The 143,635-nt window shown below is 42.7% G+C and overlaps 6 protein-coding genes and 2 non-coding genes across 18 annotated transcripts; 2 read left to right on the forward strand and 6 right to left on the reverse strand.

Annotated features, from left to right (window-relative positions):
* The first annotated feature begins 41,018 nt into the window (after positions 1-41,018).
* Positions 41,019-41,090, forward strand: trnac-gca (transfer RNA cysteine (anticodon GCA)). The gene has a single exon. It is a non-coding gene; the product is annotated as a tRNA-Cys (tRNA).
* Positions 41,091-48,610: 7,520 nt separating this feature from the next.
* Positions 48,611-48,682, reverse strand: trnac-gca (transfer RNA cysteine (anticodon GCA)). The gene has a single exon. It is a non-coding gene; the product is annotated as a tRNA-Cys (tRNA).
* An 8,049-nt stretch (positions 48,683-56,731) lies between these two features.
* LOC129829081 (transmembrane protein 98-like) lies at positions 56,732-63,060 on the forward strand. Of its 3 annotated transcripts, none has more exons than XM_055890563.1 (8): positions 56,732-56,958; positions 59,088-59,325; positions 59,645-59,716; positions 59,955-60,086; positions 60,298-60,331; positions 60,422-60,537; positions 60,635-60,694; positions 60,867-63,060. In XM_055890563.1, the coding sequence occupies exons 2-8, from the start codon at positions 59,195-59,197 to the stop codon at positions 61,066-61,068; spliced, it is 747 nt and encodes a 248-aa protein (XP_055746538.1). In that variant the 5' UTR covers positions 56,732-56,958; positions 59,088-59,194; the 3' UTR covers positions 61,069-63,060. The 3 variants fall into 3 exon arrangements, with proteins under 3 accessions (XP_055746538.1, XP_055746553.1, XP_055746544.1); XM_055890569.1 differs by lacking the exon at positions 56,732-56,958 and adding an exon at positions 58,152-58,401; XM_055890578.1 differs by lacking the exon at positions 59,645-59,716 and having other exon boundaries at positions 56,750-56,958.
* Positions 62,861-95,452, reverse strand: LOC129829052 (supervillin-like). 6 transcript variants are annotated; one of them, XM_055890552.1, is made up of 33 exons: positions 95,314-95,452; positions 88,340-89,024; positions 87,532-87,696; positions 87,146-87,319; positions 86,539-86,564; positions 84,912-84,973; positions 83,493-83,641; positions 81,681-81,912; positions 80,649-81,178; positions 80,294-80,402; positions 77,855-77,905; positions 77,582-77,644; positions 77,317-77,391; positions 77,066-77,219; positions 76,878-76,973; positions 76,703-76,783; positions 76,331-76,526; positions 75,989-76,161; positions 75,623-75,742; positions 75,364-75,500; positions 74,954-75,101; positions 74,231-74,376; positions 73,785-73,960; positions 73,548-73,686; positions 72,730-73,182; positions 70,761-70,863; positions 70,436-70,643; positions 70,192-70,325; positions 67,407-67,562; positions 67,046-67,189; positions 64,334-64,446; positions 63,956-64,111; positions 62,861-63,539 (listed from the first exon to the last, which is right to left on the reverse strand). In XM_055890552.1, the coding sequence occupies exons 2-33, from the start codon at positions 88,672-88,674 to the stop codon at positions 63,453-63,455; spliced, it is 5,091 nt and encodes a 1,696-aa protein (XP_055746527.1). In that variant the 5' UTR covers positions 88,675-89,024; positions 95,314-95,452; the 3' UTR covers positions 62,861-63,452. The 6 variants fall into 6 exon arrangements, with proteins under 6 accessions (XP_055746527.1, XP_055746493.1, XP_055746503.1 ...); XM_055890518.1 differs by having other exon boundaries at positions 77,066-77,222; XM_055890528.1 differs by having other exon boundaries at positions 81,681-81,915.
* Positions 95,453-98,302: 2,850 nt separating this feature from the next.
* cdk21 (cyclin-dependent kinase 21) lies at positions 98,303-100,499 on the reverse strand. Of its 3 annotated transcripts, none has more exons than XM_055890645.1 (7): positions 100,397-100,499; positions 99,881-100,141; positions 99,561-99,693; positions 99,194-99,361; positions 98,851-99,011; positions 98,589-98,721; positions 98,303-98,474 (listed from the first exon to the last, which is right to left on the reverse strand). In XM_055890645.1, exons 2-7 carry the CDS (start codon positions 100,111-100,113, stop codon positions 98,397-98,399), a joined length of 906 nt encoding a protein of 301 aa, XP_055746620.1. In that variant the 5' UTR covers positions 100,114-100,141; positions 100,397-100,499; the 3' UTR covers positions 98,303-98,396. The 3 variants fall into 3 exon arrangements, 1 of the variants encoding a protein (XP_055746620.1); XR_008755341.1 differs by having other exon boundaries at positions 98,385-98,474; positions 98,589-98,767; XR_008755342.1 differs by having other exon boundaries at positions 98,416-98,498; positions 98,589-98,767.
* A 4,328-nt stretch (positions 100,500-104,827) lies between these two features.
* LOC129829101 (all-trans-retinol 13,14-reductase-like) lies at positions 104,828-119,960 on the reverse strand. Its single transcript, XM_055890605.1, has 11 exons — positions 119,498-119,960; positions 118,492-118,674; positions 117,510-117,751; positions 114,715-114,916; positions 114,329-114,526; positions 114,127-114,246; positions 108,872-109,010; positions 106,994-107,103; positions 106,148-106,317; positions 105,811-105,970; positions 104,828-105,621 (listed from the first exon to the last, which is right to left on the reverse strand). The coding sequence occupies exons 1-11, from the start codon at positions 119,652-119,654 to the stop codon at positions 105,476-105,478; spliced, it is 1,827 nt and encodes a 608-aa protein (XP_055746580.1). The 5' UTR covers positions 119,655-119,960; the 3' UTR covers positions 104,828-105,475.
* Positions 119,961-120,897: 937 nt separating this feature from the next.
* Positions 120,898-128,101, reverse strand: LOC129829094 (uncharacterized). The gene is made up of 8 exons (XM_055890592.1): positions 125,509-128,101; positions 125,059-125,255; positions 124,735-124,934; positions 124,504-124,603; positions 124,049-124,411; positions 123,358-123,514; positions 122,514-122,641; positions 120,898-122,312 (listed from the first exon to the last, which is right to left on the reverse strand). Exons 1-8 carry the CDS (start codon positions 126,050-126,052, stop codon positions 121,941-121,943), a joined length of 2,061 nt encoding a protein of 686 aa, XP_055746567.1. The 5' UTR covers positions 126,053-128,101; the 3' UTR covers positions 120,898-121,940.
* Positions 128,102-128,191: 90 nt separating this feature from the next.
* Positions 128,192-140,291, reverse strand: LOC129829108 (glycylpeptide N-tetradecanoyltransferase 1-like). Of its 2 annotated transcripts, none has more exons than XM_055890629.1 (12): positions 140,144-140,291; positions 137,884-137,992; positions 137,463-137,607; positions 133,175-133,293; positions 132,910-133,001; positions 132,591-132,707; positions 132,229-132,399; positions 132,010-132,118; positions 131,682-131,852; positions 130,811-130,978; positions 129,988-130,125; positions 128,192-129,611 (listed from the first exon to the last, which is right to left on the reverse strand). In XM_055890629.1, the coding sequence occupies exons 1-12, from the start codon at positions 140,251-140,253 to the stop codon at positions 129,591-129,593; spliced, it is 1,470 nt and encodes a 489-aa protein (XP_055746604.1). In that variant the 5' UTR covers positions 140,254-140,291; the 3' UTR covers positions 128,192-129,590. The 2 variants fall into 2 exon arrangements, with proteins under 2 accessions (XP_055746604.1, XP_055746593.1); XM_055890618.1 differs by having other exon boundaries at positions 137,878-137,992.
* Between the last annotated feature and the right edge of the window lie 3,344 nt (positions 140,292-143,635).

Raw genomic sequence — 143,635 nt, forward strand, 5'->3', positions numbered from 1 at the left:
AAATGAATGGGCTCCAGTAAAGATGGGCATTGTGGAGAAAGCAATAAGTCATATTTACCAGAGCTCTACGACTGTGGCCTTTTCTCGACCAAACCAGTAAGTAGTCTTTACCAGAGAACTCCAACTGTGGTCTTTTCCCTACCAAACCTGTCACAATTAGTACCTGAACACTAGCATTGACTTGTATATATAATGCAGTAAGTGCTACTTGTTGGGGTAGTTTGACGTGACTTTAGCGGCTTAAAATCACCTGATTGTCAGTATTATCCTTTTTTTTGGCAATTGAAAGATTACTTACAACTAAAGCGTTATTTAAATCTATAGCTAATAAGTGCTTCTCTTTGGGGTAGCCAGAACTGTGTTTTGCCACTAGGCTCTGCTCTTGCGTACCAAGAAAGACTACATGAACTGGTTTCTTGTGTTACCTGCTTTATTTCTACCTAATCACACACTACTTTTTCATACAGCATGAATAGATTCTCTATTGAATTACAGCTACTAATTTTTTATGTGTACCTACATGCCACAACAGCAACCCTAACAAAAGCATTGACTGGTTTCTTTTTGCAGTAAGTGCTTTTTGTTGGGGTATCTGTTAATGGCCATTCGACAACAAGCATTTCTGTGGCGCTTTTCTGAACATGGTTTTTCTCCTAGCTTCACATTAAAGTTAACTTAAATGGAAGCATTCATTTTTTGCTGGAAGAATAAGTGCTTCTCTTTGGGGTACCTTAACTGTGTTTTGCAACTTGGCTCTGCTCTTGAATAACAAGAAAGACTACATAAACTGCTTTCATGAGTTAGGTGCTTTATTTCTACCTAATCACACACTGCTTTTTCATACAGCATGAATAGATTCTCTATTGAATTACAGCAAATACTTTTTATGTGTAGCTGCATGTCACAATAGCAACCCTAACAAAATAATTGATCCATTTTGTTTGCAGTAAGTGCTTTTGTTGTGGTAGCTGTTAATGGCCACCCGGCGACAATTATTTTTTTTCTCCCCTTGGAGGACTACCAACTAAATGAATGGGCTCCAGTAAAGATGGGCATTGTGGAGAAAGCAATAAGTCGTATTTACCAGAGTTCTACGACTGTGGCCCGTTCTCGACCAAACCAGTAAGTAGTCTTTACCAGAGAACTCCAACTGTGGTCTTTTCCCTACCAAACCTGTCACAATTAGTACCCGAACACTAGCATTGACTTGTATATATAATGCAGTAAGTGCTACTTGTTGGGGTAGTTTGACGTGACTTTAGCGGCTTAAAATCACCTGATTGTCAGTATTATCCTTTTTTTTGGCAATTGAAAGATTACTTACAACTAAAGCGTTATTTAAATCTATAGCTAATAAGTGCTTTTCTTTGGGGTAGCCAGAACTGTGTTTTGCCACTAGGCTCTGCTCTTGAACATCCTGAATTCTACTTCAACTTGAGCACCTTTATTTTATCAGGTACAGGAAGTGCTGTTAATTTAGGGTCTAAATCTGCATTGATTTACAGCAGCTACTTTTTAGTCAGACTGTACATCTACCTACATGCCACAACTTAAAACTAAAGTGTTATTTAAATCCATAGCTAATAAGTGCTTTTCTTTGGGGTAGCCATAACTGTGTTTTGCCACTAGGCTCTGCTCTTGCGTACCAAGAAAGACTACATGAACTGCTTTCTTGTGTTACCTGCTTTATTTCTACCTAATCACACACTACTTTTTCCTACAGCATGAATAGATTCTCTATTGAATTACAGCTACTAATTTTTTATGTGTACCTGCATGTCACAATAGCTACCCTAACAAAAGCATTGACTGGTTTTGTCTGCAGTAAGTGCTCTTTGTTGAGGTATCTGTTAATGGCCATTTGACAACAAGCATTCTGTGGTGCTTTTCTGAACATGATTTTTCTCCTAGCTCCACATTAAAGTTACCTTAAATGGAAGCATACATTTTTTACTGGAAGAATAAGTGCTTTTCTTTGGGTTAGCCAGAACTGTGTTTTGCCACTGGGCTCTCCTCTTGAACATGCTGAATTCTACTTCAACTTGAGCACCTTTATTTTATCAGGTACAGGAAGTGCTGTTAATTTAGGGTCTAATTCTGCATTGATTTACAGCAGCTACTTTTTAGTCAGACTGTACATCTACCTACATGCCACAACTTAAAACTAAAATGTTATTTAAATCCATAGCTAATAAGTGCTTTTCTTTGGGGTAGCCATAACTGTGTTTTGCCACTAGGCTCTGCTCTTGAAAATGCTGAATTCTACTTCAACTTGAGCACCTTTATTTTATTAGGCACAGGAAGTGCTGTTAATTTAGAGTCTATTTCTGCATTGATTTACAGCAACCACTTTTTAATGAGACTCTACATGTACCTACAAGCCACAACAGCAACCCTAACAAAAGCATTGACTGGTTTCTTTTTGCAGTAAGTGCTTTTTGTTGAGGTATCTGTTAATGGCCATTCGACAACAAGCATTCTGTGGCGCTTTTCTGAACATTGTTTTTCTCCTAGCTCCACATTAAAGTTACCTTAAATGGAAGCATACATTTATTGCTGGAAGAATAAGTGCTTCTCTTTGGGTTAGCCAGAACTGTGTTTTGCAACTGGGCTCTGCTCTTGAACATGCTGGATTCTACTTCAACTTGAGCACCATTCTTTTATCACACTACAGAAAGTGCTATTAAGTTGGAGCATGATTCTGCATTGAATTACAGAACCTACTTTATAATGAATCTACATGTACCTACACGTCACAACAGCAACCCAAACAAAAGCATTGACTGGTTTTGTCTGCAGTAAGTGCTTTTTGTTGGGGTATCTGTTAATGGCCATTCGACAACAAGCATTCTGTGGCGCTTTTCTGAACATGATTTTTCTCCTAGCTTCACATTAAAGTTACCTTAAATGGAAGCATACATTTTTTGCTGGAAGAATAAGTGCTTCTCTTTGGGGTAGCCATAACTGTGTTTTGCCACTAGGCTCTGCTCTTGCGTACCAAGAAAGACTACATGAACTGCTTTCTTGTGTTACCTGCTTTATTTCTACCTAATCACACACTACTTTTTCCTACAGCATGAATAGATTCTCTATTGAATTACAGCTACTAATTTTTTATGTGTACCTACATGTCAAAATAGCTACCCTAACAAAAGCATTGACTGGTTTTGTCTGCAGTAAGTGCTCTTTGTTGAGGTATCTGTTAATGGCCATTCGACAACAAGCATTCTGTGGTGCTTTTCTGAACATGATTTTTCTCCTAGCTTCACATTAAAGTTCCCTTAAATGGAAGCATACATTTTTTACTGGAAGAATAAGTGCTTCTCTTTGGGGTAGCCATAACTGTGTTTTGCCACTAGGCTCTGCTCTTGCGTACCAAGAAAGACTACATGAACTGCTTTCTTGTGTTACCTGCTTTATTTCTACCTAATCACACACTACTTTTTCCTACAGCATGAATAGATTCTCTATTGAATTACAGCTACTAATTTTTTATGTGTACCTGCATGTCACAATAGCTACCCTAACAAAAGCATTGACTGGTTTTGTCTGCAGTAAGTGCTCTTTGTTGAGGTATCTGTTAATGGCCATTTGACAACAAGCATTCTGTGGTGCTTTTCTGAACATGATTTTTCTCCTAGCTTCACATTAAAGTTACCTTAAATGGAAGCATACATTTTTTGCTGGAAGAATAAGTGCTTCTCTTTGGGGTAGCCATAACTGTGTTTTGCAACTTGGCTCTGCTCTTGAATAACAAGAAAGACTACATAAACGTCTTTCACGAGTTAGGTGCTTTATTTCTACCTAATCACACACTGCTTTTTCATACAGCATGAATAGATTCTCTATTGAATTACAGCAAATACTTTTTATGTGTACCTGCATGTCACAATAGCAACCCTAACAAAATAATTGATCAATTTTGTTTGCAGTAAGTGCTTTTGTTGTGGTAGCTGTTAATGGCCACCCGACGACAACTATTTTTTTTCTCCTTGGAGGACTACCAACTAAATGAATGGGCTCCAGTAAAGATGGGCATTGTGGAGAAAGCAATAAGTCATATTTACCAGAGCTCTACGACTGTGGCCTTTTCTCGACCAAACCAGTAAGTAGTCTTTACCAGAGAACTCCAACTGTGGTCTTTTCCCTACCAAACCTGTCACAATTAGTACCTGAACACTAGCATTGACTTGTATATATAATGCAGTAAGTGCTACTTGTTGGGGTAGTTTGACGTGACTTTAGCGGCTTAAAATCACCTGATTGTCAGTATTATCCTTTTTTTTGGCAATTGAAAGATTACTTACAACTAAAGCGTTATTTAAATCTATAGCTAATAAGTGCTTCTCTTTGGGGTAGCCAGAACTGTGTTTTGCCACTAGGCTCTGCTCTTGCGTACCAAGAAAGACTACATGAACTGGTTTCTTGTGTTACCTGCTTTATTTCTACCTAATCACACACTACTTTTTCATACAGCATGAATAGATTCTCTATTGAATTACAGCTACTAATTTTTTATGTGTACCTACATGCCACAACAGCAACCCTAACAAAAGCATTGACTGGTTTCTTTTTGCAGTAAGTGCTTTTTGTTGGGGTATCTGTTAATGGCCATTCGACAACAAGCATTTCTGTGGCGCTTTTCTGAACATGGTTTTTCTCCTAGCTTCACATTAAAGTTAACTTAAATGGAAGCATTCATTTTTTGCTGGAAGAATAAGTGCTTCTCTTTGGGGTACCTTAACTGTGTTTTGCAACTTGGCTCTGCTCTTGAATAACAAGAAAGACTACATAAACTGCTTTCATGAGTTAGGTGCTTTATTTCTACCTAATCACACACTGCTTTTTCATACAGCATGAATAGATTCTCTATTGAATTACAGCAAATACTTTTTATGTGTAGCTGCATGTCACAATAGCAACCCTAACAAAATAATTGATCCATTTTGTTTGCAGTAAGTGCTTTTGTTGTGGTAGCTGTTAATGGCCACCCGGCGACAATTATTTTTTTTCTCCCCTTGGAGGACTACCAACTAAATGAATGGGCTCCAGTAAAGATGGGCATTGTGGAGAAAGCAATAAGTCGTATTTACCAGAGTTCTACGACTGTGGCCCGTTCTCGACCAAACCAGTAAGTAGTCTTTACCAGAGAACTCCAACTGTGGTCTTTTCCCTACCAAACCTGTCACAATTAGTACCCGAACACTAGCATTGACTTGTATATATAATGCAGTAAGTGCTACTTGTTGGGGTAGTTTGACGTGACTTTAGCGGCTTAAAATCACCTGATTGTCAGTATTATCCTTTTTTTTGGCAATTGAAAGATTACTTACAACTAAAGCGTTATTTAAATCTATAGCTAATAAGTGCTTTTCTTTGGGGTAGCCAGAACTGTGTTTTGCCACTAGGCTCTGCTCTTGAACATCCTGAATTCTACTTCAACTTGAGCACCTTTATTTTATCAGGTACAGGAAGTGCTGTTAATTTAGGGTCTAAATCTGCATTGATTTACAGCAGCTACTTTTTAGTCAGACTGTACATCTACCTACATGCCACAACTTAAAACTAAAGTGTTATTTAAATCCATAGCTAATAAGTGCTTTTCTTTGGGGTAGCCATAACTGTGTTTTGCCACTAGGCTCTGCTCTTGCGTACCAAGAAAGACTACATGAACTGCTTTCTTGTGTTACCTGCTTTATTTCTACCTAATCACACACTACTTTTTCCTACAGCATGAATAGATTCTCTATTGAATTACAGCTACTAATTTTTTATGTGTACCTGCATGTCACAATAGCTACCCTAACAAAAGCATTGACTGGTTTTGTCTGCAGTAAGTGCTCTTTGTTGAGGTATCTGTTAATGGCCATTTGACAACAAGCATTCTGTGGTGCTTTTCTGAACATGATTTTTCTCCTAGCTCCACATTAAAGTTACCTTAAATGGAAGCATACATTTTTTACTGGAAGAATAAGTGCTTTTCTTTGGGTTAGCCAGAACTGTGTTTTGCCACTGGGCTCTCCTCTTGAACATGCTGAATTCTACTTCAACTTGAGCACCTTTATTTTATCAGGTACAGGAAGTGCTGTTAATTTAGGGTCTAATTCTGCATTGATTTACAGCAGCTACTTTTTAGTCAGACTGTACATCTACCTACATGCCACAACTTAAAACTAAAATGTTATTTAAATCCATAGCTAATAAGTGCTTTTCTTTGGGGTAGCCATAACTGTGTTTTGCCACTAGGCTCTGCTCTTGAAAATGCTGAATTCTACTTCAACTTGAGCACCTTTATTTTATTAGGCACAGGAAGTGCTGTTAATTTAGAGTCTATTTCTGCATTGATTTACAGCAACCACTTTTTAATGAGACTCTACATGTACCTACAAGCCACAACAGCAACCCTAACAAAAGCATTGACTGGTTTCTTTTTGCAGTAAGTGCTTTTTGTTGAGGTATCTGTTAATGGCCATTCGACAACAAGCATTCTGTGGCGCTTTTCTGAACATTGTTTTTCTCCTAGCTCCACATTAAAGTTACCTTAAATGGAAGCATACATTTATTGCTGGAAGAATAAGTGCTTCTCTTTGGGTTAGCCAGAACTGTGTTTTGCAACTGGGCTCTGCTCTTGAACATGCTGGATTCTACTTCAACTTGAGCACCATTCTTTTATCACACTACAGAAAGTGCTATTAAGTTGGAGCATGATTCTGCATTGAATTACAGAACCTACTTTATAATGAATCTACATGTACCTACACGTCACAACAGCAACCCAAACAAAAGCATTGACTGGTTTTGTCTGCAGTAAGTGCTTTTTGTTGGGGTATCTGTTAATGGCCATTCGACAACAAGCATTCTGTGGCGCTTTTCTGAACATGATTTTTCTCCTAGCTTCACATTAAAGTTACCTTAAATGGAAGCATACATTTTTTGCTGGAAGAATAAGTGCTTCTCTTTGGGGTAGCCATAACTGTGTTTTGCCACTAGGCTCTGCTCTTGCGTACCAAGAAAGACTACATGAACTGCTTTCTTGTGTTACCTGCTTTATTTCTACCTAATCACACACTACTTTTTCCTACAGCATGAATAGATTCTCTATTGAATTACAGCTACTAATTTTTTATGTGTACCTACATGTCAAAATAGCTACCCTAACAAAAGCATTGACTGGTTTTGTCTGCAGTAAGTGCTCTTTGTTGAGGTATCTGTTAATGGCCATTCGACAACAAGCATTCTGTGGTGCTTTTCTGAACATGATTTTTCTCCTAGCTTCACATTAAAGTTCCCTTAAATGGAAGCATACATTTTTTACTGGAAGAATAAGTGCTTCTCTTTGGGGTAGCCATAACTGTGTTTTGCCACTAGGCTCTGCTCTTGCGTACCAAGAAAGACTACATGAACTGCTTTCTTGTGTTACCTGCTTTATTTCTACCTAATCACACACTACTTTTTCCTACAGCATGAATAGATTCTCTATTGAATTACAGCTACTAATTTTTTATGTGTACCTGCATGTCACAATAGCTACCCTAACAAAAGCATTGACTGGTTTTGTCTGCAGTAAGTGCTCTTTGTTGAGGTATCTGTTAATGGCCATTTGACAACAAGCATTCTGTGGTGCTTTTCTGAACATGATTTTTCTCCTAGCTTCACATTAAAGTTACCTTAAATGGAAGCATACATTTTTTGCTGGAAGAATAAGTGCTTCTCTTTGGGGTAGCCATAACTGTGTTTTGCAACTTGGCTCTGCTCTTGAATAACAAGAAAGACTACATAAACGTCTTTCACGAGTTAGGTGCTTTATTTCTACCTAATCACACACTGCTTTTTCATACAGCATGAATAGATTCTCTATTGAATTACAGCAAATACTTTTTATGTGTACCTGCATGTCACAATAGCAACCCTAACAAAATAATTGATCAATTTTGTTTGCAGTAAGTGCTTTTGTTGTGGTAGCTGTTAATGGCCACCCGACGACAACTATTTTTTTTCTCCTTGGAGGACTACCAACTAAATGAATGGGCTCCAGTAAAGATGGGCATTGTGGAGAAAGCAATAAGTCATATTTACCAGAGCTCTACGACTGTGGCCTTTTCTCGACCAAACCAGTAAGTAGTCTTTACCAGAGAACTCCAACTGTGGTCTTTTCCCTACCAAACCTGTCACAATTAGTACCTGAACACTAGCATTGACTTGTATATATAATGCAGTAAGTGCTACTTGTTGGGGTAGTTTGACGTGACTTTAGCGGCTTAAAATCACCTGATTGTCAGTATTATCCTTTTTTTTGGCAATTGAAAGATTACTTACAACTAAAGCGTTATTTAAATCTATAGCTAATAAGTGCTTCTCTTTGGGGTAGCCAGAACTGTGTTTTGCCACTAGGCTCTGCTCTTGCGTACCAAGAAAGACTACATGAACTGGTTTCTTGTGTTACCTGCTTTATTTCTACCTAATCACACACTACTTTTTCATACAGCATGAATAGATTCTCTATTGAATTACAGCTACTAATTTTTTATGTGTACCTACATGCCACAACAGCAACCCTAACAAAAGCATTGACTGGTTTCTTTTTGCAGTAAGTGCTTTTTGTTGGGGTATCTGTTAATGGCCATTCGACAACAAGCATTTCTGTGGCGCTTTTCTGAACATGGTTTTTCTCCTAGCTTCACATTAAAGTTAACTTAAATGGAAGCATTCATTTTTTGCTGGAAGAATAAGTGCTTCTCTTTGGGGTACCTTAACTGTGTTTTGCAACTTGGCTCTGCTCTTGAATAACAAGAAAGACTACATAAACTGCTTTCATGAGTTAGGTGCTTTATTTCTACCTAATCACACACTGCTTTTTCATACAGCATGAATAGATTCTCTATTGAATTACAGCAAATACTTTTTATGTGTAGCTGCATGTCACAATAGCAACCCTAACAAAATAATTGATCCATTTTGTTTGCAGTAAGTGCTTTTGTTGTGGTAGCTGTTAATGGCCACCCGGCGACAATTATTTTTTTTCTCCCCTTGGAGGACTACCAACTAAATGAATGGGCTCCAGTAAAGATGGGCATTGTGGAGAAAGCAATAAGTCGTATTTACCAGAGTTCTACGACTGTGGCCCGTTCTCGACCAAACCAGTAAGTAGTCTTTACCAGAGAACTCCAACTGTGGTCTTTTCCCTACCAAACCTGTCACAATTAGTACCCGAACACTAGCATTGACTTGTATATATAATGCAGTAAGTGCTACTTGTTGGGGTAGTTTGACGTGACTTTAGCGGCTTAAAATCACCTGATTGTCAGTATTATCCTTTTTTTTGGCAATTGAAAGATTACTTACAACTAAAGCGTTATTTAAATCTATAGCTAATAAGTGCTTTTCTTTGGGGTAGCCAGAACTGTGTTTTGCCACTAGGCTCTGCTCTTGAACATCCTGAATTCTACTTCAACTTGAGCACCTTTATTTTATCAGGTACAGGAAGTGCTGTTAATTTAGGGTCTAAATCTGCATTGATTTACAGCAGCTACTTTTTAGTCAGACTGTACATCTACCTACATGCCACAACTTAAAACTAAAGTGTTATTTAAATCCATAGCTAATAAGTGCTTTTCTTTGGGGTAGCCATAACTGTGTTTTGCCACTAGGCTCTGCTCTTGCGTACCAAGAAAGACTACATGAACTGCTTTCTTGTGTTACCTGCTTTATTTCTACCTAATCACACACTACTTTTTCCTACAGCATGAATAGATTCTCTATTGAATTACAGCTACTAATTTTTTATGTGTACCTGCATGTCACAATAGCTACCCTAACAAAAGCATTGACTGGTTTTGTCTGCAGTAAGTGCTCTTTGTTGAGGTATCTGTTAATGGCCATTTGACAACAAGCATTCTGTGGTGCTTTTCTGAACATGATTTTTCTCCTAGCTCCACATTAAAGTTACCTTAAATGGAAGCATACATTTTTTACTGGAAGAATAAGTGCTTTTCTTTGGGTTAGCCAGAACTGTGTTTTGCCACTGGGCTCTCCTCTTGAACATGCTGAATTCTACTTCAACTTGAGCACCTTTATTTTATCAGGTACAGGAAGTGCTGTTAATTTAGGGTCTAATTCTGCATTGATTTACAGCAGCTACTTTTTAGTCAGACTGTACATCTACCTACATGCCACAACTTAAAACTAAAATGTTATTTAAATCCATAGCTAATAAGTGCTTTTCTTTGGGGTAGCCATAACTGTGTTTTGCCACTAGGCTCTGCTCTTGAAAATGCTGAATTCTACTTCAACTTGAGCACCTTTATTTTATTAGGCACAGGAAGTGCTGTTAATTTAGAGTCTATTTCTGCATTGATTTACAGCAACCACTTTTTAATGAGACTCTACATGTACCTACAAGCCACAACAGCAACCCTAACAAAAGCATTGACTGGTTTCTTTTTGCAGTAAGTGCTTTTTGTTGAGGTATCTGTTAATGGCCATTCGACAACAAGCATTCTGTGGCGCTTTTCTGAACATTGTTTTTCTCCTAGCTCCACATTAAAGTTACCTTAAATGGAAGCATACATTTATTGCTGGAAGAATAAGTGCTTCTCTTTGGGTTAGCCAGAACTGTGTTTTGCAACTGGGCTCTGCTCTTGAACATGCTGGATTCTACTTCAACTTGAGCACCATTCTTTTATCACACTACAGAAAGTGCTATTAAGTTGGAGCATGATTCTGCATTGAATTACAGAACCTACTTTATAATGAGTCTACATGTACCTACACGTCACAACAGCAACCCAAACAAAAGCATTGACTGGTTTTGTCTGCAGTAAGTGCTTTTTGTTGGGGTATCTGTTAATGGCCATTCGACAACAAGCATTCTGTGGCGCTTTTCTGAACATGATTTTTCTCCTAGCTTCACATTAAAGTTACCTTAAATGGAAGCATACATTTTTTGCTGGAAGAATAAGTGCTTCTCTTTGGGGTAGCCATAACTGTGTTTTGCCACTAGGCTCTGCTCTTGCGTACCAAGAAAGACTACATGAACTGCTTTCTTGTGTTACCTGCTTTATTTCTACCTAATCACACACTACTTTTTCCTACAGCATGAATAGATTCTCTATTGAATTACAGCTACTAATTTTTTATGTGTACCTACATGTCAAAATAGCTACCCTAACAAAAGCATTGACTGGTTTTGTCTGCAGTAAGTGCTCTTTGTTGAGGTATCTGTTAATGGCCATTCGACAACAAGCATTCTGTGGTGCTTTTCTGAACATGATTTTTCTCCTAGCTTCACATTAAAGTTCCCTTAAATGGAAGCATACATTTTTTACTGGAAGAATAAGTGCTTCTCTTTGGGGTAGCCATAACTGTGTTTTGCCACTAGGCTCTGCTCTTGCGTACCAAGAAAGACTACATGAACTGCTTTCTTGTGTTACCTGCTTTATTTCTACCTAATCACACACTACTTTTTCCTACAGCATGAATAGATTCTCTATTGAATTACAGCTACTAATTTTTTATGTGTACCTGCATGTCACAATAGCTACCCTAACAAAAGCATTGACTGGTTTTGTCTGCAGTAAGTGCTCTTTGTTGAGGTATCTGTTAATGGCCATTTGACAACAAGCATTCTGTGGTGCTTTTCTGAACATGATTTTTCTCCTAGCTCCACATTAAAGTTACCTTAAATGGAAGCATACATTTTTTACTGGAAGAATAAGTGCTTTTCTTTGGGTTAGCCAGAACTGTGTTTTGCCACTGGGCTCTCCTCTTGAACATGCTGAATTCTACTTCAACTTGAGCACCTTTATTTTATTAGGCACAGGAAGTGCTGTTAATTTAGAGTCTAATTCTGCATTGATTTACAGCAACCACTTTTTAATGAGACTCTACATGTACCTACATGCCACAACAGCAACCCTAACAAAAGCATTGACTGGTTTTGTCTGCAGTAAGTGCTTTTTGTTGGGGTATATGTTAATGGCCATTCGACAACAAGCATTCTGTGGTGCTTTTCTGAACATTGTTTTTCTCCTAGCTCCACATTAAAGTTACCTTAAATGGAAGCATACATTTTTTGCTGGAAGAATAAGTGCTTCTCTTTGGGGTAGCCATAACTGTGTTTTGCCACTGGGCTCTGCTCTTGCGTACCAAGAAAGACTACATGAACTGCTTTCTTGTGTTACCTGCTTTATTTCTACCTAATCACACACTACTTTTTCCTACAGCATGAATAGATTCTCTATTGAATTACAGCTACTAATTTTTTATGTGTACCTACATGTCAAAATAGCTACCCTAACAAAAGCATTGACTGGTTTTGTCTGCAGTAAGTGCTCTTTGTTGAGGTATCTGTTAATGGCCATTCGACAACAAGCATTCTGTGGTGCTTTTCTGAACATGATTTTTCTCCTAGCTTCACATTAAAGTTCCCTTAAATGGAAGCATACATTTTTTACTGGAAGAATAAGTGCTTCTCTTTGGGTTAGCCAGAACTGTGTTTTGCCACTGGGCTCTGCTCTTGAACATGCTGAATTCTACTTCAACTTGAGCACCTTTCTTTTATCACACTACAGAAAGTGCTATTAAGTTGGAGTATGATTCTGCATTGAATTACAGAACCTACTTTATAATGAGTCTACATGTACCTACACGTCACAACAGCAACCCGAACAAAAGCATTGACTGGTTTTGTCTGCAGTAAGTGCTTTTTGTTGGGGTATCTGTTAATGGCCATTCGACAACAAGCATTCTGTGGCGCTTTTCTGAACATGATTTTTCTCCTAGCTTCACATTAAAGTTACCTTAAATGGAAGCATACATTTTTTGCTGGAAGAATAAGTGCTTCTCTTTGGGGTAGCCATAACTGTGTTTTGCAACTTGGCTCTGCTCTTGAATAACAAGAAAGACTACATAAACTGCTTTCACGAGTTAGGTGCTTTATTTCTACCTAATCACACACTGCTTTTTCATACAGCATGAATAGATTCTCTATTGAATTACAGCAAATACTTTTTATGTGTACCTGCATGTCACAATAGCAACCCTAACAAAATAATTGATCAATTTTGTTTGCAGTAAGTGCTTTTGTTGTGGTAGCTGTTAATGGCCACCCGACGACAACTATTTTTTTTCTCCTTGGAGGACTACCAACTAAATGAATGGGCTCCAGTAAAGATGGGCATTGTGGAGAAAGCAATAAGTCATATTTACCAGAGCTCTACGACTGTGGCCTTTTCTCGACCAAACCAGTAAGTAGTCTTTACCAGAGAACTCCAACTGTGGTCTTTTCCCTACCAAACCTGTCACAATTAGTACCTGAACACTAGCATTGACTTGTATATATAATGCAGTAAGTGCTACTTGTTGGGGTAGTTTGACGTGACTTTAGCGGCTTAAAATCACCTGATTGTCAGTATTATCATTTTTTTTGGCAATTGAAAGATTACTTACAACTAAAGCGTTATTTAAATCTATAGCTAATAAGTGCTTCTCTTTGGGGTAGCCAGAACTGTGTTTTGCCACTAGGCTCTGCTCTTGCGTACCAAGAAAGACTACATGAACTGGTTTCTTGTGTTACCTGCTTTATTTCTACCTAATCACACACTACTTTTTCATACAGCATGAATAGATTCTCTATTGAATTACAGCTACTAATTTTTTATGTGTACCTACATGCCACAACAGCAACCCTAACAAAAGCATTGACTGGTTTCTTTTTGCAGTAAGGGCTTTTTGTTGGGGTATCTGTTAATGGCCATTCGACAACAAGCATTCTGTGGCGCTTTTCTGAACATGATTTTTCTCCTAGCTTCACATTAAAGTTACCTTAAATGGAAGCATACATTTTTTGCTGGAAGAATAAGTGCTTCTCTTTGGGGTAGCCATAACTGTGTTTTGCAACTTGGCTCTGCTCTTGAATAACAAGAAAGACTACATAAACTGCTTTCACGAGTTAGGTGCTTTATTTCTACCTAATCACACACTGCTTTTTCATACAGCATGAATAGATTCTCTATTGAATTACAGCAAATACTTTTTATGTGTACCTGCATGTCACAATAGCAACCCTAACAAAATAATTGATCCATTTTGTTTGCAGTAAGTGCTTTTGTTGTGGTAGCTGTTAATGGCCACCCGGCGACAACTATTTTTTTTCTCCCCTTGGAGGACTACCAACTAAATGAATGGGCTCCAGTAAAGATGGGCATTGTGGAGAAAGCAATAAGTCGTATTTACCAGAGCTCTACGACTGTGGCCCTTTCTCGACCAAACCAGTAAGTAGTCTTTACCAGAGAACTCCAACTGTGGTCTTTTCCCTACCAAACCTGTCACAATTAGTACCCGAACACTAGCATTGACTTGTGTATATATAATGCAGTAAGTGCTACTTGTTGGGGTAGTTTGACGTGACTTTAGCGGCTTAAAATCACCTGATTGTCAGTATTATCCTTTTTTTGGCAATTGAAAGATTACTTACAACTAAAGCGTTATTTAAATCTATAGGTAATAAGTGCTTTTCTTTGGGGTAGCCAGAACTGTGTTTTGCCACTAGGCTCTGCTCTTGAACATCCTGAATTCTACTTCAACTTGAGCACCTTTTTTTTATCAGGTACAGGAAGTGCTGCTAATTTAGGGTCTAATTCTGCATTGATTTACAGCAGCTACTTTTTAGTCAGACTGTACATCTACCTACATGCCACAACAGCAACCCTAACAAAAGCATTGACTGGTTTTGTCTGCAGTAAGTGCTTTTTGTTGGGGTATCTGTTAATGGCCATTCGACAACAAGCATTCTGTGGCGCTTTTCTGAACATGGTTTTTCTCCTAGCTTCACATTAAAGTTACCTTAAATGGAAGCATTCATTTTTTGCTGGAAGAATAAGTGCTTCTCTTTGGGGTAGCTTAACTGTGTTTTGCAACTTGGCTCTGCTCTTGAATAACAAGAAAGACTACATAAACTGCCTTCATGAGTTAGGTGCTTTATTTCTACCTAATCACACACTGCTTTTTCATACAGCATGAATAGATTCTCTATTGAATTACAGCAAATACTTTTTATGTGTAGCTGCATGTCACAATAGCAACCCTAACAAAATAATTGATCCATTTTGTTTGCAGTAAGTGCTTTTGTTGTGGTAGCTGTTAATGGCCACCCGGCGACAATTATTTTTTTTCTCCCCTTGGAGGACTACCAACTAAATGAATGGGCTCCAGTAAAGATGGGCATTGTGGAGAAAGCAATAAGTCGTATTTACCAGAGTTCTACGACTGTGGCCCGTTCTCGACCAAACCAGTAAGTAGTCTTTACCAGAGAACTCCAACTGTGGTCTTTTCCCTACCAAACCTGTCACAATTAGTACCCGAACACTAGCATTGACTTGTATATATAATGCAGTAAGTGCTACTTGTTGGGGTAGTTTGACGTGACTTTAGCGGCTTAAAATCACCTGATTGTCAGTATTATCCTTTTTTTTGGCAATTGAAAGATTACTTACAACTAAAGCGTTATTTAAATCTATAGCTAATAAGTGCTTTTCTTTGGGGTAGCCAGAACTGTGTTTTGCCACTAGGCTCTGCTCTTGAACATCCTGAATTCTACTTCAACTTGAGCACCTTTATTTTATCAGGTACAGGAAGTGCTGTTAATTTAGGGTCTAAATCTGCATTGATTTACAGCAGCTACTTTTTAGTCAGACTGTACATCTACCTACATGCCACAACTTAAAACTAAAGTGTTATTTAAATCCATAGCTAATAAGTGCTTTTCTTTGGGGTAGCCATAACTGTGTTTTGCCACTAGGCTCTGCTCTTGCGTACCAAGAAAGACTACATGAACTGCTTTCTTGTGTTACCTGCTTTATTTCTACCTAATCACACACTACTTTTTCCTACAGCATGAATAGATTCTCTATTGAATTACAGCTACTAATTTTTTATGTGTACCTGCATGTCACAATAGCTACCCTAACAAAAGCATTGACTGGTTTTGTCTGCAGTAAGTGCTCTTTGTTGAGGTATCTGTTAATGGCCATTTGACAACAAGCATTCTGTGGTGCTTTTCTGAACATGATTTTTCTCCTAGCTCCACATTAAAGTTACCTTAAATGGAAGCATACATTTTTTACTGGAAGAATAAGTGCTTTTCTTTGGGTTAGCCAGAACTGTGTTTTGCCACTGGGCTCTCCTCTTGAACATGCTGAATTCTACTTCAACTTGAGCACCTTTATTTTATCAGGTACAGGAAGTGCTGTTAATTTAGGGTCTAATTCTGCATTGATTTACAGCAGCTACTTTTTAGTCAGACTGTACATCTACCTACATGCCACAACTTAAAACTAAAATGTTATTTAAATCCATAGCTAATAAGTGCTTTTCTTTGGGGTAGCCATAACTGTGTTTTGCCACTAGGCTCTGCTCTTGAAAATGCTGAATTCTACTTCAACTTGAGCACCTTTATTTTATTAGGCACAGGAAGTGCTGTTAATTTAGAGTCTATTTCTGCATTGATTTACAGCAACCACTTTTTAATGAGACTCTACATGTACCTACAAGCCACAACAGCAACCCTAACAAAAGCATTGACTGGTTTCTTTTTGCAGTAAGTGCTTTTTGTTGAGGTATCTGTTAATGGCCATTCGACAACAAGCATTCTGTGGCGCTTTTCTGAACATTGTTTTTCTCCTAGCTCCACATTAAAGTTACCTTAAATGGAAGCATACATTTATTGCTGGAAGAATAAGTGCTTCTCTTTGGGTTAGCCAGAACTGTGTTTTGCAACTGGGCTCTGCTCTTGAACATGCTGGATTCTACTTCAACTTGAGCACCATTCTTTTATCACACTACAGAAAGTGCTATTAAGTTGGAGCATGATTCTGCATTGAATTACAGAACCTACTTTATAATGAGTCTACATGTACCTACACGTCACAACAGCAACCCAAACAAAAGCATTGACTGGTTTTGTCTGCAGTAAGTGCTTTTTGTTGGGGTATCTGTTAATGGCCATTCGACAACAAGCATTCTGTGGCGCTTTTCTGAACATGATTTTTCTCCTAGCTTCACATTAAAGTTACCTTAAATGGAAGCATACATTTTTTGCTGGAAGAATAAGTGCTTCTCTTTGGGGTAGCCATAACTGTGTTTTGCCACTAGGCTCTGCTCTTGCGTACCAAGAAAGACTACATGAACTGCTTTCTTGTGTTACCTGCTTTATTTCTACCTAATCACACACTACTTTTTCCTACAGCATGAATAGATTCTCTATTGAATTACAGCTACTAATTTTTTATGTGTACCTACATGTCAAAATAGCTACCCTAACAAAAGCATTGACTGGTTTTGTCTGCAGTAAGTGCTCTTTGTTGAGGTATCTGTTAATGGCCATTTGACAACAAGCATTCTGTGGTGCTTTTCTGAACATGATTTTTCTCCTAGCTCCACATTAAAGTTACCTTAAATGGAAGCATACATTTTTTACTGGAAGAATAAGTGCTTTTCTTTGGGTTAGCCAGAACTGTGTTTTGCCACTGGGCTCTCCTCTTGAACATGCTGAATTCTACTTCAACTTGAGCACCTTTATTTTATTAGGCACAGGAAGTGCTGTTAATTTAGAGTCTAATTCTGCATTGATTTACAGCAACCACTTTTTAATGAGACTCTACATGTACCTACATGCCACAACAGCAACCCTAACAAAAGCATTGACTGGTTTTGTCTGCAGTAAGTGCTTTTTGTTGGGGTATATGTTAATGGCCATTCGACAACAAGCATTCTGTGGTGCTTTTCTGAACATTGTTTTTCTCCTAGCTCCACATTAAAGTTACCTTAAATGGAAGCATACATTTATTGCTGGAAGAATAAGTGCTTCTCTTTGGGTTAGCCAGAACTGTGTTTTGCAACTGGGCTCTGCTCTTGAACATGCTGAATTCTACTTCAACTTGAGCACCATTCTTTTATCACACTACAGAAAGTGCTATTAAGTTGGAGTATGATTCTGCATTGAGTTACAGAACCTACTTTATAATGAGTCTACATGTACCTACACGTCACAACAGCAACCCAAACAAAAGCATTGACTGGTTTTGTCTGCAGTAAGTGCTTTTTGTTGGGGTATCTGTTAATGGCCATTCGACAACAAGCATTCTGTGGCGCTTTTCTGAACATGATTTTTCTCCTAGCTTCACATTAAAGTTACCTTAAATGGAAGCATACATTTTTTGCTGGAAGAATAAGTGCTTCTCTTTGGGGTAGCCATAACTGTGTTTTGCCACTGGGCTCTGCTCTTGCGTACCAAGAAAGACTACATGAACTGCTTTCTTGTGTTACCTGCTTTATTTCTACCTAATCACACACTACTTTTTCCTACAGCATGAATAGATTCTCTATTGAATTACAGCTACTAATTTTTTATGTGTACCTACATGTCAAAATAGCTACCCTAACAAAAGCATTGACTGGTTTTGTCTGCAGTAAGTGCTCTTTGTTGAGGTATCTGTTAATGGCCATTCGACAACAAGCATTCTGTGGTGCTTTTCTGAACATGATTTTTCTCCTAGCTTCACATTAAAGTTCCCTTAAATGGAAGCATACATTTTTTACTGGAAGAATAAGTGCTTCTCTTTGGGTTAGCCAGAACTGTGTTTTGCCACTGGGCTCTGCTCTTGAACATGCTGAATTCTACTTCAACTTGAGCACCTTTCTTTTATCACACTACAGAAAGTGCTATTAAGTTGGAGTATGATTCTGCATTGAATTACAGAACCTACTTTATAATGAGTCTACATGTACCTACACGTCACAACAGCAACCCGAACAAAAGCATTGACTGGTTTTGTCTGCAGTAAGTGCTTTTTGTTGGGGTATCTGTTAATGGCCATTCGACAACAAGCATTCTGTGGCGCTTTTCTGAACATGATTTTTCTCCTAGCTTCACATTAAAGTTACCTTAAATGGAAGCATACATTTTTTGCTGGAAGAATAAGTGCTTCTCTTTGGGGTAGCCATAACTGTGTTTTGCAACTTGGCTCTGCTCTTGAATAACAAGAAAGACTACATAAACTGCTTTCACGAGTTAGGTGCTTTATTTCTACCTAAACACACACTGCTTTTTCATACAGCATGAATAGATTCTCTATTGAATTACAGCAAATACTTTTTATGTGTACCTGCATGTCACAATAGCAACCCTAACAAAATAATTGATCAATTTTGTTTGCAGTAAGTGCTTTTGTTGTGGTAGCTGTTAATGGCCACCCGACGACAACTATTTTTTTTCTCCTTGGAGGACTACCAACTAAATGAATGGGCTCCAGTAAAGATGGGCATTGTGGAGAAAGCAATAAGTCATATTTACCAGAGCTCTACGACTGTGGCCTTTTCTCGACCAAACCAGTAAGTAGTCTTTACCAGAGAACTCCAACTGTGGTCTTTTCCCTACCAAACCTGTCACAATTAGTACCTGAACACTAGCATTGACTTGTATATATAATGCAGTAAGTGCTACTTGTTGGGGTAGTTTGACGTGACTTTAGCGGCTTAAAATCACCTGATTGTCAGTATTATCATTTTTTTTGGCAATTGAAAGATTACTTACAACTAAAGCGTTATTTAAATCTATAGCTAATAAGTGCTTCTCTTTGGGGTAGCCAGAACTGTGTTTTGCCACTAGGCTCTGCTCTTGCGTACCAAGAAAGACTACATGAACTGGTTTCTTGTGTTACCTGCTTTATTTCTACCTAATCACACACTACTTTTTCATACAGCATGAATAGATTCTCTATTGAATTACAGCTACTAATTTTTTATGTGTACCTACATGCCACAACAGCAACCCTAACAAAAGCATTGACTGGTTTCTTTTTGCAGTAAGGGCTTTTTGTTGGGGTATCTGTTAATGGCCATTCGACAACAAGCATTCTGTGGCGCTTTTCTGAACATGATTTTTCTCCTAGCTTCACATTAAAGTTACCTTAAATGGAAGCATACATTTTTTGCTGGAAGAATAAGTGCTTCTCTTTGGGGTAGCCATAACTGTGTTTTGCAACTTGGCTCTGCTCTTGAATAACAAGAAAGACTACATAAACTGCTTTCACGAGTTAGGTGCTTTATTTCTACCTAATCACACACTGCTTTTTCATACAGCATGAATAGATTCTCTATTGAATTACAGCAAATACTTTTTATGTGTACCTGCATGTCACAATAGCAACCCTAACAAAATAATTGATCCATTTTGTTTGCAGTAAGTGCTTTTGTTGTGGTAGCTGTTAATGGCCACCCGGCGACAACTATTTTTTTTCTCCCCTTGGAGGACTACCAACTAAATGAATGGGCTCCAGTAAAGATGGGCATTGTGGAGAAAGCAATAAGTCGTATTTACCAGAGCTCTACGACTGTGGCCCTTTCTCGACCAAACCAGTAAGTAGTCTTTACCAGAGAACTCCAACTGTGGTCTTTTCCCTACCAAACCTGTCACAATTAGTACCCGAACACTAGCATTGACTTGTGTATATATAATGCAGTAAGTGCTACTTGTTGGGGTAGTTTGACGTGACTTTAGCGGCTTAAAATCACCTGATTGTCAGTATTATCCTTTTTTTGGCAATTGAAAGATTACTTACAACTAAAGCGTTATTTAAATCTATAGGTAATAAGTGCTTTTCTTTGGGGTAGCCAGAACTGTGTTTTGCCACTAGGCTCTGCTCTTGAACATCCTGAATTCTACTTCAACTTGAGCACCTTTTTTTTATCAGGTACAGGAAGTGCTGCTAATTTAGGGTCTAATTCTGCATTGATTTACAGGAGCTACTTTTTAGTCAGACTGTACATCTACCTACATGCCACAACAGCAACCCTAACAAAAGCATTGACTGGTTTTGTCTGCAGTAAGTGCTTTTTGTTGGGGTATCTGTTAATGGCCATTCGACAACAAGCATTCTGTGGCGCTTTTCTGAACATGGTTTTTCTCCTAGCTTCACATTAAAGTTACCTTAAATGGAAGCATTCATTTTTTGCTGGAAGAATAAGTGCTTCTCTTTGGGGTAGCTTAACTGTGTTTTGCAACTTGGCTCTGCTCTTGAATAACAAGAAAGACTACATAAACTGCCTTCATGAGTTAGGTGCTTTATTTCTACCTAATCACACACTGCTTTTTCATACAGCATGAATAGATTCTCTATTGAATTACAGCAAATACTTTTTATGTGTACCTGCATGTCACAATAGCAACCCTAACAAAATAATTGATCAATTTTGTTTGCAGTAAGTGCTTTTGTTGTGGTAGCTGTTAATGGCCACCCGACGACAACTATTTTTTTTCTCCTTGGAGGACTACCAACTAAATGAATGGGCTCCAGTAAAGATGGGCATTGTGGAGAAAGCAATAAGTCATATTTACCAGAACTCTACGACTGTGGCCTTTTCTCGACCAAACCAGTAAGTAGTCTTTACCAGAGAACTCCAACTGTGGTCTTTTCCCTACCAAACCTGTCACAATTAGTACCTGAACACTAGCATTGACTTGTATATATAATGCAGTAAGTGCTACTTGTTGGGGTAGTTTGACGTGACTTTAGCGGCTTAAAATCACCTGATTGTCAGTATTATCCTTTTTTTTGGCAATTGAAAGATTACTTACAACTAAAGCGTTATTTAAATCTATAGCTAATAAGTGCTTTTCTTTGGGGTAGCCAGAACTGTGTTTTGCCACTAGGCTCTGCTCTTGAACATCCTGAATTCTACTTCAACTTGAGCACCTTTATTTTATTAGGCACAGGAAGTGCTGTTAATTTAGAGTCTATTTCTGCATTGATTTACAGCAACCACTTTTTAATGAGACTCTACATGTACCTACAAGCCACAACAGCAACCCTAACAAAAGCATTGACTGGTTTCTTTTTGCAGTAAGTGCTTTTTGTTGAGGTATCTGTTAATGGCCATTCGACAACAAGCATTCTGTGGCGCTTTTCTGAACATGGTTTTTCTCCTAGCTCCACATTAAAGTTACCTTAAATGGAAGCATACATTTTTTGCTGGAAGAATAAGTGCTTCTCTTTGGGGTAGCCATATCTGTGTTTTGCCACTAGGCTCTGCTCTTGCGTACCAAGAAAGACTACATGAACTGCTTTCTTGTGTTACCTGCTTTATTTCTACCTAATCACACACTACTTTTTCATACAGCATGAATAGATTCTCTATTGAATTACAGCTACTAATTTTTTATGTGTACCTACATGCCACAACAGCAACCCTAACAAAAGCATTGACTGGTTTCTTTTTGCAGTAAGTGCTTTTTGTTGGGGTATCTGTTAATGGCCATTCGACAACAAGCATTCTGTGGCGCTTTTCTGAACATGGTTTTTCTCCTAGCTCCACATTAAAGTTACCTTAAATGGAAGCATACATTTTTTGCTGGAAGAATAAGTGCTTCTCTTTGGGGTAGCTTAACTGTGTTTTGCAAATTGGCTCTGCTCTTGAATAACAAGAAAGACTACATAAACTGCTTTCATGAGTTAGGTGCTTTATTTCTACATAATCACACACTGCTTTTTCATACAGAATGAATAGATTCTCTATTGAATTACAGCAAATACTTTTTATGTGTACCTGCATGTCACAATAGCTACCCTAACAAAAGCATTGACTGGTTTTTTTTTTGCAGTAAGTGCTCTTTGTTGGGGTATCTGTTAATGGCCATTCGACAACAAGCATTCTGTGGTGCTTTTCTGAACATGGTTTTTCTCCTAGCTTCACATTAAAGTTACCTTAAATGGAAGCATACATTTTTTACTGGAAGAATAAGTGCTTCTCTTTGGGGTAGCTTAACTGTGTTTTGCAACTTGGCTCTGCTCTTGAATAACAAGAAAGACTACATAAACTGCCTTCATGAGTTAGGTGCTTTATTTCTACCTAATCACACACTGCTTTTTCATACAGAATGAATAGATGCTCTATTGAATTACAGCAAATACTTTTTATGTGTACCTGCATGTCACAATAGCAACCCTAACAAAATAATTGCTCAATTTTGTTTGCAGTAAGTGCTTTTGTTGTGGTAGCTGTTAATGGCCACCCGACGACAACTATTTTTTTTTCTCCTTGGAGGACTACCAACTAAATGAATGGGCTCCAGTAAAGATGGGCATTGTGGAGAAAGCAATAAGTCGTATTTACCAGAGCTCTACGACTGTGGCCCTTTCTCGACCAAACCAGTAAGTAGTCTTTACCAGAGAACTCCAACTGTGTGGTCTTTTCCCTACCAAACCTGTCACAATTAGTACCCGAACACTAGCATTGACTTGTATATATAATGCAGTAAGTGCTACTTGTTGGGGTAGTTTGACGTGACTTTAGCGGCTTAAAATCACCTGATTGTCAGTATTATCCTTTTTTTGGCAATTGAAAGATTACTTACAACTAAAGCGTTATTTAAATCTATAGCTAATAAGTGCTTTTCTTTGGGGTAGCCATAACTGTGTTTTGCCACTAGCCTCTGCTCTTGCGTACCAAGAAAGACTACATGAACTGCTTTCTTGTGTTACCTGCTTTATTTCTACCTAATCACACACTACTTTTTCCTACAGCATGAATAGATTCTCTATTGAATTACAGCTACTAATTTTTTATGTGTACCTACATGTCAAAATAGCTACCCTAACAAAAGCATTGACTGGTTTTGTCTGCAGTAAGTGCTCTTTGTTGAGGTATCTGTTAATGGCCATTCGACAACAAGCATTCTGTGGTGCTTTTCTGAACATGATTTTTCTCCTAGCTTCACATTAAAGTTCCCTTAAATGGAAGCATACATTTTTTACTGGAAGAATAAGTGCTTCTCTTTGGGTTAGCCAGAACTGTGTTTTGCCACTGGGCTCTGCTCTTGAACATGCTGAATTCTACTTCAACTTGAGCACCTTTCTTTTATCACACTACAGAAAGTGCTATTAAGTTGGAGTATGATTCTGCATTGAATTACAGAACCTACTTTATAATGAGTCTACATGTACCTACACGTCACAACAGCAACCCGAACAAAAGCATTGACTGGTTTTGTCTGCAGTAAGTGCTTTTTGTTGGGGTATCTGTTAATGGCCATTCGACAACAAGCATTCTGTGGCGCTTTTCTGAACATGATTTTTCTCCTAGCTTCACATTAAAGTTACCTTAAATGGAAGCATACATTTTTTGCTGGAAGAATAAGTGCTTCTCTTTGGGGTAGCCATAACTGTGTTTTGCAACTTGGCTCTGCTCTTGAATAACAAGAAAGACTACATAAACTGCTTTCACGAGTTAGGTGCTTTATTTCTACCTAATCACACACTGCTTTTTCATACAGCATGAATAGATTCTCTATTGAATTACAGCAAATACTTTTTATGTGTACCTGCATGTCACAATAGCAACCCTAACAAAATAATTGATCCATTTTGTTTGCAGTAAGTGCTTTTGTTGTGGTAGCTGTTAATGGCCACCCGACGACAACTATTTTTTTTCTCCTTGGAGGACTACCAACTAAATGAATGGGCTCCAGTAAAGATGGGCATTGTGGAGAAAGCAATAAGTCATATTTACCAGAGCTCTACGACTGTGGCCTTTTCTCGACCAAACCAGTAAGTAGTCTTTACCAGAGAACTCCAACTGTGGTCTTTTCCCTACCAAACCTGTCACAATTAGTACCTGAACACTAGCATTGACTTGTATATATAATGCAGTAAGTGCTACTTGTTGGGGTAGTTTGACGTGACTTTAGCGGCTTAAAATCACCTGATTGTCAGTATTATCCTTTTTTTTGGCAATTGAAAGATTACTTACAACTAAAGCGTTATTTAAATCTATAGCTAATAAGTGCTTTTCTTTGGGGTAGCCAGAACTGTGTTTTGCCACTAGGCTCTGCTCTTGAACATCCTGAATTCTACTTCAACTTGAGCACCTTTATTTTATCAGGTACAGGAAGTGCTGCTAATTTAGGGTCTAATTCTGCATTGATTTACAGCAGCTACTTTTTAGTCAGACTGTACATCTACCTACATGCCACAACAGCAACCCTAACAAAAGCATTGACTGGTTTTGTCTGCAGTAAGTGCTTTTTGTTGGGGTATCTGTTAATGGCCATTCGACAACAAGCATTCTGTGGCGCTTTTCTGAACATGGTTTTTCTCCTAGCTTCACATTAAAGTTACCTTAAATGGAAGCATTCATTTTTTGCTGGAAGAATAAGTGCTTCTCTTTGGGGTAGCTTAACTGTGTTTTGCAACTTGGCTCTGCTCTTGAATAACAAGAAAGACTACATAAACTGCCTTCATGAGTTAGGTGCTTTATTTCTACCTAATCACACACTGCTTTTTCATACAGCATGAATAGATTCTCTATTGAATTACAGCAAATACTTTTTATGTGTACCTGCATGTCACAATAGCAACCCTAACAAAATAATTGATCAATTTTGTTTGCAGTAAGTGCTTTTGTTGTGGTAGCTGTTAATGGCCACCCGACGACAACTATTTTTTTTCTCCTTGGAGGACTACCAACTAAATGAATGGGCTCCAGTAAAGATGGGCATTGTGGAGAAAGCAATAAGTCATATTTACCAGAACTCTACGACTGTGGCCTTTTCTCGACCAAACCAGTAAGTAGTCTTTACCAGAGAACTCCAACTGTGGTCTTTTCCCTACCAAACCTGTCACAATTAGTACCTGAACACTAGCATTGACTTGTATATATAATGCAGTAAGTGCTACTTGTTGGGGTAGTTTGACGTGACTTTAGCGGCTTAAAATCACCTGATTGTCAGTATTATCCTTTTTTTTGGCAATTGAAAGATTACTTACAACTAAAGCGTTATTTAAATCTATAGCTAATAAGTGCTTTTCTTTGGGGTAGCCAGAACTGTGTTTTGCCACTAGGCTCTGCTCTTGAACATCCTGAATTCTACTTCAACTTGAGCACCTTTATTTTATTAGGCACAGGAAGTGCTGTTAATTTAGAGTCTATTTCTGCATTGATTTACAGCAACCACTTTTTAATGAGACTCTACATGTACCTACAAGCCACAACAGCAACCCTAACAAAAGCATTGACTGGTTTCTTTTTGCAGTAAGTGCTTTTTGTTGAGGTATCTGTTAATGGCCATTCGACAACAAGCATTCTGTGGCGCTTTTCTGAACATGGTTTTTCTCCTAGCTCCACATTAAAGTTACCTTAAATGGAAGCATACATTTTTTGCTGGAAGAATAAGTGCTTCTCTTTGGGGTAGCCATATCTGTGTTTTGCCACTAGGCTCTGCTCTTGCGTACCAAGAAAGACTACATGAACTGCTTTCTTGTGTTACCTGCTTTATTTCTACCTAATCACACACTACTTTTTCATACAGCATGAATAGATTCTCTATTGAATTACAGCTACTAATTTTTTATGTGTACCTACATGCCACAACAGCAACCCTAACAAAAGCATTGACTGGTTTCTTTTTGCAGTAAGTGCTTTTTGTTGGGGTATCTGTTAATGGCCATTCGACAACAAGCATTCTGTGGCGCTTTTCTGAACATGGTTTTTCTCCTAGCTCCACATTAAAGTTACCTTAAATGGAAGCATACATTTTTTGCTGGAAGAATAAGTGCTTCTCTTTGGGGTAGCTTAACTGTGTTTTGCAAATTGGCTCTGCTCTTGAATAACAAGAAAGACTACATAAACTGCTTTCATGAGTTAGGTGCTTTATTTCTACATAATCACACACTGCTTTTTCATACAGAATGAATAGATTCTCTATTGAATTACAGCAAATACTTTTTATGTGTACCTGCATGTCACAATAGCTACCCTAACAAAAGCATTGACTGGTTTTTTTTTTGCAGTAAGTGCTCTTTGTTGGGGTATCTGTTAATGGCCATTCGACAACAAGCATTCTGTGGTGCTTTTCTGAACATGGTTTTTCTCCTAGCTTCACATTAAAGTTACCTTAAATGGAAGCATACATTTTTTACTGGAAGAATAAGTGCTTCTCTTTGGGGTAGCTTAACTGTGTTTTGCAACTTGGCTCTGCTCTTGAATAACAAGAAAGACTACATAAACTGCCTTCATGAGTTAGGTGCTTTATTTCTACCTAATCACACACTGCTTTTTCATACAGAATGAATAGATGCTCTATTGAATTACAGCAAATACTTTTTATGTGTACCTGCATGTCACAATAGCAACCCTAACAAAATAATTGCTCAATTTTGTTTGCAGTAAGTGCTTTTGTTGTGGTAGCTGTTAATGGCCACCCGACGACAACTATTTTTTTTTCTCCTTGGAGGACTACCAACTAAATGAATGGGCTCCAGTAAAGATGGGCATTGTGGAGAAAGCAATAAGTCGTATTTACCAGAGCTCTACGACTGTGGCCCTTTCTCGACCAAACCAGTAAGTAGTCTTTACCAGAGAACTCCAACTGTGTGGTCTTTTCCCTACCAAACCTGTCACAATTAGTACCCGAACACTAGCATTGACTTGTATATATAATGCAGTAAGTGCTACTTGTTGGGGTAGTTTGACGTGACTTTAGCGGCTTAAAATCACCTGATTGTCAGTATTATCCTTTTTTTGGCAATTGAAAGATTACTTACAACTAAAGCGTTATTTAAATCTATAGCTAATAAGTGCTTTTCTTTGGGGTAGCCATAACTGTGTTTTGCCACTAGCCTCTGCTCTTGCGTACCAAGAAAGACTACATGAACTGCTTTCTTGTGTTACCTGCTTTATTTCTACCTAATCACACACTACTTTTTCCTACAGCATGAATAGATTCTCTATTGAATTACAGCTACTAATTTTTTATGTGTACCTACATGTCAAAATAGCTACCCTAACAAAAGCATTGACTGGTTTTGTCTGCAGTAAGTGCTCTTTGTTGAGGTATCTGTTAATGGCCATTCGACAACAAGCATTCTGTGGTGCTTTTCTGAACATGATTTTTCTCCTAGCTTCACATTAAAGTTCCCTTAAATGGAAGCATACATTTTTTACTGGAAGAATAAGTGCTTCTCTTTGGGTTAGCCAGAACTGTGTTTTGCCACTGGGCTCTGCTCTTGAACATGCTGAATTCTACTTCAACTTGAGCACCTTTCTTTTATCACACTACAGAAAGTGCTATTAAGTTGGAGTATGATTCTGCATTGAATTACAGAACCTACTTTATAATGAGTCTACATGTACCTACACGTCACAACAGCAACCCGAACAAAAGCATTGACTGGTTTTGTCTGCAGTAAGTGCTTTTTGTTGGGGTATCTGTTAATGGCCATTCGACAACAAGCATTCTGTGGCGCTTTTCTGAACATGATTTTTCTCCTAGCTTCACATTAAAGTTACCTTAAATGGAAGCATACATTTTTTGCTGGAAGAATAAGTGCTTCTCTTTGGGGTAGCCATAACTGTGTTTTGCAACTTGGCTCTGCTCTTGAATAACAAGAAAGACTACATAAACTGCTTTCACGAGTTAGGTGCTTTATTTCTACCTAATCACACACTGCTTTTTCATACAGCATGAATAGATTCTCTATTGAATTACAGCAAATACTTTTTATGTGTACCTGCATGTCACAATAGCAACCCTAACAAAATAATTGATCCATTTTGTTTGCAGTAAGTGCTTTTGTTGTGGTAGCTGTTAATGGCCACCCGACGACAACTATTTTTTTTCTCCTTGGAGGACTACCAACTAAATGAATGGGCTCCAGTAAAGATGGGCATTGTGGAGAAAGCAATAAGTCATATTTACCAGAGCTCTACGACTGTGGCCTTTTCTCGACCAAACCAGTAAGTAGTCTTTACCAGAGAACTCCAACTGTGGTCTTTTCCCTACCAAACCTGTCACAATTAGTACCTGAACACTAGCATTGACTTGTATATATAATGCAGTAAGTGCTACTTGTTGGGGTAGTTTGACGTGACTTTAGCGGCTTAAAATCACCTGATTGTCAGTATTATCCTTTTTTTTGGCAATTGAAAGATTACTTACAACTAAAGCGTTATTTAAATCTATAGCTAATAAGTGCTTTTCTTTGGGGTAGCCAGAACTGTGTTTTGCCACTAGGCTCTGCTCTTGAACATCCTGAATTCTACTTCAACTTGAGCACCTTTATTTTATCAGGTACAGGAAGTGCTGTTAATTTAGGGTCTAATTCTGCATTGATTTACAGCAGCTACTTTTTAGTCAGACTGTACATCTACCTACATGCCACAACTTAAAACTAAAGTGTTATTTAAATCCATAGCTAATAAGTGCTTTTCCTTGGGGTAGCCATAACTGTGTTTTGCCACTAGGCTCTGCTCTTGCGTACCAAGAAAGACTACATGAACTGCTTTCTTGTGTTACCTGCTTTATTTCTACCTAATCACACACTACTTTTTCCTACAGCATGAATAGATTCTCTATTGAATTACAGCTACTAATTTTTTATGTGTACCTGCATGTCACAATAGCTACCCTAACAAAAGCATTGACTGGTTTTGTCTGCAGTAAGTGCTCTTTGTTGAGGTATCTGTTAATGGCCATTTGACAACAAGCATTCTGTGGTGCTTTTCTGAACATGATTTTTCTCCTAGCTCCACATTAAAGTTACCTTAAATGGAAGCATACATTTTTTACTGGAAGAATAAGTGGTTTTCTTTGGGTTAGCCAGAACTGTGTTTTGCCACTGGGCTCTCCTCTTGAACATGCTGAATTCTACTTCAACTTGAGCACCTTTATTTTATTAGGCACAGGAAGTGCTGTTAATTTAGAGTCTAATTCTGCATTGATTTACAGCAACCACTTTTTAATGAGACTCTACATGTACCTACATGCCACAACAGCAACCCTAACAAAAGCATTGACTGGTTTTGTCTGCAGTAAGTGCTTTTTGTTGGGGTATCTGTTAATGGCCATTCGACAACAAGCATTCTGTGGTGCTTTTCTGAACATTGTTTTTCTCCTAGCTCCACATTAAAGTTACCTTAAATGGAAGCATACATTTATTGCTGGAAGAATAAGTGCTTCTCTTTGGGTTAGCCAGAACTGTGTTTTGCAACTGGGCTCTGCTCTTGAACATGCTGAATTCTACTTCAACTTGAGCACCATTCTTTTATCACACTACAGAAAGTGCTATTAAGTTGGAGTATGATTCTGCATTGAATTACAGAACCTACTTTATAATGAGTCTACATGTACCTACACGTCACAACAGCAACCCAAACAAAAGCATTGACTGGTTTTGTCTGCAGTAAGTGCTTTTTGTTGGGGTATCTGTTAATGGCCATTCGACAACAAGCATTCTGTGGCGCTTTTCTGAACATGATTTTTCTCCTAGCTTCACATTAAAGTTACCTTAAATGGAAGCATACATTTTTTGCTGGAAGAATAAGTGCTTCTCTTTGGGGTAGCCATAACTGTGTTTTGCCACTAGGCTCTGCTCTTGCGTACCAAGAAAGACTACATGAACTGCTTTCTTGTGTTACCTGCTTTATTTCTACCTAATCACACACTACTTTTTCCTACAGCATGAATAGATTCTCTATTGAATTACAGCTACAAATTTTTTATGTGTACCTACATGCCACAACAGCAACCCTAACAAAAGCATTGACTGGTTTTGTCTGCAGTAAGTGCTTTTTGTTGGGATATCTGTTAATGGCCATTCGACAACAAGTATTCTGTGGCGCTTTTCTGAACATTGAAAGATTACTTACAACTAAAGCGTTATTTAAATCTATAGCTAATAAGTGCTTTTCTTTGGGGTAGCCAGAACTGTGTTTTGCCACTAGGCTCTGCTCAGTTTTTCTCTTAGCTTCACATTAAAGTTACCTTAAATGGAAGCATACATTTTTTGCTGGAAGAATAAGTGCTTCTCTTTGGGGTAGCCATAACTGTGTTTTGCCACTAGGCTCTGCTCTTGCGTACCAAGAAAGACTACATGAACTGCTTTCTTGTGTTACCTGCTTTATTTCTACCTAATCACACACTACTTTTTCATACAGCATGAATAGATTCTCTATTGAATTACAGCTACTAATTTTTTTTATGTGTACCTGCATGTCACAATAGCTACCCTAACAAAAGCATTGACTGGTTTCTTTTTGCAGTAAGTGCTTTTTGTTGAGGTATCTGTTAATGGCCATTCGACAACAAGCATTGTGTGGTGCTTTTCTAAACATGATTTTTCTCCTAGCTTCACATTAAAGTTACCTTAAATGGAAGCATACATTTATTGCTGGAAGAATAAGTGCTTCTCTTTGGGTTAGCCAGAACTGTGTTTTGCCACTGGGCTCTGCTCTTGAACATGCTGAATTCTACTTCAACTTGAGCACCTTTCTTTTATCACACTACAGAAAGTGCTATTAAGTTGGAGTATGATTCTGCATTGAATTACAGAACCTACTTTATAATGAGTCTACATGTACCTACACGTCACAACAGCAACCCGAACAAAAGCATTGACTGGTTTTGTCTGCGGTAAGTGCTTTTTGTTGGGTATCTGTTAATGGCCATTCGACAACAAGCATTCTGTGGCGCTTTTCTGAACATGGTTTTTCTCCTAGCTTCACATTAAAGTTACCTTAAATGGAAGCATACATTTTTTGCTGGAAGAATAAGTGCTTCTCTTTGGGTTAGCCAGAACTGTGTTTTGCCACTGGGCTCTGCTCTTGAACATGCTGAATTCTACTTCAACTTGAGCACCTTTATTGTATTAGGCACAGGAAGTGCTGTTAATTTAGAGTCTAATTCTGCATTGATTTACAGCAACCCCTTTTTAATGAGACTCTACATGTACCTACATGCCACAACAGCAACCCTAACAAAAGCATTGACTGGTTTCTTTTTGCATTAAGTGCTTTTTGTTGACGTATCTGTTAATGGCCATTCGACAACAAGCTTTCTGTGGTGCTTTTCTGAACATGGTTTTTCTCCTAGCTCCACATTAAAGTTACCTTAAATGGAAGCATACATTTTTTGCTGGAAGAATAAGTGCTTCTCTTTGGGGTAGCTTAACTGTGTTTTGCAAATTGGCTCTGCTCTTGAATAACAAGAAAGACTACATAAACTGTTTTCATGAGTTAGGTGCTTTATTTCTACCTAATCACACACTGCTTTTTCATACAGCATGAATAGATTCTCTATGGAATTACAGCAAATACTTTTTATGTGTACCTGCATGTCACAATAGCAACCCTAACAAAATAATTGATCCATTTTGTTTGCAGTAAGTGCTTTTGTTGTGGTAGCTGTTAATGGCCACCCGGCGACAACTATTTTTTTTCTCCCCTTGGAGGACTACCAACTAAATGAATGGGCTCCAGTAAAGATGGGCATTGTGGAGAAAGCAATAAGTCGTATTTACCAGAGCTCTACGACTGTGGCCCTTTCTCGACCAAACCAGTAAGTAGTCTTAACCAGAGAACTCCAACTGTGGTCTTTTCCCTACCAAACCTGTCACAATTAGTACCCGAACACTAGCATTGACTTGTGTATATATAATGCAGTAAGTGCTACTTGTTGGGGCAGTTTGACGTGACTTTAGCGGCTTAAAATCACCTGATTGTCAGTATTATCCTTTTTTTGGCAATTGAAAGATTACTTACAACTAAAGCGTTATTTAAATCTATAGCTAATAAGTGCTTTTCTTTGGGGTAGCCAGAACTGTGTTTTGCCACTAGGCTCTGCTCTTGAACATCCTGAATTCTACTTCAACTTGAGCACCTTTTTTTTATCAGGTACAGGAAGTGCTGCTAATTTAGGGTCTAATTCTGCATTGATTTACAGCAGCTACTTTTTAGTCAGACTGTACATCTACCTACATGCCACAACAGCAACCCTAACAAAAGCATTGACTGGTTTTGTCTGCAGTAAGTGCTTTTTGTTGGGGTATCTGTTAATGGCCATTCGACAACAAGCATTCTGTGGCGCTTTTCTGAACATGGTTTTTCTCCTAGCTTCACATTAAAGTTACCTTAAATGGAAGCATACATTTTTTGCTGGAAGAATAAGTGCTTCTCTTTGGGGTAGCCATAACTGTGTTTTGCCACTAGGCTCTGCTCTTGCGTACCAAGAAAGACTACATGAACTGCTTTCTTGTGTTACCTGCTTTATTTCTACCTAATCACACACTACTTTTTCATACAGCATGAATAGATTCTCTATTGATTTACAGCTACTAATTTTTAATGTGTACCTGCATGTCAAAATAGCTACCCTAACAAAAGCATTGACTGGTTTTGTCTGCAGTAAGTGCTCTTTGTTGAGGTATCTGTTAATGGCCATTCGACAACAAGCATTCTGTGGTGCTTTTCTGAACATGATTTTTCTCCTAGCTTCACATTAAAGTTACCTTAAATGGAAGCATACATTTTTTACTGGAAGAATAAGTGCTTCTCTTTGGGTTAGCCAGAACTGTGTTTTGCCACTGGGCTCTGCTCTTGAACATGCTGAATTCTACTTCAACTTGAGCACCTTTCTTTTATCACACTACAGAAAGTGCTATTAAGTTGGAGTATGATTCTGCATTGAATTACAGAACCTACTTTATAATGAGTCTACATGTACCTACACGTCACAACAGCAACCCGAACAAAAGCATTGACTGGTTTTGTCTGCAGTAAGTGCTTTTTTGTTGGGGTATCTGTTAATGGCCATTCGACAACAAGCATTCTGTGGCGCTTTTCTGAACATGATTTTTCTCCTAGCTTCACATTAAAGTTACCTTAAATGGAAGCATACATTTTTTGCTGGAAGAATAAGTGCTTCTCTTTGGGGTAGCCATAACTGTGTTTTGCAACTTGGCTCTGCTCTTGAATAACAAGAAAGACTACATAAACTGCTTTCATGAGTTAGGTGCTTTATTTCTACCTAATCACACACTGCTTTTTCATACAGCATGAATAGATTCTCTATTGAATTACAGCAAATACTTTTTATGTGTACCTGCATGTCACAATAGCAACCCTAACAAAATAATTGATCCATTTTGTTTGCAGTAAGTGCTTTTGTTGTGGTAGCTGTTAATGGTCACCCGGCGACAACTATTTTTTTTCTCCTTGGAGGACTACCAACTAAATGAATGGGCTCCAGTAAAGATGGGCATTGTGGAGAAAGCAATAAGTCGTATTTACCAGAGTTCTACGACTGTGGCCCGTTCTCGACCAAACCAGTAAGTAGTCTTTACCAGAGAACTCCAACTGTGGTCTTTTCCCTACCAAACCTGTCACAATTAGTACCCGAACACTAGCATTGACTTGTATATATAATGCAGTAAGTGCTACTTGTTGGGGTAGTTTGACGTGACTTATGCGAGATGAAATCTCCTGATAGCATGGAATGAGCTGTATTCAACAAAAGCAAACATTAAAACGCTCACCCAGCGCTCCTAGTGGTGTGTTTACGGACATATTCAATCAATCCTTATCCCAGTCTGCTGTTCCCACATGCTTCAAGAGGGCCACCATTGTTCCTGTTACCAAGAAAGCTAAGGTAACTGAGCTAAATGATCCCGTAGCACTCACTTCCGTCATCATGAAGTGCTTTGAGAGACTAGTCAAGGACCATATCACCTCCACCCTACCTGACACCCTAGACCCACTCCAATTTGCTTACCGCCCAATAGGTCCACAGACGACGCAATCGCAATCACACTGCACACTGCCCTAACCCATCTGGACAAGAGGAATACCTATGTAAGAATGCTGTTCATCGATTACACCTCAGCATTTAACAACATAGTACCCTCCAAACTCGTCACTAAGCTCACGACAGTGGGTCTCGACGCCGCCCTGTGCAACTGGGTTCTGGACTTCCAAGGGTGCGTTCTCAGCCCTCTCCTGTACTCCCTGTTCACCCACGACTGCGTGGCCATGCACGCCTCCAACTCAATCATCAAGTTTGTAGACAACACTACAGTGGTAGGCTTGATTACCAACAACGGCGAGATGGCCTACAGGGACGAGGTGAGGGCCCTCGGAGTGTGGTGTCAGGAAAATAACCTCACACTCAACATCAACAAAACAACGGAGATTATCGTGAACTTCAGGAAACAGTAGAGGGAGCAGCCCTCTATCCACATCGACGGCACAGTAGTGGAGAAGGTGGAAAGTTTTAAGTTTCTCAGCGTACACATCACAGACAAACTGAAATGGTCCACCCTCACAGACAGCGTGGTGAAGAAGGCGCAGCAGCGCCTCTTCAACCTCAGGAAGCTGAAGAAATTTGGCTTGTCACCAAAGACACTCACAAACTTTTACAGATGCACAATCGAGAGCATCCTGTCGGGCTGTATCACCGCCTGGTACGGCAACTGCTCCGCCCACAACCTTAAGGCTCTCCAGAGGGTAGTGAGGTCTGCACAACGCATCACCGAGGGCAAACTACCTGCCCTCCAGGACAGCTGCACCACCCGATGTCACAGGAAGGCCAAAAAGATAATCAAGGACAACAACCACCCGAGCCACTGCCTGTTCACCCCACTATCATCCAGAAGGCGAGGTCAGTACAGGTGCATCAAAGCAGGGACCGAGACACTGAAAAACAGCTTCTATCTCAAGGCCATCAGACTGTTAAAACTTTTTAGGGATAGGGGTCAGCATTTTCACTTTGGATGAATAGCGTGCCCAGAGTGAACTGCCTCCTACTCTGTCCCAGATGCTAATATATGCATATTATTACTATTGAATAGAAAACACTCTGAAGGTTGGTCGATTTTCAACTCATCGTCTATTGAATTCCCAGTGGGATATGGATCTGTTTGCACTTCCTACGGCTTCCACTAGATGTCAACAGTCTGTAGAACATTGAATGAAGCCTCTACTGTGATGTGGAGCTGAATAAGAGGGGAATGAGTCAGTAGTCTGGCAGAGAGCCAGGTCCTGGTCACGCGCATTCCACATGATATCGACTTGCGTTCCATTACTTCTATAGATACAAAGGAATTCTCCGGTTGGAACGTTATTGAATATTTATGATAACAACATCCTAAAGATTGATTCTATACTTAGTTTGACAAGTTTATTCGACCTGTAATATAACTTTTTGAAGTTTTCGTCCGACGTTCGCCTTGACCTGAACGAGCGTTTGGATATGTGTACTAAACGTGCTGACAAAAGTAGCTGCTTAGACATAAATAATGGACATTATCGAACAAAACAATTTATTGTGGAACTAGGATTCCTGGGAGTGCATTCTGATGAAGATCATCAGAGGTAAGGGAATATTTGTAATGTAATTTCGTATTTCTGTTGACTCCAACATGGCGGAGAAATTTTGTTTCTATCTGAGCGCCGTCTCAGATTATTGCATGGTTTGCTTTTTCCGTAAAGTTTTTTTGAAATCTGACACAGTGGTTGCATTAATAAGAACAAGTGTATCTTTAATTCTATGTAAAACATGTATCTTTCATCAAAGTTTATGATGAGTATTTCTGTTATTTGATGTGGCTCTCTGCAATTTCTCCGGATATTTTGGAAGCATTTCTGAACATGGCGCCAATGTAAACTGAGATTTTTGGATATAATTATGCACATTATCGAACAAAACATACATGTATTGTGTAACATGATGTCCTATGAGTGTCATCTGATGAAGATCATAAAAGGTTAGTGATTAACTTTTTCTCTATTTCTGCTTTTTGTGACTCCTATCTTTGTCTGGGTAAATGGCTGTGGTTTTTTTTGGACTTGGCGGTGATCTAACATAATCATATGTTGTGTTTTCGCTGTAAAGCATTTTTTTAATTGGACACGATGGGTAGATTAACAAGATGTTTATCTTTCATTTGCTGTATTGGACTTGTTAATGTGTGAAAGTTACATATTTAAAAAAATATATTTTTGAATTTCCCGCGCTGCCTTTTCAGCGGAATGTTGTCGAGGGGTTCCGCTAGCGGAACGTGTGTCCTAGAAAAGTTAAACGGCAATCACTAACTTTGAGTGGCTGCTGCCAACATACTGACTCATCTCTAGCCACTTTAATAATGAAAAATGTATGTAATAAATGTATTACTAGCCACTTTAAACAATGCCACTTTATATAATGTTTACATACCCTACATTACTCATCTCATATGTATATACTGTACTCTATACCATCTACTGCATCTTGCCTATACCGTTCGGCCATCGCTCATTCATATATCTTTATGTACATATTCTTAGTCATTCCTTTACACTTGTGTGTATAAGGTAGATGTTGTGAAATTGTTAAGATTACTTGTTAGATATTACTTTTTCATACAGCATGAATAGATTCTCTATTGAATTACAGCAAATACTTTTTATGTGTACCTGCATGTCACAATAGCAACCCTATTGCAACCCTATTATTACTGCATGGTTAGAACTAGAAGGACAAGCATTTTGCTACACTCGCATTAACATTAGCTAACCATGTGTATGTGACAAATACAATTTGATTTGATTTAGTAGCCGTGGACTTTAATGCAGGGAAACTTAAATCAGTTTTACCAAATTTCTATCAGCATGTTAAATGTGCAACCAGAGGGAAAAGAACTCTGGACCACCTACACTCCACGCACAAAGATGCATAGAAAGCTCTCCCTCGCCCTCCATTTGGCAAATCTGACCTTAATTCATCCTCCTGATTCCTGCTTACAAGCCGGAAGCACCAGTGACTAGATAAATAAAAAAGTGGTCAGATGAAGCAGATGCTAAGCTACAGGACTGTTTTGCTAGCACAGACTGAAATATGTTCCGGGATTCCTCCAATGGCACTGAGGAGTACACCACATTTGTCATTGGCTTCATCACTAAGTGCATCGATGACCTGAAGCAATGGATTACAGGCAGCATCCACACTGAGTTAAAGGCTAGAGCTGCCGCTTTCATGGAGCGGGACTCTAACCCGGAAGCTTATAAGAAATCCCGCTATGCCCTCCGACGAACCATCAAACAGGCAAAGCATCAATACAGGACTAAGATCGATTCGTACTACACCGGCTCTGATGCTCGTCGGATGCGGCAGGGCCTGCAAACCATTACAGACTACAAAGGGAAGCACAGCCGAGAGCTGCCCAGTGACAAGTCTACTGACGAGCTAAACTACTTCTATGCTCGCTTCGAGGCAAATAACACTGAGACATGCATGAGAGCACCAGCTGTACCGGAAGACTGTGTGATCACACTCTCTGCAGCTGATGTGAGTAAGACCTTTAGACAGGTCAACATTCACAAGGCCGCAGGGCCAGACGGATTACCAGGACGTGTACTGCATGGATGCGCTGACCAACTAGCAAGTGTCTCCACTGACATTTTCAACCTCTCCCTGTCCGAGTCTGTAATACCTACATGTTTTAAGCAAATCACCATAGTGCCTGTGCCCAAGAACACTAAGGTAACCTGCCTAAATGACTACCGATCTGTAGCACTCAAGTCTGTAGCCATGCAGTGCTTTGACGCCGCCCTGTGGTGCAATTGGGTTCTGGACTTCCTGACGGGCCGCCTCAGGTGGTGAGGGTAGGAAACAACATCCGCCACGCTGATCCTCAACACAGGGGCTCCTCAGGGGTGCGTGCTCAGCCCCCTTCTGTACTCCCTGTTCACTCATGACTGCACGGCCAAGTACTACTCCAACACCCTCATTCAATTTGCAGATGACACAACAGCGGTAGGCCGGATCACCGACAACAATGAGACAGCCTATAGGGAGAAGGTCAGAGACTTGGCCATGTGGTGCCAGGACAACAACCTCTCCCACTACGTGATCAAGACAAAGGAGATGATTATGGACTATTGGAAAAAGAGGACCGAGCACTCCCCCATTCTCATCGACGGGGCTGCAGTGGAGCAGGTTGAGAGCTTCAAGTTCCTTGGTGTCCACATCACCAACAAACTAACATGGTCCAAGCACACCATGACAGTTGTGAAGCGGGGACGACAAAACCTAATTCCTCCTCAGGAGACTGAAAAGATTTGGCATGGATCCTCAGATCCTCAAAAGGTTCTACAGCTGCACCATCGAGAGCATCCTGACTGGTTGTATCACTGCCTGTTATGGCAACTGCTCGGCCTCCGACCGCAAGGCACTACAGAGGGTAGTGCGAACGGCCCAGTACATTGGGGCCAAGCTTCCTGCCATCCAGGACCTCTATACCAGGCGATGGCAAAGGCCCTAAAAATTGTCAAAGACTCCAGCCACCCTAGTCATAGGCTGTTCTCTCTGCTACCACGCGGTAAGCGGTAAGCGCCAAGTCTAGATCCAAGAGGCTTCTAAACAGATTCTACCCCCAAGCCATAAGACTCAGACTATTTGCATTGCCCCCTCCTCCCCACCACTGCCACTCTCTGTTGTCATTTACATTTTACATTTAAGTCATTTAGCAGACGCTCTTATCCAGAGCAACTTTCATCTATGCATAGTCACTTTAATTAACTCTACCTACATGTACATACTACCTCAACTAGCCAGTGCCCCCGCACATTGACTCTGTACCGGCACCCCCTGTAAATATTGTTATTTTTTACTGCTGCTCTTTAATTACTTTTTACTTTTATCTATTTTTTTATCCATATTTTTTAAACTGCACTGTTGGTTAGGGGCTCGTAAGTAAGCATTTCACTGTAAGGTCTACACCTGTTGTATTCGGCGCATGTGACTAATACGATTTGATTTGTTCTTCAAGAAAGAGAAATTAGCAAAAAGTCAGTGGTGTATTTGACAAACGTTTATTGAAAAAATATGGATTTCAGCAAACGAAGAAAGGCAAGAACTACAAAGGACAAACATAGGTGTTTCATTAAATATATATTTTTTAAAGAATTAACCAATGTTGTCAGAGCTAGATTCCACAAAGCCTGGTCTCTGCTCCACTCTGTTGGTGAAGTTCATCATAAACATCCTTCACCATCATGTGGCTGTGGAGGCCGCTGCGGGAGCCGCACAATCTGCTGCTGGTGGGACACGTATGTTGGAATTCCGATAGAACCTTGATTCCAGCTCCGCGTTGGAGACTCTGGGTGCGTTTCTCACTATTCTTCTATAGGATGGCACCTTCCAGGTGCTGAACCTCCCTGGCACAGGTGGACTGCCAGGTGGACCTGTCGAGTACAAGGGTTTCCAGGCTTGAGGGATTGTTGCAGACCTTCAGCGGGTCCATGCTGTGGCCTTTCGTCTGACCTCCTGCAGAGCATTTGGCTGCACTCGGTTGGCAGTAGAGAACTCGGCGTGGGAGGCAGTGTTCAGGCATTCGGATTATGTGGCCAAGCCAACAGAGGTGTCGTTTAGCCATGCTTGCTTCGATACAGGTCGACTTGGCGTTGGCGAAATCTCATTATGGGATAGTCTGTCCTCCCAGGTTATCCCAAAGATGCATTGGAGGCACCTGATGTCGAAGGCTTCCAAGATGTTGATGTGGAGCCTATATGGGGTTCAGGTCTTTGAGACATAAAGCAGGGTGGAGAAACAAACAGCATTGTATACTGCCACCTTGGTTTGGGTCTTGGGGTTTAGATTTTTGAAGACACTGGCACGATGGCGTCCGAAGGAAGCGGAGACTCTATTGACAGAGTGTGGACTTCGGAGAGAGAGAGAAGCACCTAGGGTGGTGAAATGGGGTACCACTTTGAGGGGAACACCACTGATGTTAAAGGTAGGGAGTGAGGGGGAAGGAGATGAGAGTTGTGCAGTTATTTCTGTCTTTTGCCACTTCATGTGTTTTTATACTGCTGCTACTTGCTGTTTATTATCTATGCATTGTCACTTTACCCCTACCTACATGTACAAATGACCAAACCTGCACTCCCACACATTGTATTTTGTGTTATTTCGTGTTTCATTTTTTACTTTAGTTTATTTTGTCAATTTTGGCTTTCTAGTCCATCCCCTTAACCACTCAGCCACAACAACCTGATTGTTTTTTCTGTGAGAACTCTGTCCTGAGAAGCACACTGAAGTGACCTGAGTCTGAAAGAGTGAAAAGAGGGTGGTGCACTGGCCTGGTATTTGTAATCACATGGCCCTGGCCTAAAACCAACAACATAATGATAACACTTCTGCTTGCATCAAGCTTTCAACAGGGGGTATAGCTCAGTGGTAGAGCAATTGACTGCAGATCAATAGGTCCCTGGTTCAAATCCGGGTGCCCCCTCATTTTATCTCAGATTTCCCTAATTACCTATCAAAAATACAAGACAACAGTACACTGTAAAAGGATTACCGTGAATTTGATGGTAATTTACAGGCAGCTTGTGGCAAGTAAAGTTCTGTATTTAACATCACAATACAGTTACTGTAATATAAATATGGTATCAAAGCAAGCACTGTCTAATGACACACAGTCCAATAGCGTAAAATGCACTTTATTATACGGTAAAAAGGTCAATGCTACCGTAATCAGAACTAATTAAATTCATTGGGGGGAAGGGTTTGCATGTCACAGTATTTTACTTTAATTACAAGGGATTGGTTCAAGCAGGTTGGCTGCTTGGTAAAGTGTTTACACAGCACAGCGTATTAATAAATATGCAGTGTTTTATATCGCTTGCAGTTCTAGAGGCCTTAACAAAGGCTTCCAAACTCGCAGTGCTCAACCATTTAAGGTACATTTATTTGGTTGTAAAAATGTCAAATCAAATTCAGTTAAACTCAAATTATAAACAATAAATAATCAATCCAGCTTAAGTTAATAAAAATCAAAAGAAAAAACAAACAATTAACAAAAACAATACCATTTACTGCTCAACCATGCCACTCCAATATGTCCACTATACATTTTACATAGGAGTTAAATTTGTACAGCATTCTCACTCACAGGTGCAAATGAATATGGCCTCCTACAAGGCACGCCTCAAAATATGTTAATGAGCCCAAAACAACAATACCATGCACCCACTAGTGGTCAAGAGCTTTTTGCCCTCCAAAGATACGGTACGGTACTGTAATCTGTGGAGTGGAATTACAGTACCATTTGAAATCCAGTTATTACTGTTTTACATTACAGTCTAGGGGATGGATAAACATTTGGTGATACACATGCACACACTGACCAGCCTGAAGAAAGTCTAACACTTATGGTCCATCCCATAACTCAAAACAGATCATCAAAAAGTTTTTTTCAAAACTTTAAGCACATTTTCAATTGACTTAAGTACAACTTTATTTTTTATTTTTTACCAGGTAAGTTGACTGAGAACACGTTCATTTGCAGCAACGACCTGGGGAATAGTTACAGGGGAGAGGGGGATGAATGAGCCAATTGTAAACTGGAGATTATTAGGTGAGCATGATGGTTTGAGGGCCAGATTGGGAATTTAGCCAGGACACTGGGGTTAACCGGTTACCACCCCTACTCTTACGATAAGTGCCATGGGATCTTTAATGACCTCAGAGAGTCAGGACACCCGTTTAACGTCCCATCCGAAAGACGGCACCCTACACACAGGGCAGTGTCCCCAATCACTGCCCTGGGGCATTGGGATATTTTATTAGACCAGAGGAAAGAGTGCCTCCTACTGGCTCTCGAATACCACTTCCAGCAGCATCTGGTCTCCCATCTGGGGACTGACCAGGACCAACCCTGCTTAGCTTCAGATGCAAGCCAGCAGTGGTATGCAGGGTGGTATGCTGCTGGTATGCTGCTGGCCTCTCACAAAATCACACAGTAACTTTTTCACCACACCTAATCCGTGTTTCATCAAGAAATACCTTTCATATAAAGTAATTGCCTTTCCCAATGCAATGCTCACAATACATATTATTCTCTTCTCATTTGTTTAAATACACTTGACCATCACTTAATCCAACTACTCTTACTGATTAATCACGTAACCACTAAGTAAACCTATAGATTAGAACTACAGAAAAGTGTGTTTGTAAAGTATGAACATCTAAATGACATGTATGATACATGATAACCATACGTAATGACTACTTGCTATTGCTAATTGATTCCACATAGTGGTAACCACATTTGGTCACCATTTAAAAGGGTGTGTGTGAACACTTGATATTTCTTTCAACATGGAGCAGAATAGACAGCAAGGCAGAGGAAGAAATCAAAGAGCTTGTGGACAAGGGGCCCGTCAAAAAGGTGGGCATGGGCCACATCTAAGAGGTGAACATCAGAGAGAGGGAAGCAGACGGCAGGAAACTTGTGTCTGACATCGTCCGGGCCATTGTCGTTGACCATGAGAACATTTCAGCAAGGAAAACGGTAAGTCTGCAGGATATGCACTATGCTCAACCATTACATTTACAGTAAATGACATATTGCAATGCATGCAAATTCACAAAACATACTGTAATAATACTGTAACATGATCTATTGACAGTACACTTTGTTTTACCCTCAGAATTGATAGAAGACCCCAGGGTGGTGGTCGTGGCCATGTGCTGACCAACCAGCAGGAGTGGGCAGTGGTGGGTGCATGAACAATGAGGACATTCACTGTGATATGGATGAAAATTTATGGCCAAATGCTCAAGACAGGCTTGATGCAAATTAATGCATGCTAAACATTGATTTATTTTTCATTTAATTTGTTTTATTTAATTTATATATATTTTTTACAGACAGTACACCTAGGTCGCAATTATATCTGATGGATTTTAAAAATGTTTTGCATAAATGATTGTAGAGAATGTCTTCATTGATCACACATCGGATGGATATTATGGAAATGATATATTTTCTGTCAATTTTGTTAGGTAATGTAAGTGCATTACCTAATGTGAACTGTGTAATCTACTATAATTTACAGTACTCTAGCATATTACTTTCAGCACTTCTAAGGGCGATTTAAAACACGTATCTTGCATCGTTTGCTATTGGATTAACTGGTAGTTAAAACTACTAAATTAAAGATATCATTAAGTTGCATTTTATTGATTTTGTACTAAGAGTTGTGAAAATGTGCCACATACTTGTGAAAATAGTTCCAAAGCGATTTTTAAAAAGACTAAGCTTCAGAACAATGGGAACTCATTATTCCATAAGCCTCTCACTGACTGGCTGGATGGCTTGCTGACTCACCGGCTGATGGAACTCTCCACAAACACACAAGCCATGCATATCTCTTTGTTTATCTCTGCAGGTGAAAAAACAGCATTTTGAAAAAATTTCCTTTGGGAATATCTGGGATGTGATGCAAATTCCAAGGAAGAACTAATGATTTTGTCAGGTTTTCACATGCCTGTGTTATGTAACCTGCTGCATGCAGCCAGAGGTGCCATTTTTCAATTGAACCCAGTAATGAAAATAATATGGTGATTAGAAAGCCAGGGGCCCATTTTTATACACATGCAATCTACTCTACGCATAAACCACTCGCTTCTTACACACACACACACACACACACGTGTAAATGCACTCCTCCATACACAATCCAACTGGAGTCATGCACGCACACAAGCACCCCCTTCAACAGAGCTACAAATGCCTTCTAGAGAACACTGTATGCAATCATCCATCTTCAATGAAGGAGTCTCTCATAGTAGTCTCTCTAGTAAGTTCTTAGCTGTGTAAGAGCACACACACACAAACACTCAGAAAAAAAGGTTATTGTTATGGTTCCCAAAAAGGGTTCTTTGGCTTTCCACATAGGAGAACCCTTTGAAGAACGCCTTTTGATTCCAAGTAGAACCCTTTTGGGTTCCATGTAGAACCCTTTCCACAAAGAGTTCCACATGGAACCCAAAAGAGTTCTACCTGAAACCAAAAAGGGTTCTCTTATGGGGACAGCCGCAGAACCATTCCAGAACCCTTTTTTTCTAAGAGCGTACACACACAGAAGCAAGCAAGTTCTGTGCTGAAGTGGAGCGGTGTGTGTCTATGTGAACTCTTCCCACTCTGGAACAGCAGAGTGGGCGAGATCCATGGCTGAGGCAGGAGCACAGCCGTACCCAAATTCAAATTTCCCTGCTTCAAACAGCCAACATCCAGGCAGGCAGAGTTTCATGTGCAAGTCAAGGCTTCCCTCTGCAGCATTCTTACTAGAAGCAAGTACTCTCTCCCCCTCTCCCTCCCCTGCCGTACAGTCCATTCTCTCCCTCTAACCCTGAGTAGAACATTAACCCCAAGCCCTTTCCCAGTCGGTCCTTTAAGCACTACCCAGCTAATTGAAGTATGCAGTCTTAATTAACAGCGTGTCTTGATAGTAAACGGCACCACTCATCAACCTGCTGTTTTCCCTATGAGGGGGGACTTGCTCTGTTCTGATGATCATTAACTCTTTGTGTGCTGCCTGCTCCTCTGTGGTCTCACTCTAACATGTGGTCTGCATTCCAAATGGCAACCTACATAGTGCACTACTACGTTTGGCCCGACGCTGTAGTATCTCCACACGTTTAAATGGATGTAGGGGTTGATGGGAGTGAATCCCCGGGGTCGTTGTCCTGTACTCGTCATGTGATTTATGGGTGCAGGTAGCAGCAGTGCAGAGCTCTAGGTACATGCAGGAATCAATAGCAAACGTAGTCACACCAAGCACTTCACAGAGATGAGGGCATAGAGCAACATTTGCACTTCAAAACTACAGGGATTTCAAATCACGTGTGTGTGTGTGTGTGTGTGGTACAGAGTAACATAACAACACACAGACTCCTTTGGCCTAGTGTCTTTTCCTGCTGCTGAGTGAATGCTGGTGGCTCCGTAAACATAGACAAATGTGCCCTACAGGAGCACCCGCTGCCCTGCAGCTCCCCCATGCCTCAACCTAATGAATTTTTAAAGACACCATCAATCAAACTGCAGGCCAGATCAATAGACCACAGAGTGGATTTCATCAGCTGCAGTGTCGAGCAGAGCACGGCTGTTACACACATCGCCTTGTCAAACGCCCACTCACCATCTCCATCAGGAAAATAACATGCCTGCCCGTGTAACATACCAATGTAGTCATGATCATATTTCTCTCTCTTATGGGTCGATTCAGAGTCGAGATAAGCGCATACAATGACTTTCACGTACATCATTCATTGATGTCAATCAGTGACTCAAATTCAAGTTCATTCTGCCGCTCTCCCCATCTCCCCAGCAGTACTGGATGAGCTGATGCAGGTCTGCTTTGTTAAATGCCACACAGAGGGTGTTCTACACCCCAGGGGTTCTCTGAATGTTGGGTCTGTTAATTCACTTTAATTCTCCCATCTGGATGATGAAGGCTGGCTCTCTCCTTCGACTCCTCTTACTGCATGGCTTCACGACACCATTGAACACGTCCAATTACCAAGCTGGGCGAGTGATAAAAGTCCTCCCTTAACTATAATTTCTGTCTCTGTGTGTATCCCGAATGGCACTCTATAAAAGGAGTAGAGTGCGATTTGGGACGCAAGCTCTCATACCCACACTTAGGCTCAGCGAGAGGAGAAATTGCTCAAAGATTGGATACAAGATCTGAGCGGGAACAATTTCTCTGAGATTGGAGAGAAAGATCTGAAGGTGGAGTGCTAAATAATTCAAAAGGGGAATAATCGTGTCAACTTAAATTAAAAAATGTAGGGGAGAATACTCAATCGGGACAATATCATGGATGGAAGCCGGGGGAGAGTGATTTCTCTACAGTGAGCCTTGAAATACAGGGAGAAGAGATTGAGAAATGAGACGTGTACCCTTTACAGACAGACTTTACGGTATGTTGCCTGTAAAAATAATCCAATTCATACAGTCCCATTTTTACCAGATTATTATCTCCCGTGCACATGCCGGCAACTTTAAGAGTGGCCGATGTGGGTGTCTGTGCAGCCTATTGGCTACGTAGCTGCGCCATGCACATGAAATCAATAGGTATCTTGTTCATTAAACAGACATGGCTATCCTGATCACAGTCAACACACATATTTTGCAGTAGGCTACATAATGAAATATAACACAAATAATATTTTTACCACACAGCTTGCGTCAAGGCAACATGTGGAACTGCTTTCATATAAAAAAAAATATGTATTCTGAAACCGAGCCCAAGGCAAGTCTATGCTTTTTAGTTCCACGTTTCATGTATTTCCTACCCTCACTCTGCTTTCTTAGGGAGTAGGCGTAGGGTCTTACATTGAGAGTATCTTCATAATACCAATAGAAAATAATAGCAATCTATATTTTCAAAAGCATGTGCGTCTCGTGTTTATATTTCACAACCTCCGCAGGCTTTTGGAGTTGCCTATATGCGATCAAGCAAAATAATAGGCCTACTTGATTTAGGCTACATTATAGCAGTGGCGACCCGTCATTCAGTTTTGCATGTTAAATGATTGTCCCTCTAAAAAAGCATTCCAGGTGAAGCTGGTTGAGAGAATGTCAAGAGTGTGCAAAGCTGTCATCAAGGCAAAGGGTACTACTTTGAAGAATCTAAAATATATTTTCATTTGTTAAACACGTTTTTGGTTACTACATGATTCCATATGTGTTATTTCATAATTATGTCTTCACTATTATTCTACAATGTAGAACATTGTAAAAATAAAGAAAAACCCTTGAATGAGTAAGTGTTTCCAAACTTTTGACTGGTACTGTATATTATTTAGTTAATAAAGCTGCATACACACATGGTCTCTTTTTTGTTTTCGCATTGCACCCACACTGCTCGCGCACGTCAACGAGTGCCTGGGTAGCCGAGCGCTCAAATAGAACTTGGTTCTATTTGTGACACTTGACGCGCAGCAAGTCTCGCATCTCCTCATTAGTTTTTAGGAGCATATACCCACGTGGGTGATTGAAAGATGAACTGAGGTCCAGTTGGTAGTGTTAATGCACCTTAAAGTTGGTTGTCAACCGACATATAAAGTCCAAAGAAGAAGAAGAAGCCTGAAGGAGGAGAGATTACTGGAAACTAACTCGGTTTACCCTTTTATCTGTGGATTAATTGTCGGAGAAGAGGACCTTGTGCATTTCAGGTAAAATAACAACCCAATGTTTATATCCCAGGACAAATTAGCTAGCAACAGCTAGCTAGCTAAATTGCCATAAATGTTTAATGCTTTTCAACCTGTCCCCAAATGAATGTAATTGGTTCAGAGTTTGTTTTGATATTTCAAGCTGCATGACCTGATCTTGTCTGGTGTGGGTGGACAAAATCAACATGCACGTGATGGCACCTGCGGTCTTGTCAGCATGTAAGCTGTAAGCCGTAGGCAGAACTTTACCGCAATCATGACTAGGTCGGTTGGCAAAAATAAAAGTAGAGGCTTTGTCTCCGGCAATACCTTTCACATATAAAGAAAAGTTGGCAAAAAGTTGCCGGGATGCTAAAGTTGGCAGAACTTTATTGGTTTAAAAGGTGTATTGGAAGGCAGAAGCAATCGCTCCTGCAGATGGACAGGAGGAGGATGGAGCGATCCCTGACAGATGAGGACCCAGATGGAAGGGGAGAGCAGGCATTTTTTTTTTTTTAATTTTACCGTTATTTTACCAGGTAAGTTGACTGAGAACACGTTCTCATTTGCAGCAACGACCTGGGGAATAGTTACAGGGGAGAGGAGGGGGATGAATGAGCCAATTGTAAACTGGGGATTTGGGGATTTGTCAAACATCTCCGTTCTCACAGGTGCTGTTTTCTGACTGACTGATATCACGGGGTTATCTGATCTAATAAGTGACTAGAGACAGAGAAAACATCATCAAATTGCATGAGTGAAGTATTGTGACGTTTGACTACTACAGAAATCCAAGAGAAAATGAGGGGGCACCCGGATTTGAACCAGGGACCTATTGATCTGCAGTCAATTGCTCTACCACTGAGCTATACCCCCTGTTGCAATAAAGTGCAAACAGAGGTGTTATCATTGTATTGTTGGTTTTAGGCCAGGGCCATGTGATCAGACTGGGGAACCACCTCCTTTCTCTCATTGAGTATCGGTTATTGTGTGTGCGTGTGTGTGTGTGTCAACAGCACCAGAGGACAGAGAGCCACTCAACTTCACACTGTAGCATGGGCCATGCCATGCACTGCTCTGCTGAGCAAACAATAGCAAACAAAGGAAGCTGCGTGGTGGTCACATACAAACTGGCACTCTGAAACAGTCACACAAAACACATCTTTCCATCAGTCATTCTGAATACGAACTGTTGAACCCTAACAATAACAGACACACACGCGAGAGCCTGCATTGTGGCCCCTTCATGCTGCCTCTGAAAACTCAATAAGAATCAGGGCACTGTTCCTGTTGTCAAGACTATCAGGTTGTCCTGGCTGAGTGGTTAAGGCAATGGACTAGACATCCATTGAGGTTGCAGGTTTGAATACGGCTGACAACAAAAGCTTATGATACTGTATCATGGATGTTTATAGTTCCTCAAGACTCTTCCCGGGTAGTCTCCAATGTTGGTTTTTCATCTAAAAGATATGTTGTCAATTGTGGTTATAATGTGGAGTGCCACTTTAACAAACTTTTCTAAACACTATGTTTCTCTTTTTATAAAGTCTCAACTGAGCAGTATCCAATGTCTTTGAACTTTATTTCGTACATACTCTCTGCCAAGAAGCTGATTCTCAACAGTCCTGTATTTACAGAGTAGCGAGACAAAGAACAACAAAGAAAAGTTCTCTGACTAAAAGCATGCTGAATTGGTCTAATTTTCAAGAACGCTAGAGTGTCCTCTACTCATCCCCATCGGCTCTGTCTCAGTGTCGGGGAAAGCTTGCCCTGCAATTCTCACTCAGCCGCTTATGGAACGTAAAGCCACGTAAGCCGGGAGGAGCTGTAGGAATTGAAAAAGCCAGAGGGCACAGCTAGGACAGTTCACACTAAATTCTCTCCTTTTCTCTTTTAATTCTAGCAGAATGGAGAAAGCGCAGTTCTCAGAGCCAAAGTCTAGTGACTTTGAGGGTCGTTTTTCACAGAAAATGTTTTTTCTATAGATTTGACAGGCCAGAGAGACACATCATGATGCAAACACAACTGGAAGCACATACACAGGCCAAATCAAAGAAAAAGTGATGCGCTGCCGTTCTTTTTCCTCTGTCTCTCAAACACATATTTGAATTATGATGTAAAGCAAGATCCAGAACCTCATTAACTGTGACCCCAGCTCTTGACCCTTGGGAGTAGCAGAGTAACAACGAGAGGAGAGTCGGCCTTATTCTTCTCATCAGCTCGGTAATCATCATCATCATTTGGAATTCCTTCCTTTCATCATTCCTGCTCTTCACAAGTCCTTTCACCCACAGTCCCACATAGTCATAGTACCTTACATCAAGACAAGACTCCCTCTCCTGTCCATTGCCATGTCAACGGAACAACAGATTCCAATGGGCAGCATTCTCATGGACCATTAGGTGCTTGTTATGGGCAGGGGGCTCAGATGTCATTGTCATGGTTTCTCCGTTTTCTCAGACAAGAAAGTACCAATAGAAAAGGCAGGGAAGACACAACCACTCAGTTTAGTACGGGAACCCTCTCAAAGCACAGGTATGGGTGGACATATTTTATCATTGTAAAAATACCTAATTTGATGGCAATATGCAGAACACACACACACACACACAAGATCAGCATATTTCACAGATACCAATAATGCTGATCCACCATGGCGAGGCAATGATATTGATCAGTATTGATCTCAATATTGTATTGATGGATCAATCCTTCAACAGTCTCTCGTTTAACTGCTTGGCTTATTAAAACACATAATAGATCATCTCTGAAGTAAAGGGATGACACCATAGAACTTTCAAAATGTACAGATGAGATACGCTCTTCTGCACATACACATTTAGCAACACTTCAAATCGCAACCCTAGATAATGAGGATCTACTGTATAGTAACTCAGCATCCTCATCAACCACATAACGGGTTGGAACCAAAATTATTTTACAGTCGTTTTGTTCTGAACATCATTTTTCTTATATATATATATATATGTTTCGTTCAACTGTTCTGACCAGCAAAATAAAGTTCTGAATCGGATCGAACCCGCAAAAAAGTACTGGTTCATATCATTAGTTTCTGTTCCTTTTTTAACCTGTGAAATCAAGCGTTTTTTACATTTAGCTCATTCATTTAGTTCACCAATCAGTGCGGATAGAGCAGACAAGTTAGTTGTTTACATGCGTCATGGACAGACAAGTGTAGCCTATGGCGCAAGATGCGACTGTAAGTCTGCGGGTGGGGAGAGAGCGAGAGAGGGTTGAGGAGGAGGCTTGAAGTGCTGGGCATCTTGTTATGACATGCATTATATGAATTAGGTCCACAGAATTATACCGAGAAGGAGGGGCTTCTATGAAGGAACTTTGAATGTCTTTGAGCTAGCTAGCTAACATGCTTGTGTGTGCAGAGCGGCAACAGAATTAAAAATCCTTCTTACCTTTTTGTAGTTAATAAATAAATCCAATGTGATAACTAAGCCTATAGTATCCTTAACTATCATTGAAAAAGTTAATCCATACAGTTGAAGTCTAAAGTTTACATACACCTTAGCCAAATACATTTGAACTCAGTTTCACAATTCCTGACATTTAATCCTTGTCAAAATTCCCTGCCTTCGGTCAGTTAGGATCACCACTTTATTTTAAGAATGTGAAATGTCAGAATAATAGTAGAGAGATGTATTTCTTTCAGCTTTAATTTTTTTCATCACATTCCCAGTGGGTCAGAAGTTTATATGCACTCAATTAGTATTTGGTAGCACTGCCTTTAAATTGTTTAACTTGGGTCAAACATTTTGGGTAGCCTTCCACAAGCTTCCCACAATAAGTTGGGTGAATTTTGGCCCTTTCCTCCTGACAGAGCTGGTGTAACAGAGTCAGGTTTGTAGGCATCCTTGCTCGCACACGCTTTTTCAGTTCTGCCCACAAATTTTCTATAGGATTGAGGTCAGGGTTTTGTGATGGCCACTCCAATACCTTGACTTTGTTGTCCTTAACCTTTCTTGGGTAGGGGGCAGTATTTTCACGTCCGGATGAAAAGCGTGCCCAGAGTAAACTGCCTGCTACTCAGGCCCAGATGCTAGGATATGCATACCATTAGTAGATTTGGATAGAAAACACTCTGAAGTTTCTAAAACTGTTTGAATTATGTCTGAGAGTATAACAACACTCATATGGCAAGCAAAAACCTGAGAAAAAAATCCAACCAGGAAGTGGGAAATCTGAGGTTTGTAGTTTTTCAACTCTTTGCTTATCCAAGATACAGTGGAAATGGAGTCATATTGCACTTCCTAAGGCTTCCACTAGATGTCAACAGTCTTCAGAACCTTGTTTGAGGCTTCTACTGCGAAGTAGGGGCGAATGAGAGGGGAATGAGTCAGAGGTCTGCCAGAGAGCCACGAGCTGACCAGGTGTGTTCACGTGAGAGAGTTAGCTTGCGTTCCATTGCATTTCTGAAGACAAAGGAATTCTCCGGTTGGAACATTATTGAAGATTTATGTTAAAAACATCCTAAAGTACAACCAGTCACCAGTGAAAAGCAATGCCCTGTCCTTTAGCTGCCTTACAGGTTGGCATATCAAAAGCCCAGAAAACAAGACCATACCTGGCCATTTCTCCTGCGTCATCTAGTCTCCAACAGGGCTAGCTACCACAGAGAGATAAGTTGCACTAAACTTCCTCTATGGTCTATGGTCACACTCTCCTTCAGCCTGACATTAGCTAGATCTGCAGATCTAAGTCACACTGTGCAGCAATGCCAGCTAGGCAGTTTTAACGACAGCAAATAGTTCAATTACACAACAGTCAGAGCCAGGCTCTCTCTTAATTCAATTCAAGAGGCTTTATTGGAGTGGGAAACGTTGCCAAAGCAAGTGAAATAGATAAAACAATAATATATTAACAGTAATCATTACACTCAGAAAAGTTCCAAAAGAATAAAGACATTTCAAATGACATATTATGTTCATATACAGTGTTGTAACGATCTCTCTCTCAATTTCCATTCAATTCTCTCTCTTTCTGCCACTCTCTATCTCTCTCTCACTCTCTTTTTCCTTCTCTCCCCCTCTGATTGTTAGCAGGAGATTGGATCTGCTGCTATGTTCACACAGCAGCTGCTGACTGACTACTCCTGCTATAATCACGACTACTGCTGCACAGCTCTCTGGCTGAGGATTCTATTAACACTACGCACTCTGAGGTGACAGGTGGTCCATCTCAAAGTCTGCCCAGGGTAATACTGAACATGGGGTGATAAAGGGGAAACGTACTCTCCGGTTAGCAGAACTGTACAGGGAGGGCAGACCTGTATGTAGTCTCTCATGACTCTCATTTTGAAATGTTTAAATCGAGTAAATGGCCAACAGCACATGAGTTCTGGGTGCCGAGATGAACCTGTATGTTACTGTTTGAGTGTACAGTGTAGACGCCCTTAATGTGAGGTAATGGGCTGTGGCCTGAGATGGATGTGTGTATTGTGGAGTGAATAATTTATATTCCCTACTACCATCAGGTGACAACTACAGCCGACCATCATTCTGCTGGGCGATTCCACACCAGCGGAAAATATTCTGGGTATCTGAGATTGTTTTGATAATTCTCACATACGAACTTCATTTTTTATCATAAACCATGTTTTAGAAAATCATGATGAAAGTGGCCATTTTAGGCCCCTTTTAGACCTACAGTAAGCATGCCTCCTGTAAAACCCTATAATCTGTGAACTGTACAAGATACAGACAACATCTTGGTGTCATTATATCCCTTATAGTGTGCAGTAAAATATGGAGTATGTCTATATTCTGAAATAAAAATATTCACATGAATTTATTCAACATGAAAAATATTAATCTAAATATAAAAATACAATGCTTTTTTATTTTGACATAGAGGACATTATAAGGAGTATAATGACACCCAGATGTTGTCTGTATCATGTACAGTTCACAGATCATAGGGTCTTACTGGAGGCATGCATACTGTAGGTCTAAAAGGGGCCTAAAATGGCCACTTTCATCATCATTTTCAAAAGAAATTGTGATATAAATGTAAAAAGCATTTCAAACATCATTTCTCCCAATTGAGTTTTTATGTGAGAATTGCCAGAACAATCTGATACCCAAAATATATTCCGCTCCTGCTGGCATGGAATGGAAAATCCCCCTGCTTCTGTTACACACAACTATGTTACATTCCCGCTAAAAACACAAGGTGCTTCTCTTGAACTAGTGCACCAGAACATGTTTTCATTGATTCTTTTTCCTTTTGTGCCAGGGTTATTCAAACTCAAACTACATATGATATGCTGGAATTGTAGGGTTTGCTTGCCTGCACACTCCTGCGCTAGGTGCCACTCCACCAGAACACATTATTCTGATAGGAACAGTGGAGTAAACACTCTAACCAACCATAGTGTCTCTGCAAAGAGGACCTTACTTTATTGCAGGAAACAGACATAAGTGTAGCTAGCCTATTATTATCTCCATCACTGCTATCTGGTGCACAGGATACTGTCATTACACACTCGAGCAGGAGTAGCACAGCAGCATTAGCAGAGAGACAACAAACAAAAGAAAACCCATAGAGATCTATCACAAAGAGCTATGTGTCTCTAATCCTCAGTGCCTATTCTGTGAGATCAAGGGGCCAGACCCTTTCAGTGGGGTCATAGCAGGGTTATAATATATAAATATATGCAAGATGGTTTGATCCAATGCAAACAGTCAGTCATGCGTGCATACTGTACATTTCACGTAAGGGTGGTCCCGGGAATCGAAACTACTATCCTGGCATTGCAAGAACCATGCTCTACCACAGGGTTCCCCAACTGGCAGGCCCGTGTTTTATTTGGACCCCCCAAGTTTTCTGAAAAACTAAAAAGAATAAATGTTTAATTTGTATTTTTTTTATTGTTGGACATAAAAGACTGTAAAAACACGAGCAAATCAGATCCAAGTGGTTTTAATTTAGGAAATCTGTTTCAAAGTATTCCCACACATTATAGAGAGATATATGTGATCATATGTAACGGATGTGAAATGGCTAGCTAGTTAGTGGTGGTGCGCGCTAATAGCGTTTCAATCGGTTACGCCACTCGCTTTGGGACCTTGAAGTAGTGGTTAGGGGAGAGCCTACGGTAAGGTAGCCTAAAAGGCTTAGTGTCACTGAGTCTGATGTGATGGACATATCCAGTAGCCTTCCCGCAATCTAGTTTGTTCCGCGAGAAGATACACTCGTAGCGGGCTATTAGCTGAACTAGCCGCGGCCTTTGTGGAGCGATGGGTAACGACGCTTCGTGGGTGACTGTTGTTGATGTGTGCAGAGGGTCCCTGGTTCGCGGCGAGGGGATGCCGTAAAGTTAAACTGTTACATTGATGCTGTTGACCCGGATCACTGGTTGCTGCGGAAAAGGAGGAGGTCGAAAAGGGGGTGAGTGTAACGGATGTGAAATGGCTAGCTAGTTAGCGGTTGTGTGCGCTAATAGCGTTTCAATCAGTTACGTCACTCGCTTTGAGACCTTGAAGTAGTTGTTCCCCTTGCTCTGCAAGGGCCGCGGCCTTTGTGGAGCGATGGGTAACGATGCTTCGTGGGTGTCAGTTGTTGATGTGTGCAGAGGGTCCCGGGTTGGGGCGAGGGGACAGACTAAAGTTAAACTGTTACACATATACAAATGTAAGCAAGGTTTGAAATGATTCTATTTTAGCCAAATATTACATCTGTTTGGGCTTCTTGCGGTCAATTTGCAGTCTACAAATTATTTGTAATTATGTTCCGGCCAACTGACCATCCGCTCAAGTAAAAATCAGTTGATGATACCTGCTCTACCAACTGAGCTACAGAGGGCTGTCTGACTGTTCATTACACTATTTTTCTTGTCTCAATGGACTTTAGGTGTAGCCGCAGGAAGTAATTTGGGCTTGGGGGTGCAGTACATTTTTCCTCCAATGGGGCGGGGACTAATCTTTTTGCCCTCGCTGGTGCTGCAGACGATATATCGTCCACTAATAGAGGATTATTAAAGGCCCAGTGCATTACTAAATAAAACTATTCATATATTTATTTTTTTATTAAGAATTTTCAGGAGGTGCTGCAGCACCCTCAGTGCCCCTACTTGATACCTGAAAGCAAGGGTTTGAAGGAGTCTTCAACCATTGAACCTATGGCTTGCATGTATTTGATTTGATAATTGATTCAGGGAGTGTGTAATCCTAGCCATAATGTTACGACTATATTGACTGACACGCTCCCCTCCATTTAGCTAATGATTTTTATTTTTATAAAAAGCTTACCTTTCAGTCCTCCAAAAGATGTAGACTTCCGAGATCTGATGGACTGGCACGCCATCTAGCGGGTTTTTGAAGATCTGCTAAATGTTGCATTTTTTATTAATGGCCTATATCGGAAATGGTAAAAGAAAAAACGCATGCATTCTAGATTTATCAAACATTTTTCCAAACAAATGAATGTTATGATAATATACTATACCTCTCTGTTGCTAATAGGCTGTATACAGCGTATTAATCGGTCTTACAAGTTAGGCCTAGCACTGAAGGCCTATTGGTCAGAGCTTCGTCAATAACGTCAAAAAGGTAGGCTAACAATAAACTATAACCCTAATTATTTATCACCTCTGACGGGCCCGTGGGTTCGATGACAGTCTGGTTACAACGAAGTTCCTTTCTATAGTTTAATCAGAATCCACGTGAAATTAGCCTGGCTGATGTCACATAATAAAGTCTCAGATATAAACTACATATCTCTGATTAGAAACGTTTTTTTATTATTACAAAACCCTGGCTACGGGAAGATTTACAGGTTAAATCGTGTGCATGTCTATAAACCCTGTATAAATAAACTAGGCCTATTTCTTAGCCGGTTACAAACAAAGTATTTCAGCAAGCAGACCATACATTCTTGTGCGCGCGTAACCGTAATCATTTGCTCATGCACGGCACTGCTAATTTGAATTCGCTCTTGCAAAGTTAGGCGAACTTCCATCACTACTCACTCACCGGCTGCCTGCTCAGTGCTGAGCCGTTCACGTATGGCCTGTGCGCGTTCCCGGTTTGGAGCGGTCGGTGCCATCTCCATGCTCGCCTAGAGGAAAAGGTGCTTTGTTTCTCAAAGCTATAATTCAAGAAAACGGACTAAATGTATAGGTAAGTCTATTATTCTCTAACACATTTATGATAGGTGTGTTTAGTTTACTTTCCGTATTCATAATAGGATGATGCACGTGTGAATTATATTAGGTTGGGGGGAATTAATTGAATTACTCTATGAAATCTGAACTGTTCCTTGAGGAACAATAATGATTTGTGGGGTTATTTGGGGTTCACTGACCTAACAACTCTGCAAATATTGCAAATGCAGTTCTGATATGTAGGAAGTTCATTAACCACAACACAACTGGGAAACTGTAACTCTGACTAGTGAATAGAGATATCTATGTATCATTAATTATGTATTCATTTCAAACATGTATTATTTCAAAGATCGGAGATGATGAGATGAGGCTCTGTTGCTTTCTTTGCAGAACATTGTTCCATGAATGATCTGTAGTTGGAAATTCAACTCGATTCAGGCAAATCTTTGTTTTTAAAGAGCTTGGTCTCACATTGCAGATATTCCTCAAATGACTGGATGCACACTTTCTCACTATTCCATCATCAACATTGTTGGTGTAGTGAATTTGGGGGGGTGGGAACTGCAATCTGGAACAGAATGTGGCCCCCCGTGAGGGGGCACAGAGATGTTTACATTAAGCCTACAAAATGTCTCCAGGCTCTAGTCTACTGTGTCTCACTACATACGAATCAAAGATGGTGACCGCAGGATATTCTTTGGTCAGATGGTTGAAGGATGTTTTAAATGGAAGTACTACAATGTTACGCATGACACACTATAGGCTGGTAGGGCTGGTCGGGTTAATAAATAGTGTTTGGTCCAATGGATCTGCCCAAAATTACAGAATAAAACAGTCATCTGTCTATCAAATCATCTTTTTGCAATAGAAACGTGTGGAGAAACCAGTCAAAACTCCACCCTGAGTGAGTGCCTCTGAAACCAACAGGCTTTAAAGTGACCGTTGGCCTTTGAACAGAAAAGGAGTCCGAAATGATTGATTGAAAGAGAGCGGCGAAAGAACTGTATGATTCGGCCAGTGTGCTGCAAATTAATCTGCTTAAAGAATTACAACATTCCAAAGCGGAATCTCATATAATCATCTGGATTAAAATGCTGGTTGGGAATGTTGTAATTCGGTAATTCCGTTGCCCATAGTGACTGCACAAAAACTGTGTTTCAATGCTGTCTCTCCACTGTATGAGTGCCAACTCATTACAAAGCTATTATGCTGTAACAGAAGTCATTTTGTCTTTCTGCTCATGGCCTCTTATAGTAGTAGTGAGACTCACACGCACACATTGGGCTCCCAGGTAGGGCAAGGTTAGGTTAATGAGTGACTACACTAGGCAGAGGACAGGTACTGTATTTTGTGTAGTCTTTGTTTGACACATCCTGTGTGAAAACTACTCACTGTGGTAAGACCATCAGACGTACATTCCAGATTCGCACAACTAGGACCTGAGAACCCCAAAAGGGTAAGAGGGTAGACAACAGATATTGTTTCTTTTGAAAGGATATTGTTTCTTTTGCTGTGTGCATATTTGGATCCTGAACAGCTAGTCATAAAGTATGTCAGATACCAAAGACACTTACACTCACAGTACTCCGTAAACAGCTCACATAACTCTGATTAAAAGCTTTTGAGAAACTCTGGTTTGGATCTGAAATAGGTTATAAAGCATTCACATCATTCATCATGGGTTTCTTGTACGATGTGGTTGCACCGGGGAAACAAACATTCACTAATATGTTAATATCTTCCTATAATGTATGATTATATTATTTTACGTTGAGATTCAGATGTTGTGATCAACTAACTGTGTTATATGAATGGACAGTATGTACTCTGCTACAGTAAACGAAGCAAACACAAAGGGCTTGTCCACTGATAGCTTTCTATGAGTTCAGATAAAGATCTGAGTTTTGTTTGTTTTCGGAGGTGTTTCATATTTAGTGGCCAAGTCACAGGGCATGTTCTCTGTGGTTTGTGAAGTAGGCTGTATCCAACTACGTAGTTGCACATGGTCGAAATGGAAGTTGAAGTATGTTCGTTTTCAGATGGCTTCTCAGCTAAAGCGTCTTTAAGATGTAACCATACGTCTATGAATCAACTGTCTGTAACTACTAAACTACCAACCACTAATGACCAACTCCTCCACAGATGAGCGACCAGCCATAACCACCAAGCCCAGACAACCAGAACCCTGGTCAGAACCACTTTCTCTCTCCCTGTTGCCGACTGCCGACGCCCTGGGACCCGTCGTCACCATGGAGACGGTGGTGATCGTGGCCATTGGGGTGCTGGCCACCATCTTCCTAGCCTCCTTCATTGCCCTGGTGGTGGTGTGTCGACACCGCTACTGCCACCCCCACCACCTGCTGCACCACTTCAACTCCAAGTCAGTGCCTAGTATACCTACTAGCCACATACAATACATCTGGGAGGGGAGAGAGGGAACAGTGGCATCTTGGGTCGTCAGGGTTAGGGCCTTACTCCTAGCCGTGCCTAGTATGCCTAGCTAGCTTCATCTGGGAGGGGGAGGGGGAGGGAGGAGATAGTGGCATTTTGGGTGGTTATGGGTAGTGCCCTGAGTTTGTCCAGACAAGGAAAACTCTTGGCCCTAGTGATGGGGTATGTGGCCTAGGCCCTACAATGCATTAGGTGGTGGTAAGGGGTCCTGGATATAGCTGATTCAACTGTGTCCCACTCTTACCCAGGCCCAATGGACTGACCTGCTGGTTTGAAGCTATAAGTCTATGGATTGAACAGAGCGACTTCACAGCACTAAGGTCAAAACGATACACAGGATTAATACTAAGTCAACATACAGGGGCAAAGTTCTAGAGCCAGTAATATTTCTCTGTCTCACTCTCTCGCTCGCGTTCCCTCTCTTTCATACACACACACGCTTCTATTCAGAATACATTCCCTCCCTCTCACACACCTACTCAATACACATTCCCTCCCTTTCTCTCTCACACACTCTCTCTCTCTTCCCTTCATCAGAACTTCTCTGCTTCCCCACAGACCCAATGTTGACCTGATCGGTGCCATGGAGACCCAGAGTGAGCCGTCTGAGCTGGAGTTGGACGACGTGGTCATCACCAACCCTCACATCGAGGCCATCCTGGAGAACGAGGACTGGATCGAGGACGCCTCGTACGTCTGCCATGTGACACTGACATGTGCCAGGAGTAGATCAGGCCAGCTGTTGTAGCTATTCGTATACTGTATATAGCCTTCCGTGGTTACCAGAGTAATAACTTTAACATGGTCATAACATCATCAAGTTCAAATAAGTGATAGATCTCTGACATGATCATACAAAAAATTAACCCTTATTTACAGCTTTTCTCTCTTTCTCTAACAGTGGATTGGTTTCACATTGTATCTCCATCTTAAAGGTAATGTCTGTGTGCTGTACACCCTGCATGAATACATCGTTTTCATTACGATCTAACTCAATGCTATTTACACACTCTCTCCACTGGCAGATCTGCCACACCCTGACTGAAAAGCTGGTTGCCATGACAATGGGCTCAGGCGCTAAGGTGAAAGCCCCAGCCAGCCTCAGTGACATCATCACTGTGGCTAAACGCATCAGTCCGAGGTAACTGTCAGGTTATACAGTGCTATCACATAACCCTTCAATTATCTGACCGCGCTACGTCCTTCATGACCTCCCATCGTCCCGTGTGTGTCTGTAGGGTGGATGACGTTGTGCGGTCAATGTACCCTCCACTGGACCCCATACTTCTTGATGCCAGGTACCTAACAAAGTTTGCTTTTGTTAGATTACATCATTTATAATGGTTTGAGGGGACAAAGATAGCTGGGAAAATAGACAATATAGACCATAGTTCTGCTGATGGAACTCATATGATAAGAGGTCTCTGATGGAGAAATTCTAAATGTCCTTTGTCTATTTTGTCCCCTCAGGGCCACCGCCCTCCTCCTGTCAGTCAGTCACCTGGTGCTGGTGACACGCAACGCCTGTCACATGTCTGGCAGCATGGACTGGATCGACCAATCACTGCACGCCGCTGAGGATCACATGGTGGTGCTGCGGGAGGCGGCGCTAGCGTCTGAACCGGAACGGAGTCTACCTGGAATAGACGTGCAGAGAGAGCAGGCTATCTAGAACACACAGACATGTACATACACACATGCACGCATACATTCACATAGACATTGGCAAGCAGGCACATACACTCCTTCTCTATACATCATACAAATGGACACATTAATGCACATCTCGGGCACATTCTCACGCATACACAATGCTTGATAAACACACAATAAAAAAACTCGACACATTCCCAATGCTCTTTCCCACTGTTGTTCTGTGCTGATTTACATACAGATGGGTTGCTAGATAATAGAAAAGAGCTGGTTTTAGAAAAGGATGGGTTGCTAGATCCTTGTGCTATTTTGCTCTTGATCCTTTGACTTTTACCATGTTTCTGGTTTTGTATATAGTTATGTATAACCATACTGTATGTTATGATTAGGATTTATATAGATTTTATGTTACACTCTCAGATTGTATTGTAAGTGGAGAGCTCATTGAGACAGGCTTGTGTGTAGTTGTTGCCATGGATGACTGCCCCCTTGATATTCATTCCTGGGTGTCTTCCATCTCCCAGCGGTGAGCTATAATCCACCCCGTTAGGAGTGCACAGTCACATGGAAGCTTAAATTTAGTCAACTAATCCATGTGGGGGAAAACACCCAATAGGACCAAAGGCCTGGGAAATACATGCACACCTACTCAGAGCAATACACTCTTATTTAGAGCAATACACTCTTACTCAGAACAATACACTCTTACTTAGAGCAATACACTGATACTCAGAGCAAAATACTCTTACTTAGAGCAATACACTGCTACTCAGAGCAATACACTGCTACTTAGAGCAATACTCTTACTCAGAGCAATACACTGCTACTCAGAGCAATACACTGATACTCAGAACAATACACTCTTACTTAGAGCAATACACTGCTACTCAGAGCAATACACTCTTACTTAGAGCAATACACTCTTACTCAGAGCAATACTCTTACTCAGAGCAATACACTCTTACTCAGAGCAATACACTGCTACTCAGAGCAATACACGGCTACTCAGAGCAATACACTGCTACTCAGAACAATACACTCTTACTTAGAGCAATATACTCTTACTCAGAGCAATACACTGCTACTTAGAGCAATACACTGCTACTTAGAGCAATACACTCTTACTCAGAGCAATACACTGCTACTTAGAGCAATACACTGCTACTTAGAACCCGGAGTCAAGACAAGCCTCCCTACCAGCTGAAGGTGTTGGGCGGCTTTTTGTTGACCGGTGGTGCGATGTTATTGGAGCATTGCTAGCTGCCTCTCCATGCATGCCTAATACCGTAGCTTGAACTTGAAACCCAAGAGCAGTAATCACAGTATAAGCCAGCTTTACACACACACTGCCCAGCCCTAACACAGCTCACAGAGCTGCGAACACTGCACCACACACTCAAGCTTACAGAGCAACCGTAACAGAGTTCCCACACTGCTAACCTAAGGAGCAACTGTACACGGTGATACACACACTTACGCAACGAGACAGCGTGGAGACTGTACACACACACATTAGAGTTTATAGGCAAAACTATATTGTTAAACACTCGGTCAAGCTTAGAGACAAATCAGGTGTTTTTTCACTTCTGTCTTTCTGAGAAGATATGCCTTTTGTGCCGTTGTCCTTCTTGTAATTCAAGCTCTGAAATAATTCAAGCTCTGAAATAATTCAAGCTCTGATATAATTCAAGCTCTGATATAATTCAAGCTCTGAAATTCCGCCTAAGAGAAGACTGCCAGTATAACTGCAGCCTACATCAGATAAGCAGAGCTCTGTGATGGAACGATATTGATTGAGATGAAACATGAAGAAAGTGGCCACGCCTTTATTTTCCTGGTTTCCATTGTTTATTACAATTGATTGCTTTTGTATGTAAGCTCTCCTGTGTTTTCTCCTCCCCACCCACCGTCCGTTAGTGATGTTACCTTATATCCTGCCCTTTTCACCTTTCTCTTTTTTTCCTCCATTGATTTGTACAGGTAAATTAAAGTTTCATAGGAAAATGTGTAATTCTGTTTCGTCTTCTTTTTAGTTAACATTTCTGAGGGAATCCACAGTCAGTAAGAAAACCGCACACTCATGTAAACTCTAGGAATAAGAAAATGGATCCAGTTGATTGATTGGGGATACGGATGGTTGTCCTTCTGTTTGAAGGTATAGGCAGTCTTGTCTCTCTGCAAGCGAGAGCGAGTGGCTGAGAACGAACAAGGCCCTAAAGCACCATACTTAAAGAAGACACACAAATACAACTTAAATACAGCTACTAAGAAAACACTGTACACGATTTGTCATCACCTGACCAGAAAATAGCATTCTCTTAAAAATAGAAAATACAAAAACATTTTCTCCTCAGGATATGTTGACATAAATAAAATGGGATCTTGTTGTGTTTGTTTAGGTTTTCAATAGAGTCCTTTGCTTTTTTTCAGGCTGATTTGTTTCCAGTTTGGGAGGGAGTCATACTCATCTCTCTTCATCTTCAAAATAGTCTGAAACATATAAACAAACAGACATTACTTCAGATACTGGAGAATACTGGAGAAAAGCAAGCACCCACTGGTCTTAGGGATGAACGCTTTGTGAAATATTCACATAGAAACCTACATATGTCACATTGTTTTTATCATCTGAGACTACCACAAGAAGATGTTTCAATTGGCCATATCATTAAGACGTTAGTGGTGCGCCCTAGTGGCTGTCAGGTGTAGCTGCACTCTGTTTAATATAACGTCATAATACTGTACGAAACATGCAGCAGACAAATGTATCCAAAGTGTGCATACATAGTTTGTGCATACACTTTCATATGAGTGGGCCCAGTGGGAATCAAACCCATTATCGTGATGTTGCAAGGGTCATGCTCTACCAACTGAGCCACACAGGACTAGCGTGTTTGTGTGTCAACCTGGAAGTCGTTGTCGGAGAGGTATATCTCCAGGCGCTGGGGGTCCACTCCCTCGGGCAGAGGGGTCTGCAGCAGCTCCTCTAGGGGGTACTGGGTCTTACTGAGCTGGGCCAGGGCGTCCTGCACCAAGGTCAGCTTGACCCTCCCGGCCTCCCCCTGGACAACATCGTTCACAAGGCAGCATATATAAATCTAAAACATACCTGACTTTGAAAGACAAAGACTGTGGTGTTGCTATGACACGACAGCCTTTGCCCAACCAGATAATACTGAACTGTGTTTACTGCTGTTGTGAAGTTAACACTGATGATCCTACTGATGCGTACAGATGCTATTATTGATCATGAAAATGATTATGAAGAGGAGGACAAATAGTACCTGTGTGGTGGGTGTGGGTCTCTTCTCCCAGCGAGGGAAAACGTTGGTGAAGGTGAGGGGTTCTACTCCGTCCTGGATGAGGTAGGCCTGAAGAGGGCGCCTCGGGTTCCTCTCTAAAACACCGCCAGCACACCCCAAACCGTCAGAGAAGCACAGAACAACTTAACCCCCAACTACAGCATATCCCCGACACACTCCAACCATCTAAACACCTCAGATTAAAATCTGGACCTCGAAGTCAGTTCCACTGCTTTTTTAAACTTATTCTTCCCCTCTAATCAAGGACTGATTTGGACCTAGGACACCAGGTGGGTGCAATTACCAGCAGTACTCTGGACCTCATAGGGTACCCCTGATCTAAACAATCAAGGTTTTGTACATGATGTATCTAGCATTGAATGGAATAGAATGAATTCATCCCTGATGTTGAACTAGCCTTTTCTTACTTCCACAACGCATTCCAGGATGTATGCAATAGGCCCCTTTTTTTAAATTCAGGATTAAGGGCAGAGAGAACCCTTGGTTTACTAAGGAACTTACAAAAATCATAAGGGAACTAAATGCTATGTGGGCTAAAGCAAAAGAGACTGGTCTGACAGATGATTGGATGGCTTTTAAACGTCTTCTAAATGTGGGTGTGGCTATGATCCGTAAATTGAAAGCGGACCACTACCTGAAATCTACTTCACATAATTTAAATGATCCATCCAAATTCTGGAATGTAGTGAAAGGTTTGGAGTGCAAAAAAGATACACAGCTTCCCAAACAATTGTTGGTAGACACACAGATTGTAACTGAGAGAACCTCCATTCTGAAAGCGTTGAATCAGCATTTTTTAGATGCAGGCAGTTTATTTGAAAAGGTCAAAGGTATAATTGAGCCCTATGAATTTACCTGAGACCCCTGTGCACTACTTCACCAGGTTCTCCTTTTCATCCTTCTGTTTCAGAAGTGTGTAAAGCCCTGAAAAAATCCCCTGGCCCTGATGAACTAGACCCCCGCTTCCTGCACCTAGCTGCAGACATCATTGCTCCCCCCTTAACATGTATTTTTAACCTCACGCTTGATGATAAGGAAATCCCCAAGTTATGGAAATCTGCTTTTGTACTGCCTCTCCTGAAAGGTGGAGATCCTTCGCTACTTGACAACTATCGACCCATATCAAAACTGGCTGTACTGTCAAAGGTACTGGAGCCCTTAGTTAGTAGGCAGCTAAAGGCCTACTTCCAAGAAAACAACATCTTAAATGGAATGCAATCAGGTTTTAGGTCTGGCCACAGCACTGTTTCAGCAACATTGAAGGTTTTAAATGACATCCTCTGTGCTCTTGATAAGAAGTTACATTGTGTGTCTGTCTTTATTGATTTGTCGAAGGCTTTTGACACTGTGGACCATGCTGTGTTAGTGCAAAGGCTAAAATGTTGTGGAATTACTGGTCATGCTCTAGAAAGGGTTTATAAATTACCTATCAAATCGTACACAATGTGTAATGACAGATGGTTGTAAATCTGAGTCCATAGAGGTGTGCTCAGGTGTTCCGCAAGGTTCTATTTTGGGCCCACTGTTGTTCATTTTGTATATCAACAACATTGGGGATCTTATTGAAACAGCGGATGTTAATTTGTATGCAGATGATACTGTTCTTTATTCAAGTGGTAGTAGTTTATCTTTAGCTTTTGAAAATGCCCAAAGAGCATTTAACATCAGAATCTGTATGATTTAAAGCTGGTTCTAAATTCTGGTAAAACAAAATGCATGGCATTTTCAAATGCCAGGCATGTTACTAATCATGTAATTGCTACATTGGCTGAACATACTATAGAGCAAGTTAAAGTGTACAAATATTTGGGTGTGTGGGTTGATTATAAGCTGAGCTTCACTGTGCATGTAGAGAACTTGATAAGGAAGCTCAAGCTGAGAATAGGTTTCTATTACCGGCATAACGCTTGTTTTTCTTTTGAGACCAGGAATGAGCTGGTATGATGAACATTACTGGCAGTTTTAGATTTTTGTAATGTTATACTGTATATATATGCAGGCCTCAACCACTACCCTGAGAGCACTTGATTCAGTGTATCATGCAGCCCTCAGGTTCATTACAAATCAAAAACGTCTAACACATCATTGTGATCTCTACAGCGCTGTTGGCTGGTCGTCATTGACCTTGCGTAGGCTTAAACACTGGTATACACTGATTTATAAGGCCATATTGGGTAAAATTCCATTTTATCCCTGTTCTTTTTTAGTCAGGTCAGTAAATAGATTTCAATTACGGTCCCATTCTCATTTGCTTCTAACAGTACCAAAAATTAGAACAGGTCATGGTAGAAATAGTTTTAGTTACTTATCTCCGTGGTCCTGGAATTCTCTCCTGAACATTTTAAAATTTGATGATCTTGTTTCGTTGGTGGAGTTTAAACACTTGATATATGGTATATGTCATTGAAGAGTGTAATTGTCTTTAGGACAGCTGTTTTTAGTCAAGTAAGATGTTTTTGTTGTACTGTATGTGTGTTTATAATTTTGTTTAATGTTGTGTTAGGTAAGTTGTTTTATCTGAAACGTTGTTCCCCCTGCTGCTATTGGACCAGGTCTCTCTTGGAAAAGAGATGTTATCTCAATGAGAAAAACCTGTATAAATAAAAGGTAAAATAAAAAATAAAATGAATCAACTCTTCTATTTGCTGCCTTGCTTTGTCTACATGCTCTCACCTTTGCAGTACTGGAGCACTGTCTGCATGGCACACCTCCTCTCATTAGCCCAGCGGATACAGGCTGAGCCAGCGGTCTGACTGTCCTCAGGCTCACCTGCCTGCCACAGATACAGCTCCATACAGTTATCCAGCAGGAACAGGGCTGGAGAGGGATAAGAGAGAGAGAGGGAGAAAGAGAGACAGAGAGAGAGAGAGAGTGAGTGAGAGGGAGAGAGAGAGAAACAGTGAGAAAGGGAAAGAAAACGAGGGATATTAGGTGAGTGTTTTGTACCTCAAGTCCTCGTGATAACAATGGAAGTTGTGTTTATGAGTGCGTGCATGCATACATGTGTGTGTTTGGGCTTTGAGCGGACACTCACCTGGCTGTGGCACAAAGTACAGGCTCTCCTGGACAAAGGGCATCGCCATGACAACCCCTGGCAACCGTGCAGGGCTCTGCAGCTCCTCCCCCTGGAAGGTTCCGGAACGGGCGCTCAGATGGAAGAGGCGTGGCGTGAAGTTATACTTCCCTGGATCTGAGAGATAACAACACACAGCATCTCATCACATCAACCTCTCAACCTTCCAGCACTCAGTCAAGTTCAGCTGGTGTATACCTTCTTACATTAGTCATCTGTGTGTTTGTTTAAAAAGAAGACTGGGATATTTGTTCAGGTTATTCTGAGCTTTCAGGTATTCTGTTATTTATTTATTTATTTATTTACCGTTATTTTACCAGGTAAGTTGACTGAGAACACGTTCTCATTTGCAGCAACGACCTGGGGAATAGTTACAGGGGAGAGGAGGGGGATGAAAGAGCCAATTGTAAACTGGGGATTATTAGGTGACCATGATGGTTTGAGGGCCAGATTGGGAATTTAGCCAGGACACCGGGGTTAACACCCCTACTCTTACGATAAGTGCCATGGGATCTTTAATGACCTCAGAGAGTCAGGACACCCGTTTAACGTCCCATCCGAAAGACGGCACCCTACACAGGGCAGTGTCCCCAATCACTGCCCTGGGGCATTGGGATATTTTTTAGACCAGAGGAAAGAGTGCCTCCTACTGGCCTTCCAACACCACTTCCAGCAGCATCTGGTCTCCCATCCAGGGACTGACCAGGACCAACCCTGCTTAGCTTCAGAAGCAAGCCAGTAGTGGTATGCAGGGTGATATGCTGCTGGCAAAATACAGTTAAATACAGTGCCGTGAAAAAGTACTTTTCCCCTTTGTAATTTTCTCTACTTTTGCATATTTTTAGTATTGAATGTTATCAGATCTTCAATCAAAACCTAATATTATATAAAAGGAACCTGAGTTTACAAATAACAAAAAAAATGTATACTTATTTTATTTAATTAACAAAGAAATGCAACATCCAATTCCCCTGTGTGAAAAAGTCATTGCCCCCTTACACTCAATAACTGGTTGTGCCACCTTTAGCTGCAATGACTGCAACCAAATACTTCCTGTAGTTGTTGATCAGTCTCTCACATCGCTGTGGAGGAAATTTGGCCCACTTTTGCATGCAGAACTGGTTTAACTCAGCAACGTTTGTGGGTTTTCAAGCATGGACTACTCGTTTCAAGTCCTGCCACAACATCTCAATTGGGATTAGGTCTGGACTTTGGTCATTTCAAAACTTCAAATTTGTTGCTTTTTAGCCATTTTCGTGTAGACTTGATTGTGTGTTTTGGATCATTGTCTTGCTGCATGACCCAGCTGTGCTTCAGCTTCAGCTCACAGATGGATGGCCTGACCTCCTGTAGAATTCTCTGATACGTGTCTACATAGAGCCATGACTACATGGAACTCTACTCCACATCAGGTAACTGATGCAAGCAGTGGAATAAGATTTAAAAAGCAGGTACAGATAAAAATACACCTCTTGGAACAGCGGGGACTGTTGTGTGATATTGTGATATTGTTGTGTGGTGGTATTGAACATTTTGTGTTGTGGATATGTGGTGGTGTAGGGATGTTATATGATGTTCTGTTTGATCTTTAGCTCATTCAGTACAAACATAGTTCACTGTTTTATATTTGGTTGTATATGTCATGTGGGTGCTTTGGACCCCAGGAAGAGTATTGGGATCCCTAATAAAACACAAAATACAAATGTCATCCAAAATGTTGACAACATTTTGCTAAAAAGCACCTGGAAGCACCTGGATGATCATCAAGACTCTTGGAAGAATGTTTTACGGACAGATGATTCAAAAGTCTAACTTTTTGGACGACGTGGATCCCATTATGTCTGGCTAAAACCAAACACTGCATTCCACAGTAAGAACCTCATACCAAAGGTCATGCATGGTGGTGGTAGTGTGATGGTTTGGGGATGCTTTGCTAACTCAGGTCCTGGAGGAATTCTGCTCTGTATCAGAGAATTCTACATGAGAATCTCAGGCCATCTGTCGGTGAGCTGAAGCTGAAGCGCAGATGAGCGATAACAACACACAGCACCAAAACACATAAGCAAGTCTACATGAAAATGGCTAAAAAGCGACACATTTTCTACGTCTTGGAATTGCCTAGTCCAGACCGAATCCCAATTGAGATGTTGTGGCAGGACTTGAAATGAGCAGTTCATGCTTGAAAACCCACAAATATTGCTGAGTTTCAGCAGTTCTGCATGGAAGAATGGGCCAAAGTTCCTCCACAGCGATGTGAGAGACTGATCAACAACTACAGGAAGTATTTGGTTGCAGTCATTGCAGCTAAATGTGGCAAAACCAGTTATTGAGTGTAAGAGGGCAATGACTTTTTCACACAGGGGCATTGGGTGTTGCATAACTATGTCATTGTTGTGTTATTTGTTCACTCAGGTTCCCTTTATCTAATACTAGATTTTGGTTGAAGATCTTATAACATTCAGTATCAGAAATAGAGAAAATTAGAAAGGGGGCAAGTACTTTTTCACGGCACTGTATGTGAAGGTGTGTTTTGTTCAGGTATGAACAGGAGCTGAGAGGTGTGTTTTGTTCAGGTATGAACAGGAGCTGAGAGGTGTGTTTTGTTCAGGTATGAACAGGAGCTGAGAGGTGTGTTTTGTTCAGGTATGAACAGGAGCTGAGAGGTGTGTTTTGTTCAGGTATGAACAGGAGCTGAGAGGTGTGTTTTGTTCAGGTATGAACAGGAGCTGAGAGGTGTGTTCAGTACCTTGTAGCATGCAGTCATAGGTCTTCCTGTCCTGCTGCCCAATAGCGTTCCAGAACTCCACAGGCTCCGCCCCTTCCTCCACTTCCTGCACCCTCGAAGTGCTATCACTGCTGAGGCCCAGTTCTGGAGGGCACCTAACACACAGACAGCAGAAAGCACACATAACCACGTATTAATACTGTTTGCATTCCAGCAAATTAATACATACAGAAGCACAATCACACATCCATGAAGGGAGACTTACATCTGAGTGAGTCGCACCACAGCCCTCTTGCCCGCCTCCCGGGAGCTGGCGTGGACCTTACAGCCATGCCACAGGTAGAGCGCCCCCTGTTGACTGTTGAGCAGTATGAGAGAACCTCGGGAGCGCAGGCCGCCACAGCTACAGTCCACCTCCAACAGACTGGCCTCCTCCGGCAGCTCCCCACGCACACAGAACAGACGCCAGACCCCTACAGGACACAGAGAGAGTGCAGTTAGGAACACACATCTATGCAGAACACATAGACACACAACCAGACACACACACCACCTAAATCAGAGGAGGCAAAGCCAAGGTAATATCCCACCTGTGTTGTTGGTGGTGTCCGCTCGGCAGCCTTTGTGGATGACCAGACCTCCCTGGAAGAGCTGAAGGAAACACGGAGGCTCCTGCCCCTGAGGCACCATCACCTTCAACAGGACAACAACAACAACACAGGTAGAAACATCAGTCAGAGAGGCTACTGTACTCAACAACCAAAGGCATCCTTCTCAGGAATAACACTGGTTCAACTCAGGCCTCTGAAATGCTAGGCAGGTTTAACCATAGACATCCTATAATTTGTATTTTTTTTAAACATTTTATTTAACCTTTATTTAACCAGGTAGGCTAGTTGAGAACAAGTTCTCGTTTACAACTGCGACCTGGCCAAGATAAAGCAAAGTAGTGCGACACAAACAACAACACAGAGTTACACATGGAATAAACAAGCGTACAGTCAATAACACAATAGAAAAAAAGGAAAGTCTATATACAGTGTGTACAAATGGCGTGAGGAGGTAAGGCAATAAATAGGCCATAGTAGCGAAGTAATTAGAATTTAGAAAATTAACACTGGAGTGATAGATGAGCAGATGGTGATGTGCAAGTAGAAATACTGGTGTGCAAAAGAGCAGAAAAGTATATAAAAACAATATGGGGATGAGGTAGGTAGATTGGGTGGGCTATATACAGATGGGCTATGTACAGCTGCAGCGATCGGTTAGCTGCTCAGATAGCTGATGTTTAAACTTACTGAGGGAAATATAAGTCTCCAGCTTCAGCGATTTTTGCAATTCGTTCCAGTCATTGGCAGCAGAGAACTGGAAGGAAAGGCAGCCAAAGGAGGTGTTGGCTTTGGGGATGACCAGTGAGATATACCTGCTGGAGCGCGTGCTACGGGTGGGTGTTGTTGTCGTGACCAGTGAGATGAGATAAGGCGGAGCTTCACCTAGCATAAGCTTATAGATGACCTGGAGCCAGTGAGTTTGGCGTCGATTATGAAGCGAGGGCCAGCCAACGAGAACATACAGGTCGCAGTGGTGGGTGGTATATGGGGCTTTGGTGACAAAACGGATGGCACTGTGATAGACTGCATCCAGTTTGCTGAGTGGAATATTGGAAGCTATTTTGTAAATGACATTGCCGAAGTCGAGGATCGGTAGGATAGTCAGTTTTACGAGGGTATGTTTGGCAGCGTGAGTGAAGGAGGCTTTGTTGCGAAATAGGAAGCCGATTCTAGATTTAATTTTGGATTGGAGATGTTTAATATGAGTCTGGAAGGAGAGTTTACAGTCTAGCCAGATACCTAGATATTTGTAGTTGTCCACATATTCTAAGTCAAAACCGCCCCGAGTAGTGATGCTAGATGGGCGGGCAGGTGCGGGCAGCAATCAGTTGAAGAACATGCATTTGGTTTTACTAGCATTTAAGAGCAGTTGGAGGCCACGGGAGGAGTGTTGTATGGTATTGAAGCTCGTTTCGAGGTTTGTTAACACAGTGCCCAAAGAAGGGCCAGATGTATACAGAACGGTGTTGTCTGCGTAGAGGTGGATAAGGGAATCACCCACAGCAAGAGCGACATCGTTGATATATACAGAGAAAAGAGTCGGCCCGAGAATTGAACCCTGTGGCACCCCCATAGAAACTGCCAGAGGTCCGGACAACAGGCCCTCCGATTTGACACACTGAACTATGTCTGAGAAGTAGTTGGTGAACCAGGCGAGGCAGTCATTTGAGAAACCAAGGCTGTTGAGTCTGCCGATAAGAATACGGTGATTGGCAGAGTCGAAAGCCTTGGCCAGGTCGATGAAGACGGCTACACAGTACTGTCTTTTATCGATGGCGGTTATGATATCGATTAGTACCTTGAGCGTGGCTGAGGTGCACCCGTGACCAGCTCGAAAGCCAGATTGCCCAGCGGACAAGGTACGTCAATTTGCATGTCCTATATGTGATTCTATGGTTTTAACTGAGGCTATGGGTGGTTTAAGATTTTAATTGGAAGAACCACCCACCTGTGTTCCCTCATGACTCCTGAGTGCAGACGCGCCTCGCCCATTGATACTGGAGTGCCGGCCCTGCCAGATGAAGACAGCAGAGCACTCCCTCCCAGGCTGCCCGCTTTCATACGCTGGGCTGAGAGTATAGGTCCAGCGGACCAGGTATGTGTCTCCTTCATGCAGCTGCCCTGGGCTCTCCAGCTGGGCCTCGCTGTCCTCAAACTCCTGAATGTGCCAGGTATCCACGGCAACAGTGCTCAGTTCCACCTGCCGCCCGTCCTCCAGGGGTACGACCCCATGCCCCCTTTGAACGTCCACCCCCTCCAGGACTGTGGGGACCACCCCGTCCCCTGGCAGCGCCACCCCCTGCCCTGCCACCAGTGCCTTGGCATCACACGCACACAGAGACACACACTCTATCTGCTGCTGGGGCAGGGGACTCTGCTGGGGCCCCACTGGCATGGCAGTCTGCACAGAGAGACACAGTAGAGAGAGGAAGGGCGAGGAGAAATACAGTCAAAGAAGACCAGGCATCTTTCTCACAGTCACTCTGAATCTGTACAGGATGGGTCCTATTTGGATTTGAGTCATGTGTTTTGCACATTGACTCGGGACCGGTATCCCCTGTATATAGCCTCGTTATTAGTATTTTATTGTTGCTTTTATTTTATTTTTACTTTAGTTCATTTAGTAAACATTTTCTTAACTCCTATTTTTCTTCAAACATTATGTTGGTTAATTCCTTGTAAGTAAGCATTTCACGGTAAGGTCTACAGCTGTTGTATTTAGCGCATGTGACAAATACAATTTGATTTAATCTTTCTCTAACTAACCTGCGCCTCCTCTACCACCATTGCAGCGGTCTCCTCCTTATCTGCAGCCCAGTCCAGAAACTTCTCCCTGAAGAGGGCTGTCTCCTTGTGCTCAGAGACACAGCCAAACAGGGCCCAGCTGGGTCGTCTTTCACCTTGCCTGTACACAAATCACACACATAGTGTATCAATGAACACAACAGTATGTATTCAAATTAGGTATTTTACTATGTAAGCGCCTGTGTGGTGTGTACCTACGGCTGTATGCTGGGGTTGCAGTGTGTGGGGTCCAGTGGGTTGACCCTACAGTTGCTATAGTCGTAGGGACCACCCCACACCTGCTGGGCCAGCTGTACAGCCACACTCCTGTCGCCAGGGGCAACATCCTTCCCATGCCACAGGTACACCTCGCTGCCAAAGTCAAACACCAGGGCCTGGTAGAGAGACAGGGGAACAAACAGAGACAGAGAGAGAGACAGAGACAGAGAGACAGAGGCAGAGACAGAGAGACAGAGGCAGAGAGAGAGAACCATTCAGAGATCAGATTCTATCTGTAGTGTTGAAAACCACACAAGAGTTGACAGATGGCATTCCAGTTAATAATCTTTGTATTGAGTTAAAACTCATTGATTGATATGTATCACCAAGGCAGCAATGGCTGAGAAGCCACAGAAACACACAGGGGGATCCAGGGAGGGACTGACCTCAGTGGATCCCAGCAGGGAGACAGTAGGGATGGCTGCCCAGGCCTGCTCATGAGGCACCAGTCTGTTCTCCACCAGCCTGTACAAACAGTTAGACTCCACCACCCCACTCTCATAAAGCTCATCCTCTTCTGGGGCTCCCGCCCCTACAGGGAACACACACATATACGATCACACATACAGTACACAAAGACAGATGCAAATGGTCACGTACTGGTTGCTTGCATACTTACGTTCTTGGTTTCTTACTTACTGACTGACTGACTTGGTTTACTTACTGACTGACTTACTTACTTACTGACTGATTGACTTACTTAATTATTTAGTTTACTGACTGTTTGACTAACTGTTTACTGGCTGACTGACTGACTGACTGGACTAACTTTGTTTACTGACTGACTGACTGACTGGACTGACTTAGTTTACTGACTGACTGACTAACTTAGCTTACTGACTGACTGACTTAGTGTACTGACTGACTGACTGACTTAGTTTACTGACTGACTGACTGACTGACTGACTGACTGACTGACTGACTGACTGACTTAGTTTACTGACTGACTGACTGACTGACTTAGTTTACTGACTGATTGACTGACTGACTGACTTACCTAAAAGGGTGTTCTGGTTGTTTTAATAGGATGTTCACATAGTTTGTACAGTTCTTATGGTTTTGTCTACTGAGTGAGTGACAGAGTGGTTGGTGCCTAGTTCTAGTCTGACCTCTGTATTGTGTCTTTCCTCCCAGAAGGTTCCAGAAGTCAGAGGCCAGGCTGTTGTCAGTATTGACCCCCTCCTCCAGGTGGATGACCCCACAGGCCAGGCAGCCCAGGTCCCCCTGTGTCTGGATCAACGATGCCAGCTCTGACGCCTGGACAGAGACAGCAGAAGACAAGCAAACATCATCACCAGTTACAACTGACATGAATCAGTGGTTTCACATTGTGTTTACCTGCAGAATGTTAAATGGACTTCAATGGTATTATTCAAAAGTCATATATAGTTTGAATTACAGATGAATAAGACGCCCAACAGGAATCTCTCATGAGCAATACAACCCAGGGATCTAGTTAGTGGCTAGAGAGTAGCCAGTCAGTATGTGATACAATGTGTGTGTCGTGTGGAAGTCGTACCTTGGCTTTCTCTGTGGTGTTGGCGAACTCGCCGCTCCAGAGGATGCAGTGAGTGGGTGTGACCAGCAGGAAGCAGTCTCCACTGTTCAGAGACCTGGCTGTGGGCTCCACCAGACGCACTTGCACATGATGCCAACCTGGCACCGTAGGAGACACACACACACACACACATGTTGAATAGAGAGTTTGTATCCACACACGCATGCACACTCATAAACGCAATCATATGCACGCACACACACACACAATCTGTACTGACCTTTGATGTGAATGAGCATGAGGTTGCTGATGGGCAGGTTGTTGCTGTTCCCCACTGATTCTGTGGAAGTGACATCACGCAGGTGGACGTTACTGAAGTCCTCTGTACTGGCCAGACCTGCTAGAGTTCAGGACAGACATGAGACAAAGAGATCAGAGATGAGAAAGTCGTAAACAGTATTTAAGAAGATTGATGAAAGAAAAGAGAGAGAGAGAGAAAGAGAGAGAGACAGAGAGATAGAGAGAGCGAGAGAGAGAGAGAGAGAGAGAGAGAGAGAAAAATACTGAGATAGCGAGAAAAATATATAGAGAAAGAGAGAGGGAGCAAGAGAGAGATATCTCTCTGGTATATGTTAACATCACTCACTCTTCTCCACTTGTGTCCTGTTAGTGTTCACGGTAGCCATGGTGACTCTCTCTCCCATGAAGTCCTGTCTGATGTCATCGCGGGCCGCCAGAGCACGCAGAGGGTTCCGGGAGCCCTGGGTCCTACGGAACGGACGCACCGACCGCCTGTGCTGCGCTACTTCTGATGTCAGCCTGCACACACACACACACACACACACACACACAAAGAGGCATTAAGACACAAACACAGGCAATGAACACACTCATACATTTAGATAGAAGTGTACATGTAAACACATACACACAACCACACAACCACATACACCACCCCCCACACACACACACAAATAAACAAACTCACATGGGTGTGTTGGTCTGACAAAGGGCACTTAGGTCCTGTTCTGGGTCCGTTCCAGTGGCAGCTCCAGCAAGGAGGGCAGAGGGTGAGTGGGGAGACACCTCCCTGTAGAAACCACCACACGTCTCCTGGTCATCAGGGGTCATGACCTCCTCCACCCCCACTGAGGTCACCTCCAGGGGCGTGTCCTGGGGAGCGGCTGGGGGAGGAGAGGGGGACAACATGAGAGAAGTTACAGGTATTCTACTTCATTAGGATACTCAAAGCATCACTGAGAAAAAACACAGGAAGTGAGACAATAGACACTAGTGGATAGACTTCCTCTCTTAATCTGAGGTTTGGACAAATCATCCTAGAATAGATGATAAGACGTACTATTCAGCCTGTCCACAATGGAATCCAGTTTGTCCAGCTTTGTGTCCTCTTCCACCTCCATCCCAGGGTGACTGGAGATCTCTGTTGAGAGGAGAACCAGAGGTCAGGGAGGAGGATCTACAATCACAAACCAGACACAAACATCTGTTCTCTTTTGTGGATGGGGTATGTTTACCTTCATATGGGCATGCTGTTGCTGTGGCTCCTGTGGATGGTCTCTTAGTGTGAGATGGAGGGGTCTCGTCTATGTCTGATACAGGGGTCACCAAACCTGCAATGGGACAATCCCACACAGGTCTGAGTGAGGGAGAGAGAGAGAACGAGAGAAAGAGACAGAGAAAAGGAGAAAGAGGGAAACCTCACCTCTTTTCGCCATGCGTCCAGCCACAGTGTACTGGGCTGAGTCGTTGGCGGCTCCTCTCCCTCCGGTCTTCCACTGCTCCTCACTCTCCTGTAGGGTTCTCATGCGCTCAGCCACCGACGCCTGTGGCAGCTCCTCCGCTTCTACTGGTCTAGTCTGCTGCATGGGCAGAGACCGGGATCAGATACCATACAGTAACACCTACCAGTATGTGTGTGTGTGTGTGTGTTTTTTTTGTGTGTGTATGTGTCACCTTCTGTCTCCATTGGGGCTGAGAGCGGACCTGGGTAGGAGAGGAGACCTCCTGGGCCTCATAGGAAGAGCTGGTCTGAGGAGGGAGAGAAAACAGGATATATGAAGGGGAACTACGTCAACATGTTCCGCTGCAGTATCAACACAACTCAAATCACAGCACTCAAACAAGTACATTTAAGTAGGACTATTGAGGGCAATGGCGTGCAATGGACACACTTCACACTCACACACCTGAACGTGTGCTTGCACACACACACACTCACCTGATTGTAGCACATGACATATTGAGGTGTACTGTTAGAATAGACAGAGGAAAAGACAGGAACCTGAGAGGAGGGAAGGAGGGGAGGAGGATAAAGGAATAAGCCCCGGATTGGGTAGAACAGAATAGAATAGATTTGATATGATTTGGACTAGCAGCATAGTCAACAAACCAGGGTAATAAGTTAGGTTCAAATAACTAAACACAGAGGTTGGTAGGCAATAGGGTGCACTATGTAGGGAATCGGGTGCCACAGAGCCAGTACTCCGCTTACCCAGCACTGAGGGTTGACGACTGGTGCATCATGGGAGATCTCAATGCCTTCCTACAGGAGCAGAGAGGGGGTGTGGTCAGGAAAGCCAAGACAAAAAGAGTGTGAGAGGAGCGAGCAGGTGAAAAGAGATGGCAAACAGGAAAAAGAGAGGGTGAAGAGAGATGAGAAAATGTATGGAGAGCTCTCACACACACACACACACACACACACACACACACACACACACACACACACACACACACACACACACACACACACACACATACACACACACACAACCCAGAGAACTGTCAACACTGTCCAGCTAAGGGGGCCTAATGGGGTCAAGAGGGTGTTCATGGAAGCCTCTCAGTCTATCTGTTATCATTCCATGTCATTCAGAGCCATTCAGCCCATTCCTGGGCATTAGCACCTGTAGAAGCTGCACCCATATCTAAGTAAAGCAAGGTAGCTCTCAGTGATTGAATACATAGAAAGGTATAGGGCTGGTGTAAAGGTGCTATGATATTAAACACAAACCATAGTAAGATATAGGGCTGGTGTAAAGGTGCTATGATATTAAACACAAACCATATTAAGGTATAGGGCTGGTGTAAAGGTGCTATGATGTTAAACACAAACCATAGTACGATATGGGGCTGGTGTAAAGGTGCTATGATATTAAACACAAACCATAGTAAGATATGGGGCTGGTGTAAAGGTGCTATGATATTAAACACAAACCATATTAAGGTATAGGGCTGGTGTAAAGGTGCTATGATATTAAACACAAACCATAGTAAGATATGGGGCTGGTGTAAAGGTGCTATGATATTAAACACAAACCATATTAAGGTATAGGGCTGGTGTAGAGGTACTATGATATTAAACACAAACCATAGTAAGATATGGGGCTGGTGTAAAGGTGCTATGATATTAAACACAAACCATATTAAGGTATAGGGCTTGTGTAAAGGTGCTATGATATTAAACACAAACCATATTAAGGTATAGGGCTGGTGTAGAGGCACTATGATATTAAACACAAACCATATTAAGGTATAGGGCTGGTGTAGAGGCACTATGATATTAAACACAAACCATAGTAAGATATGGGGCTGGTGTAAAGGTGCTATGATATTAAACACAAACCATAGTAAGATATGGGGCTGGTGTAAAGGTGCTATGATATTAAACACAAACCATATTAAGGTATAGGGCTGGTGTAGAGGTACTATGATGTTAAACACAAACCATAGTAAGATATGGGGCTGGTGTAAAGGTGCTATGATGTTAAACACAAACCATAGTAAGATATGGGGCTGGTGTAGAGGTGCTATGATATTAAACACAAACCATAGTAAGGTATGGGGCTGGTGTAGAGGTGCTATGATGTTAAACACAAACCATAGTAAGGTATGGGGCTGGTGTAAAGGTGCTATGATGTTAAACACAAACCATATTAAGATATGGGGCTGGTGTAAAGGTGCTATGATATTAAACACAAACCATGTTAAGATATGGGGCTGGTGTAGAGGTACTATGATGTTAAACACAAACCATATTAAGATATGGGGCTGGTGTAAAGGTGCTATGATGTTAAACACAAACCATAGTAAGGTATGGGGCTGGTGTAAAGGTGCTATGATATTATGATGCTCTTTTGGTTTCAGTGGAATGGCAAAACTTGAACAAACTCTCATATTAAGCACTCTGCTTTCTGAACCAGCCCACACAACATATCTGTTCTACCTTCAAGAACAGAAAGGACAGCTCCTCCTAACTGGCCACGCACTCCACACCTTTTTACTTTTTCACCTTATTCTAAATAAATATACTATTTCGATATCATTTCTGGGCAGTGTGCGGACAGCATTCCCTCTTTTAAAATGCTTCCCAAATCCAGGCCATCTCCCCTGTGATCTATCCCCCTGGTGACCCTCATCCTCCCCTCTTTCCCTGACTGACAGGTTACACTAAACCCACTGGTTCCAGACAGCCACCCAGAGGATTAGAGATTACAAGTGGAAGCCAGAGCCTTTACTCTGGGCTGGGCTGGTGTGGAGTGTTACAGAGGGGCCAAGCCATAGTATCACAGACCCTGGGGACTAGGGATTGTCTGGGAGCCTCCTGTGGATCTATCTATCTATCTGACTGAGAATGATATGTCCACAGCTGTCCGCTGCTCTGCTTTCCAGGCTAAGACTGGATTTGCCCCACTGTAATTCTGAGCCAACATATTCAAAACGCTAAACACAAGTGCAGACCCAAATCAACTATAAACAGCCAACCAACTGGCTCCAAAACACATGAGCTCAGTCCGTGTGAGATTTCCAATGCAAAACAGTGATGTCAGCATCTATCCACTGCCCACCATTCCCAGTAGCTGCCTGCTCTGACTGAGGTGTGTCTGTGTGTTTAGACTAAAGCGAGGTCCAGTAAGATGGCCGCTTGTCTTACCTTCCTCTGGTCCGCCAAGGTCACCTGGACGTGTTGTCTGGGAGGAGTGTCTCTTCTCACCCTGCCCCCCCTCTCCTCCTCTTCCTCCTCCCTGGAAGCATCTGACAGCCTGCACAGAGGCAGAGGGGAGGTCTAAAAAATAGCCATGCAAATCTCTCTCTCGTGCTCATGCTCGCAATCACACACACACACACACATACACACCTAAAAACACAAAGACAAACCTTCCATGACACTCAGCAATAGAGATCCCTCCTGTAGCACACAAATGTCAATACACGCTCAGGGTCACAACGTTCACACAAAAACACATAATTTAAAAGGCCTGTATGTTGGCTCTGTGTTAGTTGTGTACCTGTCTCTCCCAGAGGTGTTCCCAGGGGGGTCCATCTGCTTTTTCTGTTCAGCCAGGGAAGGCCTCTCCTCCTGGGGGTGACTGGCTGGGCCACACACGGCCACCGTCTCCCTCCTGTTTCTGTTCCTCTGTCTCCAGGGGGCAGAGGAGGCTGGTCTCTCTCTACAAGGCACTGGTACATTATCATGTCTTTCTGCCCTCCTCTCCTCCACCTCGTTGCCCCTCTCCTCTCCTCCGTTCTGGTCCCGCTGTCTGTTCTCCCACATAGTGTCTCTGTCTCGGTCCCATACTGGTCCTCCAGAGGCGCTCTTCCTCAGGATGCCTCTGATCTCTCTTGGCTCAGAGTCCCTGCGCTGCTGCAGGCCCTGCTGGGACGGGTCAGGTCCTGTGGTAGGCTCCACGTCGGCCCCGGGTCGAGGCTGGGCCTGACGCACCTCGCTGGGCCTCAGATTGATGGACTGCTCCTGCTGCCGGTCGGAGAGGGTGGGGGATAGGCGCAGCGGGGGCAGTTGGATGGGGCCTTTCTGGAGCTGAGGGAGGACAAAGCGAAGAGAATACTGTCAGAGACATGGAGATTATAGATTCTACTGATCACAATAGTGTAAATTAGTATGAAAACTATAAGAAGAAGAGGTTACTACATATTTCTGAGTCATCAATTTGGACCTGTCTAATTTGAGTGTGATTGAATTGGACGCGAGTGTAGTGTTACCCTCTGGACAGTGTTATGGTCGATATTGGCTTGACACTGATCAAATAAAACTATTGATCAATCCAGTGCTCATAACAGTTAGAAGCACAGAGTGTGACATTCATTTCAATTCGGTGTACACTTCCTCACTCCCTCATGCTCACGTCGACATCCAGTATACACACACACACACTCACACTCGCACTCGCACTCATACACACACTCACCTGTGTCACAATTCACATTTCTCAGTTAAAGAATGACACACACGCAATTGCCAATCGTCTCTAATATTCCCTCTTCCATTCCTCTGAGGATGTCTTGGTCCCACTCCCACTCACCAGGCTGACCTCCTCCACTGTGATGGGCTGTGTGCGGTAGCGTGCCCCCTTCTGCCTGCGTCTCTCTGAGGGGGCATCAGGAGAGGCGTCCCCCTGGCTCCCTGGCAGGGACAGCTTGTTAAACAGAGCCAGCTTCTCACTCATAGTCAGCTTATTGTTCTCATCGTCCTCCACCGCCTCCGCCTCGGCCTGCACAGCCTGGGCCTCGCCTGACTCTGCTGGCTGGGGGGTGCTGCTGGGACATGGGGTAGATAGGTAGGAGAAGGTGGTGAATGGAAGTCATGGATGAATAGTTGAAACAGAGAAACAGCCCCGTTAATTCAAATGTGGATTGACAGGAACACAATGTGAGGTGTTTTTAATGCATGCAGTAAATCAGGGTTTTAGCCTACTCTCTGACTGCTCCCTGTTCTAACTAGGGGTAGGAATCTCTCTGTCCAACTCAGCAAAGGTCACATCATTTAACTTTTTATATTTAACCAGGCAAGTCAGTTAAGAACACATTCTTAGTTACAATGACAGCCTACTGGGGAAGAGTGTGTTAAATGCCTTGTTCAGGGGCAGAATGACAGATTTTTACCTCGTCAGCTCGGGGATTTGGTCCAGCAACCTTTCGGTTACTGGCACACCACTCTAACCAATAGGCTACCTGTAGTTAACCAGACAGGATGTCATTATGAGTGAACAAACCCTGCCAGCTCTAGGTTTCCAATCAAAAACAGTGCAACATTAAACCTGCTCAATGTAATGGAAAAATGTAGATCTCTACCTAAATAGACATACCCTAGGGGGCCATAAAAAATACCTAATAATGTTTATACTGCGAGAAAGATAAAAATCGCACCTTTCTTTTTTATAAATTCCTGAGGTGTAGTTACTTTTCAGGACACAAGCTCAAGAACACAGTACAAATGTGATACAAATATTTTATATGATTTTATATTATGTATTTTCTATTCAACAAAACTGTATGAATGAGACTTGAAAGGCTTTTTAAATATAGTACAGTCAAATTATAAAATGACTAACTATAAGATTTCAACTTCCTTGTATCTGTAAAATACATATTTGTATGTTTAGTTAGAAAAATTTGGCAGATCTTCTTAAGGTCTCTCTTGATTAAAACCTCTGCCCCCACCCTTCTGAACATCGCACAGGGCTCTAGCTTGGCTTCCTGAACTCGTTATGAAATGTCCATCTATGTCCATCTATGACAAATATATATATCGATATCCTAATGTGCTAGAGCGACGAACCCACACTCTCCTGCTGCGCTAGGATCTAAAGGATTGCAGGCATGTGCTTTGTCAGTGGCTGTGATGCGTTCAGCCAGGAGTTGATGGACAGTCGGAAGAGCGAATGAAATGGTAGGTGGGACATCCCAGCTTCAAGTGGTGTAAGATTTCACAGCCTGAGTCACACAGGCGGAAGAACACTAGGGCTATTGCTGAATGCAAGCCGTTTCGATCTATGGTGTCCACACATTGATTCATAAGTGAAAATGTCGGTCGGAAGCGGTACCAAATGCACGCTAGTCCACTCTTTAGGGGAGTTTTGACCTAAGCGGTACCATACCAAAATGCATTATCTAGAATGCTATACATAAACCATATACTATAAACCATATCACTATAATCAGTTATGATCTCATGACATGCCTTCCATGTGGATTCCACAACCCACTGGGCAAGGAATTTTAATGTGTGAGAGGCTAATGTTTTTTTGCATACGGTATGCCAACGCCTCATTCCCAACAGATACAATATATCCTTGTACATTGACCACCGAGGTGTGACCCTTGACCCTGCTCACCTGGTGGCCACCACCATCTCCTCACAGGTGATTGGCTGAGTGAGTGAGCGGTGCTCGTTGCCGCGGCGTACTCTGCGTTCATACGCGACGCTGCCAGAGCGAGGCTTCAGAAAGGAGGAGGCCTCAGGGGCTGCTGACTTCTCTAGCTCCTGCAACAGAGAGAAAGACGGAGAAGAGAGAAAGAAAGAGCGAGAGAAATAGTCATTCATAACATTTATGTTCATACTTGATAGGTAATATCTGATTTGACAGGTCATATTACATGTTGAACAATAATGCCTTTGCCACGGGTGTATAATCGACGTTTAGATCAAACAGAGCATATAATAGTGACTGAGAAATGACAAAATGTCCTCTCCTTTTTCATCTCTTTCATTGAAAGTGTCTCTCTTTCCTGGCATGTGAATGGAGGTGCAGTAGGCAGCGGAAGTGGGTGGGAAAGCGGCTGGATAAACCAGGGATCTGTAAGGTGCTGTGGGTGGCCTACGTAAGAAGGTAGAGGAGAGGGATAGAATGCCAGGCCTGCAGGTCAGTGTAACCAGAGCTCCCTTAGTAGTGTACTGTTACCCTCCTGGCCTTCCTCTCAGCCCCCTCCCTCCTGGCCCTGCCTCCCTCCTCCACCAGCCAGCCTGACAGGAGCTAGCTGCGGGCTAATTATAACCACCTGTTAATGCCTGTTCATGGCTTGATAGTCCCTGGCTACTTTTCACCTAGGTTTTGACAGATGCTACGTGACTAAAACCCACCAGGAAGTGAAATATTGGGGGGCAGTCTGTCTTGATTGACAAAACAGACTGCCAAAGGCTACATAAACAATAAAACACTGACCAATGGGAGTAAACTAAGACCATAAGGGTCCATCTGTATGCACTCTGTGGTCCGGCTTCCTATATGTCCTACACCACACTCTGTCTGCATACCTGGGCTTATTTAGGCACCATGTACTGATATAATAGTACAGTACTAATATACAAGGCCCTGTCTGGATCAGAGAGCAGCACCTGTTTGGCCATTCATATTCCTCAGCATTCGTTCAGTGTATTCAGTTCTGCATGCTCAGCTCAGCCTGCTGGCTCATCATGCGTAGCTCCGTGACTGTAAGGTGAGCAGCCCCTCTCTCTCTCTCTCTCTCTCAATTCAATTCAATTCAATTCAAGAGGCTTTATTGGCATGGGAAACATATGTTAACATTGCCAAAGCAAGTGAAGTAGATAATAAACAACTCTCTCTCTCCTCTCAACATGGGCTCTGTCGTGTCTGTTGATGTGCTGTTGTGAGACATAAGCCCTGTGTAGCCCCCTGGTCTCCATGGTGATGACCTTTTGCGATCAGGCATGGAGACGGACAGCATGGTACAAGGGATCAGGAACGGGGTCCTGCTGTTTCACAGCCAAGGTTGAGCTAGATGGACGTGCTTACTTTAAACAGAGACATCTTGGCCGCCACACTCATCTTGGCTCTGTCGTCTGTCTTCACATCAGCTGGGAGTGAAAATACATGACATTAAATATATACATCAAGACAGGCAAACAGAGGTAAATACATTAGAGGTAAGTGCATACACACTCAAAGACACACCATGCTAAAATGCTAAATCCCTGTCAGCCTGTCTGTGTCATCAGCAGGGGACATAATTTTGGCATCACTGAGCCTGTCAAACACATTAACCCGAACCCTCTAAATAAAAATAGGCAAACAAAACAATGTAACAGCACCCCACACACCTTGTGATCATATAGCAGTCCCTGTCATACAGCAAAAACAGTTGACCTGCTCATAGTAGCCTGGGGGAGAGATACAGTCCAGAGAGGCTACCTGTTAGTCAAGCCGTCAGTCCACTGCGACACAATGAGGTAGACAGATCTCTGTGACTGATCCCTTCGCGTGAGGCCATCGCCCTGCACCTGGCACTCACTACACTGTCACATGGCACCACCACCACTATCTCTCAGCTGGCACCGCTAGCTGCCTACTTCTCCTCTCACCTGGCCTGAACTTAATGACCACACAGTTCATCCTTTTGAACAGGCAGTTGGGTAGTTGGACAGCAACACTGAACGAGTGAGTGTCAACTGTCTCTGTTGTCTCTAACACTGCTCCCAATGGCCATTGAATCATGTATTTCAGGTGGACAGTCAAATAAATGCTTGAGAGAGAACTTATTGGACAGCTACTGCGTACAAGCGGGGACTATTTTTTTATAGTGGCGGTGTGGTGCTCAGGCATGCTTTTATGGCTCATAAATCCATCACCACCGAGGAACTTCGACATTCTACCGTCACCCTGTGCCCATCTGGGTCTGGTGGAGTGTTTAAAAATAAAAGCCCTTGATTTATTTGATGTTCTGTTTATTATAGGTGTTCGGTAAAGGCAGCTCCGGAGTGGGGTTGAGTGTAAGTAGAGGTCAGAGTGCATTCATCAGGTTTACTGTTATAAATACACTGTTATACAGTAACTATTCGTTGAAATAGGTTTGTGTCTTAATATTACCGGTTGTTTTTGAGTGAAAATAGAAAAAAACAGTTATTCCTTCTGACCCGATGTTGTCCTTCCCCCTTTTCTCTTTCTCTCTGTCTGTCTGTCTGTCTCGCTCTCTTTCAGCAACTGTGTGATGACAAATGCCTAATACAGTAGCCTGCTGAGACATTTTATCACACGCTACTTGTAGAGACAAGTGCTGATCAGAGAGCTTTGCCACCTCCTATCGCCCATGTCGGAATTTCTGTGATATAGAGAATAGAGAAAGACAGAGGGGGGGAGAGAGCGAGAGAGAGAAAGAGAGATAGAGAGCACACGCTCTTCTTTGTCACTGTGTTAAACGATATTGCTGGCAAGCCACACAGCACTATGCCTGTGACCCCCCCTCTCTCACTCTCTCTCTCTCTGTCCGTCTCTGTTTCTCCCTCTCTCTCTCTGTGTCCCTCTCTCCCCTCACTCAGTTAACACAGAGGCAGTACAGAGGCTGTACAATAGGCAATGGATCAGCCGTTTGTGTGTGGCAAAATAAAACAGGCCATGTGAGAGCCAGGTGGGCGGGGTTCGATACCTTTAGCGTTCTCCTCTTCTAGCCGCCTGTGGGACACAGAGAGAGAGAGAAGAGAGAAGAGAGAAAGAGAGAGAAGAGAGAGAGAGAGAGAGAGAGAGAGAGAGAGAGAGAGAGAGAGAGAGAGAGAGAGAGAGAGAGAGAGAGAGAGAGAGAGAGAGAGAGAGAGAAGAGAGAAGAGAGAAGACAGAGAGAGAGAGAGTCAACACGAGGTCATTGGCTCCTGGGTCATATCTGCATGCTCAACAAAGCAACACTGTTCATGTCATGGTTGCTATTAAGCGCCATGAACGGATGCAAACATACACGCAAATCATGCCTCTTGCCAGTGTACCAAGGCCAAACTATTTCAATATATAACCACAAGGACCACCAAAAGAGATGCTCCGATATGAGAGGACAGTAAATATCTGGAGAGCATTTACATACACGCAAACCATTATCACACACTATCAAAACAATCAGCAAAGAAAAAAACCACGGCAATGGCACAAAACACTGCAAACCTCTCCACCTGAAGAGTAACCAAACTAGGGCAGAGCCCCAGGCTTGACCTGCATGCTCGGGTATGACATGGTTTATATGGCTGGCCTCAGCACACAGTCCCTACCCGCCGCTCTCCTGCACCTCACAGGCTGTGATCGGCTGTGTCCTGAAGCGCTCGTTGGTTTTGCGGCCCCCGCCTGACACCCCAGGGACATAGCGACGGGTGCGCCGCCGTCCCCCCTCCGAGCCCGGCTTTACAGCCAGGTCAAGGGAAGAGGCCGCACGGCCACTGTCAGGACTACTATCCCCAACCACAGAGGAACAGGGTGAGCATCAGGAGAGAAGGGGAGAGAGAGATGAGAAAAAATCTCCAACTGGAAGCAGTGGGACAACTCCCACTAACACACACTGTAGACGCATACAAACAGAAACAAATAGAAGACTGGCGCCCACACATATTCAGAATAACAACACACACACACACAGGTCGTTTCATGCAGGAGACCCTACACTTTCTCAGGCTGTGTTCCAGTCCCGGTCTGCTGCAGCAGGGCACTCCTCAACTGGCCCACCGACACCCGCGTTTGCAGCTGGGCCGCGTCGGGTCCAGGGGGGCCTGGGGGAGCTAGGAGCTCCACCCCACTCAACATGCCGGCAGAGTCAGAAGAACACTTCCTGGAGGCGGGGGAGGAGGGAGGTGAGAGAGAGGTGACGTAAGGAAAGTGGCAAACTACCACAACTACACCCATTGCTACAGAGCACCCCTGACAAAGTATTGTGCCTCTTAAAGGAAAGGGAGTCCAGGTCAGGGGGGTATAAAACACACATGGAGGAATCAATGGGATCTCTGCTGTACTAGTACTGCATGACGCTGGAAGTCAGTTTAGCTCGCTCCATTTGAATTAGCAACAAAGGCCATAAAGCACAGGTGAACTCTGACAACTGTTTTACGAGGCTGAAGGGTCACAGGAAAGAATTTTCACTGGTAAAGGAGCTTGGTGACTGGAAGGGGGTTGTTTTAAGAGGTGGTTACACATAATATGGTTGTTTCTATTCATCAATCTGTTGTTAGGGAACAGGGAAAAGACACATAGCCTGATACTGTATAACACAGCAATTCGCTGGCCAGCAGGCATCACCTGCATACTTTCAGCATAACTAGGTTCAGTGGTCTGAGTCAGCATGTGGGGTGACATCACAAATTGTCAGTGTATGCAACCTGTCTGCTGCATCACTCTTTGTTCACTTGTCTTCCTGATGGGGTTGAGACGGATCTCCACTACTGATTGGCTAATGGCTACACATGGAAGGGACTCACCTTTGGAGGTGTGTTGGGTCTGCAGCAGTGTCTGCCTCAAAGCCGTTGGAGAATCTCCGAGGTTCTGACTCCAGAGGGGTGTTGCTCTCCCAGTGGAGGCCCTTCCGGCCACCCTCCGGCCCCCCCGCTCTGCCGTCCACCCCCCCGGAGAGGGTCCTGTCTGTGGAGGGAGGTGCGCTGTCTGAGTTCATGAGAGCCCCATCCCTCCTCACCCACTTGGATGGGAGCTCCTCCATGTTGCCGTAGCGTTCTTGCAGCTCACGCCTCCTCTCGGCCTTGTAGCGGGCGATCCGCTCCGATCTGGGCTCCAAGTCGGGGTTCTCTATAGTGTCCATGCTGCCTGTTCCACTCCCCGTCTGTCCGTTAGTCAGAAGGTCTCAGTAGGTCTCCTTTAACAATGACCTGGGCATTGATGACTCAAACCTCAAGAGATTCCCTCCTACGTCACTTCTCAGCTATCAGACACCAAAGGATAAATGGATGTTCAAAAACCAAATCCTCCTCCAGTAAGTTAGTGTGGGCTCCAAACAACAGCAGACAGATATCCTAATGTGCTTCACCAATCAAAAAGTCCAAAGTCGGCATGTGGAACCAATCAGCACCTCCGTCGTTGGCATTGGGAATGTCTTCTTCCAGTCAGCAGGCTGTCAGACAGATGAATCCTTCCCTTGAGCTCATCGCACTGCTGAGACAGAGGGAGCAATAGAAACATCAGATAACTGCGCAATCTCACTTTCTCAATCAGTTAGCCACACATTCATTCACTATCAGTTTCACATCCGCATGTTCTTCGTTAAGTCAACTGAGTAAACAGAGCACCAGCCTACAAGTGCACTATTAAATCAAACTACATGACGCCATGACAAAAAAAGCTGAAGAATGTACAGTAGCCAGAATGTACACAAGTCTCTCTCAATTCCACATAGCATTGGACCAAAACAAACCATACCTAGTTGAAATGTCCCTTATAAAATTAGCGTCTTGCTTCATCTCATTTTATAGCAGCATGCCATCTGTAGGCAACCAGCTACATTATCTTTTCCTTCCCATGCCCCTGTCGCCCGTCTCCTGTCTCTCCTCCTTCCTGCTGAAGCCCTGTAAGTTGACCTGTTGTAGGCTGCTCTGCAAAGCAGGAATCTCCCCTTGCACTGAAACCCTATACTACTGCCAGCCAGCCAGCCAGTCAGCTCCACTTCAGTCCTACTGTACATGGCTGACTGTCTGCCGGTTGGACAAGATCAGTCCCTCTTGCTTTCAACGTTAGTTAGTGCCTTCCTATGTTAGCGAGCTGAAAAGTTGGAGACGCTGTCCGGCAAGTACTAAGTTCACTAAGAAAACAAAATATTACATTTACAAAGTAAATAATATTTCAAATAGGCCTCACCAGAGTTGGTATAGTTTGCTGGTTGTTCAAACCCAATCATGGTTCATGTAGGCTACAGAATTCATTCTGATTCTCTACCAATAACATGGTACTAAACATGTTATTGGGAATGTATGTCCCTAGAAATATCCCTGAGCAGGACTGTCCATAATCACTCATCTGACAGTCTAATGTCTCTCTCAACAAGCAAATACATGCAAAACCTCCATCCTGGTTACTAGGTTGCCTGGCTGTTTGAACACAAAGGATCTGAACCACTAAACATTCAGCTGAATTCGGAAGTTTACATACACTGAGATTGGAGTCGTTAAAACTCGTTTTTCAACAACTCCACAAATGACTTCTTAACAAACTATAGTTATGGCAAGTCAGATAGGACATCTACTTTGAGCATGGCACGAGTAATCTACCTAACAATTGTTTACAGACAGATTATTTCACTTATAATTCACTGTATCACAATTCCAGTGGGTCAGAAGTTTACATTCACTAAGTTGACTATGCCTTTAAACAGCTTAGAAAATTCCAGAAAATTATGTCATGGCTTTAGAAGCTTCTGATAGGCTAATTGACATCATTTGAGCAATTGAAGTGTACCTGTGGATGTATTTCAAGGTCTACCTTCAAACTCCGTGCCTCTTTGCTTGACATGGGAAAATCAAAAGATACCAGCCACGACCTCAGAAGAAAAATTGTAGACCTCCACAAGTCTGGTTCATCCTTGGGAGCAATTTCCAAACGCCTGAAGGTACCACGTTCATCTGTACAAACAATAATACGCAAGTATAAACACCATGGGCCCACGCAGCTGTCATGCCGCTCAGGAAGGAGACGCGTTCTGTCTCCTATAGATGAACATACTTTGGTGCGAAAAGTGCAAATCAATCCCAGAACAACAGCAAAGGACCTTGTGAAGATGCTGGAGGAAACAGGTTCAAAAGTATCTATATCCACAGTAAAACGAGTCCAATATTGACTTAACCTGAAAGGCCGCTCAGCAAGGAAGAAGCCACTGCTCCAAAACCGCCATTAAAAATCCAGACTACAGTTTACCTGCACATGAGGACAAAGATCGTACTTTTTGGAGAAAAGTCCTCTGGTCTGATGAAACAAAAATAGAACTGTTTGGACATAATGACCATCGTTATGTTTGGAGAAAAAAGGGGGATGCTTGCAAGCCGAAGAACACCATCCCAACCGTGAAGCACGGCGGTGGCAGCATCATGTTGTGGGGGTGCTTTGCTGCAGGAGGGACTGGTGCACTTCACAAAATAGATGGCATCATGAGGTAGGAAAATTATGTAGATATATCGAAGCAACATCTCAAGACATCAGTCAGGAAGTTAAAACTTGGTCGCAAATGGGTCTTCCAAATGGACAATGACCCAAGCATACTTCCAAAGTTATGGCAAAATGGCTTAAGGACATCAAAGTCCTTATTGGAGTGGCCATCACAAAGTCCTGACCACAATCCTATAGACAATTTGTGGGCAGAACTGAAAAAGCTTGGAGGCCTACAAACCTGACTTAGTTACACCAGCTCTGTCAGGAGGACTGGGCCAACATTCACCCAACTTATTGTGGGAAGCTTGTGGAAGGCTACCCGAAACATTTGACCCAAGTTAAACAATTTAATTAAAGGCAATACTACCAAATACTAATTGAGTGTATGTAAACTTCTGACCCATTGGGAATGTGATGAAAGAAATAAAAGCTGAAAAATAATTCTCTCTACTATTATTTGGACATTTCACATTCTTAAAATAATATGGTGATCCTAACTGACCTATAACAGGGATTTTTTATAGGATTAAATGTCAGGAATTGTAAAAAAAACTGAGTTTAAATGTATTTGGCTAAGGTGTATGTAAACTTCCGACTTCAACTGTTTAGAAATAATGGCATCACCACATTTGTATTCTCAATCAGTAGGGACTTGGGGCATTTGCTAGGCCGCCAAAAATTGTCTGTGTGAGTGGTGTTCTGAAATTGCTAAATGTTAGCGTCAGCATTCCGGTCCCTTTCCCACCACAGCTGAAACACAATGGGGCCTATGGAACAATGATCAGAGAGAGCTATGGGACTCATAGGACTTAGTACAGCAGAGGGGCTGCAGGCCTAAAAGGCACTGTACTCTGTGGTGGTCTGTAACAGTCATGGTTTCACCATCAACAGATAAACACAGACATCGGTTACACTATAGATACATCGCTTTCTCTGGGAGTATTGGGAATGGTGTGAGACAGAGTGTCTTCCAGATTGCAAGCTTATATACGGAAGACATGATTGACTTTTACATTTGGATTCACCCCTGACTTTGACTACAGCTCTCAGACAGTGTGAGCAAGCGACTAACATAGAGCCAGGTGAATCTCCAAATCTGACGTGCCGCAGACGACAGCAAAAGGCCATGGACCGAAAGCTGAGCTGTCAGACGCAGTGATCCCCACGGGACATCAAGATCAGAAGGGCAGCTGTGTTTGTGTGCTACGTCTGTGTATGTGTGTGTGCTCATGTGTGTATGTTTGTGTATGTGAGGTCAAGTTCAACACAACCACAAAATTGACTACCACAAGAATAGAGACAGCTTGGTTGGTATAGCCCTACCTTCCCAAGAGTAACAGAGGGCAAGATGAGAAACGTCTCAATACCATGTAATTGAGTGAGCGTAAGACAATGAAGACGGAGACAGAGAGTGTCCATCTTTTTGGCAGACCGGTGCAGAGGTCATGTGACGGGCTAGGCAGGGCTGGATTGGATGAGAGAGGTTGGTTGCCATTGGAGCTCAGCATGGATCATCAGTCCCTAATCCAGTAACACTAGTTAACAAGCTTGTTCTAAAGCACCCGGAAGAACAGACTAGTTAGTACTCGCTAGGAATACACAGAGCAATGATACTGTATACACTGTTTGCCAAGATAAAGTTGAATCAACTTGCAAAATTACGTTCACAGAGAGGTTTTAATGAGGTAAAACGGAAGGTGAGTATCATATCTCCCCGCATGGCATTGTAAACAGAGCCGAGGTGAAGTAGTCACGGACACCATCTTTACATTTCAAAAGTGCTGAACATGTAGTTAGTTATATTGGCTACGTCCGTTCTCGCTCGCTCATGAATGTCTTAATCAAAATTACGGATTGCCTCTAATCCGTTTGTTGTCCCCTTATGCCATAGTTTGTGCATCTCAATTGTCAGTAGAAACTATATTTTTTCAAGCAACTTATCCATATCAGCTATGTTTTTTTTAAAGGCAGTAAATGAAGTTGAATGAACTGTCTCGCTGCCAGGCAAGGCTCAGCTGAAAGCCAGGTGTAGCAGTGCTAAGGTGTTGGGACTGCTGTTGGGACTCTGCTGTTGGGACAGCTTTATGTAGGCCCTAACAGTTTGTGAGTACCGTTTGTCACCGTTATAGTGCAATTGATGTATTGTTTAGTGTTGTGTATTGGCTTTGCTGGCATACATCACACATTTTAAAGATTTTGCCCCACCAAGATTTACATGTTAAAATCACCACTGCCCCTTATCCTATTAGCATATATGATTTTTATGTTTAACAGAACTCAAAATGCCCACACAGTAATCTAGAATTAGAAAAGGATTATTCATAGATAATGTCCATACTAAACCTTAGAACTTCCAGTACAAATACAATGGATTTTTCCCAAACATGGGGTCTCTGAACTCACATCTTCCCCAATTGAAGTTAAAGGAGTTACATCAGATGATGTCACCAAGTTCAGGAAATGAACAGACTGTAAAGGCCAGATTAAAGAGAGGAATTACACGGGATTAGATCTGTAGCCCCCCACTGGGCAGCAGAGTAATTTAAGGGCAAATGAGAATGAGCGGTGGCTTCCCATCCACTCTTCCCATTCTAAAGGCGTCCGCATGCTTCCCAGCTGAAACAGTTCTGAACAGTTGGTGCAAATATTATGACAACTTTTTGTTCGTTCTGGTCTTCGGCAAGGGGTTTTTCAGCTGTTTGTGCACATTACATTTTTTCTCGAGGCAAGCCGAAATCCGTAGCCGAAGTCTACGCCCCTTCTACGGTGATTGGTGAACAGTATGGATTCTTTAATGAAGTGTTTGTTGTCATTCAATGAGACTAATCGTTTTCATGCAACATTTTTTCACTTGAGAAATACTGCACCAAACATCTTAGTTAGATGTAAAAAGATCTCCTCGGCAGAAAATGTCAAAATTAATGACAGATTTCTTGAGTTATCTTAGATTATTTCTGACTATTTTCAGGAAGTGTATACTGGCTACGGCGTCTCAAGATTGACAAACAGTACTTTTTTCTAACTTTTCAAGCAAAGGTCTATTAAGGGAGTATGCGAGCACACTCGTTCGGTTCGTCTAGGCGCTAGCCAAACCGAAACATGCGGGAGGCTTAAGAGGTGTTACCTCTCTCTGTACCCATGTTCTGGATACACAATGGACATGTGATGCAGGTGAATTGGGGATAGATTTAACCAGAGCCTTGTATTTAAAATAAAATGCTCTGGGTTTAAATAGCTCAGAATGCTGCTATCACTGGGGCAGACTTCTGCAGAGCCTATACAAATACACTCTAATTGAGTTTAGAAATGATAACTGCAGCTTCTAGGACTTGTCTACACTACGGAACATAATGCCTCTAGAGCAGCTGTAGCTCTCCTCCTCCACCCCTCATACCTTAACACACCCCTCCGCTCCTGGTATGATATGACACATTAACAGTTGTTTACTGTGTGACATCCAAGTGTGAACAATTGGGAAATTTTTGCTCCACCAATGCCAGATGGCGTCCAAAAGATCTAGCCTAAATCACATGAATTACATGTGAGTATCAATGATGACATCACTGTTCCTTTCTGTCCATATAGTTCAGTCCTAGATGACATGCCGGTCCACTCTAACTTCCACCCTCTACATCAGCCACAACACAGTCAGTAGCTCACCACTTTAAGACAACACCATGGCAACAAACATCATTACCACCAAATATTTATCCAAAAATGGGATCTCACAGTATAGTATGAAAGAACGCAAACGAAGAAAAAAAAACACTATGACAAAACAAGACATGAGTCGTGACACGAATGAGAGCAATTGTCCTATGCAAACAAGTCTCAAGTCAAATGTTTGGTAAGATAATGACATTAGACCGACCAAGTCTCTCCGCAGCTTGATATTACAGATCTATTAACAGAGTATAATCACTATTTGATACCAAATGCCAACGAAAAAAAACCTGGGGGAAGACCTTGCAATCGGGACACAATTACTTGTCAGTAACTGACGCGTATGGACACAATTCGAGCCTCTATTTTCCTTGCTCACTGAAGAGGTTTTTCTAACTGTGTAGTTATACGATTAATAGATCAAATTTGTCTTTAAATGCAAATTATTTAAATGAACTATGTCCTTAAATGTGTCAGTTTATTTGAGTCAAATCAACTGTTGTAATCTAGTTGTGCCAAAGCGCACTAAAACTCACGGTGTCGTTTACAATGAACGAAAAGCAAAACAATTCCCATTGTAAGTTGGCTTTCAACATGTTTTGTTTCAGAAGCCTACATAACGGAATTTTGCTAGCGTACTTACATGTACTCGAATCGTAGGGGACCGGCTATGATCACTAACAACAGCAGGGACTGGGCATTTGTGCGCCGCAGCAACAGAGAGCGTGAAAGCCCATTTACGGCGAGCGCAGCCTGTCCCGGTTAAAAATATAACCCCGTCCCCTCGCCCGGGCGCTACGGCATGCCACATGCAGGGGCCAAGGCTGGGAGAGCTATAGACTGCAACTGACTGAACCTAAACAATGTCAGCACACTGTCAATAGGGCATGGTCTTCTCTATCGTTTAAGCTATGATTGGATGTGTTACATTTCTTTGCAACAGCATAGGCTGCACCTGCAACGTCAAGTCTGGCCATTGCATGGATCAAGATACGCTTGAATAATGATAACTTGAAACCGATGACACTTGTATTTATCCAAATATGACTCAGGAATAAAATTCAGTTTAAAAATTAACCCAAAATACTGTAATGCAAACTCATTTGAGAAGTACCCTACCACCTCTCAGTATAAAACACTGCCTCCAGTGCCCAAATAGGCACTTTGCCAATTCACTTAAAGGTAGTCAGCGAAATGACGTTGCACAAGCAGTAACGAAAATATTGCAATGAGTGAGATGCAAGATGAGCCAGATGCAAGACTTCGCTCTCAAACAGTCTAACTAGGGCGGCAGGGTAGCCTGGTAGTTAGAGCGTTGGACAAGTAACTGAAAGGTTGCAAATTCAAATCACCGAGCTGACAAGGTGCAAATCTGTCGTTTTGCCCCTGAACAGGCCGTCATTGAAAATAAGAATTTGTTCTTAACTGACTTGCCTAGTTAAATAAAAACTGTAACTGCGCTTGTGCACAGGTTCGCGTCACACTCTCACAACGTGGAAGCCACGGGACCAAAACAGTGAAGTTTAGCATTGTGCTCCAATGCTCTTAGTTGTTGCGGAAATTGACCCACTATGCTGTTTACTTTGTGCATCTGCGTCATATCGTTGACTCTGCCTTTCAATTAACAGAGTACAAGGCCCAGAATATATTGAAAGGGGGATCAGATCAGAGAGCTGGGACAGAGGCCCGTGTACAAATTAGGCAACAAGGGAGAGGGAAGAATGCAGCACTGGCAGTCCCACATTTGAAGAGGCCAAAGATACAACTTCTAAAATAACACCAAGTCACGGATAACTCCTTAGAATAACCTCTCCCTAAGTGCAGTATGCCAGAGGAAGTCTGAAGTTTGATTCATACTCTAGCTCGGGCCACTTCAGGTCTTGAACAATAAGAATATATCGGACCTTATAAACATCATTGCACTTGACCCTGTGTGGCCATACTAAGGTCAACGGTCATGAAAGGAAAGGGGAAACAGCACTGTGGCTGTAACCACATGAGGTCGTGGAGGTGTGATCACCTTATAGCCATGTTTCTTGTAGAAAATAGTAAAACAGACATTTGGTAACATGATATTGCGAAAATATCTAAATATAAAGTCCAACAACAGGTGCTGCTCAATTGAATGAATGAAATGAAGACAGTGACACTGTCGAAAGCACTAATAATCAAATGAATTTACATTTGCTCAAATAAAACAAGATCACAGAATGTTCTGTCCTGAAAAAAATGCCCCTAAATAGCACCTCAAAACTTAAAAAGAAAGTGTATGTTATGGCCAATAGAACAGATGTACAGGTATGACCTTTCCAGGTATCTAAACAGAGAATATATATGAAATAAAAAAAGGGCCATAAAGAACCAAAGGTGCAGTTGGAACAATATAAAAATAATTATGCATTCACTTATATGCTCATACAGCAGTGTCATCCACTTGCAGCAACAAGCGATTAATAATAGCACTTGTAACAACAATATGCCTCAGTAATAAAGTAAAGCATACACATTCTGAACTATTAACATTTTGTTCTCCTGCAAAATGTTCTAGCAGCTCTTGTTTCTGCATTCTTACTGCCTGGTATCAAATAGAGTGGGAAACAAATCAAACAATAATGCATTTTTTTTGGGGGGGGGGGGGGGACAATAACAAAGTGGTTTTGGTTAAAAGCTGAGAGATGGGCCTGGGGAAATGTAACCACTCTCAAATTCAAAGACAGAGCTATGGATGCAAGGACTGACCGTCTATGATATAAAAATGATAGGTTTAAACATGTTTTGAGGTTATACAGTGTTTGTTTACATTTACATTGTTCACAATCATTGGAGTAAAACAAGCTTATATTTTGGTTTCTGATGGGCTACGACAGTTGAACTAAGCTCATGAGGCATTTATAAGTTATATTCTTCAAGAATTAATGGGTATGTATTATTAATTTATAAGTAAAAAAAATGGATGTAGCAATTAAGGATTCTAGCTATAAGCTAATTTGTTGTAGTAGAGCAATATATTTGTTGTAATTTAAATTAATGTCAACTTTCCTTCCACTGAGTTTTCATGCAATAAGAACAGCCGTTTCTACATCGCTTGATATAAATTTATTTTTTCATAATACGACACTAGTCTTCAGAAATGCATTGCAGATAAAACCAGTCAAGATTTGGATATTCATGTTGAACAAATTACCTTTAAAGGCGCAACGCTACATAAATGTTTTCACTTTTAAATTGATGATATACCCATTGATTGTTAAAGAATATAACTTATAAATACCTATTTAGCTTAGTTCAACTGTCGCACCCCATCGGAGCCCAACAAATAAGCCTGTTTAACTTCATTGTTTGTACATAATGTAATTGTAAACAAACACTGTATAGCTTTAAAACAAGATTCAATCTATAATTTTAATATCATGGATGGTCAGTCTTTGCATCCTTAGCTCTGTCTATGAATTTGAGATTAGCTCAATTTCTCCACTCCCCATCTCTCAACTTTTTACCAAAACAGTGGCATGGTGCCCACTTTATATCTTAACCTGCAGATTTATCTTCTAAATATTTCACTTTTATTTCCATTCCAAAAAATTCTACATTTCGGTAAAGGTACATCGGATCTTACGGCACGAGAACCCTCAGTGTTCTATAGGCTAGGTAAAAGGATTCCAAGGGAAATGAACCTCTGTCCCAGCTCTCCTCCCTCCTCTCCACATCCTGCCAGGTTATGAGGCCTCAGGCGCACACGAGGAAAGGGTGGGAGAGGGCTCTGGAAGCTGAGATGCGATTGGTCGGGCTGAACTCTAGACATTGCTGCAGGCAGAGAGCAAGTGTATGCTTTGAAAGTAAAATAGAATTCAATGATTCATTAACTTGGAAAATGCCTTGTAACAGAAACATGACTCAAAATGTGTATATTGTACATACAAGGAGCAGGTTGTTCTCCTCCTGGCCCAGGTTGGATAAGAGCTGGGTGCAGGGGTCTCTGGGGCACCAGCTACGGGAGTATGAGATGGGGCTCTCCCTGGGCCAGTCGTCCTCGCTGGGCAAGCCAATCACCCTGTGGGACATTGGGAAGGGCACAGACACACCCCCAACACAAGGCACTGGTAAAACACACATCATACATTATTCAAATGCTTATCATAAATGACCGATCAAAAGCAGGGCACGGTAGAAGAAAACTCACTCAAAGATTTTCTGGAGCTGCTGAGCCTCAGTGTATCCACGGAACAACGGTCTCAAAAGGAACAGTTCGGCAAAAATGCAGCCAGCGCTCCACATGTCCACGGACGACATGTAACCAGAGTGGAGCAGCACCTCGGGGGCCCTGTACCACAGTGTCACCACCTGAAGAGAGAGAGGAGGGAAAGGAAGGGAGAGGGTGTGAGATGTTGGATGGGACATGAGAAAAAGACACTTTTTACTTTTAAGTATAGTGCCTTTACCTTAGTTAGGCTGGGGGACAATAGCACCGTGACAATTGAACAGATTGTGCATTGAAAGGAGGATGTTCTACTCTGTAGACTTACACAGGGTGTAAGGGCGATGTGATAGGTGTAGATGCGCGCCAGCCCAAAGTCAGCGATCTTCACCTCTCCACGGCTACTAACCAGTACATTCTCCGGCTTCAGGTCCCGGTGCACCAGCATGTTGGTGTGCAGGAAGTCCAGCCCCTGCAGCAGCTGCACCATCACATCCTGTACAGACAGGAAGCAGCATGACAGCATTGCTCAAACACTTTCTCTGACTGTGGCTTATTCTGGAAAGATATGAGGACATCTGTTATGAAAAGTTCAAAAGAGAGTACAGTAAAATGTTATACAAATTCTTAATGGAGTGCTTTGGAGTCATTGAGATTTTATTCAGCTGCAGGTATGTAAGGGGGAGAATTCACACCTTAATTTTGTCAAGACTCAGTCCAGTGCTGGGGACCGTGGTGAGGAAGGTAGACAGGTCTTGGTCGATGTACTCAAACACCAGCGTCAGGTCCAAACTCCTGTTCTTCAGACCAGCAGATACGTCCAACAACCTTTCAGTAAGATCAGCAATTAAGGGCAATCATTGTGAACCATTTCTGCTGATGAAATGGCATGACACCATGGTATACAATTATAAAACACCATCAAACTGATTTTAAACCTAAAGATAATTATGTATAATTCATAGGCTATGCAAACATTTTCAGATATAATTACATTCCAGAAAAATGAACTTACTTTACAATGTTGGGATGGTTGAAATACCCGATCTTACGCAAGAGCGCCACCTCTCGGATCATGAAAGCAGGAATCCCACTCTCTGTGTGCCCGGGTATGTTCAACTTCTTCACCGCTACGAGTCGCTGTTGATCGCGGACCTCTCTGGCCTTGTACACTTTGCCATATGCGCCTTCGCCTATCTCTGCAAGTATTTCATAATTCTGATGTTCATCGCACCCATTGACCTCCATGACCGGCCGATTTCGTAGTTGGTTGCAACTAGGATGGAATAGACCAGACCAGAAGAGTTTAGTACACTTTGCACGAGACAACGATGTTATGCAGTGCCACGACATAGTTAACGTTAGCTAGCTAGCCAGCAGCTAAGTAGCCAGCAATCTTCCTCCAGCTCCACCTCGCAACCACTTAGGAACCACTTGCTAGCTAATCAAAAGGGAATCTCAAAGATGCTTTGTGCAATGTGTGGTTAGCTACACTTAGCTAGCTAATATTTAATGAATTGAATTAACTTACCTTCTCACACCATAAACTGCAGAGATATGATATACATTTTCAAGATGCTTATAAATGATGAGATCACATTCTGGTACGGCCCCTAATTCTCCTCAACTAATCAGATCTCTCATCACCCCCGACAAACATCTTGCAGAAGACCTCTGTGCACGTGCCGTCATGTCTTGCACATTATGAAGATGTTCTTATTAATATATACACCATAGTTTATTCATGGGATATTGGTGAAAGAATGGTAAACGCATTTTGTGACTTTTATCATCATAATAATCAAGCAATATTCCAGGCCAGCCAGTATCAATAGAATTCTAAGGGATAATGACAGAAAGGTTGGGAAACATCTATTCAATCTCTGATGAATGAGTCCTTCATTATCACAGTTTGTGCTATTGTTACAAAGTCTCCCTAAACATTTAGAGTGGAATAATTCATTTTTACAATGATCAGCGTGAATATGTTTTTGTATTCAATGTTTAATAATGAGTAATTAACCTTGAAGCAAGGCATGTTAATTAAAAACAATCCAGTCTGTACATCTGTGTTCAAACGGAGGCATTAGACATTTATAATGGTTAGTGTTACAGAGCTTTTAAACCTGGTTCACAATTTTGTTGTGTTATGGCTTTTTTGCACCAATAGAGAGAGTTACAGTTTCACCCTACATTACTGCATAGGTGCATTTAGCATAGCAGGTTGGAAAACTGTCTGAAAACTTAAGACAGAAGCCACTGTTATCCACAGTATATTGAGTTATGACACATTATTAACATGTTTGCAGCAGTTGTATTGGTGCTGGTATCAAAAGTATTGGTAACTTAATCTACTCCACCCAACACTTTTGTTCTCAATATATTAAGAGTGAAAATATGCAATGTGCTTATCACATCTATCTGAACACTTGATTTATGAAAACACATATTTTTTTTTTTAAAGCGATCTATCCCTGGGCAATAATTTCCAAATGTCGATTGAGTTTACAACCAATTTACAGATCTGATGCTGACAGCATCCACAGCCTGCAGGCCAAGCAGCAGGCTGTTAGTCAGCCTGCCAGCTTAGTGGAGTCTGCCACTAACTAGCAGTCAGTGTAGTCAGCTCAGCTATCCCCATTGAGACCGTGTCTGTGCCTCGATCTAGGTTGGGCAAAACTAAACATGGCGGTGTTCGCCCCTAGCAATCTCACTGGAATAAAGACCTCCTCCATTCCTGTCATTATTGAAAGAGATTGTGATATCTCACATCTAAAAATAGGACTACTTAATGTTAGATCCCTCACTTCCAAGGCAGTTATAGTCAATGAACTAATCACTGATCATAATCTTGATGTGACTGGCCTGACTGAAACATGGCTTAAGCCTGATGAATTTACTGTGTTAAATGAGGCCTCTCCTCCTGGTTACACTAGTGACCATATCCACCGTGCATCCCGCAAAGGGAGACTGCACTTGTGAAGGTGGTAAATGACCTTTAAATGGCGTCAGACCTAGGCTCTGCATCTGTTCCTAGACCTTTGTGCTGCTTTTGATACCATCAATCACCAAATACTTTTGGAGAGATTGGAAACCCAAATTGGTCTGCACGGACAAGTTCTGGCCTGGTTTAGATCTTATCTGTCGGAAAGATATCAGTTTGTCCCTGTAAATGTCAGTGTTCCTCAAGGCTCCGTTTTAGGACCACTATATATTTTACCTCTTGGTGGTGTCATTTGAAAACATAATGTTAACTTTCACTGCTATGCGGACGACACACAGCTGTACATTTCGATGAAACATGCCGAAGCCCCAAAATTGACCTCCCTGGAAGCCTGTGTTTCAGACATAAGGAAGTGGATGGCAGCAAATGTTCTACTTTTAAACTCGGACAAAACAGAGATGATAGTTCTAGGTCCCAAGAAACAAAGATATCTTCTTCTGAATCTGACAATTAATCTTGATGGTTGTACAGTCGTCTCAAATAAAACTGAAGGACCTCAGCGTTACTCTGGACCCTGATCTCGCTTTTGACGAACATATCAAGACTGTTTCAAGGACAGCTTTTTTACATCTACGTAACATTGCAAAAATCTGAAACTTTCTGTCCAAAAATGATGCAGAAAAATTCATCCTTACTTTTGTCACTTCTAGGTTTGACTACTGCAATGCTCTAACTTCCGGCTACCCAGATAAAGAACATAATAAACTTCAGTTAGTACTTAACACGGCTGCTAGAATCTTAACTAGCCTAAATCTGATCATATTACTCCAGTGCTAGCCTCCCTACACTGGCTTCCTGTTAAGGCTAGGGCTGATTTCAAGGTTTTACTGCTAACCTACAAAGCATTACATTGGCTTGCTCCTACCCATCGTTCTGATTTGGTCCTGCCGTATATACCTACACGTACGCTATGGTCACAAGACGCAGGCCTCCTTACTATCTCTAGAATTTCTAAGCAAACAGCTAGAGGCAGGGCTTTCTCCTATAGAGCTCCATTTGTATGGAATGGTCTGCCTATCCACGTGAGAGACGCAGACACAGTCTTGACCTTTAAGTCTTTATTGAGGACTCATCTCTTCAGTAGGTCCTATGATTGAGTGTAGTCTGGCTCAGGAGTGTGAAGGTAAACGGAAAGGCACTGGAGCAACAAACCTCCCTTGCTGTCTATGCCTGGCCGGTTCCCCTTTCTCCACTGGGATTCTCTGCCTCAAACCCTATTACAGGGGCTGAGTCACTGGCTTACTGGTGCTCTTCCATGCCGTCCCTAGGAGGGTTGAGTAACTGACGTGATCTTCCCGTCCGGGTTAGCGCCCCACCTCGGGTTCATAGTGTGGAGGAGATCTTCGTGGGCTATACTCAGCCTTGTAAGTTGGTGGTTGAAGATATCCCTCTAGTGGTGCAGGGGCTGTGCTTTTGCAAAGTGGGTGGGGTTATATCCTGCCTGTTTGGCCCTGTCCGGGAGAATCGGTGGACGGGGCTACAGTGTCTCCCAATCCCTCCGGTTTCAGCCTCCAGTATTTTTGCTGTAATAGTTTATGCGTTGGGGGGCTAGGGTCAGTCTTATATCTGGAGTATTTCTCCTGTCTTTTCCAGTGTCCTGTGTGTATATTCTCTCTCTCAACCCGACCTGGCCTGATGACTCCTTGCTGTCCACCTGGTTGTGCTGCTGCTACAGTTTCAACTGTTCTGCCTGCGGCTATGGAACCTTGACCTGTTCACTGGACATGCTACCTTGTCCCAGACCTGCTGTTTTCAACTCTTTAGAGACAGCAGGTGCGGTAGAGATACTCTGAATGATCGACTATGAAAAGCCAACTGACATTTACTCCTGAGGTGCTGACCTGTTGCACCCTCTACAACCACTGTGATTATTATTACTTGACCTTGCTCGTCATCTATGAACATCTTGGCAATGTTCTGTTATTATCTCTTCTGTGAGAATCTCCCATCGTATGTCAGACACTAGTCACATGGTCTCATTGATAGAGGGCTTAGGAAGGATACTAGAGGGCACCCTACTGGCCACTTTTGATGTGGAGAGCTTGTACACTAACATCCCACACACTGGAGGCTTGCAGGTGCTGCAACACTTCCTTCAGCAGAGACTCTCCCTCCCCCCCTCACTATGCAAACCTGTATGTGGGACAATTTGAAGAAGCACTTCTTTATAAAACAGACACACCCCTTACTTTCTAAAATACTCCTATGGAAGAGATACATAGATTATGTCTTTGTGCTCTGGGAAGAAAGTCAGCAGGAACTAAATGAATTCCAAACTCATCACCTGTTCATGTGGAAAAGCCTAAGTCGGACAAACGAAAAGACAATTAAAACGCATAGCTGAACACCGCAGCGCAATCAGATGGAAGAACACTGACTATCCAGTAGCAGCTCACTTTGTTGAAGCTAACCATCCAATCTCCTCCCTCAAAATGCACAAGCATTGAGCATGTTGCTCTACCAAGGAGAGGAGATAACATCGAGATCCTACTACTACAAAGGGAGGCTTACTGGATATCCTGTCTAAAAACATTGATCCCTAGTGGTCTGAATATTGACTTTGATCTCAGGCCCTTATGAACAATTCTTTCTTTTATGAACAAGTCTTGTAAATTGATATATTCTTTCTACAGCTTATTAGCGTACACCTAATATGTTCCCTGTTGATGACGCTCATTATACATTCAGATTGAACCAAAAGATTACATGTAACAAATATGAAATTAAATACAAAACAATTATGTGAAATTGAATTAAACAATAATGTATTGTCGATGCTAATATGAAGTATAATATTCAATTATTTTTCTATGATAATAGCATAATATATTTACTATGCAATAAACACATTTTTTTTTTTAACAGTTTCTGTGCCTTCCTACCATGAGGAAGGCACAGTGATGGCGAAACTTTGGTAAATACCCATTAAATTGCTGGGAGTTTATACATGGAGTGTGCGACTTTAAAAAAAATAGTTTATTCACCGTTAGTCAGCACCTCAACACAAACACATTTTTTGGGGTGTGCGCCAGCTCATGTTTTTTAATAAATCTCCACCGGGCACAGCCAGAAGAGGACTGCCCACCCCTCATAGCATGGTTCCTCTCTAGATTTCTGCCTAGGTTCTGGCCTTTCTAGGGAGTTTTTCCTAGTCACCGTGCTTCTACACCTGCATTGCTTGCTATTTGGGGTTTTAGGCTGGGTTTCTATACAGCACTTTGACATCAGCTGATGTAAGAAGGGCTTTATAAAATACATTTGATTGAAAGATTCCTCGACCTTTCAATTTTGTTTTCCCTTAAGTGAGAGAGAGCAGAGTTCTCTACACTCATTGATAAGAATAGTTACACACTCAAACACACAGTAACCATCTTGAGGCATCTGTTCACTGTGTTGATTGTAGGACCAGAGATTGAAGCCTGTCCCTGGGCTTGTGTTATTGTAGCTTTGGTGAGTTGGGTGGAGTAGGATGAAGTTGCCCCTAGATGCTGATCTTGGGCATTTTCCCCCAATAATATGGATTGGGGGAGAGGAAGTTGATCCTAGATCTGTACTTAAGGGAAACTTCACCCGGCGCAACAATGGGTTGAGGGAGGTGGTAGCGTGTTACTTCAACTTCTTAGTGTCGACACGTTTGGTCTTCTTGGCCAGAGCAATGGTATCCAGGTGCAGGTTACGGTTGAGGATGACAGAACCACAGGTGAGAGCCCCAGCCAGTGCACCAGCAAAGCCACACACAAACACATCCTGACCTGTACACAGAACACAAACACAAGAACATCAACGTGCAGTAGAAACCAGAGCCAATATAGACCTTTAATACTGAAGTTAAACGTATGACTTATCCAACTGCTAAGCCATTAGTTAGCCTATCGAAAACATAGACATATAGCTTCTCTATGATATATCCTTGGACCCCATCAGCCGTAGAAGTTTCTGACCTGTGAGGTAAAGGTTCTTCAGGGGTGTCTGGGGCCTCACGGTGGCATTGCACTCAGCGCTGAAACGAGCTGTGCCATGGTCTGCTCCATAGATCTCCCCTTTCGGGGCTCCAATGTAGTGTGTGTTTGTTATGGGAGTTCCAGCCTCGATGAACTCAACCTAAAGACAGACCGAGAGAGACGTATGTTTCCATCGAGGTATTAAGTTACACCATTTGTCAAAATTGAAAGGAAGTGTGTCCATGTTACAGCTTACTAGTGCATCCTCCATAGAGATGCTGGTTTCCTGGAAAAAGCAGTCAACCAGAGTTAAGTATGAATGGGCCCAATGCTCTACCTTGTCCCTGGTAATCTTGGGGAAGACACTCATCACCACCTCCAGAATCGAGTCACAGAATATCTGCTTCAGCTCCTTGTAATCAGTCCCTCTGTTGGTCACCTTGTCATCCTTCCACTCCTCAAACCACTCATAGTTAGCAAAGCTTACCAGACTCAGGGTGGACTTGCCTGTGAAGAATGGGAAAAGAAAGGGGGTTGAAACATGTCTGTTCAGCCTTCATTCGGATGGCATCAGATATTGTAGTTGTGTGCACTTCCAAGAATCTAAATGACAAAATGTTTTTGTATGGTGTAGATCAGAGACCAGCAGGCTGGGTTCAGGAACACAAACGCATTAACATTGGACAGTCAATAGAATGGAACAAATCAACTTAATAGTGTGAAAAGGCATTTGATAGCCTGGACAGACCAACCATCTATTAACCAACCAGCAACCATCTAATAGAAAACTACAGAATCCTGTTGTATGTAGTCTTTAGTATTTTGTTCCAACTGTTGTCTTGTCTGTGTTTCCATTAAGTAAATAAAACATGTCATAAAAAAGAACAAAAGACAGTCTCACATCAGGAATAAAACTAGAACTAGGCCAAACATCCGACACGGCAACCCTCAGGGGACAAGGGACAACCTGGAGGAGAGACGTCCAGGCGAGAGCAGCCTCAACTGGTACAACTTGCCTCGGAAGTGAGTATGATGTAGGACATTAGTCAATGATTTATACTCCATATAGGAGCCAAGGGTTTAAATAAGTCAGTCAGTCAGTGGCTGATACATTTCCAAGGATAAAAATTATGAAATCATTTATTATGGTGAATCCGTGCTAACACTAGTCTGGTTTCTGTACCTGGTGATCGTTCCTCCCAGGTGGGATCTTTGGCTGATGGAGAGGCCACAAAGAGGATGGGAACACTTTTCGCTGACTCCTCCCTGTTCCCCTTCAGATAGGTCTCAACCCTGTAACATCCAGATAATGGGTTTAGTAAGATACTGTAGGCTCTTTAACACTACAGTGGAGAACACTTCACCCTTCTCAGATTCTGATGCACATATACAGTGCATTCGGAAAGTATTCAGACCACTTCACTTCTTCCACATTTTGTTACGTGGCCTTATTCTAAAATGTATTCAATTGTTTTTCCCCCCTCATCACTCTACACACAATACCCCATAATGACAAAGCAAAAACGTTATTTTTGTTATGTTTGCAAATGTATTTATATAAAAAAAATATTACCTTTACATAGTATTCAGACCCTTTTAATCAGTACTTTGTGGAAGCACCTTTGACAGCCTCGAGTCTTCTTGGGTATGACACTACAAGCTTGGCACATGTATTTGGAGAGTTTCTCCCATTGTTCTCTGTAGATCCTCTCAAGCTCGGTCAGGTTGGATGGGGAGCGTCGCTTCACAGCTATTTTCAGGTCTCTCCAGAAATGTTTGATCGGGTTCAAGGTTGGGCTCTGGCTGGGCCACTCAAGGATATTCAGAGACTTGTCCCGAAGCCACTCCTGTGTCATCTTGGCTGTGCGCTTAGGGTCGTTGTCCTGTTGTAAGGGGAACCGTCGCCCTAGTCTGAGGTCCTGAGCAGGTTGTTTTAAATCAAAGACCTCTGTACTTTGCTCCGTTCATTTTTCAGGTGATGAGCGGTGCCTGGTTTCCTCCAGATGTGACGCTTGGCATGGTCAGAGACCTTTCGGTGCCTTTTGGCAAACTCCAAGCGGGCTGTCATGTGCCTTTTACAGAGGAGTGGTTTCCGTCTGGCCACTCTACCCAAAAAAAGCCTGATTGATGGAGTGCTGCAGAGATGGTTGTGTTTCTGGAAGGTTCTCCAAACTCCACAGAGGAACTCTGGAGCTCTGTCAGAGTGACCATCAGGTTTTGGTCACCTCCCAATACTGCATACATTTTTTGGTACCCTTCCCCAGAACTGTGCCTCGACACAATACTGTCTCGGAGCTCTACGGACAATATCTTCGACCTCATGGCTTGGGTTTTGCTCTGACATGCACTGTCAACTGTGGGACCTTATAGGTGGACTCCAATCATGTTGTAGAAACATCACAAGGATGATCAATGGAAACAGGATGCACCTGAGCTCAATTTCGAGTCTCATAGCGAAGGGTCTGAATACTTATGTAAATAATAATACTTTTGCAAAAAATTCTAAAACCCCTTTTTCACTTATCATTATGGGGTATAGTGTGTAGCTTGATGAGGGAAAAAAATATTTTCTACATTTTAGAATAAAGCTGTAACGTAACAAAATGTGGAAAAAGTGAAGGGGTCTGAATACTTTCCGAATGCACTGTAGACCGTGCTTGTTAAACAGTGAATATCTATTGAGGTTCCAAACATGTGAAATTAGTGTAGTGGTGAGTGTGAACTGATACTATCTATTTTGACACCACCACATTTTAGTTTATACCAAACAGATTACTGTAACAGCACAATCTTTGATGCACACAGTAAAAGGTAGTGAAATACATAATATGCGACTACATAGTGAGTCTATCAGTCTCATGTACCGTAGGTTATGTAATGTCACATTAATACACTTCTCTCTCAAAGTCCACACCACAATGTATGCCTATGAAACACATCAGATATATGTTAATAAGGACAAATAAGGTGTAAATTAAAATTAATAGACAAGTCATTAGACAGTGGGGCCTACGGGGACACGTCAAATATTTAGGGTTAAACAAAGAGAGGAAGGACCTACAGTTCATCCATGTTGTGCTCCGTGAAGATCCAGTAGTTGTCTGCTTTGAGGCCCAGGTCCTCCTTGGTTCCTGTCAGGCCCAGGAAGATGCTCAGACCTCCCGCCCCACTTTTCATCATACCAAGCTGCTTCTGGATGGCTGCAGGGCATCGCAAGATCATACAACATTCATGATTAGTAGGGATGTGAATCTTTCCTTTTCAAGAAGATTCTATATGTATCAAAGATACATGGGCTCCGACACGCTAAGTTTTAGTTTGAAATGATTTGGTTTGATTAGAGGAACAAATCGATGCGGTTCGGTACACTACCATTTGTTTCATAAACACATTCCTTTGAAATTCAAATCTGCAGCTGATGGAGCTGTGTGTGTGTGTAAGTGATGTATAGGTCTATGGTGTATGATTAGGAATAGGCCTACCTCTCATTGGTCAGCGCGCAAAGCTATAGACAGCGTGCAGTTTAACTAGGCTACTGACATTGCCTGGGGTTGTTAAATATGACTTGAAAAATGACTTGAAGATCAATGACTCAACATAATTCCACGCTTAGTTTGACACTGAAGGAGAGGAAACAAGTGTGACAAAAGATGAGGTATTTTCGGAAGGTAGAAAGAAAGTCATTTGAACCCCCAAAAAATTGCTGTACCTGCAATTTATAACATTTTAATCGATTTTCTGACCGATGCATGCTACATTTGGATCAGTTTGGGGTCTCGATGCACAGATCTTTTAAACATTTGAACCAGGGACCGATGCCCAGTGGTGAACTGGTACATCATTAATGATTAGGCATCACAAGATCAAAGAAACATTATATAGACAAGTGTCAACTAACAATTCAGTCTTTTTAAACGCAGACATCTTGAACATACACTGAACATTGAACATACACTTTTGGAGCGAGCGGTCGCATTTGCATTCGCTCTGCAGGTAGTATAAATTTTCATTACATTGTATTACATTTCATTATATTCCAACGGTTTAATTTGTCTAACCTTAGCAATTTCTTCTTAGCTAGCTACTTAGCCGTCTGTGTATAAAAGATAATTGCGTATTTATCGTATTTCGTCGCCTATCGTAGCCCAGCAGCTAGCAAACGTCCACCGTCTACCGTATAACTTTTCATTACATTTCATTATAGTACAACGGTCTGATTTTCATTTCATTACAGTACAACGGTTTGATTTGGTTGATCTTAGCTAGCTACATAGCCGTCTTTGCATCAAACATAATTGTGTAGTTATTGAGGTTCGCCAGCCAGCTATTTTCGCCCCAACGTAACGCAACGTAGCCAACACGGCTACCTAGCCAGCTTGCCACCGAATAGCAGCATTGTAGAAACGAGTGCATTACAACGTAACGACTTGATCAGTGTAGTGTTGGCTGACTACACAGTTGTCTTTGCTATCTTTGATTTGCATTTGTTCGATCTTAGCTAGCTACTTAGCTGGCTACATAGCCGTCTCTGTATCGGTGATAATTGTGTAGTTATCAAGGTTCGCTGAGGTTCGCTAGCCAGGTATTCTCGCCCTAACGTAACGTAACGTAGTAAACCCTGCTAGCTAGCCAGCTAGCCACCAATTAGCAGCACTGTAGAAACGATTACATTACAACGGAACGACTTGACTTGTGTAGTGTTAGCTAGCTACATAGTTTTCTCTGCTATCTTTGTATCTAAGATAATTGTGTAGCTTTGAGTAATTATCGGTTAGCTAGCCAGCTATTTTTTCGCCTGCCGCGCTGTCGTCCTCCTACCTAGCCAACGCTGCTAGCTAGCCAACTTCTACCGAATAGCAGCACTGTAGAAACTTACATTACAACGGAACGACTTGATTAGCGTAGTGTTAGCTAGTTGTCTTTGCTGTCCTTGTATCCACGATAATTGTGTAGTTTAGAGAAATTTAGTGAAATTGTCGAGGTTACCTAGCCAGCTTCACTTTCAACAACGTAGCCACTGCTAGCCAGGCTACTTCACCAGCCAGCAGTACTATATCATTTTAGTCAATAAGATCTTGTATTTTATTTTTATTTTTTTTGCAACGTAAGCTTAACTTTCTGAACATTCGAGACGTGTAGCCCACTTGTCATTCTAATCTCCTTTGCATTAGCGTAGCCTCTTCTGTAGCCTGTCAACCATGTGTCTGTCTATCCCTGTTCTCTCCTCTCTGCACAGACCATACAAACGCTTCACACCGCGTGGCCGCGCCCACCCTAACCTGGTGGTCCCAGCCCGCACGACCCACGTGGAGTTCCAGGTCTCCGGTAGCCTCTGGAACTGCCGATCTGCGGCCAACAAGGCAGAGCTCATCTCAGCCTATGCGTCCCTCCAGTCCCTCGACTTCCTGGCACTGACGGAAACATGGCTCACCACAGATAACACTGCTACTCCTACTGCTCTCTCTTCGTCTGCCCACGTGTTCTCGCACACCCCGAGACCGTCTGGTCAGCGGGGTGGTGGCACCGGGATCCTCATCTCTCCCAAGTGGTCATTCTCTCTTTCTCCCCTTACCCATCTGTCTATCGCCTCCTTTGAATTCCATGCTGTCACAGTTACCAGCCCTTTCAAGCTTAACATCCTTATCATTTATCGCCCTCCAGGTTCCCTTGGAGAGTTCATCAATGAGCTTGATGCCTTGATAAGCTCCTTTCCTGAGGACGGCTCACCTCTCACAGTTCTGGGTGACTTTAACCTCCCCATGTCTACCTTTGACTCATTCCTCTCTGCCTCCTTCTTTCCACTCCTCTCCTCTTTTGACCTCACCCTCTCACCTTCCCCCCCTACTCACAAGGCAGGCAATACGCTTGACCTCATCTTTACTAGATGCTGTTCTTCCACTAACCTCATTGCAACTCCCCTCCAAGTCTCCGACCACTACCTTGTATCCTTTTCCCTCTCGCTCTCATCCAACACTTCCCACACTGCCCCTACTCGGATGGTATCGCGCCGTCCCAACCTCCGCTCTCTCTCCCCCGCTACTCTCTCCTCTTCCATCCTATCATCTCTTCCCTCTGCCCAAACCTTCTCCAACCTATCTCCTGATTCTGCCTCCTCAACCCTCCTCTCCTCCCTTTCTGCATCCTTTGACTCTCTATGTCCCCTATCCTCCAGGCCGGCTCGGTCCTCCCCTCCCGCTCCGTGGCTCGACGACTCATTGCGAGCTCACAGAACAGGGCTCCGGGCAGCCGAGCGGAAATGGAGGAAAACTCGCCTCCCTGCGGACCTGGCATCCTTTCACTCCCTCCTCTCTACATTTTCCTCTTCTGTCTCTGCTGCTAAAGCCACTTTCTACCACTCTAAATTCCAAGCATCTGCCTCTAACCCTAGGAAGCTCTTTGCCACCTTCTCCTCCCTCCTGAATCCTCCTCCCCCTCCCCCCCCCCTCCTCCCTCTCTGCAGACGACTTCGTCAACCATTTTGAAAAGAAGGTCGACGACATCCGATCCTCGTTTGCTAAGTCAAACGACACCGCTGGTTCTGCTCACACTGCCCAACCCTGTGCTTTGACCTCTTTCTCCCCTCTCTCTCCAGATGAAATCTCGCGTCTTGTGACGGCCGGCCGCCCAACAACCTGCCCGCTTGACCCTATCCCCTCCTCTCTTCTCCAGACCATTTCCGGAGACCTTCTACCTTACCTCACCTCGCTCATCAACTCATCCCTGACCGCTGGCTACGTCCCTTCCGTCTTCAAGAGAGCGAGAGTTGCACCCCTTCTGAAAAAACCTACACTCGATCCCTCCGATCTCAACAACTACAGACCAGTATCCCTTCTTTCTTTTCTCTCCAAAACTCTTGAACGTGCCGTCCTTGGCCAGCTCTCCTGCTATCTCTCTCAGAATGACCTTCTTGATCCAAATCAGTCAGGTTTCAAGACTAGTCACTCAACTGAGACTGCTCTTCTCTGTATCACGGAGGCGCTCCGCACTGCTAAAGCTAACTCTCTCTCCTCTGCTCTCATCCTTCTAGACCTATCGGCTGCCTTCGATACTGTGAACCATCAGATCCTCCTCTCCACCCTCTCCGAGTTGGGCATCTCCGGCGCGGCCCACGCTTGGATTGCGTCCTACCTGACAGGTCGCTCCTACCAGGTGGCGTGGCGAGAATCTGTCTCCTCACCACGCGCTCTCACCACTGGTGTCCCCCAGGGCTCTGTTCTAGGCCCTCTCCTATTCTCGCTATACACCAAGTCACTTGGCTCTGTCATAACCTCACATGGTCTCTCCTATCATTGCTATGCAGACGACACACAATTAATCTTCTCCTTTCCCCCTTCTGATGACCAGGTGGCGAATCGCATCTCTGCATGTTTGGCAGACATATCAGTGTGGATGACGGATCACCACCTCAAGCTGAACCTCGGCAAGACGGAGCTGCTCTTCCTCCCGGGGAAGGACTGTCCGTTCCATGATCTCGCCATCACGGTTGACAACTCCATTGTGTCCTCCTCCCAGAGCGCTAAGAACCTTGGCGTGATCCTGGACAACACCCTGTCGTTCTCCACCAACATCAAGGCGGTGGCCCGTTCCTGTAGGTTCATGCTCTACAACATCCGCAGAGTACGACCCTGCCTCACACAGGAAGCGGCGCAGGTCCTAATCCAGGCACTTGTCATCTCCCGTCTGGATTACTGCAACTCGCTGTTGGCTGGGCTCCCTGCCTGTGCCATTAAACCCCTACAACTCATCCAGAACGCCGCAGCCCGTCTGGTGTTCAACCTTCCCAAGTTCTCTCACGTCACCCCGCTCCTCCGCTCTCTCCACTGGCTTCCAGTTGAAGCTCGCATCCGCTACAAGACCATGGTGCTTGCCTACGGAGCTGTGAGGGGAACGGCACCTCAGTACCTTCAGGCTCTGATCAGGCCCTACACCCAAACAAGGGCACTGCGTTCATCCACCTCTGGCCTGCTCGCCTCCCTACCACTGAGGAAGTACAGTTCCCGCTCAGCCCAGTCAAAACTGTTCGCTGCTCTGGCACCCCAATGGTGGAACAAACTCCCTCACGACGCCAGGACAGCGGAGTCAATCACCACCTTCCGGAGACACCTGAAACCCCACCTCTTCAAGGAATACCTAGGATAAAGCAATCCTTCTGCCCCCCCCCCCCCCCTTAAAATGATCTAGATGCACTATTGTAAAGTGGCTGTTCCACTGGATGTCATAAGGTGAATGCACCAATTTGTAAGTCGCTCTGGATAAGAGCGTCTGCTAAATGACTTAAATGTAAATGTAATGTAAATGTTTAATACCCTCACCCACCTGGCATGGCCTGGAGTTCCTTAGGCAGCAGCTGCTGGTAGGTGTTGAAGATGCCAGCGTTGGAGATGACCATTGGAGCATGCACATGGATCTCCTCCTGACCCTTCATCACGCTCACACCTGAAACCATGGGAACCAGAGGTGGTCAAATCTGACCATCTGTGTGATCAATCAATTCATCTTTCATCCAAGTCCTATTCACCAATAGCCTCCTTGTTGTCGTTGAACAGGACGCGGTTGACTGGGGCGCGGACGAGCACGGCCCCCCCGGCTTTCTCAACGATAGGGATCATGTGGTAGGCGATCTCACTGGCTCCTCCTATTGGGTACCAGGCGCCAGTCAGGTAGTGGCAGACCATCAGGCTGTGCATGGAGAAGCTGGCATCCTTGGGCATGTTACCTGCAGTTACACAACAAAATGGAGTCCTATAAAACCAAACACACTACAAAAAGAGATGCAATTAATTTGGTCCACGTGGAGAGAATGTGTCCCCCCCCAAATGGCACAAATGAGTGAACCACATAGGGAATAGGGAGATGGCAGTGGTTATACTCTCCACTATCAGGAACTACAGCTCTCTACCCTACCGTAAGTGCCAAAGATGTAGCTGAAGATGACCCTGAGGTCATTGTTCTTAGTCAGCTCGTTGACCACCTCTGTCACGCTGCGAGACGCCATGCGGAAGAAGAATGACAGACGATTGGCCAGGCCCGTGTACACCAGGAACTTGGCCAGGGGGAGAGGAATGAGCTTCAGCAGACCCAGGAACCAAATGTTGTGTCCTGCTTTCTGTAGATGGAATACATACAGCACCAGTCACAAGTTTGGACACACCTACTCATTCAAAAGTGCTTCTTTATTTTGACCATTGTCTACATTGTAGAATAATAGTGAAGACATCAAAACTATGAAATAACACATATGGAATCATGTAGTAAGCAAAAAAAGTATTAAACAAATCAAATGTTATTTGTCACATGCACCGAATACAGCCTTCACCTTACAGTGAAATGCTTACTTACAAGCCCTTAACCAACAATGCAGTTAAGAAAATATTCCCCCCCCCCCCCCCCCCCCCCCAAAAGGTATGATTACAAATTATTAAAGAGTAAATAACAATAGCAGGGCTATATACAGGGGGTACCGGTACAGAGTTAATGTGCAGGGCACCGGTGTCGAGGTAATATGTATGTAGAGTTATTAAAGTGATTATGCATAGATAATAAACAGAGTAGCAGCAGCGTTCCGGGGGGGGGGGGGGGGGGGGGGGCAATGCAAATAGTCTGAGAAGCCGTTTGATTAGATGTTCAGGAGTCTTATAGCTTGGGGGTAGAAGCTGTTTAGGATCCTTTTGGACAGACTTGGCACTCCGGTACCGCTTGCCGTGCTGTAGCAGAGAGAACAGTCTGACTGGGGTGCGTGGAGTCTTTGACAATTTTTAGGGCCTTCCTCTGACACCGCCTGGTATAAAGGTCCTGGATGGCAGGAAGCTTGGCCCCGGTGATGTACTGGGCCATACGCACTACCCCCTGTAGTGTCTTGCGGTCGGATGCTGAGCAGTTGCCATACCAGGCAGTGATGCAACCCGTCAGGATGCTCTCAATGGTGCAGCTGTAGAACTTTTTGAGGATCTGAGGACCCATGCCAAATCTTTTCAGTCTCCTGAGGGGGAATAGGTTTTGTCATGCCCTCTTCACAACTGTCTTGGTGTGCTTGGACCATGTTATTTTGTTGGTGATGTGGACGGCAAGGAACTTGAAGCTCTCAATCTGCTCAACTACAGCCTCGTCGATGAGAATGGGGGCGTGCTCGGTCCTCCTTTTCCTGTACATCCTCGATGCACTTATTGATGAAGCCAGTGACTGATGTGGTGTACTCAATGCCATCGGAAGAATTCCGGAATATATTCCAGTCTGTGCTAGCAAAACAGTCCAGTAGTTTAGCATCTGTTTCATCTGACCACTTTTTAAATAGACCGAGTCACTGGTGCTTCCTGCTTCAATTTTTGTTTGTAATCAGGAATCAGGAGGATAGAATTATGGTCAAATTTGCCAAATGGATGGCGAGGGAGAGCTTTGTACGCGTCTCTGTGTGTGGAGTAAAGGTGGTCTAGAATTTTTTCCCTCTGGTTGCACATTTAACATGCTTTGGTAAAACTGATTTAAGTTTCCCTGCATTAAAGTCCTCGGCCCCTAGGAGCGCCGCCGCTGGGTGAGTGTTTTCCTGTTTGCTTTTAGCGGTATACAGCTCATGGAGTGCGGTTTTAGTGCCAGCATCGGTCTGTGGTGGTATGTAGACAGCTACAATAAATGCAGATGAACACTCTAGGTAGATAGAGTATCTCATGATAAGCTGTAGACCACACTACCTCAGACGAGCAAAACCTTGAGACTTCCTTCGATATCGTGCACCAGCTGTTGTTCACATAAATGCGTAGGCCCCGGCCCCGTGTCTTGCCAGGGGCTGGTGTTCTGTTCTGCCGATAGAGTGTATAACCCACCAGCTGTATGTTCTTAATGTCGTCGTTCAGCCCGTTGGTAGGATAAACGTGCTTTCAGTTCGTCCCATTTATTTTCCAGCGATTGAACGTTAGCTAGCAGGATGGAAGGCAACGTCAGATTAGCCACTCGCCCCCTGATGCTCACAAGGCACCCTGATCTCTTATTGCGAAGTCTCCGTTTCCTTATCCAGCAAATAACGGGGGGCCTAGTCGGGTGTCTGTATTATATCCCTCCCGTCCGACTCATTGAAGAAGAACTCTTCGTCCAGTTTGAGGTGAGCAATCGCAGTTCTGAAGTCCAGAAGCTCTTTTCGGGCATAAGAGACGGTATCAGCAACATCAGGTACAAAATAAGTTACGAACAACGCAAAAAACAAACAAAATAGCATGGTTGGTTAAGAGCCGATAAGACTGCAGCCTTCCCCTCCGGCACCATCAGCCAAATATATTTTATGTTTGAGATTCTTCATAGTAGCCACTCTTTGCCATAATGACAGCTTTGCACACTCTTGACGCCACAACCCTTGCCCTCAACACAGATGACAAACATAACAGACCAGTCCCCAGATGGTAGCTCCTCTTTGCCAAAGTGCAATCTCACAATTCCCTACATAGAGCCCAACCTATCCCTGAAATAAGTAGGGAACAGGTTCTGAGCTCAGATAACAGCACAAGGCAGTCAGCATAAACCACAAATTCCAATAACAGCAGCAACATTAGCACAAGCAGCAGCATAGTAGTCTATTCATCTTGCACAGCTGATTACTTAGTTGACCTTAAACATCAAATACCAAACAATCACCATTACTGTTCCATTCAAGCGCTTGTCAACTGATGTCTACGGTATGAAGTTATTGATGACATCATGTAACAGCACCATACCTTGACCAGCCTCATGTACTCATCGATGGCCGCCTCCTCCCCAGGAAATAACTTCTTCAGCTCGTCAGGGAAACGGTTCCTGCCGCTGTAGATGGGGTAGGTGCGCCTGTTTCCAGGAGGGCCCAGCACCACCTGGTCAAATGGGTTGTCCAGCGGCTGCCACTGCAGCTGACCATTGGTGAGCTGGTCAAGCATGCAGCGGAATGGCTTATGTTCCAACAGGTCCCCGATGTAGTGGATACCTGAGATGGAGGCATGATTGATAGATGTATTTTATTATTAGATTGTCTTATATATTTAGGATGTCTAGCTCACATCACATGGGCTTATAAGACACAGTATTATTGATACATAGTTTGCATTTACAGTGTTTCACACTTAGACACAAACTCACAATTGTTTTGTTGTTGAGACAGAACCAGGCTAGGGTCAGCCCAGGACATGTGGTCAGGACATGCGGTCAGTTTTTTTAGGAACTCATTCAGGGTCTCAACTTACTGTTGAAAGTTGGAATAGTAGAATACATAAGGTGCCATTTTTCTCTATGCCCCATGGCAAAACGTGTAGGAACTGCAGGAAAATTTCATTTTTTCTCTTTTCGCTGTCAAGAGGGGGAGGGCTCTAAAATGTGCAGGGAAATTTTACTTGGGGCCCTCAAAAGGCTAGGGCATGTGTGGGTATCTGATGTAGGTATGAAGAACCCCACCACCATCAAAAAGTTGCCCATCCCTGGTTTAGTTCAACAACAGAAATAGACTAGGTTCGTCACCACTACCACTTCCACTTCTGAGTAAAGGAAGGTATCTACCACATTTAGTAAGGAATAGTAAACTGATAGCTGCCTTCTAGGTAAGGAAAGGTAAACTGATAGCTGCCTTCTAGGTAAGGAAAGGTAAACTGATAGCTGCCTTCTAGGTAAGGAAAGGTAAACTGATAGCTGCCTTCTAGGTAAGGAAAGGTAAACTGATAAGAGCCTTCTCACCCACGTCAAACTCAAAGCCTTTCTCTGTAAAGGTGTGGCAGCAGCCTCCAGCCCGATCATGTTGCTCCAGAACCAGGACCCGCTTTCCAACCTTAGCAAGCAGCACCGCCACCCCAAGACCACCAATTCCACTTCCAATGACAATCGCATCTAGTTTCTCAGGTACTTTACTGGCCAAGAAACCTGGTAAGGAAGAGTAATAAAAGCATACAATTAACACAGTTAAATCTTCTTACATTAAACAAATAACGATGTGTTCCAGCAATATTATCCCATGGACTGTGCAAAGACAGCCTATAACCACGTTTCCATCTAACCATTTCATGCGGATAAATTACCTGACACATGAAAAAAAGTTACGACCGAATTTTCATGGAAACATTAAAATACAGTACCATTATATAGACATAAATGCAAACCGAATTTGTTCGTTCGACATGGTGGGATCTTTTTGTGTCGGTAAAATGAATTATGCGATAAATTAATTATGTGCACTACGTAATTACGCACAGCGTTTTATCCGCAAAAAGTCAGTGTGATGGAAAAACATGTCTGGTGGTTTTATGCAGATTTTTGAATATTCGAATGAAAATCTGTCCCAAATTGGATGAAAGCCTAGCTAGTGGTACTGAAACAGGTGTTTGTGTAGTAGTTATAAACATGATATAGTGCGGGTGGATTTCATTTAAAAAATGAGTTTAGTCACGAGTGCAGTACAGTAGTTTTGGCCAGCTTGTGACGCAGTACCGTCGGTGACAAGCAGTGTAGCCATAGGATATTGTAAATCGTTATGTCAACGGTTCTAACAGACGACATAGTTGCCTGACCTGCTTTCCTACTTCAAATGAATGCTAATACTCTTGGAATACATGTGAACGACAGAGCAATTTAATTATGCAACAAGATACAACTTTCGAATGTAAATCTATTTGCGCACATATTCCTAGGAAACGATATTTCCTGCATGCATTGGTGATCGGTCAAGCCTTGTGTCCACGAGACTCACCCTGCTTCAGAACTTTGTTTTTCTCCTTTTGGGTGACCAGTGGTTTAAGCGGCGCACGAGTGTCGATATCGAAAGGATTTGGTCCGGATGTACGGAACACATATTTGTATAGGAATGCAGCTAGAGCCGCACAACTGATTGCTACAATGATCCACATTTTACGAATTTTAATCAGGGCACCTTCTCTCTTTTCGAAGTGGACACACACTTCCGCGTGCGAACAAGGTCTGAGGTGGTTCAGAGCCACTTGGAACCCTTCCACGCATGACAGACGGCACGTGTGTTTAATTAGTAGTATCTCCGTCGTTTTCAGCCAAAGAACATCAGGATTACTAAATAGTGTAAAACCGACGCCCGCAGCTGATTCGCCCAGACTGTATAATGAGGATTCTATTAAACTGACCGATTGTATAATGAGGATTCTATTAAACTGACCCGGGCTCAACGCGCGTAGTTTCTACCGGGTGAAAAGCGAGCTGCCTCCCAGGCATTAGCCGGCTGCACGTAAAACTCAGTTTTAGTCGAATTAACGTCAGATTTGACTTTTCGCAACAGGTTAGGAGAATTCACGTAGCAGGTTATGATGATTAGGTTGAGGAAAATAGTTATATACTGAACAAAAATATAAACACAACAATTTCAAAGATTTTACTGCGTTACAGTTCATATAGGGAAATTAGTCAATTTAAATACATTCATTAGACCCTAATCTACGGATTTCACATGACTGGCCAGGGGTGCAGCCAATCAGAATTAGTTTCCCCCACAAAAGGGCTTGATTACAGACATAAATACTCCCGTTTCATTAGTTGTCCAGGTGGCTGGTCTCAGACGACCGCACAGGTGAAGAAGCAACTAACAGGGATGTAAACAAATTTGTGAAGCTTTTTGTGCATATGGAAAAATTCAGCTTATGAAACCAACACCTTAAATGTTGCGTTTATATTTCTGTTCAATATAAATCGTCTCAAAACAGGCTCAAACCAAAAGTGACGTAGGTCAGCACGTGGAGTAATGAGTAGGATTCTGTTTTCAATTGCAAGTGATTGCTTTTGACAACATTGTATCTGCCTTCCACATGAAACTAGTTTGAAAATTTGAACATATATTTTATGTTAAAGAGATGTTTCTGAACGATGGATCATGCTGCCTTATTGACAACATAAGGGAGTGGCGCAGATTGTTGTTCGACTTGAGCTGGGCTCTCCTCCCTCATTGGCTTCACCTGGTGAAGTGATGGCCCATTGCCAGGTTCAACCGAGGCCATATTACACTGCTGCCACCGATTGAACATAGACTTCACAAAGAACATATCACTTAGTCATGCATTACTTAAATGTGTTGACAGGACAGAAAATGGTAGCATTACATACCTCACCAGTATTTCACATATTAAAATATTGGACAGTGAAACATAGATCTTTTTAATTAAAAAAAAGTAAACCACAACAGTATCATGAGCAAGTTAAATACTAAAGCAATTGAGCAAAAACTGAAAAGGTATCCTAAAGTACAAAATACAGTATAATTTCCCCACACAGGAAATTCATACAAGATGTTAGTTTTATGCAAATATTTGCATTGTCAATGAGAAACTCAGTGAATATACAGTACCAATCAAAAGTTTGGAAACACCTACTCACTCAAGGGTTTGACTTTCTTTTTACTATTTTCTACATTGTAGAATAATGGTGAAGACTTCAAAACTATGAAATAACACATATGGAATCATGTAGTAACCAAAAAAAGATATCTATATTTTTTTATTTTACATTCTTCAAAGTAGCCACCCTTTGCCTTGACAACTTTGCACACTTGGCATTCTCTCAACCAGCTTCATGCGGAAAGATTTTCCAACAGTCTTGAAGGAGTTCCCACATATGCTGAGCACTTGTTGGCTGCTTTCCCTTCACTCTGCGGTCCAACTCATCCCAAACCATCTCAATTGGGTTGAGGTCGGGTGATTGTGGAGGCCAGCTCATCTGATTCAGCACTACATCACTCTCCTTCTTGGTCAAATAACACTGGAGGTGTGTTGGGTCATTGCCTGTTGAAAAACAAATGATAGTCCCACTAAGCACAAACCAGATGGGATGGCGTATCGCTGCAGAATGCTGTGGTAGCCATGCTGGTTAAGTGTGCCTTGAATTCTAAATAAATCACTGACAGTGTCACCTGCAAAGCACCCCCACACCATCCCACCACCTCCATGTTTCACAGTGGGAACCACACATCCAAACTTTTGACTGGTACTGTATAATGAAGGTATAACACCAGTGTTCCATCAGCATTGTTCAGTTCAGTCTGACATACTTTCATTTTGGGGCAAATCCAGATCATAGTAAAGGAGGTGTTCTGTAAAGGACGGCTATAATAAAATTCAAAAAAATAAAAGTTAAGTCTGTGGGGCGAGTTCAATTCTTGTGTAGACCTATGCCTTCTGTCAGGAGGGCATGTGGAGCCGTGATAAAAGTTCAAGCACTTTTGACCCCTTGCCACTGGGGAAGTCATGGTTATCTTGTGGGGTCATCTCCAACCCATACAGGTGCTCAAGGAAGCCATAGAGGGAGGCTAGCTGATCTGGGTACCCCAGTTCAAACACACGCAGAAGCTTGAATAGCTTGTCCAGTGCATTGCTCAGGCCCTCCTGAGGCAGGGGGATTGCTATCCTATCAACAGGGAACACGATGCAAAGCTGCCGGCCAGGGGCCTCCAGGGGCCCCACGCTCAATATGTAGGGCTGAGCGTGGGACACAGACTCTGGGCCCTCCAAGGAGGTAAGGTCACAGAATAAGGAGGACACCATGGTGTCTATCTGTAGAGGAACAAAGGAGGAAAGGTCTTTCAAGGGGATTCTTCAATTATATTCCTTCAAAATGTCATTGTTACCTTCTAAAGTTGCCAACCATTTCCTTCTAAAATTCCACTAGTTCACAAACTTAATCTATATGGCAATGAGGAAATGTCTGGGTTTACTGCTCAGTCTGACCAGGAAGAAAAATACTGTGTTACTCACCGGTACAATGTCCACCAGATACCGAATGGCCTGCCTGACACTGCTCCTGGAGGGTAAGGAGGCTCTACTGGTGTTTGTTGGTGGTAGTACATAGATCAGGACCTTCAGCATAGTCAGGGTGTAGGAGTCTGCAGAGGAATCAGAGGGGAACAAATATGTGAAACTTGGCATAAAAAAAATTAAAACAAACACAGCAATCTTCTCTCCTATTACTCTAACCACTGAGTAAATCATACAGATCATTATCAGTCAGTCTGTCAATGGCTGAATAGGAGGTTGACTGTAAAGTGTCTATTCCGTGTATACTCCATTTTTAAAAAGAAACACAACATGCAACAATTTCAAATATTGTCCTGGACTGGTGTGATTACACATGGTCTGCAGTTGTGAGGCCGGTAGGACGTACTGCCAAATTCTCTATAGCGACGTTGGAAGCAGCTTATGGTAGAGAAATTAACAATAAATTCTCCGGCAACAGCTCTGGTGGACATTCCTGCAGTCATCTTGGCTCCATCAAAACTTAAGACATCTGTGGCATTTTGTTGTGTGACAAAACTGCACATTTTAAAGTGGCCTTTTATTGTCCCCAGCACAAGGTGTGTCTGTGTAATGATCATGCTGTTTAATCAGCTTCTTGATATGCCACACTTGTCAGGTGGGTGGATTATCTTGGCAAAGGAGAAATGCTCACTAACAGGGATATAAACAAATTTGTGCATAATAGTTGAGAGAAATAAACTGCGTATGGAACATTTCTGGGATTTCATATTTCAGCTCTTGAAACATGGGACCAACACTTTACATGTTGAGTTTATATTTTTGTTCAGTGTAGTTAACCTCTGACCTCCTTGCTGTGTGGCAGCCAGTTGGAGAAGTGCAGAGATGTCCGGGTGTTTTTCACACTCTGCGATCTGGTACACCCTGGGCAACACGAACGACGACCACTGGGCCAGGAAGGAGTGGCCTTTACCTGGGAACATCCTCTCAAACTCCAGGTCAATCTGAACAAACAAACACCTTTCAGATCCCAATAATACACTTAGTCGATTATCACTCCTGCAACATTATTTTGTTTAAATATAATTTGATCTCTGAGAAATTAAGGTAATTGATTGCATCCAAATTGGCCATTTGAAGGGGGGGGGGGGGGGGGGGGTCAGGGGGTGGCTTTTGACCACTTCTTTGATTCCTCATACAGTATCTTACCTCATTGTTAGAACAAAGTTTGGTTCAAATTGGATGTTAGGTACTATATTTATGGAATATTATATGAATCCTATAACTTTAAAAAAAGGGCAATTTTGGGTGCAATCAATTAGCTTAATTTCTCAGAAATCTAATTATATTTCACCAAAATAATGCTGCAGGAATGCTGATCTTATCGGTTTCTAACTTCAGAAACAATTTCATATCAATTTGAGATGGTGGGTGTCATATCTGGCTGAAATTACATGGAATGACCCTAATACAAGTTTATCTGTGGCCTTTCTAGTCTAGTGAGCATCCGTAGCTTTCTCTATGAAGACTGGACTCACGGTGGCGGGAACGTCAAGAAAACGTGGGTACTCGGCCAACACAGCCCTCACACTAGGCCGTGTGTTGCTGATCCACCTCCTGCGTGCGTTGAATGTGAGGTCCATAGCACTGTGGATGGCAGGCAGGTTCCTGGTCAGTGGCCTGGTTCTCTTCATCAGCTCCATCCACCTCTGGGTCTCCTCGCTGGACTGTCTCTCCAGGAGCCCAGGCCCCGATCTAGGTCCAGGAGGGTCCGCCAGGCCTGGCTCTGGCCGACGCCTCTTCAGCACATACTTCTTCTTGTGGTCTTCAAGGGTGCGTCGAGAGTTGCGCAGGCGCGTCTCAATGTAACCCGTACGGGACAAAGGGTCGTACAAGTGTTCCTACACAGGGAGAAAAAAATGATAAGACAATCGTCTACTCAGTAACTGAGAATTATGTGAATCTTACACTACTAATCAATTTACTAACTCACTATGCCATTGATGCCAGCAGAGGGTGCACAGAGCCTGAGGCCTGGGAAGAGCTCCACTATGTGCTCTGCCAGCATGGTCTTCTGAGCAGAGGTAGGGTAGCTGCAGAGAAGGACAGGAGATTAAACGTCAGAAACACTCACAAAACATTGAGTCTAACTAGAAGAGCAAAATCTCTGCTCTCTCAGTCACGTCCCTTCTCAGCCCAAATACACATACAATCAGCTCCTCACAATCCAAACTCCTCCACGATGAAGGACACAGAGAACTTGATAAGCTTCCTGCGGGACAGCTCACACAGACAGCCCTCCCTCTCGTACTCCCGGACCACCTCAGGACACAGCTGCTCCAGCCACAGGCGCAGGCGACCTACAAAGTCCTGTGGACCAGCCTCCACCTGCTCCTGCCCAAACTCACCGGCCTCCACACCACTCTGAGAATGACAGGTTTAGATAAGAACTGAGGCGCACATTATGTCAGTGAACATTTAGTGCCTAATATTGTTAATGAGATTGCGAGGTCAGCGTTTGAGGACTGAGTAGATGTACTTTACTCACATTGGCAGGATGAGGCAGAGGCAGAGCAAGGGCCTCCTCAGCCATGCAGCATCTCTCTATCTCAGGTCGCTCTGTTTTGATGTTGGCTGGGCTGAAGCAGGGGTGCAATGTGTCCTGGGGCTTGGCAGCCATCTCTCCCTCCAGGGGCACAGCCACAGTCCTCTGGTCTCCTTCATGCAGCCTGTGGTCATCTGCAACTGAACATTAGCAGAGAGGAGACCATGAGGAAGTGCATGAGAGGTAGCCTAGCAAGCCACCAGACCTCCCGAACTTACATAAATGGTTCGCTGTACGCATATACCATTCATGTAAGCTTGCGATATCAGGCAGCTTGCGAGGCTACATGAAAATACTGCAAGTCAAGACATCAAGAGAGGCTCTCACTAAAACTGCCTTTTCTCTGTGAAACTACATCACAACCATCTTTCACAACATTGAGTCAGGACTTACATTGAGTGGTAACGCCCCCGTCACTAAGGGCCATGTCTTCATTGTGCTCCGTCTTGTACACTCTGTTCATCAGCTCCCACTCCTCTGGGATCCCCATGCCCTGACCCTCCTCAAAGTCCACCATCACTGGCCCAGCCGACACAAGGTCAAACGGGTCAGGCAGTCCAGCACAGTCCTCCACCACCTCCTGGGGATGGGGCTCCACGGTGGTCCTTTGTGATGCTTGGGAGGTTGAGCAAGTGGTCTGACCCATTGGATTCTTAGTGTTGCAGCGCCCACTACTACCCCTCGGTCCTGTGTTACAGAATACCCCTGAAGACCCACCCTGCACCCCCCAGCTGGGGGCCTCTAACCTCTGCTTCAGTCCCAGGGTGTCCTGGTCCCTCTGGGTCACTGAGGAAAGTCCATGCTGCTGGTCCCCTTGGAGCCCGGTTAACAGACGCACAGTCTCACACAGCACAGACTCCACTGCTGTACGCACTGCCTCCTCAATGGCCCCGCCCAGTCTGTCCCTCAGGAAGCTGATGGACAACTGGACATCCATCTTGGCACAGCTCTACCTGGCTGTTTCTGTGACTTTAGACACCAACCACAGGTTAGAGCTCTATGGGATGGTATGTAGCTAGTCTATTAAAAAAACACCAAAACTGGGTATTGTCAAAGATTTTCTAGTGTAAGTTATTGCTGCATTTCTTCCTCTCTGATAATTGATATGACCACAACATCTTGAAGCGTCAACCAGAGATACTATGAATTTTACTAAGAACAATCATATTAGCTAATTACCCTAAAACTACAGCCATCTTGGCAACTCAAAAAACAATGTCAACATAGCTACCTAAACTGGATCACTAACTAGTTACATTACTACCATATTATGCGGAAGACACATTTCGGTTGAATGCATTGTTGTGCAACTGGCTAGGTATCCCCTGTTCCCATTGTTGTTCCCATTACTCTTGCTAGCAACAAAACAAGCTCGCTAGCTAATCATTTCCTACAAGCTATCTCTGTAAATGATTAGATTAATTCAGTTAGTTAACGTCACCAACATTTCATTGCAAATGATCGAAAGAATACTTGAAGTCTACGCGGGATTGGGACTTTAAACCAAAGCTACAATGCGTAAAACATTAATATATACAGTTTGAAGCGTTGTAGCTAGCTATCGATCTAGCTAACTGTCGTCCCCTAAATAAAACGTCATCAGCAAGAGGCCACAAGCGTCAAAAAAGAGAACGGTGTGAGGCCAGTCAGTGTACAGAGATTTGACTGTAATTATTCAGCAGTAATGGTGCCAATGATCGAGACAAGTGAATTGTACATATTGAAATCAGTGGTGTCATAAATTGCACATAACATTTGCCTGGACACAGCAGAGAGGAAATGTCATAAAGATAATTGTTTTCCCAGAGACTCAATCCCTTTGCTTTTAATGGATAAATATAAAAATGTAATACCTCTGACCAGCCCCCTGACAGGGTTGAAAGAGTTGACAAAATACACTGAACAAAAATATAAACGCAACATCCCATGAGCTGAAATAAAATACTTTTCCATATGCACAAAATGCTTATTTCTCTCAAATGTTGTGCTCAAATTTGTTTACATCCCTGTTAGTATTTTCCTTTGCCAAGATAATCCATCCACCTGACAGGTGTGGCATATAAATAAGATGATTAAACATCATGATCATTACACAGGTGCACCTTGTGGGGGACAATAAAAGGCCACACTAAAATGTGTGGTTTTGTCACACAACACAATGCCACAGATGTCTCAAGTTGAGGGAGTGTGTAATTGGCATGCTGACTGCAGGAATGTTCACCAGAACTGTTGCCAGAAAATTGAATGTTAATTTTCCCTACCATAAGCCTCCAACATAATTTTGAGAATTTGGCAATATGTCCAACCGGCCTCACAACCGCAGGCCACGTGTATGATGTCGTGTGGGCGAGCGGTTTGGTGATGTCAACGTTGTGAATAGAGTGCCCCATGGTGGGGGTGGGGTTATGGTTTGGGCAGGCATAAGCTCCGGAACACGAACACATGCATTTTATCAATGGCAATTTGAATGAACAGAAATACCATGATGAGATCCTGAGGCCATTATTAGGCCCTTTTTGTTTTTTAAAAAGATATGTCAACAACAGATGCATATCTGTATTCCCAGTCATATGCAATCCATAGATTAGGGCCTAATGAATTTATTTCAATTGACTGATTTCCTTATACGAACTTGAACTCAGTAAAATCAATGGCATTGTTGCATGTTGCGTTTATATTTTTGTTCAGCATACATCCATTTTGGGCACTGGTGCAGTAATTATAAAGATGATTGTAGTCTGAAACCATTTGAGCCAACTCAAAAACATCTCTAAGTTTAGTAAAGGGAGATGTTTAAACCCACTTCCATTTTCTGTTAAATTGCTTTGAATGTTATAACCTTTATGTCTGCACTAAAATAGCAAACTCAAACCAAATGGTTCATGGGAAATAATTTACAGAACAAGAAACAAGTATAACAAGAATCCAAAGGAATTGTTTTGACTGATTTTGGAGTCACACCTTTTAAGTCGAATTTGACTACCAAGGGGTGATGGGTAAGGCAGAAGTAACTCAGTGAATATCTTCATGATAAACTAAAGGATAGAAATCACCTGAGAGCAACCATTACAAAACCTCACAGCAACTTCTATATTTTATTTTGCACAAAAATTCCCCTGCATCTTCACATTGTTTTCCTGCATCATAAAACCATGAGACCCGTTATTCATTTCGGTTTGCATCCAATCCCACACTCTACATAAAAACAAAACGTTTACTTGGGGTGTTACCCAGCCCCCGCCCCGGCCCAGGTCCCCAATCCTTGACAGTTTCAATTCTCAATTTCAGAGGTGTTATACCCACAAACAGTATCCAGTCCATTCCGTGCCCCGTCTCAGCAGCCCCCACCCAACCATTTCCCTACTCCAAATATCTGCTCTCCCGGCTGCAGCTTTTTAAAAAAAACTAAAAAATAACAGTCCGAACTACTCCACTTTGTTAAGTTCTTGTTGACAGCTGTTCCATTTAAACGGTCATCGTTGTATTTTCTTCTGAACAGGGCTTCTGAATGGGTCATGGCAGTAAAGATGAGACAAAAAAAAGATGAAGGACAAAACCCCTCATTTACCCCTCGGTCAGCTGTGTACAGAGTCAAGTCTAGAACGCCTACAGTGAAGAAAATTGAGGGGTTGATAGTAAATCTGCAGTTTCAAGCCTCAATAGCAAAAGAAGAAAAACATTGACAGAAGCCCTTGTCTTGTGTCCACTTTGGATATTAATTACCTTATATATATATTTTTTAGTTCTTCTTCCTTTATAAATGTTTTTGATTGTTTCGATTTTTTTCTCTAACACTGTACTTCGGGGATGATGAGAGATTTGTTTTGAAAAAGCGCATCGCACACATGAAGGAATATAAAATGTTAGCGTCTAGTGCAGGGGTGGGCAATTCCAGTCCTCGAGGGCCCGCTTGATGTCCCAGTTTGCCCCAGCCACAGTTAACACACCTGACTCCAATAATCACCTAATCATGATCTTCAGTTTAGAATGCAATTTGATTAAATCAGCTGTGTTTGCTAGGGACGGAGAAAAAGTGTGACACCAATCAGGCCCCGGAGGACTGGAGTTGCCCACCCCTGGGTCAGTATGTGTTAGTATAACTTTCCTGTCATGTTTGTCTTACTGTACATGTATGTTGTGTAGTTGCACGTGTATTATTTGGCGAATTGTGCAGTGTGTGTATAAGATATCTGGTACAATCATGACAGACTCCAGTTGGATTGGTAACTAAGATGGCTTAAGGTCCATGTGATGGGAGAGAGAGAGAGAGCGTGGAGAAGGACCAACTCCCCCGACTCTCTGCCTGGCAGCGGTAGTGCAGGTCAAAGTTCAAAGGTCAAGAAGTAAAAATGGGCGGTGGGTTCTCTTTCCTGAAGCAGGAAGTCCATCGGTCCATCTGTCAGGTGGTCAGTGCGTTTTGTGGTCTCCTGGCCTAACTGTGACGCTCAGTGGGGGGGTGGGGGTGAAGAGGGATGTCACTGTAGTACTAAGCCAACCTGTGAACCACAGAAAAAGGAAGCTTATGATAGTTGCACCAGAAGCTAAAATGAGAACACACACAATGAGTTCTGTGAGGCCTGTATACTTCTCTGCCTGGCTTAACTGTGATAGCAAGATAATCAAGTCAATGGTTCCCTCCCTCTCTCATTACACTTCCTCCCTTTGTACTAGAAAAAAATAACTATTTAGCTCTTAGTGGTGGATATCTCCATCGGCATGATTTAATGACCTATTGGTTTACAGTACAGTCTAGGTAACACAAAACACTGTTTCAATATCATCATATTACCATGGATAATTTATATAAATGTGAAAAATAGTCATCTCTCTAGGAACTGACTGAACTATCAGTAAATATGAACCATGACGCACCTTCTCTGATCCCATGCTAGGACACTTCCAATTGTACAGATAATACTGTAGATTCCCGTCTCCGATGCCAAACTTGAGCTTCTCAAGGAAAGTCTTATTCTCCATCAGGTCCAGTGCATTGAAAACGTCAAACCCTTTCTGGATATTGACAATAGATAGGGATGAGAGAGGGGGATACAGAGAGATGGGGGAGAGGGATTGAGTTGTGTATAATTAATCTTTATCTGAGTATACAAAACATTAAGAACACCTGCTCTTTCCATGACAGACTGACCTGGTGAATCCAGGTGAAAGCTATGATCCCTTATTGATGTCCCTTGTTAAATCCAATTCAAATCAGTGTAGATCAATGGGAGGAGACCGACTAAAAGGATTTTAAGTTGAGACAACTAAGACGTGTGTGCCATTCAGAGGGTGAATAGGCAAGACAAAATATTTAAGTGCCTTTGAACCGGTATGGTAGTACGTAACAGGCACACCAGTTTGTGTCAAGAACTGCAATGCTGCTGGACTTTTCACACTCAACATTTTCCTGTGTGTATCAAGCACGGTCCACCACCCAAAGGACATCAAACCAACTTGACACAACTGTGGGAAGTATTGGAGTCAACATGGGCCAGCATCCCTGTGAAACACTTGACACCTTGTACAGACCATAGCCCGACAAATTGAGGCTGTTCTGAGAGCAAATAAGTGGGGGTGCATCTCAATATTAGGAGTATTCCTAAAGTTTGGTATACTCAGTGTACATAGTAAATATTTGACCTGGTACCCAAATCCAACTCCCATTTGACCGCCAACCACCTGAAGAGGACCAACTCACCGACTTGGCCAGAATAAGTGCGTCAGACATCAGGTCCAGCAGGGTGGTGGTGGTGTGCACGTTGTAGAAGGAGTAGGCTGCCTTGAGGCTGCGGTGCACTGGATGGTTCATGATAGTAGAGGGGAGCGTGTAGAAGCTCAGGAAGTCTGTCACCTTGCCCCCAGAGGACTGCCACAGGGAGAAGACACACATCCTCCAACTTTACATTCACTCCATTTTAGATGTGTGTGAAATGCATTTCCAGAGCTCTGACATAATGTGAACAATGTTGTCAAGAGGTAGAAGAGTCTAGAGGGTATCTGGGTAGCTGTCAATATATGGTTGTGTGTAATGGTCTACTTAGTATATACCATATACAGTAATCCCTCGTTTATCGCGGGGGTTACGTTCCGAAAATGACCCGCAATAAGTGAAATCCGCGAAATAGAATTATTTTATTTTTTTTACAATTAGCAACTATTACATGTATACAAATACAGTGACTCACGTGTAGGCCGTTTCACTGCTCTTCAGAGCGTTTCGTCGACATTATGGGTTTAGGAGATGTTCGAAATTACAAGATAATTTGGCCAACTTAATGTAAATTTGCCAAGCTGTTTTATGTACGTACACATAACTGCACGAGACGACAAAATGATAGCACAATTCGTAGCATGTTTTGATACAAGAAGCGGGAGTGAGTTTTTAGCGAATCAGAATGCAGAGCACAATGCACCAAAAAAAAAAAAAAATGCATTATGAAAATCCGCGAAATAGCGAATCCGCGATAAGTGAACCGCGAAGTGGCGAGGGATCACTGTATACTAAGCGTGCAAGGTGTTGTAATGTTATAGGTGTCTACGGTAGTGTACGTTTTATCAATGGTACTGACTACGACCAGGTAGGTGTCGATGATGCTCTCCTGGGGCAGCAGCCAGTGCTCCACCTCCTCGGGGCTCATGACGGGGGCCAGGTGGAACTGGCTAAGGTACTCCAGGAGCAGGCGATGCACGGCCGGAACATCCTTTCTGGTCATCGGCCGCAAGCCAGACGTCTTTGGGGACTGGAGAGAAGGAGATGGAAGGTCATGGCAATCATTTTCGATGGAGAGTTTTATGTCAACACAATAGACATTTCAAATAGAGGCATCAGGAGATGGCTGAGCGGTCAGGTGTTGTGCAGAGGATAGCCTCTTAATGGCGCTTTGCTCACTGACTCACCTCAGGCAGACGGTACAGCTTCATGGTGCGTTGCATAGTCATGTTCCGGCTCAGGTGAGAGAACTTCACCTCGATCAGCTTGCGTGGGTTCAGAGAGCGATGCCAGTACCTATACAGATAACAGATTTTATAATCACTTTGTTTTTGTGTTTAAGAGCATATGAATTTGGTTGGATGGGTATCTGTCTGGTGTGGTTGGTGTGTCTCCCAGTGACCCACCTGCAGGTGCCCACGGGTTTGGGCAGTACCACGCCAGCGGTATAGACAGCCTGGAAGATGCCCTTCAGGTTGACCCGTCTGGTGATCTCTCTGATCAGGACTGGCGCTACCCGCTTGGAGCGCAGCTTCTTGTGGACGCACAGGAAGTTGATCTCCACCATCTTCTTATCTCTAAATGACAAAAACAGTCTAAAGTGACTAAGGCCTCTTAATGTCTGACTTCTTACAGCAAATTAACACAGGGAATGATATAGTCAAGGAGCAAATGAATATTACATTCCTATTGTTAGCTATATTAAAATACTACAGTGTATGGGAGTAATAAAAGTGTGTGAACAAGAGTATGATGCGTATTCACTGACTGGTCATAGATGCGGATGTTGGCAGGGATGGCACTGATGAAGCCCACCAGCTTCTGGTTGGAGTTCACCCTCACCCCACAGTGCCACTGGGGCAGCCAGCCGGGGGGGCGCAGAGCCCTGCGGGAGAGACATTACAATTACAGGTCAGTTCCCAACTATGAAAGAAAACCGGAGGGCCAAGTTTTCCTGGTCAGAAAAAAACTCCTGCCTTTAATAGATAAAACAACTAACATAAAATAGCTCTCTATTGAAAGAGATTGTTACATAAATGAGACTAGCTGAGTAACAAATGTGACGTAGCTAAGTAATAAAGAGTTACCAGAGCAGGAACTCTGGAGAGTAGTCGAAGCGGAACATGTTGTCATCATCCTCCACGTAGTTCTCATTGAGCAGAGTGTACAGCTCCTTCAGCTAAGAGGAGGAAGAGTAAGAGACTGAGCCATGGGAAAAAGGTCTAGGGTTAAAATGAGTAGGGTAAAGTGGAGTCAGCTGTTGGAATAACCACAACTGAAGTATTTTGATTGCTATCACTATATTGTTTTGGGACACTCTGGGGTGGAGGGGTTGTAGAGGAACCTGCTCACCACAGCGGCGTTGCCCAGGTCCAAGGCGTCCCACGTGAAGCCTGGAGGAAGGCTGTAGGGCTCCTCCCGGATGTTGTCTTTGTCAGGCTCGATGGAACCATGTGATGTCACCATCTCCCCTAAGGTAAACAACAAAACACAATGTAAGAGGATATTAGCAATCTGCATATTCAATGTAAATATACATACTTTTTTCTTTCTTTTATTTAACCTGTAACTAGGCAAGTCAGTTAAGAACAAATTCATATTTTACAATGACGGCCTACCCTACCCCGGGATCGAACCAGGGTCTGTAGTGACGCCTCTAGCACTGAGATGCAATGCCTGAGACCGCTGCGCCACTCGGGAGCCATTATAGGAGGTTTAATTCAAAAACAGAGGTCCCAATTGGACTACTCATCAAATCTCCTCAGGTCACTAGCACTTTTTATTTAAAAAATACAAATTAACAATGAAATGCCTGTCTAAATGTAATTAATCTACACTGAACAAAAATATAAACAACATGCAAATATTGTCAAATGTTTCATGAGCTGAAATAAAAGATCACAGAAATGTTCCATAAGCACAAAAAGCTTCTCTCTCTCTCTCAAATGTTATGCAAAAATATGTTTACATCCCGGTTAGTGAGCATTTCTCCTTTGCCAAAATAATCCATCCACCTGACAGGTGTGGCATATGAAGAAGCTGACAAAACGGCATGATTATTACACAGGTGCACCTTGTGCTGGGGTCAATAAAAGGCCACTTAAAAATGTGCAGCTTTTTCACAACGCCACAGATGTGTCAAGTTTTGAGGGGGTGTGCAATTGGCATGCTGACTGCAGGACTGTCCACCAGAGCTGTTGCCAGAGAATTTAATGTTAATTTCTCTACCATAAGCCTCTAACGTCATTTTAAAGAATTTGACAGTACATCCAACCGGCCTAACAACCACAGACCACTTGTAACCACGTCAGCCCAGGACCTCCACATCTGGCTTCTTCACCTGCGGGATCGTCCGAGACCAGCCACCCAGACAGCTGATGAAACTGTGGGTTTGAACAAACAAATAATTTCTGCAGAAACAGTCTCAGGGAAGCTCATCTGCGTGCTCGTCATCTTCTCCAGGGTCTTCACCTGACTGCAGTTCAGCGTTGTAACCGAATTCATTGGACAAATGCTCACCTTCAATGGCCACTGTCAAGCTGGAAGAGCACAGTTTTCACGGCTGAACCCCGGTTTTGACTGTACCAGGCAGATGGCGTGTATGGCATCGTGTGGGCCAGCGATTTGCTGATGTCAACTTTGTGAACAGAGTGCCCCATGATGGCGGTGGGATTATGGTATGGGCAGGTATAAACTACAGACAATTAACAATTCTTCCATGGCCTGCATACTCAGACTTGTCACCCATTGAGCATGTTTGGGATGCTCTGGATCGACGTGTACGACAGCGTGTTCCAGTTACCGCCAATATCCAGCAACTTCGAACAGCCATTGAAGAGGAGCGGGACAACATTCCACAGGCCAATCAACAGCCTGATCAACTCTATGCGAAGGAGATGTGTCACGCTGCATGAGGCAAATTGTGGTAACACCAGATACAGACTGATTCTGATCCACACCTATACTTTTTTGTAAGGAATCTGTGACCAAATGTATTCCCAGTCATGTGAAAACAGTAGATTAGGGCCTAATGAATTCATTTTAATTGACTGATTTCCTTATATGAACTGTAACTCAGTAAAATCAATTAAATGGTTGCATGTTGCGTTTATATATTTGTTCAGTGTATGTGACATTGCTACACACAAGGATATACTTCGACATTTGAAAATTGCATCATACATTTTTTTTACCCCCTTTTTCTCCCCAATTTCATGGTATCCAACTGTTGGTAGTTACTGTCTTGTCTCACCGCTACATCGAGAGCCATGCATCCTCCGAAACACAACCCAAACAAGCCGCGCTGCTTCTTAACACAGCGCGCATCCAACCCGGAAGCCAGCCGCACCAATGTGTAGAAGGAAACACCGTACACGCGACCTGGTCAACGTGCACTGCACGGCCCGCCACAGGAGTCGCTAGTGCGCGATGAGACAAGGATATCCCCGCCGCCCAAACCCTCCCTAACCGGACGACGCTGGGCCAACTGTGCGCCGCCCCATGGGCCTCCCGGTCGCGGCCGGCTGCGACAGAGCCTGGGCTCGAACCCAGAGTCTCCGGTGGCACAGCTAGCACTGCAATGCAGTGCCTTAGACCACTGCGCAACCCGGGAGGCCCCCGACATTTGAAATTCTCATTTCAATAAAACAACCTGATGAATGTAGTTTTTATGACGTGCGCCCCATAAAAAGACAACGTAGCCTATACAGGTTACACACGTTTGTTATTATGGTCAGCCAATCAAAGTGGCACTAGCTCCATGTGTAGCAAGCAACCTGGGAGAGCTCTAATCAATGCAAAATGTAATTATTAAATTACAGAATTAAGTTAGCTAAACGAGAAGGTGAAAGCTACACCGCAATCATCAGGTAGGCTGCTGTTTATTCTGAATGGAGTTGTAGTAAACTAGGACAGGAAGAGGAGCAAAATAGCCTCAAATAGTCTAGGTACAGCGCATTAGGAAAGTATTCAGCCCCCTTGAATTGTTCCACAGCCTTATTCTAAAATGGATTATATTGGAGAGGGTTCTCATCAATCTACACACAATACCCCATAATGACAAAGCGAAAACAGGTGTTTAGCTATCTTAGGCAAATGCATAAAAATACATAAGTATTCAGACCCTTTGCTATTAAGACTCGAAATTGAGCTCAGGTGCATCCTGTTTCCATTGATCATCCTTGTGATGTTTCTACAAATTGATTGGAGTCCACCTATAAGGTCCCACAGTTACCAGTGCATGTCAGAGCAAAAACCAAGCCATGAGGTCGAAGGAATTGTCCGTAGAGCACCGAGACAGGATTATGTCGAGGCACAGATCTGGGGAAGGGTACCAAAATGTCTGCAGCAATAAAGAAGAATATGCCAAGATTGTAGCGTCATACCCAAGAAGCCTGGAGGCTGTAATCGCTGCCAAAGGTGCATCAACAAAGTACTAAGTAAAGGGTCTGAATACTTATGTAAATGTGATATTTACATTTCTAAAAAAACAGTTTTTGCTTTGCCTTTATGGATCATTGTATGTAGATTGATGAGGGGGGAAAAAATATTAAATCCATTTTAAAATAAGCCTGTAACAACAAAATGTGGAAAAAGCCAAGAGGTCTGAATGCACTGTACATAGCTCAAAATTAGCTGGCTAACATAGCTAGCTTCTTTACATCGAATTGATGCAGTCAAGACAGGCACTACCAGATGGGATGATAGACAAACTTGTAGAGGCCATAGGTTAGACCATAGGTTTTTTGATCATGCGAGACAGGAGTCAGAATTTTGGGTTTCAGTGGGATTGGGATGATAGGACAATAGCCTAGACTCCATAAGGCTACAACTTGAGTCAAAAGATAAATAATACACTTGATTTAGACTACATTATTGCAAGCTAAATGTTTCTGATCAGTGATAGATCAGCAAACGAATAAATGAGCTACCACTTCCACTTGTCCATACAGATATCAATTAACCAAACATACAGAGAATCAGTGAAACAAAATCCCATTGATTATCAGGTAAGTCACAGGCTTTAGGTCAGGAGTAGAACAGGATGCTACGCTAGTGAAAATCAAAAGCCACTTGCATCACTATGGTGTGTTCTCTCTCTGCACTTTATCTAGGCCCAATGGCTGTTTCCTCGTCTCTTTTTACTCCGCTTCCGCCCGCCTCCGCTACGGTTTTCTAGAAATCTGGCTTTTTTTCCGGGTTCATTTAATTTCTGTGATGTCGGACCAGGGCTCGGGTTTTCAGCTCACCGAGCTTGGGTCAGACCAGGATCGAATTTTCAGTTCTGATAAGAAATCTAAACTGCATTCGGGTCTCGTCTGCAGTCCGGCAGTGTCAATTATGCATGAACTTTGAATTTATGGTAACTTTATGAAGTAAATACGCTAGATTCAAGGCTATTTTATGTTGCCAATCTGCTACTGCACATGTGTATTTTGTGGAATTGCATTAGTGCGACATTGGGGGGAAATTATGTAATTTCTTGCTTGGACCATGTCTTGACATTTAATTTTTTCGGGAAATGTGAAGAGTTGTCCCGGTACAGTTCCGGGATCCCGGTTACCCGTGTTAATCCCTACTAGTCACTAGTCACTACAGTGAGGTTGTGGAGACATTTCTGTACCCCTGCCAAATGTCATACCTAGCTTGGGGACGGGCTGTGTGTCCCAAAACTGGTAGCTGCGTCGGCTTGCCTCCTCCATGGTTTTGGCAGGGCCCTGGCCTACAGAGAACAGTTCAATGGCCTTTTGGATCTCCTGCAGCTTATCAGCAGGCAGCGAGTTCACCTGTGTAGAGAGAGAGAGAGAATAAGAGTAATGTAGGGTTGAAAAGGAAATAAATTGCCAAAAGCAAAACAATGTCTGCACAGACAATCAAACACACCCACTAATCTCCATTCAGTTTCGTAGAGGTCGTTTTCAAAAGTTACAGAACAGTAAGTCAATGTCGGTCTTTCTAGCATTACTCTCGCGAAAGGAACAAACAGAGGGACACAAACACAAAGCAAAAACATTTGCCCCCACACTCACTCATGTGGCCTACACACATGTACATACATCTACCTTGGCTAGCGGATCCTCCTCTGCAGGTTCTTTATTTGCCCCAGACTTCTTCTTCTTCTTTTTGTTTTTCTTCTTCTTGGCGCCGCTGTCATCTCCCTGGCCCTTGTCACTACCATAGGACAACAACAAAAAAACATGTAACTATAAGACTTTCCTTAGGCCAGGAGAATGCTACAACTGTTTCAGTTCTCTTCATTACAACCTAAAATAACCAGTTTTTTTTAAAGATAGGTTGGCAACAAGCATGTGGTGACCTTTTGTCTCAAATACACTTAACTTACAGTTCATCCCCAAGCTAGTTTAAATTGGTTGGAGTTATTCCATCCCCTGATCATCAATGACTCTAGAAGAGCCCCCACCCCCACCCTGAGGCCCATTTCCTGGGCAGGACAGGGAGACAGTAGCATACTTACAAGAACAGGGGATAATCCCATTAGTGTCCAAGAGGGGAGTGAGTCTAGGGACTGGCCTGTATTTGTAACACCAGGACAGATGGCGAATCACATGACCCCGGGGGGAGTATGTGTGGCTATGCGTGTCTGTGTGTACGTGTGTATGAGGGATGTTAAGGGGACACTGACAGGAACAATAGACGACCAAGCATTCAATGGCTTATTCGACAGGCTTCCATTCTAGCAGTCGAGCCTAACTACCATCCAGAACCATTCACCCTTTCATTTCATTTAGCTAACTAACGTTAACATGAATATTTGATTTGATAGCTAACTTATTTATCTACCTAGCAGGGTTCCAGATGCTCGCATACACACTGACATCGTCAAGCCACACAAGGGCTGTAATCCACACCCAGTTTAAAAATGTTGTTGTTGATTGTTGGAAGAACAAATATAGCTTCAATGCAAGCAAGAGTTTTGACAATGGTTGCATCCCAGCTAAACAAATAGCAAGCTAGCTACCTATGGTTAGGTTGTTGAGTAGTTATTTCAATGTTCTTCTGGCAAAATAAGGGGGGGGGGCGGCATTTTCCAACTTACAGGGTGGAACCTAACTGGGTAGAAATTTGAACAGAAATTAGCCATAGAGTGAGTGAGCAAGATTGAGCTAAGATAATAGTGATCACTTGAACAGGATTTTAACTTCTCTATCAAACATGTGAAATGTGGTTAATGTTCTCTATAATTAAGCCTAACAGGGTAGAAATGTATGAGTGGGCCATACAAACTAACTACATGAAACATGGAAAAATAGATAACAAAAATGTGTGTTTATATTGTTGTACCTTTGCATCAACGTTTTCCTACCAAAGAAATTAAGCAACTTCCTGAATGTGGTGTCATTTTAGAAAGGGATTGTTTTCTTAAATGGATAATTACAACAAACTATCAGGGACACAAAGAAAATCTTAAATAATAAATACAATAACCATGAAAAAAACATTATTGATAAGAGAATTTAACAAGGACTATAAAAAAATGTAAAATATTATGAGACTTATATTTCTCATGGAAGTTGATAAATAACGTTAAAAAATGCATAACATTCCCTTTCAAGGGCCATATTTATGTGTTATGGTAAAGTACACCTGACCATATATTTAAAGCCTTTTGGAATCCACATTTTACACTAAATAAGAAGTGACATTTCCTAGGAACAGAAAATTCAGCGCATGGTAGGAATGAACCAACTATGCTAAATAAATTAGCACCCATCATGCTGGTGTTTCTGTGCTGAAAAGGAAAACAGACGATGCATCGTTAGTGTAAATAATATGTTGATTGTTTTTGACCAATGGTGTCACAAATACGGGAGTCAGCTAGCTAACAAGTAAACGTCGTAAAAAGGCATAGCTGGCTAGCTAGTTGGCTAACGTTATTAGTTTCGCATTTGAGTTAGGACGTGGTATTTAACATTTGGGCGCTGTTCTCGATTCGAATGCCAGGTGTTCCAGTTTAATATTTTACTACAATCTGATTTGTGTTGGTCTTCACCGCATAACTGTATTTAATTTATCATAATAATGGGTTCAATTTCTTGTACAGCAATGGTAGTTAACTATGCCTCGCGATAAAAGCAAAAGGAGGAATGGCATGAAACCCCCGCCCACAACAGGAAAATACCCAATTTAGATCCAATCAGAGCGAAAAGCAGGCAATTAGTAAACCGTTATCACCAATCGTCCAAAAGAAAGTGGGAGGGATTAGTTGAATTGGTATGCTCAAGCTTAGCTTGTATCTTTAAAACGAGCGCAAGAGCATGACACATTTTCTATAATGCTTCAAAAATAAGTTTGCACCCTTACCCATCATCAAAGTGATGCTCTTCATTTTCGCAATCACTGCAATGTACATGGTCTTCTTCTACCTCCTCTTCTTTCTCCGGCTTCGGTGCTGTCTCATTCTCATCCGCCATCTTTAACCAGGAAGTGGAGAACCACCGCGTGCATTCAACGCCTCAACACAACCTGCGATACTATTGGCCGACTGTTGTGGTGCATTCTGGTTCCTGTAGTTATTCATGTGACAGGTTGTGAAATTGACATTTTAATTTTAACAACACTTTCGAAGCAGGCAAATGGATGTATAAGGCTTCATAAGGTACATGTCCCTAAACAGGATTGAGCCTCAGTTGTCTATTAAGCAATGTCACGTATTTGTGACTCACTCAATTATTTATATATCCACTGATGATCGCTCAGATGTGAACTAAAATTAAAAATGTAAACAATTTAATAAAACAAATTTCCTTTAAGTGTTGTTTTTATAAAGTACCTATTTTACTGTCCCCACTACAACAACAAAGTTACTTAAATACATGTAATTTGGTCCTTAAAATATTTATTTGTAATACTGTAGACTTCAATTCATAGCTATGGAGGACGGCTCTCAGGGAAGGGCTCTCTCGGCTTTCAGGGAAGTGCAAATATGGCATCAGAAATCCAGCGATTAGATACATCATTGGACTCACCTGTGTTGATATGTGCCATCCATAGACAGTATGGGGGTGCCAGCAAATCTTGTCACCTGACCTGGGTATAAACATATGATACCAGTGGTGTATAGTAGCTAAGTAAAAATACTCTAAAGTACTACTTTAACTACTCTGTTAAATCTGACAATTAATCTTGATGGTTGTAAAGTCGTCTCAAATAAAACTGTGAAGGACCTCGGCGTTACTCTGGACCCTGATCTCTCTTTTGACGAACATATCAAGACTGTTTCAAGGACAGCTTTTTTCCCTCTACGTAACATTGCAAAAATCTGAAATCTTCTGTCCAAAAATGATGCAAAAAAATTAATCCATGCTTTTGTTACTTCTAGGTTAGACTACTGCAATGCTCTACTTTCCGGCTACCCGGATAAAGCATTAAATAAACTTCAGTTAGTGCTAAATACGGCTGCTAGAATCCTGACTAGAACCAAGAAATTTGATCATATTACTCCAGTGCTAGCTTCCCTACACTGGCTTCCTGTTAAGGCAAGGGCTGATTTCAAAGTTTTACTCTTAACCTATAAAGCATAACATGGGCTTGCTCCTACCTATCTTTCCGAGTTGGTCCTGCCGTACATACCTACACGTACGCTACGGTCACAAGACGCAGGCCTCCTAATTGTCCCTAGAATTTCTAAGCAAACAGCTGGAGGCAGGGCATTCTCCTATAGATCTCCATTTTTATGGAATAGTCTGCCTACCCATGTGAGAGACGCAGACTCGGTCTCAACCTTTAAGCCTTTACTGAAGACTTATCTCTTCAGTAGGTCATATGATTGAGTGTAGTCTGGCCCAGGAGTGTGAAGGTGAACAGAAAGCCTCTGGAGCAACGAACCGCCCTTGCTGTCTCTGCCTGGCCGGTTCCCCTCTCTCCACTGGGATTCTCTGCCTCAAACCCTATTACAGGGGCTGAGTCACTGGCTTACTGGTGCTCTTTCATGCCGTCCCTACGAGGGGTGCGTCACTTGAGTGGGTTGAGTTACTGACGTGATCTTCCTGTCTGGGTTGGCGCCCCCCCCCCCCTTGGTTTGTGCTATGGTGGAGATCTTTGTGGGCTATACTCAGCCTTGTCTCAGGATGGTAAGTTGGTGGTTGAAGATATCCCTCTAGTGGTGTGGGGGCTGTGCTTTGGCAAAGTGGGTGGGGTTATATCCTTCCTGTTTGGCCCTGTCCGGGGGTATCATCGGATGGGGCCACAGTGTCTCCTGACCCCTCCTGTCTCAGCCTCCAGTATTTATGCTGCAGTAGTTTGTGTCGGGGGGCTAGGGTCAGTTGGTTAGATCTGGAGTACTTCTCCTGTCTTATACGGTGTCCTGTGTGAATTTAAGTATGCTCTCTCTAATTCTCTCCTTCTCTCTTTCTTTCTCTCTCTCGGAGGACCTGAGCCCTAGGACCATGCGTCAGGACTACCGGGCATGATGACTCCTTGCTGTCCCCAGTCCACCTGGCCTTGCTGCTGTTCCAGTTTCAACTGTTCTGCCTGTGGCTATGGAACCCTGACCTGTCCACCGGACGTGCTACCTGTCCCAGACCTGCTGTTTTCAACTCTCTAGAGACCGCAGGAGCGGTAGAGATACTCTTAATGATCGGCAATGAAAAGCCACTGACATTTACTCCTGATTATTATTTGACCATGCTGGTCATTTATGAACATTTGAACATCTTGGCCATGTTCTGTTATTATCTCCAACCGGCACAGCCAGAAGAGGACTGGCCACCACTCATAGCCTGGTTCCTCTCTAGGTTTCTTCCTAGGTTTTGGCCTTTCTAGGGAGTTTTTCCTAGCCGCCGTGCTTCTACACCTGCATTGCTTGCTGTTTGGGGTTTTAGGCTGGGTTTCTGTACAGCACTTCGAGATATTAGCTGATGTACGAAGGGCTATATAAAATAAACTTGATTTGATTTTGATTGATTACTTAAGAAGAGTTCTGGGGTATCTCAAATCAAAATCAAATCAAATTATATTAGTCACATGCGCCGAATACAACAGTGAAATGCTTACTTACAAGCCCCTAACCAACAATGCAGTTTAAAAATACGAATAAAAAATAAAAGTAACAAGTAGTTAAAGAGCAGCAGTAAAATAACAATAGCGAGGCTATATACAGGGTGTACCGGTACAGAGTCAATGTGCGGGGGCACCAGTTAGTCGAGGTAATTGAGGTAATATGTACATGTAGGTAGAGTTATTAAAGTGACTATGCATAGATAATAACAGAGAGTAGCAGCGGCGTAAAAGAGGGGGGGCAATGCAAATAGTCTTTGTAGCCATTTGATTAGATGTTCAGGAGTCTTATGGCTTGGGGGTAGAAGCTGTTTAGAAGCCTCTTGGACCTAGACTTGGCGCTCAGGTACCGCTTGCCATGCGGTAGCAGAGAGAACAGTCTATGACTAGGGTGGTTGATGTGTTTGACCATTTTTAGAGCCTTCCTCTGACACCGCCTGATATAGAGGTCCTGGATGGCAGGAAGCTTGGCCCCAGTGATGTACTGGGCCGTACGCACTACCCTTTGTAGTGCCCTGCAGTCGGAGGCCGAGAAGCTGCTATACCAGGCAGTGATGCAACCAGTCAGGATGCTCTCGATGGTGCAGCTGTAGAACCTTTTCAGGATCTGAGGTCCCGTGCCAAATCTTTTCAGTCTCCTGAGGGGGAATAGGTTTTGTTGTGCCCTATTCATGACTGTCTTGGTGTGCTTGGACCATGTTAGTTTGTTGGTGATGTGGACACCAAGGAACTTGAAGATCTCAACCTGCTCTGCTACAGCCCCGTCGATGAGAATGGGTGTGTGCTCTGTCCTCCTTT

The sequence above is a fragment of the Salvelinus fontinalis genome, chromosome 2 (genome assembly GCF_029448725.1).
Source record: "Salvelinus fontinalis isolate EN_2023a chromosome 2, ASM2944872v1, whole genome shotgun sequence".
Taxonomy (NCBI): domain Eukaryota; kingdom Metazoa; phylum Chordata; class Actinopteri; order Salmoniformes; family Salmonidae; genus Salvelinus; species Salvelinus fontinalis.

Coding starts and splice junctions, on each gene's coding strand:
- LOC129829081 (XM_055890563.1), top strand. CDS start 59,195: ATGGAGACGGTGGTGATCGTGGCCATTGGGGTGCTGGCCACCATCTTC. Junction 60,087..60,297: donor GACTGGATCGAGGACGCCTC/GTACGTCTGCCA, acceptor TTTCTCTAACAG/TGGATTGGTTTCACATTGTA. Junction 60,332..60,421: donor ATTGTATCTCCATCTTAAAG/GTAATGTCTGTG, acceptor CTCCACTGGCAG/ATCTGCCACACCCTGACTGA.
- LOC129829094 (XM_055890592.1), bottom strand. CDS start 126,052: ATGGATGTCCAGTTGTCCATCAGCTTCCTGAGGGACAGACTGGGCGGG. Junction 122,642..123,357: donor GGCTGCCACACAGCAAGGAG/GTCAGAGGTTAA, acceptor ATTCCTCTGCAG/ACTCCTACACCCTGACTATG. Junction 122,313..122,513: donor ATCTGGTGGACATTGTACCG/GTGAGTAACACA, acceptor GTTCCTCTACAG/ATAGACACCATGGTGTCCTC.
- LOC129829108 (XM_055890618.1), bottom strand. CDS start 140,253: ATGGCGGATGAGAATGAGACAGCACCGAAGCCGGAGAAAGAAGAGGAG. Junction 133,294..137,462: donor ACAGCCCGTCCCCAAGCTAG/GTATGACATTTG, acceptor TGTTTACCTTAG/GGGAGATGGTGACATCACAT. Junction 132,119..132,228: donor AAACCCGTGGGCACCTGCAG/GTGGGTCACTGG, acceptor TTATCTGTATAG/GTACTGGCATCGCTCTCTGA.
- LOC129829052 (XM_055890511.1), bottom strand. CDS start 88,674: ATGGACACTATAGAGAACCCCGACTTGGAGCCCAGATCGGAGCGGATC. Junction 75,501..75,622: donor CATGCTCATTCACATCAAAG/GTCAGTACAGAT, acceptor CTACGGTGCCAG/GTTGGCATCATGTGCAAGTG. Junction 70,864..72,729: donor GGAGTCATGAGGGAACACAG/GTGGGTGGTTCT, acceptor GTCCTGTTGAAG/GTGATGGTGCCTCAGGGGCA.
- LOC129829101 (XM_055890605.1), bottom strand. CDS start 119,654: ATGTGGATCATTGTAGCAATCAGTTGTGCGGCTCTAGCTGCATTCCTA. Junction 106,318..106,993: donor CTGGGAGGAACGATCACCAG/GTACAGAAACCA, acceptor CATTCTTCACAG/GCAAGTCCACCCTGAGTCTG. Junction 105,622..105,810: donor GAAGAACCTTTACCTCACAG/GTCAGAAACTTC, acceptor TTCTGTGTACAG/GTCAGGATGTGTTTGTGTGT.
- cdk21 (XM_055890645.1), bottom strand. CDS start 100,113: ATGGAGGTCAATGGGTGCGATGAACATCAGAATTATGAAATACTTGCA. Junction 99,694..99,880: donor AACCATCCCAACATTGTAAA/GTAAGTTCATTT, acceptor TCTTACTGAAAG/GTTGTTGGACGTATCTGCTG. Junction 98,475..98,588: donor AGGAGAACAACCTGCTCCTT/GTATGTACAATA, acceptor CTCTGCCTGCAG/CAATGTCTAGAGTTCAGCCC.